Genomic DNA, 144,179 nt, shown 5'->3' on the forward strand with positions numbered 1-144,179 from the left:
ATGGTACCATAAGGGCAGTTACAATGGCAGGAACCACAGTGGTCATGTTTGTACAGTGGAGGAGGAATAGCGGCAACTGCACAGGGGCCCACGCACTCAGAGGAAGTTTGGAGAAAAAAAGCAGTGATGATATCCTTCACATTTAGATGTGCAGATGTTGCTTCATATTCATATCATTGTAGCTACCACTGCCAGTAATTCATTATTTTTATTCTCCCTCATCTCCATTATTTTTATTCTCCCAAAGTTTCTCATGACTACTACTATATATATGATATATATATATAGATAATATTATATATATATATATATATATATATATATATATATATAGTCACCTGTATTGACTATCTGCACCACACGTCAAAATTATCTGAATTCGTATCCTCTTTGAAAGAAATAGAAATACAGCCTCTATTAACAGTTATGCCCTTGTTGCATGACTTATGGAACACCCTGTCTAATACGATAATGATACCCCACTTTGTGATGATTAAATTGACAGACAGGGGCTGTGCTGCAGGAGGAGTACCAGTGAGGCAGAGAAGGTTAAGCCAGGGCGATGTTGGCAAATTATACCACATATAGAGTTCAGTGATTACGGGCTGAGTCATTCAACACCCAGAATTAAGGCGCCTGTTTCCTCTGCTCTGTAACTAGCTGAGGGTGTGGTCTAGGACTTGTTCATTATTTCACTTGGCTTGTCTCAGATTCTTAGTTCTGGTAATCACCCTGCATTGCATCAGCCACCCAGGAATTCATCCTAAAACAGGTAGTTGATGCAATCCAGAGGGGAGTCCCCAGTTCTTTAACAAGCTGTAATAAAATGAAACGGTGACCCGGCAGAGTACACAGTAAGAATAGTTCACTGCTCTTTCATTTTGTGTGAAAGTTTCTTTACTCAGAGATTTGAATATTACTTAATATGCTATTGAACACTGTCTCCAAAAAGTATTTTGTTACATATTGCTGATTACTGAGTAATGTATCAGTGCTGATAAGTACATAGTGGTGTGTGTGTGTGTGTGTGTGTGTGTGTGTGTGTGTGTGTGTGTGTGTGTGTGTGTGTGTGTGTGTGTGTGTGTATGTGTGTGTAGCTATGTGTCTTATTTACGGTGTGTATAGTCGGGGGGGGGGCACTGTGTTCAAAGGTTTGGACTCAATGTCATAGGAGAGGCAGTGATTTTCTTTGATCTTCGAGAACCCTTTGAACTCCTTGCTCTGCACTGGGAAATCACAGTGATCTCAGCCAATATTTTCTTTTCAATTTGTTTAACATATTGTTTGACTTGCAGAACTGTCTTCTGTAAGTGTATATAGTTGCAGTTGTAGGCTGTTTATCTTTCGGTGGGGAATAAAAGCAAGGCTCTCTATTTGTGCACAGTGAGGTAATACTTCAATCATCCCTTTATACAGGGCTTTCACAATCACCTGATTAGCCAATATGAATGTCCTTTAATCTTTTATTGCTGACTGCTCTCAATTCACTTTTACAGCTGTGAAAATGATTCCCTTTGGTGTGTCAACCTTCCTACCATTTATGAATCAATGTGCTTCAAGTGCAATGAACTAGAGGAGGGTTCAGCAGTAATCATGTTGTGGCTTGTTGTTAAACGTTTCAATTAAAACTTCCAAATTTAAAACCGTTTTTTAAAACTGCAGATGTACAATATGTGCGGGCGCCTCCTGCAGAGCCCCATTGTCAGGGATATGCACCACATGCAGGCACTGTCAGAATCCTTTTATTTCATGGCTTAAGAAAGTAGGACTTATCAAGTACTTTCACTAATGAATTCATACATGTTGCATGCCCATGCACAACACTGAATACAATAAATACTGTAGTCAATTGTGCAGTAGGTTTTTATTTACAAATACAGTAATTAGGTACATTTTCTTTCAAAACTGTATTTATTGCAGAATACGTATTTAAATACTGTGATAAACTATGTTAAAAGCTACAACATGCATGCAATACTTACTGTACAAAGGTGCATTAACCTCAGTAAACACTGCCAAATACTATAACCTCTTTGGAGTACTTACATTACAGAACTGCATTTAACAGCAATTTACTGCAGTGATTTCATTATGGGAAACAAAAAAGGTACCGAAATGTATGCACCAGACTGTAAGGGGTTAAGACTATGGGACACAGTCTGAACCAATTCCCTTTTAGTAAATGCTTTGCATACATCTGACTTGTATAGATTGCATTCTTATCACTCACTGGTTATCCCGACTTTCATCTTTGCAGCACGGGCGAATGATTAGATTATTGATTGCACGAAGGATAAAGTTGCCGTTTCAGTTTTCCTGTGCATGTGGCAGCTGGTGGTTTCCCTTGGTGTACCAGCTACATATTCCAAATGTTATCAGCTGCTGTAATCGCTGTGCGTAAATAACACCGATAAAACCAAGCTGTATAGCTGTCAGCTGAAGCGTTAGCAGAGTTTCCTCGGAGTGAGGTAATCGCCTCAACAAAGGAAATTTGAAGTGGCACCAGAAGCTGTGAACTAGGTGGTTGGCTTAGTCATCTAGTGAGTCAGACAAGTAAAGAAAACTATGGCTGTAAGTATTTGAGACTTGATCTCTCGCAATGCAATTTTATATCATGTTCATTGATTGCACAGTGAAATACCCAGGCCACACTGTAAAGGAAGTGAATGGGGGCAGCCAGCTTCTGACAATATATCACTTCGGTTATTATCACACTAATTATCAATCCTGTTTATCAATCATACAACAGATCTCCAATCCACTCAAAACCATGTTGGGAAATAAAAGCCTAATATCAGAAATGATCTGTAGAGTATTGATTACGAAGTGCAATAGAGCCTGACTAGTGAGGTTATTGATGCAGCTGTCTTCTATATTATTATACAGAGCTGTAGGAAACCATATACACTATTTTGTGAGAGGAATACAGCAGTGTAATGTTACAAAATCGTGTTAGGGATGACTTGCATGCAGGGACGGGGTACATAAAACTGTTCAAACTACTCTAGTTTTCTGATTTGCTTATAGTAAAATCATTTTCTTTTTATTTTTTGTATCAGATTTTCCTTTGCCCTTCAGACCCCCTTATTGAGCAGAGCTAACAAGAACCACTTTCCGAAGCATGGTGAAAAATACAGCCGCAAACAGGAAAGAGTTACCTACAAAACCTACCACCCTGCCTATCAGGCTAATCCACATAGTTCCTCTTTTACAATTGAAGTGAAACATATTTGGGGAACAGTGCTATTGCAGTGTATGTGGAAGGAAGAAGACTCTAATGAATATCTGGATCATATTTCACAATGCTGGCCATTTGATCTTGAACCTAATGAAGTTCCCCACTCTTGAAAACGGACTCATCTTGGAATGAGAGGAAGCATGACAAAGCAGCAGGTTAAAGGTCATCCTTACCAAAAATGGACAAATGATGACATGGTTACAAAGACTCCCCATTTTGAAACAATACAATGCTAGTGTATCCCCTTGATGTAACGCTTTTGGAAGTATTTTACATCGTGTCTCTAATTACTGTGCATTTACATAGTAGTTACTTAGTAAATACATATGTACTTACACATAATTACAATGTTATTACGCATAGCTACAATGTACTTATTGTGGAAATCTTTTTGCACGATATATGTAACTACACAATTGTATCAGAAAAGAGTTATATAGTACATTGTTACTATGCATAATAACATTGTAATTATGTGTACGTACACATGTATTTACTAAGTAACTGCTGTGTACATACACAGTGATTAGAGCCACAATGTAAAGTGTCATCCTTTTGTAAATGTGTATATTTACTGTTTAATAAATTGGGTTGAACATAACCGTCAGGTTTTATTGTTTATAACTTCTAGTTATAGGAAAGTGCAGGTTTGTATTTTGTGCAATTTGCCCTCTCACGTTGGGGAACTCCAAGGTGTTACTCTTTTGAAGGGGAATACCAGTTTCTAAAAACCTAAAACTGATTCATAAACAAAACCAAATATTTCAGGCCTTGGTTAATTTGCCTAACATTTAAACATTCCTCTTTCATTATGGTAATTTTGAGGCTGAAATACATAACTGAAAAGGCACTTGGTAATATTATTATTATTATTATTATTATTATTATTATTATTATTATTATTATTATTCAGTTCTTAGAAGACAACCTTACCCAGGGTGACTTATAGTTGTATACAAAAAATACATATCAAGAATTACAGCACAATTAAGAGCATAATACAAAATACAATGACTTCATACCTAATAAGTGCAAATATGAAACACAGTACGATTTCATATCAGGGCAGTTCAAAAGCAGATAACAGTGTTGATAGTTACATCAGGGTTAGATACAAGTGCAAGTGAAATACAAGATACTGCAGATTGGGTTCAGTGCAGGATTAAATACAGTAAAACAGGGAGCAGATACATGCAAGTTAAAGTGCATTAAAGGCACAGTGCTATATAGTCCAGAAGGGAAGAGTTGGGTTTTACAGGTGTTGTCTGAAGAAGTGTGTCTTTAGGCACCGGAAGGTGGTCAGGGACTCGGCAGTCCTGACATCCATAGGAACGTCGTTCCTCTACTGCGGAGCTAGGGTGGAGAAGGAGCAGGCTGTAGAGGCAGGGAAGCGTAAAGGAGGTACAGCCAGCCTTCTAGTGCAGGTGGAGCGGAGAGTTCGGGTGGGGGTGTAGAGAGAGATGAGGGTCTGGAGGTAGCTGGATGCAGTCTGGTCAAGGCATCGGTAGGCGAGTACAAGAGTATTGAACTGGATGCAAGCAGTAATCGGGAGGCAGTGGAGTGAGTGGAGCAGTGGAGCAGTGTGGGAGAAGCGAAGCAGAGAGAACATCAGATGAGCAGTGGAGTTCTAATTGAGCTTGAGCACACGGGTGACAGACGCAGGGAGGCCGGCCAGGAGGGAGTTGCAGTAGTCTAGGCGGGAGAGTACCAGGGCCTGGAAAAGGAGTTGCATGGAGTAGTTAGTGAGGAAGGTTCAGATTCTTTGTATGTTGCTGAGGAAGAAACGGCAGGTGCGTGCTAGAGTGGAGATGTGTTGGGAGTAGGACAGGCAGGGGTACAGGGTTACTCCAAGGTTCTTGGCTGAGGAGGAGGGAGAGAGCATGGTCGAATCCAGAGGATTGGAGATAGAGAGATCAGAGGAGGGGGAAGATGAGGAGGGGAAGAAAAGGAGGTCAGATTTAGAGAGGCAGAGTTGGAGGTGATGCGAGTGCATCCAGGAGGAGATAGCAGACAGACAGGTAGAGATATGGGAGGGGATAGTGGGGTCAGAGGGGGGGAAGGAGAGGAAGATCTGAGAATCATGGTATGAGAAACCATAGGATGTGATGAGGGGGCCCAGGGAGCAGGTGGAGAGATAGAACAGGAGAGGACCCAAGACTGATCCTTGGGGGACTCCTGTTGAAAGAGGGTGAGGTGTGGAGGTTGAGCCATGCCAGGTTACCTGGTAGGTGAGGTTGGAGAGGTAGGAGGTGAACCAGGCCAGAGGGGTAGCATGGGCAGAGTTTAATGAGTTAGTGACAGACATGAGAGCAGTTTCAATGGAAAGAGCAGAGAGAAAACCATTGGAGAGGGTCGAGCAGAGAGTGGTTAGACAGGAAAGCAAAGAGCTGGCGGTGTACTTCCCACTCGGGGGTTTTAGAGAGAAAGGGTAAGAGGGAGGGAGGGAGGTGGTGGGTTTGTGGCCCTGGAAGTGGGAGGAGAGGTCAAACCCGTAGAAAGTGCCCTACGCTGCTCAAACCCCAAGAAAGTGCTCTAAGCTGCTCAAATGCCTAGAAAGTGTCTGATTTGAAAAAACAAAGTTGGCCATTTCAACTTCTATATTGATTAATTTCTTATTTACTCAGTCTTACAAATCACAGATGACTCAGAAATTTGAAAGGCTGAATCTCACTCACAACGCGTGCATTGACCACATTACTCCAGTTTTCATTCATCTTTTGAGATCAGGTTTTCACAGCTAGCTTTTTAAAATACTGGGGATTGCACATCATATACCCCAGTGATGTCAAGGCCATTTCCTTTAATAACTCTGAGATGGAACCAAAACACTAAACTTCTTGCTGACTCTACTGTTTCACAGACTCCACTGTTTTTTCACTGTTCTTACCCTTCTTTAAGTCAGCAACACATTCTAGCATTATTAGGGAAAAAGCACACCCAGTTTATGAACATGCTTTATTTTAACGGAACTGTATTTCAATTTTAATAACTGTTAACTGGAGGAACTAGCTTATTAAGTTATTTTGGTCAACGATTAGTTAATTGGGCATTAATGTCTGACGTGACGATCATTACCTGCTACATCACTGACCGCAGTCTACGTTTCTGTCTCAGTTTAAACCAAGTCATGTTAGTTTTTAAGGGAAGCTACCATAGGTTATGTGCCGCTCTACTCGGAAACTGATTGGCTGAGGAAGTGAGTGATGTGGTTCCAGGAAGTAGCAACCATTTTTGCTTACACATTTGTTTTTATTTGTTTTTTTGGTATTTTCTGTATCTATTTTTAATATCTGCATATTCTATAATGTAATATAAAATATAAGCAAAGAATCAAAAGATCTCCAACACAAGTAAATATTACTGAATTTTTTTTACAAATCCTCAACGATTTATTTCCCTTAACCAGTCACTTAAAATCACTTAACCAATCACAACCCTTGTCTCAGTGTCTACTCTCTTAATACTGGCTCTCTTACCACTGAGCTACACCACTGCCTTTTGTTCTGATAAGCCTGCTGTACAATGACCAATGCAGGGTCACAATAAAAACCAATGGCCCTTTACATGGGGAATGTTGCAAAAGTAAGGCAAAGTGAGTTGGACTGAAGCAAGGGTTGCAAAATATCAGTGGCAGCAAGAGTTCAGGAAAAATAGGGATTTCAATTTTACATTTAAACTTTCTTTCAGTGACATTGAGTGCATGAGTTCACAGCCATACACATTTTTACAGTCGATTTTTTACTGTATATTGTTTCCATTTCCATTGGGTTGAAAGTGGTTTGAAATCAGCAGCAGACCGAGGTGTCTTAAAGTGATTGTACTAGAGCTAACACAATGCTAAAGAGATTGTACTGGTACTTCACTAGGTTAGAGAGCTATTTTGTCTGTGAGTGTGGCAGGGTACAAGCCATGTGTATAAATAGTGCATCATTTGTAGTAATAAAGATGTATTATTTTGACTTGAAGTTTGGCAGGGATGGGGTTAATTCCATCCCTGCCAGAATTCAATGGGGAATGTGGCTTGGGTGTTGATTGAACGATTGTTGATCAATCAAACCCCAGTCACATCCACTATAAAGGGAGCCAAATCCTTTGTTGAGTTGGAGGAGTTTAGTGTCAAATGCAGGCCATTGCCCAGCCTGAATAACAAAGCTGTGTGTAGTTTTGATGTGTGTAACGTTTTGTTTAACTCATTATTTTGCCCACTGTACCTTGTTAATTTGTTCCTGTGTTTTCCTGTTTATTTGTTAATAAATGCGTGCACTAGCTGTTAAATTGCAGCTCTCATTCTCTGAATCTCCCTCCTGATGATTAACAGCCCTGGCCTTGACCCTGTCCTGTCACAGTGAGCCTCGCTTTCAAATAGTCCTGCACTTCCTAGGTCATTGTCCCTTCAACCTCTTCTTCGTTTCCACTGACAAATCATTTTAATATTACCCTCCATCAATTTGGGCTCATAAATGCCAGAAAACCTATCTGTAATCGTTGGTAATTCCCCTCTGCACCAGGCATTATTGAAATGATTGCAAATATATCCAAAGTCTGTTTCACACTGAACACTGAAGCATTGTACCCCGTTCATCAGCTAATGAAGTTTCCTCTGTCACATTAACATGGTAATACCTGTAAATATTGTACTAGTCAGGGATTTGGCATGAAATTTGTATATTAGATGTACCGGTAGGTCCTCTCAAGTCAGCTATGTGGAACTACATATGGCAAGACTATGCTGGCCTTCTGATTGGAAGAGAACTTAAAAATATGTTAGAATGTGGTCTAGCTAAATGGGCAAGGAGGAGCTGACAGACAAACTCTTGCGGGACTCTGAGCGACACAACAACACCTGTACCTTCTGCCAGTTCTGTTGTCAAATCAACGCTTGTCTTCTTTCTATTCCTTAAGGATATTATTTTTAAGTATTGCTCATCCTTGTTAGACAGCTTTTTGGGTCTTCCAGTCCTGTGTTTGTCAATTACAGATGATGTTTCTCTGTACTTGCTGAGTATGAAAGTTGAGTGATGCAAGCTATTTCACTCAAAGTGTTTCCTTCTTTATGCAAGTGAAGGTTGTTATAATATAAAAACCCATGCTACATGCTATATATATATATATATATATATATATATATATATATATATATATATATATATATATATATATATCATATATAACACGTTGTATATTGAACATACTTTGGTATGTAACCATACCGGACACTTTATCCATTTAAACGTGTTTGCACAGACCCATTTGTAAACAACCCCCCCCCCCCCCCCCCCCCCTCCCCCCCAGACACACAATAAAAATCCTCTAATAAAACACAACATATTGTTTTTTACACACATTGCACTATGCCACACAAACACCTGGACCCTTCTACCCCACCGGTACCATGCGGACAAGCCACCTCGGTATATTTGCATGTTATTTTTTTTTTTTATTTGTTTGTGTGTTACTTTAAAAAAATGATTCTATTGATATTACAGCAAAATAATTTAAAGTTTACCAGCTGATATGTAGAGAAACAAATAGCCTATAGCGCATCCCACTCTTGCTTCACATTGGTTATAAGCCCTTAATTATCGTGCATGTTTTGGTTAGATTGCTGTATCAACACACCATGTTGTTTTGTAACTCATTCGATTTAGCACACAACAGTTCAAATTTTTAAAAAACGGTTGCTTTAAGAAAAATGCAACACACACACAAAAAATTAAATACATATTTGTTATGTTGTATGAGTCTCCTAAAGTTATATTTTATAAAACAGATAGTAACAATTATGTTGCCAAGAAAGAAAACGTTATTTTATTTTGACTCTGTCAATAATAGGTCTCTTTGGTGTCTAAATACTAGAGGGTGTATAAATATAAAGGCGCCAAAATTTGAAACTATTGGAAAGAAAGAATAAAGGGATCTAAAAAACTAAAAATATCTAACGTTTTTCTTTTGACCTCTGCTACTCCGCATTTCCGGGTGTTTATTTATTTTTTCCGTTTATTCTTCTAAATTACACCTAGATAGCCTCGCGGAGATATAAAACCAACACAGAAGTTCAAAGTAAAAACAGGTTTGTGGATATACATTTTATAGTAGAACTAACAAGCATTAGTTTTAGTTTTAGTTTTTAAGCTATTTGTATGCCAGTGTGAGATGAGAGACGGTTTCCATTTTCTTTCTTTTTTTGGGGAGGGGGGGGGGGCACATTAGCACTAGTAACGGTAGTTGTCCATTGGTAGCTCTCTTGTAAATTGCACAGCGTCTCTCTCTCTCTCTCTCTCTCTCTCTCTCTCTCTCTCTCTCTCTCTCTCTCTCTCTCTTTCTCTCTCTCTCTCTCTGAATAAACAGACAGGGTTGTTAACAAACGCGCGCGCGCGCGTGTGTGTGTGTGTGTGTGTGTGTTGTGTGTGTGTGTGTGTGTGTGTGTGCGTGTTTTTTTTTAATGAGATCAAATGTCAATGCGTATGAGTTGAGTCGTTTCAACTGACTATTATTTCTGGCTTTAACGCACAAGAAAATGAAGTCGAGCGCCCCAGCTTTGGTAATAAATTAAAGATGCATAGGCTACGTCTGTTTATAGCTGGTATAAATAAATTGACGATAAAATAACCCACGTTTTCATGTATGGAAAGTGCAAGAAAGGAGAGGAGCCTTCACATTAATGACAGCCCCTTACATGTTTGAAATCGCCTATGGCCATTTTAAGATGTGACAGTGTGTAGCCTACATCTATTTTATGCATTAGAAAAGTCTTACATTAAATATAGTTTCACTGTTGAAACTGGAAGCTACTGAACTGCGGAGACACTGTCCTAGCAATCACATTTGACAATGAGTAATTTCTTCAATACAAACAGCATTATATCTTACCGAGTTATTTACAGCTTAAGGGTTTTAGTAGTGAAATCCGAAACGCAACTCACTGTAACGTATTCAATTCAAAAATACTTTGGACAGTATAGTCAGATAACTGAACATAATTGGCACTGGAACTTTGCACAACATCTTAATGATAAAAGCCTGTGTAAAATTTACATTTCAGAGAATATATCGGTTGATTATTTGTTACCTCAACAAAAGTAAAGTTTTCACTTGTATATACAAATATAACGAATGCATATTTTTTTTTTAGATTCTTATGGACTTTTCTTTTTCAGTTTTCCGAAATTACACGTGAACACTCGTATGTGTTAAGATGTGGGTGTTTGGGATTTATAGTGGATATACGGTCAAATAGATATTCGGAATAGAAGACTGCGGCAGACAATGGAAATCCACTCCAGGAAAGAAAAGTGTGTCGATATGGGTTTATTTGGAACCCTTATTTTTGTGTATTTTTAGAGCCTGAACATATTATATATAATAGGTTATATAGATTCTAGACGGGTCCATTCTGTCCAATAATGAGATGTTTGTATTTGGACGCCTTAATAATAGTATTAAAAGAAGACTAGTTTCAAAGGCAGGGTTACTATTTAGTGTTCACAAAATAAACGTACACAATCATAATTTTAATATATTTTTATTTATGTTCCATAAAAAGCAATAAACTTCATATTTTAACATTTGAATATAGAGGCCTGACAACGTACATATCTTATAATTTACTTTTCTTAAAAGAACATTTTCTTAAATAATGCTACATCGTTACTTAAAAAAAAAAAAAAACAAGGAAAGAAAGAAAAAAAAAACAACAACTTAATTTCGATTTGCAATAAAACCAAACAGAAATCTGTCTACACGAGAGATGCCTGAGTAATGTTGGTATATTGAAATCAGCAAACCTCACATTTATTTATATTTGACATGCTTTCACATTTGAATCACGTAGGCGTATAAGCACAGAGTTTGGTAAAGCATTTCTGAAAGCGTACACATGTAAACAATTATTATAAAACAAAAAAACAAAAAAACCCAACACACAAGGTATGTTTGATTTAAGAATAACACACGTGTTCTCCTTTGCCAGTTTGTGGTAAACTTTTACAAACAAACATAACGTTGTTAGTACAGAGTAAAGCCCCCCCTGCCTGTGTTCTTGGAAAGCACACATTTGTTCACTTGTTTTAGTTGCTTTCAAATATATAGGCGGTGCTTTAAATTGAACAACACAATTCGAACATATACTGTGAAGAAAAGTGGATTAATATGTGCTAAGAAATATAGTGTGAGTTTATATAAGACTCAGGGGTTTGCTAATTCACTCAGCTGTATACAAATATTGAAAGCCACGGCCCGATTAACGCAGTGAAATCTCTATAGGGTAAACCAGGTACATGCATTACAATTGATCTACATCCTATTTCAACAATCATCTTTACGATAAATTTTAATTGTTTTTGTGGTTATTTATTTTTATTTCACAGAGATTAACACAAAATGTGTGTGTGTGTGTGTTTAATCGAACACTATTATTTGTGAAGCGGTCTCGTTAATAAATGTGAGAGGGGACGTCAGAATGTTAGAATTATTATTAACGAAAACATTTATTTTTCAATGTTGTAGGCCCTCTCTTTTTTTTAAATGTATTACAACGAATAACGTGTCCCAAATAGTAGGCTGTAAAAAATAAAAATAATAATAATAATTTCATTCAGCAATGGCATAATTGTTTGATAATATTATTGTTCATTTTATTTGCAGTATTTCTATGCGAAATAATGGACATTATATATAAAACTACTCGTATTATTCCTTTTAAGCTGGCACACATAACATTTCAAATATCGTTCTGATTAAATCAAAACTTTTTTTTTTTCTTTTTTTAACGGTGCGAGTCATAACAGGAATCGAAGACAGTGTAGTATTAGTTCATATTCACTCATCTGAGAATATCTGTGGTCGGCCTATTATGTGTCTAACTCACATTTACAGAGGAGAAAACAACACAACGTGTGTTTTGTGTAGGAATTTCACACGCCCAATTTAACGCCGTGATAAGCATTATAGTTTCTTTCTTGCGCAAGCTACGTCAGCGATTAAAAAGTCAGTTCCGTTTATTTATTTTACACCAATCTACTCAAATAAAGATCTCACTTAATCTGCATTTATTTTGCCGCAGGAAAATCACGAAATCCCAGTTTGACATAATGAACAGTAATTTCACTAAAAGTTACATCAGTAAGTAATGGCGCATTGTGTTATTTAAATGTTATATTACCCAACAATATACCGTAACTGTAGGGTAATCTTTTTTCATGACCAGTTATTACATAGCAGCTGCCAATTCAGTTGCCAACTGCTGTAAGCATTGCCAAATTTGACCTAATCTTGAAATAAACCGTTAACTAGACTGTGAAATTCATGCAACTGATCGACTGTTGTTAAATAATAAACAGGAGAAAGGAGTTGTCAATAGCAAACTTTTACTTTTGTTTTAAAATAACCGATTTGAGAATGCGTGGTAGCACAATAATAAAACGTATTATGAGGTAACGACCTGCTAACAAGTTTCTGTATTTATTTCATTGTGAACCCTATCAGAAATAAAGAGGACAGACTCTTTGTTTTTCAATTATTTGAAATGAAAGCCTGCACATCTGAAGTGATTTCAGAACCATTTCCTTACAGATTGCAGTTTTGGAATTGTGTTTGTTTTGTCCCCCTCAAACTTAATCAAATTTAGCCAAAATAAAGTAAATATGGAAAACATAGGTGGGAAAGGTTTGCATTAGTTTACAACACAGTCTCAAACTGCTGTACTTTTGTCCATTCACTGTGTCCTCGAAAATTAGACGGAACTTACAAACTAGGCCTACTGGGGACATTTTTCATTGCTTTCTCTCTCTCTGGCCTAGAACACACGGGAGCATTTTTGTGACTTAAAAAAACCACACAACTATACTGAAATGTTTATCCTTTTTTCCCCCTTCAGTTTTGGACATGCCCGTATAAATGTCCCTCGATCCACTGGGCAGTCGACTGTCTGTTGTGCATTGCGGCTAAATCGTACGCTGTCATCCCTTTGCGGTTCGCACGCTTGGGTTCGACAGTCCGCTCAATTAGAAATTTCACGACATCCAGGTTTCCCTCTTTCGCTGCCAAGTGTAGAGGCAAGTTCCCTTCGCTGTCCTGGATGTTGACGTCGGCTCCGTAGTCCACTAGGACCCTCAGTGTGTCCTCGAACCCATCCCGGGCTGCGTCATGGGCAACGGTGAGACCCCAGAGAGGGTCTCGTTCGTTGGGATTGGCTTTGGCCCTGAGCAGAGCTTCGGCTATTGACGGGTTGCCAAGCTTCATCACCTGGGAACAGAAGGGCAACAATTAGCGTCTCAGAACAGGGAACGCACGTTTACAATACGGTGTGTGCCAGAGTACCATAACAATAAAGCTTAGTTTAGATCGATACAATTATGTATTTATTTTTGTTATCTGTTTGTTACACAAATGAAAAAAAAACAAAACAAAAAACAACTCAGATAAAAATAGGTTTATGATATTAAGTGCAAAAAAAGTGTTTACACGGTGGAAAAAAAAAAAAAAAAAAAAAAAAAAAACAAAAACGACCACCAAATCTGGCGTTTCCCCCAGGGTTTTTTTCTAACCCTTTTTTTCCTTTCCTTTTATCGTTGTTACTGATGGTGTTTATGTGTGCTGTGGTTGTTAAAGGCTTTCTGAAAACACCAGGCCTGACCATGGAGCTTCAGCTCTTGATATGCTTTGCTTAATTTTTTTTTTTCAAAATCTGTATTGTTTTTATAAAGGTAACTGTTGCTATTCACGAAGCTGTTGTTAATGAAGCAAATAGCCGTTTACTATTTCAGAAATATTGAATCGTATCTTTTATATTCATAAAAAAAAAGAATTTGAAAAATGTTATTGCGAAACTATATGGTTTTGCTTATGTTTCACATGCAGGCCCGGTATTGTTTACATGTCACCCTAACTGGACTCCGTGAAGGAAGTATGATTTAACGGTTTGCAGGTATGTTGGTTTTAGATACCAAACTGGTTAACAGACAGTACAAGATTTCAATAGTTAACGTATAATTGCTGTTAACCCTAAAACTAATTTGTATTCCCTATAAAAACAGCATTTGGCTGGTGCTGATACACTTTCCCTTGCCAAATAATGCTAGTGGATTTCTGAACTGAACTTGGTGGAATCTAAATATCATTACAGTCTTCTAAAACATGTTATCAGCCTTCTGCTGGCTATACCACATGTCAGGTGATGCATTATCAGCCTGTATGCTCTACCGCAATACAAGTGATGCATTATTCTCTCTCCAGTGCACCACTGTTATTGTTTCGATACTATAAACAATTATTCATGTCACTTAGATGTTCCTAGTCTGGATGTTGCTGGATGTTCGAAGACAAAAATGGTGCAAGATTTGCTGTGAAAAAGTTACTAAATGTGGTTAAAGGGATTGTTTAAAAAGATCCAGGTTATTATTTAAAACTGAGCCTAATGTCACCACATAAATAGCTTCATAAGTGAACAAATTTTGGGTCACCAAATTAATTTCTGAAAAACAGAATGACAAAGGATCAGGTTAAAGACAAAAAAATAAGAAAATACAAGACTAAACAAAGTTCAAATCTAAAAGTATATTATAACCTAAGCCATAGAGATCTATATTTTGTGTTTCTTGTTAATTCTGTGCAGTTAATGGGTGTTTTTGTCCTTAGTGCAAATTGGACAATCACTCCATAAGAAATACAGCCTTCCAACATTAGCAAAATTCTGAAGTCTTGCCCAATTATCAGCCATTATGTTTGAAAAACATTTCAGTTATATTACACAATATTCTGACTAGCATATTTTTCTCTCATTCTGGTGTAAAATGATTTTTTAGAAAACATTCAAACACAAATCTGTTTTGTAATTTGCATTTAAATCTGGTAAATAATATGTTTTTTTCTTAATAATAATAATAATAATAATAATAATAATAATAATAATAATAATAATAATAATAATTTTATATTTTCAATCTGTGTGTTCATTTGGAGAACATTTTAGCAATAATAAAATTCTCAACCTAATCTACAAAGTCGCCTTCAATACGGTTATCGAAAGGACTTTGCTGTGATGTTTCTGGTTGTTTTTAAAACACACCAAATAATTAAAATAGGTTGCAAAGTGTGATAATATGCAATTGTACTTGCATTCAGTATGTACACATTTCACACATTGCACAAAGACACCAGCACCCCAAACTGTAGGCTAATTCAATACAACCTTATTCTTTATTTTAGTTACAACATACTACATGCCTACAATGTTTTTTTTATATTCCAATTAAAAAAACAAAAACAAAAAAAAAAAAAACTTGGAACGCTTTAGTGGTGAAGGTGGTAAAATATGGGATGCATTCCTTGTTTTAAATACTATATATATAAAGGTATATAGAAGAAGATTGAAAAGGCTTTAATGCAACATCCTGGAATTTCATAAAAGGTATATTTATGCCACGATTTAGTTAAATAATTAAAAGCAATAACTACCAAAATGGAATGCAAACAAAAATATACATATTTACTTGAAATCAATAAAAAAAAAAAAAAAAAAAAAAAAAAAAAAAAAAACTTTGATCAGACTTTTGCTTTGATCAGACTGTGCATTTAATATAACAGGCTACACTTCCTTAAAAAAAAAAAAAAAAAGCCTTAAACAAAAATAACCATAATAGAAATAATTCCTTCAGCAAGCACCTGACAAACAGATAACTTGTTTTATACACTACATTGTACAGTTACTGTTTTTAACTTGAAAACAAAACAAAACCTCAAAACAAACAGGTGTTAACTATGCATTGTAGTAAATGATTATTAAATATGTACACAGTGTAATGTTTACAACACTAAACAAAAATGAGTGTATTCCTTATTTCTTTTTTTCAGTTTACTAATATTGTTAGTACTAGTACAGCATTTTTAATATAGCCTTTATCCTGGAACTACCAGTTGCAAATCGTCCCAGTCAGCAAAGAGACTATTGGCAGCAAAGGCCTACTGCATTTAGAAGCATTTCATTCAAATTGACTTGCAACTGTACATCCTCCGAATTTATAAAGTGGAAAGTTTAACTGTCACAAAATAGATTTTTTGTAATAATAAAAGCGTTATTGGTCACAGAATTGGTTACTGTATATATCTGGAATTCCCCTCCTGAGAAGCAGCAAGGTCAGTATAGTCAGAGTGCATAATAAACAACGACTTTGAGATTGACCAGTAAAAACAACAGCCTGCACATCATTATGGAAGGCTTCAAACTAAACATGTATGACAGCATAAACAGATTTAGGTAAGATATAAAACGGTGATTTAAATGATGTTATTTAATCCAAATATCGCTAATTATAGGCTACAGTAATTAGATTTCCTGTAGTAAATGCCCCACAACTACTGTATAAGAAGTTTTTTGTTTGTTGCTGTTGAAAATATAATTCTGTATCTCCTGTTTCTTTTTCATAGTGAGAGAAATAGAGAAAGAGAGATGAGTAATATATATATAAACACCAAAACACATTAACTACACTGTATTTACTTTTATGTTACATTATTTGACATGCACTCCCAACCCAATTCTGCAAAATGGAAAATAACTTTGCTACACACTGTCAATACATGCAGTCCCATCCTCACAATCACATCATGGTCTGTTAGTGAATATCAGTAAATGGTGACTAATGTAACTAGTTAATTGTATTTAATTTAGCTGCATTTTGAAGTGTAGCCACAATAGCATCAGAGCTTCTTCGTCACTATTAATTGAAATGGATGATAGTGCAGGGATCTGTAAAACATTATACTGTATATAGGTCCCACCTACAAAAATAAATACATTCACAACAGTCATTTTAATATCTAGAGGAAGACGAAAATACGTTTAACTGGTCTAAATGGAAGTATCATTTACATTTTTTATAATTATCCTAGTTGTGCCACCCGGATATATATCGCATATAATATATATATATATATATATATATATATATATATATATATATATATATATATATATATATATATATTATATATCTATATATATATATATATATATATATATATATATATATATATATATATATATACACGCACGACAGTGGTGTTTTGATAATCCATGTTTAATATCAATAAATCACTTAAAATGCTAATAGTTCATAAATCTAAATCCTAGCTCGCTTAATTCTGGTATGCTATTTATAACATATCCAAAAACGTATATACATCTTTGAGCTAAAAAAACTGAAATAGCATATCAATAACATCAATTTAGTTGACCATATTTCGGCAGTAAATATAACTTAATATGACAGCATAATTTAGTGTGTATAAAAAATATCGGTGGTCAACAGAACTTACAGCTGGAAGTTTGAATCTGTTACAAAACTAAAAGGTCAAGGACGCATGACTGCTTGATAGCTCTTTCTTAGTTGTGTATCATCAAAGGTTTGAAAGTCTGCGTGGGGATGCGAAACATAGCATGTGTCACCCTTATAGTCCTGCACACGCTGCCACTCTGCTTGCAGTGCTAACATGCACTTAATAAAACCCTAGCTGCGTTTTAATAACACCAACCCTGCTGCAGGCATTTGTTTTACTGTAAGCACAAACATTTATTGTCCATTTAGTGTAGTTGCATCTTGCAGGCATTGTAAAATCTGCACTGTTGAGGTCTGCCACATTTATTTCACTAAAATAACAGCACCAGGACCATCTCACTATAAACAATTACTTGCTGCCTCGGTAATTATGGGGTACAGGCTGACTTAGCCTCAAACTACTGTGTTAATGAGTCCAGAATATATATATAGATATATATATATATATATATATATATATATATATATATATATATATATTATAATATATATATATATATAATATTTACGTACACATGACATTCATTTTTTTATTCGTATTTATTTATTTTTTAAAGTTATGTTTAAACTTGACCAGCCGTTTCAGATACAGAGAACCACAGACTAGATTATTCTCATGTGTCCAATTCGACTCCCTCTCTCACCCCTGTGGCAAGACTTATCGGTTCTCTTTACACAAGGTAACCAGTTTGTTAATTAGAAAATGTACTATTTTGTCAATGAGTGTTAATTACATTAAACTTTACAGGTATCCTTTTTGGGGTGACTACTCGGATTTGTTAAAAATTTATATACAGAGTACACAGACTATACAGGATATGCATCGATGCTTAACATGTTGCATGTAAAAATGAAAAATCTACATTTCCATGCAATACTTTTTTATTCTACTGTTTGTGATTACATTGTCAAATCTACATATTAAAGTTGTTTTCAGCATTTGCATTCGGGTGGTGGGGTCGTGCAAGAAGGTGGAATAAAAAATGATGTATAAAACAAATCTGAAGAATTTCATCTGCAATAATCAAGATAAATGTTTTTGGAAAGATGCCCTAACACTGAATCGGATACCCCAAAATGAAGAAAAAACGAAATAGCCCATACTACCTACAATATTCCAAAGAATATTTGTAAACATCTCTGCTACAGTTCGACTCAGGGTAAAGAACTGAAATTTGTTATCTTTAAAGATGCAGCAAATATGATTACTATTACGCTCAATAATTGAAAATACGTCATTTACACATGCTACCTCTTCCGAAGGGGATGTCAAGCAATTATTTTAAAAAGTGCTCCACGCTGCAGTACCCCCCCCACCCCCCCCACCATTTTTGATCAAATGCAAGGTCTAAAGAAATGGAATACCAACCTGTAATGCAGTCCTGCCAAACGAATTCTTTTCATTAACATTTGCCCCATTTTGCAGTAACGTTTCAACTTCTTTTAGCTCGCCCCTTGCCGAAGCACTAGCCAGCCTGTCTGCATCTGAAGAATCAGCCATTCTTTGTGGTAAAAGAGATTAGGATTTTTTTTTTTTTTTCTAAAAAGACTTTTTTTTTGCAGCTGGGTGTTATTGGAGCCAGTATGCACTGCTTCTTTTTTTAATGGTCAACGTAGTCTGACGTGAGCCAGTAAGTTGATTGTAGTAAATATTTTAAGAAACTGGTTTCCAACCTGATACCGCCCACTTTATTAGAACCATCCCACTAACACCACTTCGGTTTTACATCAGCTTCAGATGGCACAGGTTTTACAGTACCGAGAATTACGGTCCCAAAACAACCAACGTGAACGATCAAAAAAATAAAAGTTCAGGTTTCTTCCTTTCTCTGATGCGAATGCTATAGCTGCCGGTGTGCGCAGCGTTCCGTGCAATGATTCAGGCGTGCAGCTGAAAAACTGATTATGACGAATTATAGATCCCGTTTCTTTTTCTTCAAATTGTCCTTTATTGGTTTGTTGTGACAGTCCCTGCGCCATAAAGAAACCAAGAGGATGTCTCCAAACACATTTGACTTCTTATCACAAACGGTACATTTTTGTTCTGCTCCAGTTAACCAGTAGTCTTTTGTGAAAACAAGAATGAACAGGGTCTGAATCGCAAATCAAACGAGTGGCCTTCAAAAACCCCGGGTTTACAAAAACTCTTTAAAAAAACAAACAAATAAAAACAAAACAAACAAAAAAAAAAAACATGTGTTTTGTAGTACGTTTCCTTTGGTTTATACGTTCAGATCCGGGTTTACACGCTGCATCAACAAAACAAAACGCGGATGCCTGTGAAGTTTGAAAACAAACAAAATTAGGTCAGATAGAAATGTCCTGACGATTAGTGGTCAAACGTACCACTCGGGGAAATATATTGTTATTGTGTTATTAGGCTATTATTAGGATCCCCTTCGTATGTTTATTTTGATAGGCGCAACCCTTCAGATCGAAAGGCACTTTCCTGATTACATTTTGTAAACGACACTTGGTTTGTACAGTCCCCCAGAAAAAGTCGCAGACACACAGGTGCGATCTGGATTCAGTTACTGTATCCCAGAAGAAGCGACCACGTTTTAAAAGCAGACACATCACCGACCGGCATCTGAACAGCATTATAATACCATGAAAAAAGAAGAGTCCGTTCAGGAAAGATCCTGTTGCAGAGGATCTATTACGTCTTCTATTACGCGAGGCTTGTTGTGGTATGTGCCAAAAAATAAAAAATAAAAATATATAAAAATAATAATAATATCATTTAAAAAAAAAACAAACAACAAAACAAAATTAAAAAAACAGACAGTTTCATTAACCAGTAGCTGTGCCCAATAGAAATTTACAGTGTTTTCAAACCTTTTTATACAAACTTCCCGCCTATTTCTGCAACTGTAAAAAAAAAAAAAAAAAAAAAAAAAAAAAATGAAAAGGTGGTTGCTCAAATAAGTCCAGCCTTCTTCATTAATGATGAAAGTCTGTTTTTACTTCGATCCAACCAATGAGAATGCGACGAGCTTGGCATCTTCACAAAGCACTGGCAGGGACCCTGTGTATTGTGTCCCTCCGCTAAAAACGATCACAGCACAGTGTTCCACTACGGTCACATTCACTGTCCCCAGTACAGTGAGCTCAAATCAAACAGCCTACTGCCACTACAGCGGTAACAGGCTGAAATGACTGGGTAGTTTCCACAACTGGCACCTTGGGTGAAATTCCGGTTCTAAAAATGCAGATTCTCTCAGTGCTGCTACTTTATAGTGAAATAAAATTCTGAAAATTTCATGCGACTGCGAGTGCAATTTGCATATTCTCATCTGGGTCCTTTCCACTATTGCATTGGGATCGATTTTAAGTAATCCCGTATTTTTCTATACTGCCTGTTTTTCTGTTGTATTGATATATTAAAAAAAAAAAAAAAAAAAAGTTTTTTTTTTTTTTTTTTTTTTGTTTTTTTGCAGAGGTGATTTCTGTTTAGCGTGGTTCGGAGCTGAAGTATTGACATCACGATTTTTGAAATAAAAAATAGAGCGCAACTCATCCGCCCACAAACTAACGAACAGAAGATAGGCGGGCTGACAGCGAGCAGCTTTCGAGGAGGAGAGACGCGGAGCTGCTGAGCGCACTGTTTGTTCCGTTTGTCACGGCCGGTTTAGTGTGAGAGAAGGAATGAAGCGGCCTGTGCTGCATCCTCCAGGTTGGCTCTGAAAGAGCCGAGGGTTTGGATAGACAACAACCAGCCCCCCACGCCCCCACCCCTTTCAGACAACCGTGTCAGAAGTGGATTGTGTCCTAGCAACAACATTTGAATGGGCTAATTTCAACCAAACAGCTGTCACGTCGACACTGCCATGTCAATTATACATATTATTTATCAAAACCTGAAATTAAAACTGGCTGTTAACTGCAGAAAGACAATGAATGCAGAGCAGCCTAAACGCGGTTGAGAAAAAAATGTACGTGCTATTTCATAAATAAAATGAAAAAAAAAAAAAAAAATGATGCAACCGTTTTGCTCTCGGGGCGTTTTTTTTTTAGTTCTAATGCATCACTGCTAATAGTGCTGCTGCACTAAAATGTTGAAAGCTGTGTTAGCACTACAAGTACGGTACAGCGCTCTACACCCCATTCCCAGGCGTTATGTGCTACTGCAACACGTCAAAAACCACACGTCATGAGGCCATATACACACAGTAGCTATACTTGTGACTATAGCATCCGAGGGTTATGTGTATGTTTTGCGGGATTCAATGGTGCTACCAAACTTCTTTTTCTTCGAATCCCCGCCGACCACCGCCGTACACAACTGAATATCCAACACATGCTTTACACGTGTTCCTACAGCCAACACTGTGTGCAATCGGAGTGGGAACTATTTACTCAAGGAAAAAAAGAAATACCTTCTTTAGAAAAGAAGCCTATATCAGATGACCTTAAATCCAGTTTGCACCCACATACACAGTGACCGCTGAGTATGCGCAGGTGCTGTGCAGGTTCCTCTGCAGATGGAAATAAGGATGTCTAACTGACTTCATCTGTGTGTACGAGTGAGTGGTCACATGCATGATTTTATTTACAGAAATTGTGGATGGTGGCATCTTGCATTGAAACCTCAGCCGTTGAACAAAATGACAAACTGTGTATGCCATGGCAAAAAGCTGGTTTACCATTTGTCATGTTAGTTAAAAAAAATCTATTTAAATATAATTTCTGTAAAAGTTACCTGATTGTTGTCCATATTAATCTAATTGATGTAAACTTATGACAGTATTTATATACTTGCAGTCCGGTAACAGGCCACCCCCCCCCCCCCCCCCCCCCCCCCCCCCCCCACCCCCCCCCCCCCCCCCCCCCCCCCCCCCCCCCCCCCCCCCCCATCTCTTACTGGTCACCATATCACCCAAAAGGTCACAATTATACAGATAAGCTACAGCTCTAGAACTATCTCAGCTCATCAGTTTCTTGAATTTTCAGCACGGGTACAGCGCCCCCTAGACAAGTGAAGTATACCAGCTAACCAAAAACCAGTTTTAATTGTAATTTGGCCTAGCTATACTTTCAAATCGAATTACAGTGAAGCTAAACACCCTTCTAAGTAAATGCACAATGACTGCATTTGATATGGGCCTTACTCCAATGTACAAAACAAATACTGCACATGCACGGCTATCTATTTAGAAATTATTTATTGTATATTGAAAAACATGTACAGTAAACATAGTAACAATAGAAAGTCAATGCTGGGTGTATGATTAATTTACTCATGCTATGCCCCACCACACACAACACATATTTACACTTACATTATGACACGCAAAGGAGTCGCTTCCCCTTTAAGACCGTGAAACACTGCCGAAAAGCAATTTCAGTTTTGGCCGACAGAATTCTCTTGTCAAATGCTGCGACTTCCGTTTCCTTTGCCGTAAAGCGACGGAGAAAAACTGCTTGTGAACAGATGCAAACATAATATTAATAACAATAACTGTCAGTACATCTGAGGCAGACCCATAGAGAGACCCGAAAAATAGTTGAAAGTGCGGGGGGGGACGACTCTGCCGTCTGCAGCGTCTATACTTTCATAACCCCAGTCCACGGGTGTGGTGGGGTTGCTTGGTGTTTTGTGTCCTGGTATTTTGTGTATGAAACGTTAGCCCCCCGCACTGCTTTCACTAGAAAGATAAAGCCAGTCATTGCAATGGCCTCCGGTAGCAACATGGACAGAGAAATGATTCTGGCTGATTTTCAGGTGGGTTTGCTTTTTTTTTTTTTTTTTTTACAGGCTCCCGTAGATGTCTGAACTAGGTAGACTTGTTCAGAATTGCATTGAAACAACATTCGCGATACACTGCCAGCTAATCCAACACAAGGAAACGAGCTGTTTGATTTTTCGAAAGGGTTTCTAAAGCCCGTCTTGACAACCATCCGTTTTTAAAACCACGGGCACCTCTATTTTTTTGGAATCAATCGTGTCTATCCAGGGTTCTTACACTGATGACAGCTTTTATTTGTCGTGTTAGATGTGCATCATCATAAATCGTTTTTGTTTTGCCCTGAAAACATCTAGATATTCGGTAAACAAAGAAACAACGAGACTACATAGTTTTCTCGTCACCGTTTTGTATGATTTCTTTTATATAGGATGTGTTTTGATAATGTTTACCTGTATTTTAAGTACGTTCATTTTAGGAGGAACAGAGGGACTGAATTCCAATCAGAGTTATGACGTATAATAATAATAATAATAATAATAATAATAATAATAATAATAATATCACGTTGCCTTTTGTAAAAACTGTATGTCAGACTGTTATGCATATACTGTAGTAGTTGAAGGTTTTAATGGACCGAGTATTTCACGGTGTTTATCGAGGCAGAATGACCGCTTGGCAGGGTGAGGACTGTGTGCATTCTTTGTAGACAACACAACCAGAGCTGTCATAATTAAAAGCTATGTTGACACTGGGCAACTGGGAGACAGCGGGGACCTCCAGTAGTGGTTGAGTTTGAAGACATGGCAGTCATTGTGGTCTCCTGGTTAATATTGTGGGCTGGGAGACATTATGTCTTAGTGGTTTAAGATGAGCCCTGGGATGAAGAGTCATTGTGATTGAGGACACTTTATGCTACAAGAATGATGCTGGCCTATAATCACACTTTGTAATTATACATCATACTTTCATTTTGCAAATGCATGCCCGTTAAGCTGAGATATATGCTAAAGCTTAACTGAAAGGGTGTTTTCAGTATCACCTTTTAAACAGGAAACCCAGTCTAGTGTACTATATCTTAGCCTGTTCAAGTTCATGAACTGGTCTTGGGTACCTTAGAGTCACTAATTGTTTTGTATCAGTCTTGGCATTGTTTACCAGGAGCTGCTTATTAGGTTAGTGAGCTGGCTTAGTCAGCTCAGAATGTTCCTGACATGACAGAATCACATCACATAACATCATTTTCACAGTTTGTTCAGAGCACATTGAATCTTGGTGCTGGGAACCTCTGGTCACAAGGTAAAGGAGAGAGAGAGATAGTATTTTATTTTCTGTTTCTTTCTCTCACATTTATACTCTGTACAATCCAGCATTTTTTAGACTTTTCTGGAATTAGGTTCTGCATTATCATATTGAAATTCAAAGGGTATGAATACTTTTTAATTAGCATTTTTGGAATTTTGCAAAAAAAAAAATGCTGAAATAAATAATTGCAGACATTATTTCTTGTAACTTTTTTTCCCTCATCCACAAAAGCAACACTTTTCATACAAAAAAAAATTCCTAAAATTTTTTGAGAAATTTTCTGGAGAACCACTTTTCCAATTATTATGAAACTTGGTATTAACGTAGGTTAGTACTGTTTAGCTGTTTTTATTGAGAGAAAATTATATATTAAAAATACAAAACTGGAACATCATAATTGGATAAGTCTCCACCCCCACCCCTGAGTTAATCCTTGGTGGAAACACCTTTGGCAGCAATTACAGCTGTGAGTCTGTTGGGATAGGTCTCTCCCAACTTTGCACACCTAGGTTTGGCAATATTTGACCATTCTTCTTTACAAAACTGTTCAAGCTCTGTCAAGTTCCTTGGGGAGTGCTGATGGACAGCAATCTTTAAGTCATGCCACAAAATTTTGATTGAATTTAGGTCAGGGCTCTGACTGGGCCACTCAAGGACATTTAGCTTTTTGTGCCTTAGCCACTCCAGTGTAGCTTTGGCTGTGTGCTTTGGGTCCTTGTCACGCTGAAAGGAGAACTTCCGTCCCAGTTTCAGCTTTCTGGCAGAGGGCAGCAGGTTTTCCTCAAGGACTTCTCTGTACTTTGCTCCATTCATGCTCCCTTCTATCCTGACAAGTGCCCCAATCCCTGCCAGTGAGAAACATCCCTATAAAATGATGCTGCAGTACTACAGTAGGGATGGTGTTCATTGGGTAATTCGCTGTGTTGGGGTTGCGCCAAACATAACGCTTTGCATTTTGCCCAAAAAGTTCCATTTTAGTTGTCAGACCACAAAACCTTTTGCCACATGGCTACAGAATCTCCTGAGTTTTTTTTTTTTTTTTTTTTGCATATTTCAAACAGGATTCAAGGTGGGCTTTCTTGAGTAATGGCTTCCTTCTTGCCACCCTACCATACAGGCCAGATTTGTGAAGTGCTTGGGATGTTGTTGTCACATGCACACTTTGACCAGTCTTGGCCATAAAAGCCTGTAGCTCTTGCAAAATTGCCATTGGCCTCTTGGTAGCCTCTCTGAACAGCCTCCTTCTTGCTCGGTCATCCAGTTTGGAGGGACGGCCTGATCTAGGCAGGGTCTTGGTGGTGCCATACACCTTCCACTTCTTAATAATCGTCTTGACCATGCTCCAAGGGATAGTCAAGGCCTTTAATATTTTTTTTATACCCATCCCTTGATTGGTGCCTTTTAACAACTTTGATCCCTAGATGGCGTTGACTACAAAGACTGTTTGACTGATCGAGCCTAGAAATGCAGGTTACAAGAAACTAAAAACAAAGAGCTGCTCCTGAACAAGAAAATGATAACAAAATAGTTTTTGATTCCAAATTGTAATTGGAACCACTGGAAGTAACAGCACACATCATAAAAGATGGAAAGCGAAATCTGAGGTCACTTGCTTGTCAGTTCAATGTTTTCACGCAGGTTGTGAAGGATGATCGATAATCGGTTTGTGTACATCCTCAGCTGCCCATCACTCTGGTTTTGTGAAACTTGCAGCAGCAGGGAGTTGCACACCTGTGGGTTGTTTTTCTTTAGAGAAATAACTCAGGCAAGTTATTCAGTGTCAGCTTGTCACTTTACAGTTTAATCTCTTTATTGAGTAAAAAAAAATAAATCCTTCTGGCTTTTTTTCTTTGCTTGTAATAATTTTTTATTAGTGCCCGAAAAATTGTACGGTTTTTTGTGTGCCAGAGTTACAAGTTCTTTATATATATATATATATATATATATATATAGAATAGATATATATATATATATAAAATATTAATTTGACTCAACTGCGCTCACTCGTTGTGAAAGAAGTACTGTGTGTTTTTTTTTCTTTAATTCAGTGAGTATGACCATTACATTTTCTTTTTCTTATAAATTTAGTAGTTGCCAATTCATTTTACCACGCTTTTTCTCCCAATTTGACATATCCAATTGTATTTTGTTTAAGCTCAGCTCAACGCTACTAACCCTGCAGGCCCACCATGCAGCCAACCCAGAGCTACAGCTTTGGAGGATAATGGAGCTCAGGTTACTTACAGCCAAGCCTGCAGGCGTCCGGCCAGTCTAAAGGGGTCGCTGGTGCGCAGTGAGCCGAGGACACCCTGGCCGACCTAAGCCCCCTCCCCCTCCGAGCCTGGTTTGGGTAGTTGTGTGCCACCCCCCTAGGAGCTCCCGTCCATGGTCAGCAGTAGAATAGCCTGAACTCGAACCGGCGACCTCCAGGCTATAGGCCGCATCCTGCACTCCACGTGGAGCGCCTTTAATAGACACGCCACTCGGGAGCCCTGATCATTGCATTTTCAAGGTTTACAATAGAATTGCATTACTGTGTAGCTGAAACAATAATCACTATATTATCAATATTTTTCGTGTTACCAGTATTATCTTCTGCACTGAAAAAATGTCTTTTTGTTGGAGATAACTATTAAATGCTCAATAGTGCTGAATTGAAAAATACTAAAAGAAACAATAAATTCAGTGACAAATGTTTTCGACAGTCTTTTTTTTTTTTCCTAGTTATTGATAAAGATTTCCAGTAGAAATGTTTGTCATTACATTTAATAATTCTTTTAGGATGTTTAATTCCGTCTCCTCTCTTCTGAGAAAAAGCGGTGCTATGGAGTTATTAGTGTGTGAGAGAAAGAACAGACTGTTAACTAAGGAGAAAAAGGGAGTCAAAATATGACTTCACTTTTCAATGTTTTGTTAAGACTAGAATTATTTTCTTTATATATTTTAAGTTCTGACAAATGTGCAATTCTTTATTTGTGTCATAATTTACATGTAACCCTTCCTACCCTTCTCCCTCAGAATAGATTGTTTTAGATACTGTAGCAGCTAGTTAAGTTAATTTCCAATTTGTGTTCTAACGGGGTTTAACCGTGATCATTTGTCTTCCAGTGTAATGGCTTTGACCTTCTCTGGGTATGCAGTGCATGACCACACCTGTTCATTTTGTTTGGCCAGAGTGGCCATCGGGTTCATTATCAAGTCAGCTGGCCACTTTGCGTTGCTGTTGCAGGTGGAAATGTAACCCCTACAGGAAGTACAGGAGAGGTGCAAGTCCTAAAAGTATCTGCTCTTTATCCATGTTATACTAAATTCCTTTAAATTCTTTGGTGGTGTCCTTAGTCAGGATACCTAATTCTGGGAGTTCCTGGTGTAACTGCAGTTTGATTTTAGTATTTAACCTCCAGCAGGGTAAGTATAAGGAAACAACAAAGCAACAACAAAAGTTATTTATTTTAATAAAAAGCATTGCACTTACATTCTCTGCATCCCGCATCAAATTGAAAAACCAGAAAATCAAGCAGAGTAACCTGGAGGTTTAGATCACAGTGAAAGGAGGAGTGCCTAGTGATACAAGCTCATGTAGGTAATAAATACATTTGAAAGCCTTGGTTTTAATTATTCACTCTTTGGGTAAAATATAATGCTAGAGAAGAAGAACTCCATGCTGACACATTTCTCTATTTTTTTTCTTTTAGGCATGTACAGGAATGGACAACATAGTGGAAGCCATCACTTTGCTGGAACAGAATAACTGGGATTTAGTGGTAAGTAAAAATGAAAAGAAACCCCGAACATGTTTAGGTTTACACAAGTGATTCCCAGAGTATTAGACTGACATGATTTACTCATATACTGTAGTTCCACTGGGTTTGCACAGTGGCTGGTTTTACATTGGGCATAGGGGAATGGTTTTAACTGGGTGGATATATAGATGCAAGCAATAGAAAAGTGAATGAGGGTGTTACGTGAGATTCACAGTAATAGGATGGAAAAGCGTATGCTACTCCTTGCTCATCAGAAACTTGGATTGTGGCAAATACTGCCCCCTGCAGATGCAGAGCAGGTAACAAGGAATATTATGCACAGTTTGTTCGGGTAAACCGAGACTGATATTTATTGCATGTGCAGGTGGAAGAATATTCTATATCCCTGTCAAAGTCAGGAGGGTTTTAATTTTAAATTATCACTGGATTTACTTTGTACCCGGATTGACAAACTTCTAGGAAGACAGAAGGCTCTAGGGCTATTCCAGAATTTTTTTTTTTTTTTTTACACTATCAGACTTTAATTGCAAGGTGTTTTGTGGTCATAGGTCTATACTAACACACAGAAGTTTGATCCTCAAAATGTTTTGGGTGATTTTCATGACAAACGCTACATCTTTAAAACTGTCTGAGACGTTTGCAGTCAGCGCTATGCTGCCGACCATCTTTATTCCTATCATCTGTATCAGGGGCGTCAATTCCAGCCCTGTTTTAAGTGGTTTTCATTGAACCAATTAAACCTCCATCCAGATCCTGAAGTAGTTAATTATGTCATTTTTACCTGTTAAATCTGAAGTGCAGTGGTCCTGCAGGACCGTGATTGAGCACCCCACCTCTGTATTAACCACCCTATCACCTGTAGCTTGTACTCTGACTGTAGTTCATTGCAATCGATATACACTGTTGTTGTTGTTTTGTTCTTGGCAGACACCCCTGTTATGTCTTCTTCTTGATGGTGTGCACCTGGTTTGTTTCCTGCTCACTGTCCTGCATTGAGAGCGTAGGGCAGGTGGCTCGGCTGCTGGAAGATATGGGGGTGATAGTAATCTAAGTTTACAGTACATGCAGTGTTACAGCCAGGTCACGTGTTCGGTACACAGACAGACAGAGTTTGGGTAGACGATTATGGGTTCCTGAGCTCTTTAGGAGAAGCTATAATGAGGTGTTCTTTTTAATGTGTATGCGAGCAAGGTGTGTTTTTACTGACTTCCGAAAGCTAGTCAGACTGGACTTTCTGTAATGTTCAATACCAGAACATTTGAAAATGATCTCTGTGAGACTTGCAATTTTCCATTGATCCTCACAGTGGGCAATATAAAAAAAAAAAAAAAAAGAGAACGGATAGCCACTAAAATGACTTATTCATTTTAACCCAGTTGTTTCAACCACACAGTTGAAATGTAGTGAGAGTCACGTGCACTGGCAGTTATTTTAGATAATCTGGAATGTAAACAAACTAGACTGTGTACAAGGTTATACAGGAGGCTGTATATGTTTTAAATCGCTACTGGTCTCATGTCAGAAAAAATAAACAGGTTTGGATTTCTTTATTTTTTAAGCCAAACTTTATGACAAATGAATCTTGGCTGTACTTGTGAGTGGAAAGCAAGATTTTTTCTATTAAAACTCCCAGCTCTTCGTAGTACCACAGTTCTGACAGTCCATAGACATAGTTGCAGGGGAGAGATCATTGGCGGTGATACAGATGTGACGATGGTCTATTCACAAACAATTTGTCAGGTGTTTTCGGTTTCATTACCCTTCGGATTGATTCTGGGAACACAGGGTACAGTAAAGTTATTACATTTGTTGTAAACACAACTCATCGTTCTGCCGTGTAAGCTTTACCTCCTTGTAACAGCCAGCTGGCCATGGTGCAACGACTACTTTCAGCAAGTGGAGGTTATAAAAAACGACTTCGAGCTCTGGTGTAGGTCAGGAAGCAAAACGAAAACAAAGGGTCACCTTTTTGGTTATAACGAGAACACCTACAGCAGAGATTTTCAGAATTGACAAGGTCACGGCCTCCTTGAATATGTCATACTTAAAAAAAAAAAAAAAAAAAAAAAAAAAAAAAAAAAAAATTGTAGCGGACACTAACACCATTAAATACCTCGTACACGTTTAACTTCCAACTTTCAGCCCTCGAGTGCAAGCCCATAAACATTTGGATTGCTGAAAAAGCTAGTTTTTTTTAATTTTAATTTTTTTACAAAGTAGCCCTTTATCTAGAAATGGGTTCTATATTTAGCCGTCTCCAGTTCTCTTGCTGGCAGGCGTTCAAAGCAAGCAGCGCAGTAGAAGCGGTGGTTAGGCGCACCTGTAAATGTGATGACTTGCAGTTCCTCTGCGGTGCTGTTAGCTTGAATTAGTTAACAAAAAGCACTCTGTGCAGGGAGAGGGGGCAGCGGATTAACAAGTGTTTAGAGTACCCCCACCTGCACATTTCAGATGGATTTCATGTGGTACAACTCCATCCTAAAAGTTGCCTGCAGTTTAACTTTTTTTTTTCACTTATGTTATTGCAGTGCCAGGTGTACTGGTTTGACAATGTTTTGTTTGGTTTACTGGTTAAACAGGGACCAGATGACACAGCGGTACAAAGCGCAGTTTGTTTTTTTACTGGGTTGAGTCCACTGTGCATTATTAAATTTTGCTGCACATTTACTATGGTAAACTTTTATCAGGGTGGACCATGTACCAAACGCTGCTTTTCCTATGACAGATGTTTTTAATGTCGATTGCGACCTCTGGAAGTAAAATGCGGTGAATTGGAAGTGTTGCAGGGAAGTATCTGCCAGGAGTGGTCAATAAATTAAAAAAAAAAAATAAATACCAATAAAAATCAAATTCACCTTTACCGTAATGTGTGTGTCTTTCATGCAGGAACACGTGAGACCTACAAAATGATGGCAATGCATTATTTTATGAACTCTATGCACTTTAAACCAAGTATGTGATATTACAAGAGATCAGTCGTAGTAAGAGACTAATATAAAATGAAGACACAGAACTGAAGAAATTCTTCTCAATGGCTGTCTTAATCCTTCTGTAGTATGATGGTACAAGGTCCAGGGATATTACTACTGTAGGCATTTTGAAAGCTTTATTAAATTTGTACATTCTGTGGTGAAGTACTGTACATCTGGCTGGAAGAATTGTGGTATTTTAGTTGCATTGTGGTGTAATGTGTGTTGATTTTATGTAAAGTGTAAGCAAAGGATTACTCACGCACAGCTTGAACCACAGAATGAATAACTGTTCACGCCCAAAACAGTAGCGTTTTGAGTATGAAATGAATCATTGAATGGAGATTTGGACAACAGTGTTAGTGTGCATTCATTTCATCATCGGTGGTTTTGTGTGCTGTTCTGGAAAACAAAAACAGGTCACTAAGCCTAAATCTATTTCATGTAGAACAGAACCAGTGCATTCCCATGCACAGCAGAACCAGACAAGTGGTTCCCAAGATATAGCCTTAATTTTCTCAACCAATAGAATTTCAGAACAGGGAAAATGCAGGGTCACTGTGAGCTGCATTCGCATCCAGTAGTGTCCATGTATAGGAACACCTTCTAAGAGAACACATGTGTTGAAACAGATTTTTCCCATTATAAATGATCTGCCTAAAGGAATGGGAGCTTCTCTTAAAAGAACTCAGTTCTGTTTTATAACCTGATAAACTCATCATCATCATCAAACTTAAATTCAAATGGTTTCTTCAGTCTTTTCATAAGTAACTTGTCATTGCGAGTGTCTTGATGAACACTGATTGGTTTATTCAATCTTTCCAGAACTGCCGTTATACCTATCATTGCCTCGTTTTGTATTCTGATTTCCACGAGTACATCTCATCACTACAAAATGACATGTAAACAAAAGGCGAAACAAGCAGCTGTTTCTCGTTCTACAAAAAGTTGCTATAAAAATTATAAAATGTCACCCTGGTGTTCTGGGCCCCCACTTCTGCTAGGAGAGCGGGGTGGATCATCTACTGTAGGCTAGGTGTGATCTGAATGCAGGGTTAGGGAAGAAAATCTGCTGAAGGTGTCCATCTCATCTTATCCTGAGTCTCATCCTTGCTCTGACCGCTCGTGATGGGTGGTGGGGGTATCCAGTTATATTGTACTGCACCTTATACAGTCTAGAACTAGCTGTAGAGTTGAGTCTATGTTTTCATTCAGCTTTGCTAGTTAGCACTAAAGAGAATACAAACCTGAATGTGAATGTTGGGCACGGCAGCTTTAATTGTGCGTTTTTCTTCTGAGTATTACTGTGGTTGGCCTTTTTTGTTTTTTGCTTTCAGAGGTGATGTCCAATAAGGCCTCCCCATGCACTTGGGTAAGGAACCATGCCAAGGTCAATAGCCTAGCCTCCCCTTTGAGAAGACCAGCGAAATGAAAGTCTTGAGTTAACGAGAGAGAGAGAAAATTTCCTTTTGTGTTGCTTTGGAAGGAGGGCATCTGAAATGGTTTCCTGGTGTCACTATTACAGGTGGAATATGAGGCTGTAACCTTTTGACCCCTAATGTGCAACACAGACACCACCATCCTGCACGGTACAGCTGCCCTCTTTGTGGTGCTCGAGTCTGCAATAACACTTCTTAGAATTTGCAGGTTTCTATGAATGTCGCTTGTTTATCAGTGAGATGAAAAAGCAAGCACATCTACAACTACACCAGAGTTGTCTTTATCTCTGTATAAGATCAATTTGAATAACAAGCGGCTCCACTTCAAGTATTTCACTTGGATGTCCTTTTTACTAGGGCAGGTTAACCTTGAAATGAAGGCAACCTAGGCAAGGCTCGCTCATGCAAGGCATGTCTGGAGGGGATACTGTAAATGATTGGTCTGTGGCCATGGGGAATAAGTGACTAGGTGCTTGAATGTGATGTTCCTTCAGTTTACCCCAGAGTGTTAGACTGTGGACTAGGTCCAGGGGCACATCATGTTGCAAAACCGCACCATGGTGACTGTCATCAAGATTACACAAAAGGTGTAAAGGCAGGGTGCGTTTAAACGCTTTTCATCTGTAATAATAATAATAATAATAATAATAATAATAAAGGCCATTTAGACGATGCAGTCCAGTATATCGGAGAAGCTCTGCTTTTATATTTTCATTATTGCAAAAAATATGGACAGCAATTTTTTGCCATTCCCAGTGGGATCAATGGTGCAGATGATTATTATTATTACTATTATCTTTTTAGAAAAGGTTGCTGTGGCCTTTTGGTACCTAATTGTGGTAATGCAGCAGTTTATCTACTTTAAAAAAAATTGTGCAGGTGAAGAAACATAAACGATGACCAAAAGGTTCGCGGCACAGTAAAAGCTGATCCAGTAACAATGTTAAAAAGCTAATAGAGGTAAGGAAATGGATTTTCAAGCATTGGTTAGCCCTTGTTTAAATTCTGCTAATCAATTTGTATCCAACAGAAATTTTGAGTGAACCTAAAGCGGTACCATATGTCATTTTAAAATAGAAATACATGTTTCTATCAAAACTACACATTTTAGACCTACAGTATTTAGTGAATGGATGTGTATGGCGTGGAAAACATGGGGTTATTTTGTCAGCTCCAATCACTTTAACCCAATACCTCACTGCCATGCAGGTGCAAAACAGCTGGAACTGCCCAACTTCTGCCTAACTGATTACTGTGAGTCCAGCCCCGCTGCTAACAATCTGAGGAAGCTGTGCTGGGCTGTTCTGGATGAATCATTGTTGAGCTCAATACAGTTTCAATGCTTAGTTGACGAGGCCAGTCATGAAGATGAGGAAACAGGTACACTAACCATGTGTTTTAAATAGCACTTTGACGGATCCATTGTGGCTCTTGCAATATGAAGGCATATTTTTCTTTCTCCAAAACAAAAGCTTGCATTCATGTTTGTTTGTTGCCTTATTGTAGAATGCAAGAACAAAGCAAATATTTAACACTGCTTTTTTGTTTAGTTTTTCATTTGAACATTCCAGTGTGGCGTGGCAGGGTTGGTTATAAACACGTTAATTACTCATAAGAAGGCTGTAAATATGTTTTCCCATGCACAGTTCACTGCAGGGGGTTTGTGTCATTATTCCCTAGTGTAAAACAAAATCACCTATTGTGAAATCCGACCTAGCATTTGTGTGCCAGAACGACCTTGCATTTCTTGTTTCAGTGCAGTTGCAATCCAGCCCCAAGATGTGCATGCTTATTTTATGCTGGTTGTGCACTAAATGAGTTCTGTAATAACTTGGCTACTAAATCTTGTCCTATGGGTAGGGGTTCTTTTAACATTACAACTACAGTTGCCTGATGAATGATGAAATGTCCTACTCAGCTTTCTAACCCCCCCACCACCCCCATCAGGGTATGTCCAGTCCACTCTATCCTAACCTGCTCCGGTCCATGCACCAAATTTGTTTTGCACTACAGTTGATGCTGTGGTTTAGCCCTGTTACGGATAATTGCTGTGGGCCTTCTCTGCTGCACAGTCAGTTGTGACGTTGTGGTTCAGCTGCTTTATATAACATGGTCGTCCAGCTTTATTTCCTAATATTTAGAAGTGGTCACACACCTTGTTATCCAACAAGAAACAAGACAACCACTGCTACAAGGGAACTGATTTCTGAGAAGGTTTTTTTTTTACAATGTCTTGTTCGTTGTTTTTGTTTCATAATTTAAAACAAACAAGAAAAGGCCACCATAGTACTGTACAGCATGTGTTAATCGAATGTATGAATGCTCTGATTGTGTGAACATCACAAAGGGATGGTGGCTTGCAAAACATCCAAACTCTTTTATACTGCAGGCATGGGCACAATGCTTGGGCAAGTAGATACAGATTTAGAATGAAGATCTGTACATTGATTTCACCATGTAGAATTCTGTGCTGTCTGTAAGGCTATGAGCAGTTACTGTTTCTGTTATAAACGAACAGTATGACTCAAGATGCCAAAATCAAGACTTGAACCATATCCCTGGTTCTGCAACATTTTATCTGTGCAGGCAGTGAATTTGTTTAATTAGAATATGTTTTTTTAATTGATGCAGTTTTGCATTGCAAATTTAAAAAAAAACAGGACCAAAATCTTGTTTACTAATTAGCAACATATTGCACAGCAGTAAGTTCAACGTACTAAATGCCAGTCCGGTAAATTTCTTTCCATTTTCATTTACTCTGTAAAATGTTTTAATTTTCATCTGCATCTTACACATGATTTAATAAATTAGCCCTGGACATGTTCTTTTGATATTGTTTGCTGACCAAAATTGGATTCATTATGCTACTTCAATTACTGTCTATTACAGTAATTGGCTTCTGCCGCTTCACTCCACAAAGTCTTTCTAATAAAACAGACAGCTTAAACTTCAAGGTAGTCCTTCAGTCCCTGTGTCCTTTTAACATTGTAGTCCAGCTGCAGGATTATTTAACAATGTATTTGAACATTTACATTTGAGGGAACATGTTTGTAGAATGCTACATTTATTTATATATTTATGTGTTTATTTAAAATGGCATTTAATGACTGTTGAGGTTAGCTAAATGAGAATTTCTTTTTATCAGGTGAGAAAAATTCTACTTTAAAAATATTATATACGAGGACCTGGGAGAGGAATCAAAGTGCTGAGAAGGGCAGGATGGACAACTTAGCAGGTTCCATTCTATTGGGCGGTACACATTTTTGGTAAAGTCCTATACTTGCCATACTTGTACTGAATGCTGGTTTTCACCATTCTCTGGGTGTCTGTTTCAGTTAAACAATTTAGAGCAGGGCTGGCATTAACAACTCTGTCCACCCCTGCTGTGGGTATTTCACCCATAACTACTGTATAAATCACTCATTAGTGCTACATTTAGAAAAGCCAGAGGAAATGTGAGTTTAATGAAGTTTCGCATCAAAATAACTAAGTTTTCTTTCAGTACAGTATTTTCTTGTAGTATAAGGCTACATTCAAAGCTTTAAAACATTGCTGTCACTTTTCAATTTAAAGAAATCAGCTGTAATATATACAGACAAGAGCTATGTGCTTAGACTACTGTGTTTAATAATATAGTATCTAAATGGGTACTCTGATCAATCAAGGTGCTGGTATGTTGGTAATATATTGGGTTGCCTCTACAGCTGTATATTCTGTAGACTGGCAGTGTGGGTTCAGGTTTGTAAGTACTGTATGTATTAAGCATGAGAACAGCAGCTTGCTGCCATCGCTGCTGTGTGGGGGCAGAGTTTCAGTGCTGTTGCCGTTTGAACGTGGGACGCACAGCATACAGTGTGAACTGCTCTATTCCACTGACCTTAATGAACAGGGCATGTCCTCTGTCATAGAAGGAGATGCTTTGAATAATTTTCTGCTGAAGAAACGTCCCAAGATCGTTTTCAGTCACTGTCGTTGGATCACAGGCTCGGTGCCAGTGCCCACGCTAGCCCCATTTGGAATGCCTCAAATAGTTTTCCCATTGAAATAAAACAAGGAAAAAAAATCCTAGCCCACAGCACTACATTCCAACCATGAATAACATCCGTGCCATGCTATACGCCCTTTGGAACAACCAAAATGTTTTTCCTGCAAAGGGAGCTGCTGATTTACTGCTGCAGATGTCCCTCAGTTTCATAGCGCGCCCTTTAGCACAGAAGGGTGTTTCTGTTGGTTTGAAAATTGTAATGCAATACAAATAGATCTCTTCCCCAGGGCAGTAGTAACTTGGTGGGGAAACTGCAGCTCCCATCAGTGTTGCACTGCTTGGGGATGCCAAACACTGGCAATTTAGTAATTGATTATTGAAAAGACCCTGTGGCCTGAGCAGTAGTTGTGAATCTGTTGAATCCTCACCCCAGGCACACACACTATTTATTTGTCGCAGAAATAATATATTGGTAGTAGAGATGCAAGAAGTAAGCCCTTAATTAGTTATTGATCGCCATTGCTTTTAGGTTGCATGCCTCAATTGAACATTCATGAAATTTATGATTTAACGCCCAACTTGAAGGCTTGTGTAGCTGGATACCCAGAAACATGTCCTTTCCTTGTTTTTCTTGCTTTAATACCTAATGGTGCTTCTCTGTCTTGTTCTGTTCACAGGCAGCCATTAATGGAGTGATCCCACAGGAGAATGGCATCTTACAGAGGTAACTATCAGTCAGGGATGCTTTGCTGTAATTGAGTCAGGTGTGCCAGGTGAGTGAGAAGTGGAGCCCCGCAGGACCATAGGGCTTGAATCACTACCAAGAAAAACAGCAAAAAAAATGAAGCCACTCTCAACCAATCAAAATTGCCAGATTTCAGAACATTCCAGAACATCTTATTTTGACCGAAGTGTTGTCTTGTCCATTGCTCTTGGTTTATTTGCAAAGCTTTCCCTCCAGTAGATTTACAGAATACATGTTATTAAAACTACATCCGTTGCGATACTGAAAAATAGCACCTTTGTTCCCAGGCAGGATTACTGATTACTGATGATAGAAGTGACAGACTTGTGGATGAACTTGCTGAAAGGGAGGTAGTAATGGTGAACAACTTGAGTATATTCAGGACTGCTGTTCCTGCTGGGAGAGAGCTGGACATGCGGCCTGTACTGTAGCTTGTACTGTGGCTACACTGCAGCTCTTACAAGCTGGCCCTGCTTCAAGGTGCTTATCATAACTAAGGTTACTTCATAATTTATCTATTAGTATCACAATGAAGTTCAAATACGATAACGCTTGACTTATCTCTTTCAAAACTATTTGGGAAAAACTCCCAAAGATAAACAATGTCTGTATTACCTTCTTTAAGGGTTTTGTTTTCTAGCTCCTAGATCCTTATTTGCTTACAACACGCGACATACTGTGTGTTTGTACTACCCTGAAGCACTCCTTGTTAGTTTGTATATAGTCTGGTTTGTTCTTGCGATTTACAAAATGTTAATAAATTGTAATAAAGAAAAACAAAAGTGCCCAGATGCTACTGAGCTTGAAATATTAAACCAGATCACTGAAGCAGAGGCACTTCTTGAAACTCTGCAATGGGCGACAGAAATTTCAAGTAGCCCAAACGATCTAGTCCAAAATATAACCTAAAAAAATGCCCTCATATGCTGTTTCTAATAGTACTGGAACAAATCATGTTGTTTTTCATGATTGAATATTCTTTCAAAATCAAAACAAATATTTTTTTCACATTGAATTAACTGAAATAAACGTATACTGTAGTACGTAAAATGAAACCGGCACCCTGTCAAATTTCTTATTAAAGAACAGAGAAGCACTCTTCTGTACAGTGGAATCTGTTTTATTTCTTTCATTTATGCGTTAGCTTTTGCATGATATCTTTCTGATACAGCGATTTGTAGATTCTGTGACGTGAATGAATACGAACACGGAATGTTAAAAGCTCTTGTAACAATATCAGAAAACAGAATGGGTCTGTGGAGGAGGCTAGCCAGCAGTGCTAGTACTATCAGTTCAGTCAGATGCTCTGGATATCTCACTTGCCTGGCAAGTGCCCTGGACTCTCCCCAATCCCTGAGACAATCTGCCTTTCACAGTGTCTAGTCCGGGGGAAACAGGGACCCACGCAGGGCTCTTATTGAATATGCTGACGCCCTCTCAAGGGCATGCATTGATGATTTTCAATAAGATGCAACGCTCCAAATTACCGCCTTGAATTAGAGCATCTGAACATGCATCCCAAGTGTTGTACAGAATTGTAACGGATACTCCGGCTCCCATCCATCCAATTACAGCGGTGACGGTTATTATAGCAGGAAGACTGCTTTAGTGAAGCATCTTTGCAGACTGCGATGAAACCGTGCAGGCTCTGGAGTTTGCCAGCACGAGATCACCACCTAGGGGGTTTTTAATGGTACTGCAGTTATAATGTGAAGGCAAGTGTATTAGAAATTAAATTCTATGTAGTGACTGTATCTCAGTTTGCTCTGCTTGGGGCTTACATTGTTCTCTATGTGCTTCCTGTTTTTCCCCCCAAGAAATGATTTAATACTTTCACCTTTCAAAACCGTAGGCTCTAGGAATAGGGCTGACCAATGGGTTGTTACCCTGATGAGTCATCGATATGAGAATAATGAGAAGGATTTTGTGGTGACAGGTTAGATTTTTCAAAATAATCTTGGGCTGGCCAGTAATAATGACTTATTCAACAAACATTGCATTTTTATGGAAGTGTTCAGAAGCAGGTCGAGACTCACAGTGTATTGCTGTGAGCTGTTGGGCTCGGGCTTTAACCTTTTAAAATATAAAAGAAGATAAATAGTTGCTTTGTATGTGGCCCCCGCACCCCGCTACGCTTTGCTTGTAGTATCTGCTGACCCAGAGGAAAAGAGAGGCTTTTGTCAGAGCCGGCAGGGAGAAAAGAAATGATTTACTGCGGGGTGGGTGGGGGGGGCGGAGTGCACCGCGGGGAATTCGAGCCCCCAGATACCAGGAGAGAAAGCTGTTTGTGTCTGTGATTTGAGCAGTGGTCAGTTGTTTTCTCTGTATATCAGACAATTGAGCGCCTGTTCGGCCTGTCCTGTATTCTCCGCGGTGTAGAGCCTGTTTACTCTGCCTACTGAAATGTTTGTGTTGTTGCTGGCAAGCTCGTTTTCAGAGCGAGGCTGCTCTGTGGGTTTTTACTCGCCTGTCCTCCAGACAGGCTCTCTGCCATGGGTGCCAGTGTGGAGTCTGCTAGCAACCAGCTTGACAACCCCACCCGCGTCAGGCGCTCGCAGCACACTGGCCACTTCGAATGTTGCATCGCTCACGTTTTTCATTGCAAGAAGGTACTGCACAAAGTATCTTAATTTTTGTGGCTGTCCCACTATGGGCATATTTACTGCAACAAATGTTTAAGTCTAAAAATGATGCTGTAACTGCACATTTTTAATAAACGTGTCTGGCTGGTTTCACAGGCCTAGATTAGCATTAATCTTAATTTTCATTAATCATTAATTTTAGCTAAAGTAATCCAATATTTTTTTACTAATCAGGGTCTAAGAAACCAGACATTTAATATATTTAATGAGAAGTAAATTGCCCTTTACTGTACTCTTACTAGCATACAAACACATAAGACTTACACCCATACTGGACCATGGGTAACCTTATAGGAAACATTCTAACCATTTAGCAATTCTAAACTACAAACACCCCTCATTATGAATACAGAATGATTACTCGTATTGATTCAAATACAATGTTCAATTTTTATTTAACCCACTGACTCAACTTGAAGCAAATCTGTACTACTGCTGTTCAAGCCTGGGAAGTTTCGGAAATGTAAGTCATCAGCAGTCATTTTTCTACCTTGGAGTTTAAAAAATACAGTATGCCAGGCAAATATGTCAAAGAATTTGTACCATAACTATAAGGTATAAAATGAAAGAAATCCTGGTTTTGAAATAAAGATACAGTATAATAGTGTTATGAATACTATATGGTAGAAATGTATGTAAAGATCAGTGCCAACCAGGGTCTGTGAAAGTAGGCTTCTCGCTGTAGCTGCAGTCACTCAAGAGCGTGGATTAGTAGCTAACCAGTGGAAAGGATTAGAAAGTGACACTGCATTTCTTTGCATGTAAATGGCATCCCATTGTTTGCTACTAAGTGACTGTGTCTGAATCAATATCAAGCATTGCATGTCTACTGTATTATACAGGTGTTACCAGTAAAACAAACAGGTCTTTATCTAAATAAGGAAACTGGGATGTCTATTAAACAAACCCCAGGGGTGTATTCTACAGCTGTACCCTCTCCCTTTGTGAACTAACTGTTGTATCACATCGGACTAGCCTTGTGCGATATAGATACATAACTTATTAATAACAGAACAAGTAGATACAGAAATAAAGTTAGGGGTTGTTATTGGTTTATATACCAAGTTAATATGCTGGCCTTGGTGACTGTGGTTGAGTCTCATCCATCCACATCACCAAATCTACACTCTTCTCCTTCTTCTTTCACTGATGAAGTTCTACCTTTTGTTACCAATGCAATTTCTTTTTTCTTCCTTTTTCTTTTGCTCTTTTGCCTGTGTGACCAGCTGTACCCAAGCTCCTCTTAATGGGATCATTAAGAGACTTCCACAGGAAACCACACTGTCCCTTGGATTTAAGTGTAAATCAAAACTCAGGAAGGCAGCAGTCTAAACTTTTAAGTTTCTTTGAGTATTTAATACCTTGTAATTGGTTACAAACTTTCCAAATGCCTACCCTCCAGTAAGATATTTTTCCATCAAGAAAAGTTTTGTTTTTCCACTACATCAGTCAATACAATAAGCAAGGCACCCTACAAGTGCAGTGCATTCCAAATACTGTCCATTTAATACCGATACAGAATGACTGGTATTTCTTCTTTATTTTACCCCAGTTCAAATAACTGGATTTTACCATCATATATACAGTAATGAGCACACATAGTTAATTTACTGGTCTTCTGTTTTGTGTGAAGTATTCAAGATTCAGTTTCTGCAGTTCTGTATAATGTATTGTCTTGTACTGTGATATCTACTGTTACTGTTGTGTGAAAATTTCATGACATCTCTACTGGCAAGGCAGGTTTCACATTGAAAGTAGGACTCTGCGTTGCAGAAACACATTATTTGGCCAATGGATCATGCCAGTTAACTGTGTAAGAGGTGATGGAGACTATTGGTCACACTTTATCATGCAATAGGCTTCAGTTTTTCTTGCAGTTTTTTTTAAACAGGATTGCCTTGCCTAACTTCTTGACCTCTCTGGGTGACTGATCTCAGCATTATTCCTGGCACAAATGGTCAGGGATTTCCAAACAGAACTCAAGTTCAGACCACTAGAGAAGCCATCTGTTAACACTATCGGTTTGTTTGTTTGCAGTGATTTTGCCAGAGAGACGGCTCAAAGTCCGGCATATGATCCGGGTAGCCAGCCTTCCGTCGCCACTGCCCCCTCCTCCTCCTCCTCACCACCCTCCACCTCAGCCTCCGCCTTCTGCCCCGTGGTGCCGGTGCGTGGGGCCGTCGTGGAGAGGCAGCCACGCATGCTCAACTTCTGTGTGGAGTACCGCAGCACGAACGTGGATGTGGTGCTGGAGGAGTCCAGCTCAGTGGGTAAGACACACAGGCAAAGGGTAAGGGTGTAACTAAAATGTAGTGATACAATACGTATTGCATTATGCAGACCAAAGTACAATATGGTTCTGATGGCTACTTGTATGATGCATGAGAAGATCAAATAATCATTCAATGATGGACTACTTTGTTAAAAGACAAACATTAAATGAGATTTTGAGACTGTATGTTCATGCCAATTATAAAACACACTTATACTGCATTGAAGAACCCTTCAGTGAACTGCAACGAGCTGTGTTGTTTTCATGGCTTAGCTCTCGGCTCATTGTGCAGCAACTTTTCTGCAGTCACACAAAGCCACTGTGTCATGCTATACATTAATTATGAGATTTCTTGGAAATACCAACATTGGTTGCAAGTCAAATCATTACACGGATCTGATCATTAATAAATAAAAATAAATAAATAAATTGCTGCTGGGAAAAGGAAATCTATACAGGTTTCTGTAAAAGTGGTGGCTTTGCTTCTAATTTCAGTGTGTTGGTTCTTGGTAACACAGTGGTAATAGTCTGTTTGAACTATTTTCACACCTTTGTAAACCACAGATTAAAGTAGGTGGGAGCTTGCTGAATGCACAATCTGTTTCTGCTGCAGGCTGGCTGAGCTCTGGGACACTCACATTGTCGGGGGCTATTGTCAGTCACTGGTGTGCTGTTGTACCTCGCTCTTGAGATAATGAGGTATTTCAAGATCTCAAGATGACATATTTGGACCCACGATTTCTGTTTAGTTTCCATTTTGCAGTCTACCATATTCCGCCCATGTACAGCACATTTTAAACTATAATAATTATGGTCTGAGACCTTTTCAATGTGGTGTTAATACAGTAAGGAGAGAGGGATACTGACCTGGCTTCACTGCAGTTTTGTGAGCTGCTGTTTCTAAGAAGGACAGTTGGTGCCCTCGTGTGGATTTCTGTGGTAAGGCAGAATAATGTTGGAACAAATACTTGTAGAGTAGTTCACTGCAGTTATTATCCCACGGAGAGGATATAGTGCAGCCTCCAATAAATGTCACTCTTGTAACCTTGTCTTCAGATTCCCACATCCTGATGAAGCTTGGCACGGCCGTTCCTTAGCACAGTAAGCTTTTTTTTTTTTTTAATAGATATAATTAGCTAAACTGTCTTTTTTTCCTTCTCTCGTCAACAGGTGAAATTAAACAGATCCTGGAAACTGAACTCCATGTCCCTGTGTCAAAAATGCAGCTGAAGGGCTGGAAGACGGGAGACGTCACCGACAGCGTGAGTCCGTGGGAGTCTGGTGACGGAGCTTCAGCATTTATAAACTTTAAATGCAAGCTGTAACCTTCCCCTTGTTTTCATCTAACGGTAGTTCTCTCCTGTTTTCAGACTGTTTTGAGAAGTCTGCATTTGCCCAAGAATAACAGCCTCTATGTATTAACGCCAGACATAGCGCCAACAGTCACAACAAGTCAATCCGGGTAAGAACTGTTACTCTACACTTGCACAGTGGAACCAGTGAGCCTTCACAAGTGCATCAGTGCTCGTCTGGTACTCAGTTAATGGTTGTTCTCAAAACGCTGCCAAGTAAAGGATCCCAGCGATCCAGCATCAACAACGTGGATTGGTAACCCATTCCATACTCTATGTCCTAAGACTGCCTCATTCCTGGTCCTGGTTTTTACGCTGCGCTTAAAGCAGGGGTGTCCAGTCACGGTCCTGGATGGCGATTCCACTCCAGGTTTAACAGGTAAAATGAGATAATGATCTACTTCGGGGTCTGGGTGCAGGTTTAATTGGTTATAGGAGGTTGTGTGGTCCAGCGTTTAAAGAAACGGGCTTGTAACCAGGAGGTACCTGGTTCAAATCCCAGCTCAGCCACTGACTCCTTGTGTGACCCTGAGCAAGTCACTTAATGTGCTGCGTCTTTCGGGTGAGATGTTCTTGTAAGTGACTCTGCAGCTGATGCATAGTTCATGCACCCTACTCTTGTATCTTTTAAAGCATTTGTGATGGTGGTCCACTATGAAAGGCGCTATATAAAAATAAAGCTTATTATTATTATTATTTGTAAATGTGTACCAAAACTGCATGCTCTGTCACGGCTGCAATCCAGCAGTCAGAAAAAGGATTCAGATGCCCCGTGTGAACTGATGTGTAGCACGGCATCGCTTTCACAATATGCTGGTATTAAAAAAAAAAAAAAAAAAAAAAGTACTGATTTCCTTGAAATCTCTACTGCGTCCATGTGAAACCTTTGGTCAAACCCACAGCCAGTCAGTCCAGAAATGCTAACTGCTCAATGAAAAACAAACAAAATTATTCTTAGAGAACTCTTTCAGCACCAAGTAACAGCTGAAAGATTGCCCCTTATAGCAGTGTTTCCCAACCCTGGTCCTGGGGATGCCCTGTGTCTTCTGGTTTTCATTCCAGCTCAGCTCTCAGTTACTTAACTAGACCCTTAATTGAACTAATAATTAGTTTAATTATACCTTTTTACTTGCTTTCAGCTGTTAAACAGTTGCAAATTTCAAGTTAGCTGTAACATTTTATAAGAAATTTGAAATCTACAACTTTTTGAGGTCTAATTAAGCAAACTATCCATTCGTTTAAGGGTCAAGTTAAGTAATTGAGAGCTGAATTGGAATGAAAGCCAGCAGAAACATTGGGTACCCAGGACCAGGGAAGCCCTGCCCTAGGATAACCAATTAAATAGCTTCAGTATCTTATAGTGCATACAAATTCCAAATACTTGCACTGTAATATATATTAGTATGTTAGGCTGGTTTACTGTTTTTTTTTTTTGCGTGGCGTTGCCCCTTTCTTATAAGTGCTAAGAATTCTAACATTGAAAAACGTTGAAAAACACAACGTTTAATGTCAGATTTCGTTATGGAATCTATTTTGTGTTCTTTAATTTGCAACGTCAGAATGACCGGAATGAAACGCACAGTTCCAAATGCTCCTGCGTTGTTAAGCAATTCTCTGAATTTAATTTATGTTTTTGTTTAGCTTTCTTTTCTTGTATTTCATTGTATTTCTTATATAAAGAAAACTCAGTGAACGCACTGTCTTTGCTGGCGTCTTCATTTGTGTATTGACTACAATACTGCACAAACGTTCAACTATCTATACCTTGAACAGTGTAGAGGTTTGTAGTAAAAATACATTTTCCTACCTAAACTTCAGTACTAGTTGTTTAGTTCCCTTTTTTATTTTTTGGAATTCTGCTGGTGTCTCACAATATTTTTTGTTAGAGACGTGTACGTCCAAAAGCAAAACACTAGATGGCAGTGTTGGCTAATGAAACCCTGCTTGTGCTTTTTCTAGCAGACTTTAGAAAGAGTTCAATCATACCCAACTGTCGCTGTGCTTTCCAATACAAAGGGGTTTCCCGGGGAAAATAAATATCTGATGCAGTACAGAAGAAAAGCAATGAAAAAATAAGTTAGCGTTCCTTCGTTTCTTCACTACATTAATTATAAAGCATAAGGCTGAACGGCTGATTCTTGCTGATTCCATCATGGTTGTCATTGTTGTCAGTTTTGCCAAAGGCAACAAAAACATAATACTATAAATATAGTGGGTAGCTTGTGAAAAACACATCCAGGTAATGTATACATTTGATCATGTCTCTTATCAGTAGAACACCTTTCCTACATAAAACGGGGTTACATGTAGTATTTTACAATAAAATCAGTCTGTTACAGCGCTGACCAAGAGCTAAATGGGAGTGATGGATTAATCAAGGTCTTCTCTGATAGTTATTACAAATTAGTCTGCAGTGCTGTGCATCTTCTGGGAGAGAGTCCAAACAATGAGCTTCTACAATCTAAGCTGCAATTTCTTTTTACTGGCAAGTCTGTTTTCTTCTCATTGCCCAAAAGGTGTGAAGCCTGACCTGCACCGTGGGTGACTCTCAAACAACTCATTAAACAATATTTATTTGTTCTGTCTGAAAGGTGACCTGGAACAAAGTAGCTGCATTGTGTGTCCTGTAATGATGCTGCAAGCTGTTAAATTGCAGGGATCACAGTAATAGCAGCACTAGCCATTAAACAAGGAAGCCTACAATCTCTTCAAACGCCTGAAGAGCTGAGAGAGGTCGTTCCTGACAAGTAGGGGTGTGCAGCGTGTAATTATCACCACTAACCAGGGCATTTAGCACAGGGCTGGGCTCTGCTTGGTAAAACAAGCCTGATTCCTGGAAACATACAGCAAAGTGTTATTGTTTTATATAGAGATCTTATTAGACAGGATGGCTATAAAGTCCGTAGACCAGTGTGGAATGCTACTGTGGAAAAATCAAACCAAAAAAAACCATTCGCTGAAGATCAGTGAAACTTGTCATTTAGAGCCCGCTGCTTTGTTTTTAATTATGTTGGTTAACAATCTCTGGATTTGCAGAGAGTGGAATCTGGAAGCAGTGTGCAATACCAAGTACAAGGTCTCAAAACTACAGTGTTTACTCAGGTGCTGCCTGCGATAATAGAATTGTTACAGAGAAATTTCAGGGTTTATCAAAAGCTAAATATTTTTTTGTATTTTCTAAAAAAATGTCCTTTGAAAATCAGCATTAAGTGAACACACTTCAGATGGAGTCTTGATCATATTATTACCAATAATTAACAAATTGAAATACGCCAGCTTCTAATCTTCCCCCAAAAATACTCTACAAAATACTCTACAAAAGTTATTTACAACTTTTCACTTTTCAAAATAGGTAGTACGATACACAAGTCATTAAGAAATGTATTTAATTAAGCGGCAGCCCCTTTAAACTGGGCTTTTCAGAGCTAAAAAACACCTGTAAACGTGATCATTTGATTGACAAACAAATCCCTGTAACCATCACCAAAAGTCAAAAAGACATTCGTGTCAACCTGCAGTCAGCGGCAGCCACTTGTCGTATTCAAGCCAGGTCAACTGAAATCTGCTTTGAGTTTACCTCATCCTCCCTGACCTCCACCTCATTTTCAGGCTCGCCACGGGGTTGACAGTCGAACTGGGATACATGCTTATGTCTACTGTTTTAATTCTCTAATGAAGAAAGAGTTTTCCTGCCTGGATAGAAAAGAAAGAGGAGCTGTTTGATTCCTTTCCTGAAGCCTTCTCTCCTGCTGGAGGAGGTTTCATGATGAGAGGCAGCCGCAGTGCGGCCCTCTGTTGCCTCCCGGATAGAGCAGAAATTGAACTACTGTTTTAAAAATAGCTCTGCTATTTCAGCTGGAATTCAGTAAGGGAGGGAGTTCACTTTCACTTGTATTTTGTATTTCACCTGAGTTATATACAGTACAACCTCTTTAGGTTTGCATGGCACTTTCAGAGGCAAAACGGATGCTCTTGAAAAAATGTTTTCAAAATCCAATCCAGATTACCCATGCAGTATATTTGGTTCTCACAGACACTAATGGATAGCCCTGCATTTTAAGATACTAAACCATTAGCCTTCAGACCTAGAAAGGAGATTTGACAGAATAGCAATTCTCCCATGTGCTTTATCTAGGCTAATTGTAGCAGAAGACTCACCTAAGGTCATGCAGCGAATAGCAAAGCTGGAAAAGTTACCCAGGGTCTCCACTATGTTTTAGTCTTTCTTTGTGAGCGTTCAAACACGCTACCGCAAGTAATTAAGAGTCTGTAATTAAAAAATGTTAGCAGAATTCTGTGGAGACCAGAGAGTAGCAAAGCAAGTAGCAAATGATGGATAGCAGCAGACTCTTCACCAGGCCTGCCAGAGTCCTATATGGTATCTCTTGCTGTGTATTCATTTTCACATTGAAAAGGGGGTAATGCAGTTACTGTGTAACACTAGTGGGATAGTTTGTATCGGAGCTGTAGGTTTCACTGTTCCTCATCAATTGCTCTCTGTGCTTGACCACAGATGTCAAAGATAGGACATGTGGTGGTTCTGCTTAGACATGCTCTTTTGTGGGCGTGTGATGACTGCCTTTTTGGTTTTTGGATGATCTAGACCGAATGCTTTGAGAAATTGCCTTCAAATTTGGTAAAACTGTACCCATTCGTTCTGGTATATCATGTGCATTGTCAGTTGTGTCAAATTGCTTGGCAGCTGAAACCACCAAACTAATCTTACTTGTGGAGCTGGATTTGAACCTAGGCCTCCAGAAGTGAAAGGCTCCTGCATCAGCATGCTGCGCTGCCTATCCCCTTCAGGGATAACCTTTAGAAATGTCTTGTAATAAAGACACTCATCTGCCTTTGTGTCTCTCTCCCCCTCCTGCATCGCCACGTTTCCAATCTGCTGCATTAGCTACAACAAACATTACATTTACATACTGATTTCGCATTTTCATTTAATGTAAATATGCTGTCATTACAGTAAATTTGGGCTTCTGTTAACATAAGCTTGTCTAAATCTCACAGCTTAAGAATGTGATTGTGTAATTATTGTGTGTGGTACATATTAATTCCAACAGGCTCATCATTTCTTTGATTCAGTGCAGATTAGTTGGGAATGATTGCTGAGCTTCATATTGTATTCAGACACATTGACTAAACATTTGCAAAAATGTTGATTTAAATATGTTTATTCAGGAAGACTTGTGTGGTACAAGCCCTAAGGCTTTATCACCATATCACCAGCATGGTGCCTCTGCCCCCCCTGGTCCCTCTGCTCTAACCACTCAGCCACATTGCCTCCCAGCCCCTCAGCTCTAGCCACTAGACCTTGCTGCCTCCCAGTCCCTCCAATAACCATTAGGCCCACTGCCTCCTAGTCTCCCCCCTCAACCACTCAGCCACACTAGCCCCAAGCCCCTGTGCTCTAGAAGTCTACACCATCTCCAGTCCCTCAGGCCTAGCAATCTGCCCATACTTCCTCTGTTGTAACAACTATCTTAGTTCAAGTCAGACCATTGTAAATATAAGCCTCACAGTGTGAATTATCTCCTTTCGTATCACTCTGGCTGCGTTGCCTGTAGCTTGCTTGCCTGCCTAGTCACTCCAGGCTCGCTCCCTTGGCATGGTGACGGAGCAGCAGGTTTGTCTGGGCTTGTCTTGGTGGTTGGGGGGGGGGGGTGGGGGGGGGGGGGGGGGGGGGGGGGGGTGTCCCGGTGGAGCTGCTTGCTCGGGTACATGCTGGAACATGCTTATGCCTGACTCTCGTGTTTGTTTTGTTTATTCTCTCCGTTCAGCGCCCTGCAGGAATCATTAAATCAAAACTTCCTGCTCGTCATTAGCCATCATGAAGCCCAGCGGGACTACAGCCTCAACTTCCCAGGAAGTAAGACCATTCAGGAGGTGAGTGAGAGCAATGTGAAAGATAGCAGCAGCCCTGGATGAAAGTGTCGGCGTCTGGCTTGTTGCTCACCATTTGTTCTCTGTGCTAGTTTTTACTAATGTATTGTTTGTGTCCACTAGAGTCAGGGTACAGGTTATTAATGCATCATCAGCATGTGAAGACTGAAACAGTATATTATATACAAAGTGAATCCAAGCAAGAATACATTACTTAAGATATAACTGTAAGTTCTATTAAAACAGCTGTTGTAAAATTATATAGTTTCACTGTGGCTTGCAGATAATAATTTTCCATTTACTTAACTACTTGAACCTGCTGTCTTCTACTGAACCATTAAACCCCACTGCAGTTGCCCAGTGCTCTAATCACTGCATGACTCGAACCCGCTTCCTTCAGCGAGTGGCAGGTGTGCCAGCTACTGTTGCACACTGCCCTGGAACCGAGAGGATTATTCCTTTGTAAAGATACCTTTTCCTTGCCTTCTGATTATGTTCCATGTACACACAGAATTGGATTCTAATAGCTGAGATAGTGTTTGATCTGCCGACAAATTGGCATTTGACGGAGAGGAGAGTTAATTTTCCCCCATCTCAGATTAAACACTGGATTTGGGAGCTGATAAAATATTCATGGGCGCGTCCTGTTTGCTCTGCCTTTATTACAGTTTCGCTAGCTCAGTGAAGGCTTGGCGAAGCTGTCAGTGAAACGAGCTGGCCCGCTCGGACAAGCCTAAGATGTTTATGCAGCTCTAATGCAGTCCACTCTTTACCTGATATCCTATGCATAAGGATTCAAAATTACTCCATCAATTATTCACTGCAGCATTTCCATTGCCTTGTAAGAAGCTCCCTGAAGCCTGGATTGGCAAATGCAAGTTAACCCATCTTGTGCCCTGAGTATTGTCTGCTGTTCTGAATTTTGCTGGTTCTGTAGATCAGACATGGTTGAATTTGCTTGGTATTGGAAACTATTGCTAGGTTCTCTGTATTGAGTTATCAGGCTTCAAGAACCCTGCACTGAGTGCTTTGTACTTTTCATGTATGCCTTTTGAATACAACCGGAAACATGCATGTGTTAGAAATATAACATTAGTATATGTGAGGCACCAGGGAGATTCAATCGATCCATAAAAATAAAAGGTGTTGCATGTGCTATTGCATCCAAATTAGAATATATTATAATCAAGTCTCTTAATAGCATCATCTCATAAACAAGGACTTGAATACGATTTCTGAAATCAATTACTTACCGGGTGCATAAACCCCAACAGGAAAATGAGGAAGAAAAACAATGGAGTTCGTTCTCCTGATCAGTCAAGAACTGCTGTTTCAAATAGATGATTTTATAGATTTTAAGCAGTTGCAATAAAACAAAGCAAAAAAGTTTCATATCAAAATTCAGATGTTTTTATTTGGATTGTTAGAAACTTTTTTTTTTCCTTTTAAAAACAGGATCTATGTCTTATATGTGTTGCTGGAATGCAGTACTCCTTTATCGTTTTTGGAGTGCAGTCCAGTCATTTTTTATACCTTCAGCATTGCAGGCTTTAACCACAAATAATGCACTTAAACCAAACGTATAAGATATACATGTTTGTCTGACACCACAGAGACTCACATTCAATACTGCAATACGACACATGAGGGGTGAAAATTGGCAACAGATCAGCCGTATTTTAACGATTCAGCCCGTCAGTGTTCTGAGCCACAGTTTGAAGTTGTGTGTGATATTTCTTGCCTGTAAGTTCTAGCTCTCTGTAGCCGTTTGTTTGTGTATTGAAGTTGTGTGTTTGTTTTTATCCAGTGTGTGTGATGTGCCGGGGGAGTTTCAGTGTAGGGGTAATGAGCCCTGTGGTGCTGCTGGTATCTGGGGACCCAGCTCCAATGCATTGATAGCACTGTTTTTATGTGCCATGACAACCTGGCATGACGTCAGGTGCAGCAGTATCTCTTCAAGGGAAATAGCTCCGGTTGACTGACTCAATTAAAACCTACCAACATTAAGGGGGACTGATGAATATACCTTGAACTTATTAGATATGAAAAGTTTAGGTATTTATATAACATGTTTTTTTGTTTTGTTTTTGTTTTAGTAGCCAACACAGATCCTTCAGGCACGGAATACAGCATTACTTTTACAATGTTGACATGTATGACAGCTGAAGGCACATTGAAAAGCCAACGCATTACTAGAAAACTTCTATTAGTTATACCCAGAGAATAACATGACAGATTCCTGGTGAAGTCAAACTTGAACCTCAAACAACTAATTTCCACCAGATTTTTTTTTTTTTTTTTTTAATTATTATAAAGCAGAAGTAAAAAGTCAAAATCCAAAAAAGATTATGTAATAGTAACACAATTATTGTGTAGCTACTAGGCGTCCAACAATTTTACTTCTAAAGCATTTTTGATTCTGCACAAGGCCAATATCATGAAAATCTTTAAACCAGTACATTATTGTGATCTTTTAAACTGACAAGTGTACACATTCTGGGTTTTATAAATCAGGGAGAGAGAGAGAGAGACAGAGAGACAGAAAGTCAGATTGCAGTGGCAGCAACCATTACTGTAATAATCCCACTTGACAGCTTGTAATGGTGCTAATTGAAGAGATTAATTCACACTCTCCTTGTTCTATTCAGAGCCCAGAGCAGCGGCCTGTTTTCCTCCTGGAGCAGATGGCTTTGATGAGCACCTACTGTGCTCTTTAAGTGCTTTGCAGGGATTACAGAAACAGGGAGGGTCGCTGTCGCGAAAGGGTTTAAAGGGAGAGGAGAAGACAAGGGCTGGCAGCTCCGGGGGGCTGCGGCAGGGAGAATGAATTCAAACACTTGGCCGCCTTTCTCTAGGCACTCGGGAGGAGGCTTTGGGTTTCTTCTGAAGCAGGAGAGACAGCAAACATACATCTCTGTCTGGATCTAAATATATACATGTTTATCACTCTGTAGCAATCCTAGTATATAAGCATGTATCTTCCAAAGAGTTAAACGTACTGCAGTGAAAAAGCTTTTTGCTCTTATGGGACACACGATTTAAAGTACAGACATCTTTACAGTTGCTGAAAAAAAAAAACAATCATTTATTATAGTTTAAAAAAACCCCAAAAAAACAAAAACATTTGTTCTTACTTTTACCGTTTACACAACCCAGAACTGCTATGCTGTTTTCCTCTCTCCTTCAGGGTGCAATTCATAACTAAAACAAAAATGATGCTTTTAATGAAAACTGCCTTTGCTGCAACGTATTAAATAGCAATAAAGGTACCCCTTTACAGCAGATATACAGGAAAAAAAAACACGCGCACACACAACCCTCGAAGCTTCTTCACAGTACTGTATATAAATGCATATGAGCGATTTGTGTAATATCAGATTTCAAAGTTAAAATAATAAAAAAAAAATGTACAAGTCCCCTAATTGTCCAAGTCCCTATTAAATCCTAATTAAACACTGAATTTCTTTAAAAAGAAACTTGGTAATAAAATCAGACAAACAAGATATCGTAGCCATAGTCCTTTTTGCCATTACAGATCATTAAGAGCATTACAATGTGGGCCTTTGTGTTGCGGATTTGTGTGATTCAATTGTAGTGTTTTTTTGTTTTTTTTTGTCTATGAGTATTTGAATTTTCAAGTAGATGAGATTTTAAACAGTGGCAGTATATTGATCTGTCACCATTTAGATCATTAATAGACTATCCCTGGCACTTGCTTTTCAAAGATAATTCCTCCAGTTCTAGCCTGTGTTCATCAGGAAGACAGGATTAAATGCTTTAGCTTTAAGATTCAGGATATAAGATCCGGTGCATTGGAAAATGCTCCCTTTGTTATTTGTATCAGTCTCTGCTAATTGGGGGAGTTTAGGGCAGTTTTTTTTTTTTTTTTGTTCTGTTGTTCATCCCTTCAAGTGTTTTTTAGAAGAGTTACTGACCTGGATAGAAGCTCTTTTAGAAATGAGGTGAGAACTGCAGGGAGCAGTGGTATACTTCTAGAAACCATTAAAGCTGGCATGGTAAGGCAACACAGGGAAATCTAGTATTGGAAGTATTCAGTGTGTACTGCTAGGAGGAAGGAGGAACATCCCACTTACCCCACATATGTGTAGGGGTTGCCACCTGTGGGTGCCATTCAATATGAACCAAGACTCATGGTGTTTTGCTATCATAGAAAGTGGCACAGTGGCCTTGAATTTCCAGTTGCTGAGCAGTCTGGGATAAAGATGACTGGTGAGGCCATATCCTTGACAACCTTCACTGTATTATAGTGGTACTCACTTCTTATTGCTTTTTCAGGTCAGAATAAAGACATGAGCAGTAGTCCTACATAGATTGGCTTACTGGTCTGGTGTTCAGTGATTTTTTTTTTTTTTTAGTGCTTGCAAATGCGTTTTTAAGTACAGTTAGACTTTTAACTAGTTTTGTGTATGTGCGTGTCTGTATGAAAACTACAAAGTTTCCTTTTCAGGAGAAGCTAGTTTTTTGTCCTCCTGTCGTTCGGTTCAGTGTGTCTGGCCATGGCTGTCAGGAGTTTGCAGGTCCATCTGAAAGTGAAGCTTTTTAAAAGGAAGTGATTGGCACCTCGAGTTAAATATCGCCGGCGGTAAGCTGCAGAGCAAATGTTTGCCTGAAAGCGTAGGGCAGAATAGCTGCTGCTGGGGTCTGCTGTTTCCGTGACCAGACGAGCCGGCTGAAGGATTTCACTCCCCAGTTTTTACAGCTGCAGAAGAGAGCGGTGAAAAAAAGAGAATGAAAGAAAAGAAAAGCATCTGGTGCTGGTAAAGCTGTGATTGTTTAGTTCTGTTTCCTTGTCTTGCTGATCCAAGCTCTGAATTACGTGGGACCTGAAGTTTGTGTATTTGTAATTTTGGTCTTCTAAAAGTTGTCACCAACGCAGCTGACACAATACTGTAGAAACGGCAGAACTTTCTGCTGACTTTGGCTACGTCCGAATTGCAAAGCCGTTTTAGCACTGATACTGAGATTCACAGACTCGCAATAAATATGCACAGCCTTACTCACTGCTATACTTGTGAGGTTTTTTACATTGACACCTAAGAGTGGATTTACTATCCTGAACTGCTAGAAGTCAACTTGAATTCTAGGGGGGAAAAGATACTCACTCTGCAAATAAATACCCCGATACACACATTATACATAAAAGCACATACTTTGAAGACAAGTGTAATAAATAAATAAATAATTAAATAAATAAAATGGCAGAGAAATATTAAGATACAGATACTCCTATGTGCATAAGAACTCTGTTGCATATGCATATCTCAAGGGTTCTAACCCTGTTAAATAAATACATGTGAAATTTAAGCTGTGTTTCTGATTTTCAAGTTTCTTTTTTTTTATATACTGTTTTCTCATTAAATTAATCTTAGTATGCGGTTATATTTAAAAATTCACTTATTAGAAATGGCAAATTTCTTGTGTTTACAAACCTGTCGTTGAATGATATTAGCTACACAGCATTAATAAATCAATGACAGACGTTTCTAGTCAAATTTTTTTAAGTATTTCTAAATCTGTCCGACAACGAAAAATGTCCGAGTTAGAATAAAGGGTCCAGCCATAAGACAGAGATAAGACGAAGGTAACCATGCTATACAGAAGAGGATCAGCCCATGTAAAAGTGAAACTGTAGGAACAGGATGGTGTGACATATACAGATACCAGTACATGATGTGTAGACAGTTCTGCAGAAGACAGGGAGAAATACTTATTGTCGAAACGCTTGTCATTTCTTTCAGTATTACATAAACACCACCAATGAGAAGTTTACAGTTACAATGGCAACTGTCATAGTAGCGATTTTAAGTAAAAAGCTCACAAAAATCTATTTTGTAACAGAGGGAGGGATATCAGTGCCATTTATGTAGCAAGCAGAATAATGTGATGCATTTAGTAAAATCATAACACGACAGTTTGGATTCAGTCATCCAATTGAAGTGATTGTTCGACATTCTCCTTTTCAGTTTCACAAGTCTGCCGCGTACAAGATATTCGATACTGTAAATGCTTACGTCAAACTGCTCTTCTGCCGGTAATCTATTTTTGCTGCTGTAAATGCCACCTTTTGTATTATGGCTTAGAAAAAATGAATGGAGACACACACTGGTAATATGCTGTAAACAAAAAAAGATATTCCTAAGTAATATGATAACCCAATTCCTTGCACACGTGTTCTACCGCCTTTAGCCAGTAGTGGGCACTCTAAACCAAGACTGAAGCCACCTCTAGAATGCAAAGTATGCTGTTTTAAAACATAACAGAGATAGTTTTATATAGCAGGTAGAGGGGAAAGATTTGCATTTATCTGAAAAGTAACAGATTACTTGGATTGAAATCCCAGTGTCTCGACTCCTGATGATCTATGGTAATCAATTGGATTTTAAAACACTGGTTTGCAGTCCTTTTTAAATGATTTAAGAATTGAATATGCGACACGGCTTAAACGAAGATGCAATTTGACTTTTTTCTCTGAAACACGATGAGTTTGCATTTTAGTTTTGCGTCCCTGAGCTGCGGCACAGCAGAGTTTGCGGATGACATTTGCAGGAAGGCTTTGGGGAGGCTGCTCCTGAAATGTGCTTTAACGAATGCAAGGTCTGATACCTTTCTGATGAAGTCGAGTGCACAAAAGGCTTAAAATAGGCGCCTATAAAGCGTAGATTTTAGAGGATTGTGATTGTGGGGCACTGCAGATTAATTGTTTTAATTACCTTCCGTCACTCATACCGCGTAGCCAGAGTGGTGGTGCTGGTAGAAATATCAGATGCATTAGTTGCATATATGATGTCTAGAATGCATATCACACATTATACTGCTTTTTAATGTATTGCAGTATGGGGATAAATTATACTTGCGTTTTCCAGAAAAATCTAAGTTAAGTGTGATCCATTGTGTCACGAATCGTGGCACACCCTTGTGTGATCCTCGTCATGACAACAACACTATATATCTACTTGCAGTCCTCCAAATGGCTGTTGGATGATGGGCACATGTGATTTTAGTAGTTTGCTTTACACCCTTGATCACTCATTATTGCTGTAGGAGATAAAGCAAAGCCGCAGAGAGTATAACTCATTAGGGTTAAAGGTGGCAGAGACTGAATCATACCAGCATCAGATCTTAATGATGGTCCCTTTCCAGTAATAATGATTGGAGGGTTGCAGGGAGTGAGCGGGGGCTGACATTGGGGGTTCTGCTGATAATGAGTAGAGTAGCATCAGCCTGGCAGGCTTCACTTCTCAGCCTGCTTGTTGCTCATTAATGATTTATAATGTCTGCACTCCAGTCCTGTTTGTGCTCTTCTGTTGATATCAATGCTAGCTCAATATGTGCATCTTCTACTGTCTGTATCACCCTGATACACCCATAGTTATAGCAGTAGTCTGGATCACTGTGCGTGTGTGCTGGAGAGTTTTCACTGCAAGTTTTATAGGCATTTAAGAAACACGTTTTATTTGTTTTTTAAATGAAAGTTTTAATTTGAATTTGATTCGATTTTATTTATTGAACCATGATTAACAATGCTACAAAATTCTCAGTTGTGTGTTTCCAACACAGGTTAATTTGTCGGTTTATGAGGGGGTGGGGGGGTGGGTGGGGAACTGAACTGTGCCCAGCCCTCAGGGGCTGAATCTGCGCATGACCCCTGCGCTTCATTACAGCAAATCAGAGGTGTTTAAGGCAGCCTGCTGGTCAGCAGGAAGAGCAGAAATCCCTGTAGCCCTCTGGTCAAACACAGATATTATTCTCTCTAATAACACTCTCGACCTTGACTGACCCCTCTCTTCATAAAGAGTACCCTGGCGCGGCACACACACAGCGGAGAGGCTGCCACGAGTTTAGGGAGTGGAGTGAAATGTAACTGGCCCTGGCTGTTCCTTACTGCGCATTTCAAAATGTCATATTTTTCAATTTGTCAGTTAAGTATATAAGAAAAACTACAAAGTGGTATGCAATTCAATATGTTAATGTAACATTATTCAGCAGGTTTCATTCGACTCTATGAAGCAACGCTAGTTAATTCTGTAGGGTGATTCAAAACTTTTGGTCATAGCTGTAGGGGGGGCAGTGCTATTTCTGTATTCCTGTAAGTTTTATCACTGGTTTTATAGCCATTCCATGTTACAAAGTTCCAGCTTCTCGCACACATCATGGTCTGATTGGCAGCGGGGCTGCTGTGTTTCCAGGCTAGATTACAGCAGATTACTTTGATAGGGATCTAGTTGAGCAGGGGGGAGCCCCATGTGGAAACGGAGTTCAGACAAGCAGTGTTAATGCAGCAGCTGGAGTCCAGCGAGCCCCTGCTGGGCTGTATGAGAGGAGAGATTTCACTGGGGCGGGCAGCTGGGACCTCCACGCAGACAGACTGGGACCGGACAGGATGTTTAGTCTAAAGTTAAGAAAGAAGTGAAAGAAAATGAACAAGATCCTTCAAATGTGCAGAATTTATTTAGAAAGAATGGCTGCTCTGATTTTTTTAGGAGGTGAAAAGCAGCCATACACCCAATGACAACAACTTACATACAGGATTGATATCAGTCTGGAAACAATACTGTTTCCCCCTCTTTCTTCCTAGTATAATGAGACGGTACTGTACTAATATTTATTTTTTGGACAGTGGATGTACCGTGTAAGATCTTGGCTGGTTTCCTTTCTTTACCACACACATACACAATTACTCTATATTGATTTCCAATATATATTTGTTTCATGTTTTGGAGTACTGGGTATGTATAGAGAACCACTTATCCTTTTGTGATGAAACTTAGCACAGGTTACAGTATTTCAACCTGGGACGTCATAGTTACATGTGGGTATTTGTGATTCCTACAGTTAGTGGTACCAATTGGAAAGAGTCTGTATTCGTCATAATTGATGCCTGTCTGGTATGCCAGCAGTGGTGTACCAAGTAAAGCAGAAGAATTGCAGCCCTTTACTGTCCTTATCTTGCGCACAGTCGCTTTGGTTCAATACACATTACCTAACATGCAGAAAGTGGCAGGGGTTGGACTGAGATCTGAACACAATAGCGAGTTTATTCTGTGGCAAATCTCCCATCATAGTGTATTTTACAGGGGTAATGCACTAGAATACAGGCCCAGTGGTCCAGACGCCCATTGCTTTGATCAGCGCTTGCCTCTACATCAGTCTGGCGTTGCGTTTTAAACCAACACAACGGGCGGAGTTGTGGCCACTACAGTTTAAAACCACGGAATTTTATTAAGTGTGAATCCACCACAGTGAAAGAAGGAAGCGAACACTGTTTATTTCAGTGCTCAGGGAGTGCTGTGTTAGGGAATTAGCTTGGCATCCTCGGAATGCAAATATAAGGACCTTCTCCACTTCGGTCGAAGATTTTTTTTTTAATTTTTTTTTTTAGGATGTTATTTTTTGGCCCTTTCTCCTATTTATGGAATCTGCTTTGTATTTTTATCTGACCGATTTAGAGACATTTTGTTTTCATAGATGCTCGGGTGCATGAACGATATTTAGTATGTAATCGGTGGTCAAACTGGTTAGATTTGCTGATGTATTGGTGTCCAGGTGGCACAGCAGAGAAACTGGTCTCTCAGTACTTTCATTTATATTTGAAATCTGGCTTGGGTCACAAATCTGTCAACCCCAACAGACATTTATTGTCCACAACTCTGAAAACCATAGACAATTCTGTGGCCCAAGCACATGGTTAAATACAGACGACCTCAAGAAAGTCACACAGTAGACTCTCATGTGAACAAGTAGCCACCAGGGTCAGGGCTTCCGTCTCCCCAGCTCCCTGAAGGACATGACAGCCTGTTTATTACCGGAGATGACAGGTGCCCTTTAGCCTGTTCCTGCTGGCCTGCACTCCAGCCTGACGAGCTGTCTAGAAATGTATTTAAAATGTATTTTCATGATCTTTATCATTTCCTTATGTGTACAGTTCTGTTTATCCTCCGTGTACTGTAGTTCATTTTTGCAGCATTTTAAATCTTCTCAGTTTCTTATTAGTGCTAGCATCATGAACTCCGGCCCCTCTCTTCCAATGTTCTTTTTGTAATCTGACCGTTTGACCTTCAGCACTGGAGGTTGTACCAGGAAGCAGACGGCAGTTTATTTTTCTTAACTTTGTTCAACAATCTGTATATCCCAAATTAAAATTGAGAGACATAAGGTTTTCATCATAGTGAAAGGTAAAATGGATTTAGAACCGTTTGTTCTATATAATTCATTATATGAAGTGGTAACTATCCTGCAACTTAATTTGGTCCCTACACATTATTGAAGCAAATGTCTTGTCATGTGTCTGTTATTTAGATGTATTTTTTAATTGCAGCAAGTTTTAGGTGCTCAGGTACCATTTACTGTAAAAACCTTTGTATAAGTCTATTTTCTAGGTATTTTAGACCAGTACGACTTAAACACTGGTATTTACGGTACATTTCTGCTTTTTACTATGATGTGACACTGCTGGAGAGTGGGAGAGATCCAGCAGCAGTAGAGGGAATAAAATGAATAAAAGTCAGGGTCTGATTGAAATTAGAAATACTAAAAGAGACAAAACATCAGTGACGCAGGTTTTAACTGCAAGTGTTTTTCAGTGTCTTTTAATGTCATTGAATTCTAGTTTCTTTTATCATTTTTAAATTCAGCAGTATTGTGTGCTTAAAGGTTAAGGGGTTTATTTGAAGTAAGTTTTCAAAAAGGATCTACATTATGGCAGTAGAGTTGCAGTTGATTATTGTGCACTGACCCTGCATCTGTTGTTTTCCGGTTGTAGGTAAAAAGAAACGTATATGACCTCACTAGCATCCCTGTCCGACATCAGCAATGGGAAGGCTGGCCAGCCACTGCAAGAGACGACTTGGTAAGATGGATGAAATAACACCCCCTGAACTCCTTTTCGTAAAACACCTGTTTAAGTTTTAAAACTGCTTTATTTTCACGTTGTGGAACATTTAAGTGCTTGAGTTTCTTATTAATTTACTAACTCTATAAACTCCTGCTCACTGGTTAATCCATCTCAGCTACATATGTGAGCAGGAGGATGATGGGAAGTGTAGTTCTGAGAGGTCCATGCGGGTACATGGGAAGGTCTTGAGGCAGGGAATGCAATTTAAAAGTTTAAAAAGGTGGTCAAAATGTAAAAATAAATAAATAAAACAATTCACACACCTTACATAAACAGTTGTAGCAACATATGGGAACATGTCACACAATAAAAATAAAAAGGTCCTTATGTGCCCTTTAAGCTGTAGAATTATATATTGAATTATTTTAGTTTTTTTGGAAGGGGTTGTTCAGAGGACAAATGTGGAAATTCTTGGCTAAAGTTTGGAACCAGGTAACCACACAGACATGATACCAATGAAAACATGCCATGGCTTGCCTTGGGTGTCTCAACGGAACAGATACGTTTATTTTCATTTAAAATAAAACAGTCCAAGAATCACAGAAAGCGAGTGCTTTAGTGCACTCAGAGCTGGTTTTAAGTGTTACTCCCCATACATCTGTGCTTTTATAGTCCTCCGTTGTTAAAGAGAGAGAGATCACAAAGACTTACAGTGCTTGCGTTGCGTTTTAATAACAAGAATCTGAGTCTAGCAGATTAACTGATAATTAGGGCCAATGACTCCAAACTATAAAAAGAGCTAACAAAAAAAACCCAAAAAAACCCTCTTGCACACGTTAATGGAAATGCCAAGCTAATTCCTTTAACTCAATTATCAGGTCTGTGGCTCTGTCGCTTTCTCCTTTTTAATTATTAAAGATCTCTGAAAAAAAAAAAAAAAATCTGCTGCAGTTGCTCTTTCATCAGTTAATTTCAGAGACCATTTAAAATACTCACTTCAGGTGCCTAAGTGAGCATTCACCGGCCTTCATCAATTTTGAATCGTTTTGCAGACATTATTGTTTCAACTTCATTGCTTTATCTCAAACCCTTCCAGATACAGACTTCATATTGCCAGGGTTTTATTCTAACCCTGGTTTGGCGCAGTGCGTCTGTGAACGTGCCCATGCTTTGGGGTATTGGGTTGGTAAAAGTGAATCTACTTTTAATTGCTATTTTGACCTTCATTTTCTGCTTTTGTAGGAACAGCATACTTTCCGTAGATCTGAAATTATGGAGAATTGTAGGAAGAGATAAGAGTTTTCCAAATGGATAAAAACCAAGGAAGTTCTGTCCAAGTACACTTGATGCCCCTGTATTTATGGCTTTTAGGTGAAAAATGCTTTAGTCCTTCCTTGTATTGGGTCCTGTTTTTTAATTAGAAAAATGAGCCTCTTCCACCAAATCATTCATTGTGCTCAGAGACGGGCTGCTGTTGCTATTTTGCTCATGCACTCCATGATGTTTGTTTCTTTATCCAAACTGGACTGTATTGTTTTATCACAGGCGATGGAAAGTGAATGGCCTAGAGACCCCACAGAAACATAACTTTTACTAATGAAAGGCTGAACTATAAAGACATGCCAATATATATTTTAAAAATCTACTGTTGTACTTGACAGTGGGGCATTTTCAAGCTTCCTGCCTGTCACACATGAAAATTTGATATCTAAACAGCACGGAGTGAGACAGACTGCCTGAAGTATTGAAGTTGGCGGTGTTTGCAACAGTTCATTAGAAACAGTTTTCAGTGTTTTTGCAGCGCTGGTTGTGGTAACAGTGCGCTCTGCACGCTCACACTGCAGGTGAATCAGATAGCGAGAGGAAGCCAGCCCTGAGACGCACCAATTCCTGGAGGGGGAGGCAGATGGCAGCTGTGCCGACATCTGGAGCAGGGCTACCACAGCGCTTTCCTAGGAAAACAAGCACTTTTTAATTTTTTTTATATAGTATAGAGTGGTGCTCAAAACAATCTGGACATTTCGGTATATCTAGGCAGGCCTTAACAATATGCTTTTTTGCTGTTATGTTTGACTAGGATAGAAATACTCACCCTTTTTGTAAATTACTGAATTGTGCATGTTATCCAAGCCTTGGGCATGCATGCTGCAATCCAGCATGTACTCTGTATGTGAAAGCTGCATCTCCCTTTTTCAAGTCAGGGATGGGAATAAGACTCCTATTGCATAGCATTTTCACCTGTTCCCAGTTTTACTATGAGCTTGATTAGCCACAGTGTGTATAGGTAACAGGCTCAGGTGAGTCTTCTTATACGCATTGTAAAACCAGGAATGGCTTGCAGTGGGAATTATTTCCATCCCTGCAAGTCATTTACAGTCTAGATGAGCCCAATCTTACAGAGCGACGATAGCAGGTGCTCTGTTGGTTGGTGTGTCTGCATCCAAACCTGCAAAGAAATTTTTATGCCACACTAATCTGTGCTCTTTTAAATTTTGGATTTTAGAAACACTTTGCTCAGGCACCTCATCTGCGAGAGGTTTGATTGCTAAACCACCTTTGAAACTAGGTCATTGTAGCTATACACTCAAATGACAAATATTTTGTCCACCACCATTACAGAACTGTAGCTTAGTACCAATTCATAGCTGGCCTTCCAGCTGTGTGGAAGTGAGGTCCCAGGGCCAAAGCTGTGCCTAGAAGAATTTAAAAAAATGAAAACTTCAGACTTTTAAAGACTTTAACAACTTGGTTTTGGAGAAGAGTAACTCTACTCAGTTTGGCAAGACTAGACCTCATAGCACTCTAAATACAATCCTTCTGAATAGGAACTGCTTTGTCTAGCATAATCACTTCACAGTGGCCCAAGAATATCTTCTACATTACACTTGACTGTTCAAGTTTTAATGATCATTATATTATAAGCTCTTTTTCTTCGTTTGTTACTACTTTCTCTCCTGCTATTCTGTAGCAATATGTTGATATCTGCTTAGATGGGGTGGTGCCCCTGTTTCCACTAGCCAAGTCGAACAAATGTGAATAAGCTGTGAAACAGAGGCCCGGTCTGCCTGGTGGACTTTCGGGATCATGAGGTAGTGGTCTTGACCCTGTTTCCTTGGCCAAATTCCATCAAAAAGCTTTACAGCCCAGCTGAGCTTTGGAACAGTGTCTTTGGAGGCTTATCATGCTGCTCGGAGTCCATGTCTTCCAAGGTGGAACTCAATGGCTCAGTAGTTGGATTTGAATTCAGGTTTCTGCAGTTTGACCTTGCGATTGACCTTCTTACATTTTATATCTCGTTATCAAGAGCATCTAAAACAGTATGTCGCTATGTCACACTATCTCACAATTTTTCATGTGCATGATACGGTGCATGTGGTCAAACCAAGGTTGTCAAAGGTGAATGATCCCATTGCGCCCCCTTGTGGATTTTGTGTTTCAGCCACTCCTGGCTGTATAACTGGGTACTTGCAGAATTGGATTTTCTTTCTTTTTTTAAAGGTTGTTGCCTTCTGATAACGCCTGCCAGGTCATTTTTCCTTTTTTTATTGAACAGTCTTCTTGCATAATAAAGAAGGTGACGGCTTGCCGAGAGAGAGAGCTGTTTCAGTGCATATCTCATTAACCTCGCCTCGTCTCCGGAGGCTTACACCAATAAACAGAGCAGGCAGCTCTTCTCTTAAACTGACATTTTCTGGAAGTCAGAATGGATGATTATGTTGTCTGTGTTATTCATCCTCTACATCGTGGCTCTTCTCGGACTTACAACACAGAACTATTCCAAATGCCATTACTTGTTTGAATTCGCTAAAACATGCACAGACTGACAGATTGATTATAAATGTGTACTGAATATGGTATAATCTCTAGTTTTGTTGTGTAAATTGTTGTCTAGAAACATATAGCACTTTTCTGTTATCTATTCACTTTTCATATCTGTTTCACAAACGTTATATATATATATATATATATATATATATATATATATATATATATATATATATATATATATATATATATATATATATATATTTTTAGCTGCATTTGCCTTCTTTCCTAAAATCTTTAAATAAATACTTTCTGTTGATTTCATTATAATTCATTCTAGATTTAAAAACCCAGTTCTAAATGTTGTGGAAGATTAAAGGTAGATGATTTAATCCCACTAGGAAGCAACAATCTCATGTTAAAAGGACATGATAGTGGGTACATAACTGTTTTGAGTTTCTAGATCCAGGAATGGAACTGCAAATAGGAAATCAACCTTTGACTGATGGGGGAAAATGATGGCTACAGCGATCATATCTGATCATATCTCAAGTGTCAATAAGTATGTACAATAATCCACACACTTTCTTTTAGAAAGCAAGCTGTATCAACTAGAAAGATGTGAATGATGTATTTTCAACTGCTACCAAGGACATGGCCGCTGTTTGGGAAAGTCCTTTTATTCTCAAATCCCTGTGAACATTCCCCTGGTATTTTACAAAGTTGACAGATTTCTTGTTGCTGTAAGCCGGGAGATGATGTCCTTCCTGAAGCTTCCATCAAATTTAGTTGGTAAATAATCCCTGTAGATAACAAGTGAGAAATCTCTGTAGTTCGTGCCAGTGTTAACAAAAAAATTCTAATGGCCTCAACTGATCCATTTTTACAGTATTTGTTTTGGTTTTCGCTCTTGGAGGATGGAGTGGAGATGTGCTCCAGCAGGGGGGATGTGCGTTCGTGCTGCGACAGTTCAGCTCTGAGAAGCGCAAAACTGACAGGCCTGCTGGGAGACTGATATTCCCTCGCTAACGAGGACAGACACTGTGAAATACTGCGGCGGCTCCATTTCTAATTACAATTTATCACCGCCGCACTCTCATCTCTCAAATACTGCCTTTCCCTGTTGGCTCTGTTTTTTAAACTTTGTAACAGGAGAGAATCTGCGGTTGTGTGACTGCATTGCAACATGTTTTCTTCTACACACTAAAAAAAGCTAATAAACCAGTTATAACAGAGATTGTATGTGTGGGTAAGGGCACAGTTTGGCGGCAACAGTTCGACGGCAGAGCTTAGTTGTCAAGGCAGTCTCTCTGATGGCTATCGGAGTGGCAGGCTGTACAAAGATGTTTCAGACCCCCTTTGCACAAGATTGTTGACAGTTGTGATCAGCGATGATTGAACTGCATTACTGTTTATTACTTTTTTTTTTTTTTTTTTTTTTTAAAGTGCGCATCTGAATGCCGGTGGTCCTCGGCTCTCCGGCAGAGCGAGCAGAATCGCGGGGGCCAGGCAGTTTGAGTGGCAGTTGCATATAATTTTCCGTCGGGGATTGACAGACATGGAACATCGTTATTAGATGCCTTTTCCATAATTGCTGACATTTATCCAGTGTTTCAGCGTATTTGCTAATGTATTAATGCAGTCAATCTTTGAGGTGCTGCACATGCCTTTTTAGCCCTGGCTTTTATAGATTCTTAAATTCATGGACCCACACATGCTTATTCCCCTATTGGTTACCGTAGTGACAGGGCTCAGAGATAAGCCTAGACAGAGCCCTTTTATGATTGCTTTTTTCAGGTCACATTAAGTGGGGAGGCTGAGAAGAGTGTCCTTTTTAGATTTCCTACCACCCTCTAAACACAAACAGCTTTGGCTAGTTGAGAAGCTAGCCCCCCCCACTAAACCCCCCCCCACTAAACTCGCCCTCTCTTCCGGTCTGCAAAATCTTGGTTTCTATGGCTGCCTACATTCCTTATATTCACTTCAAGCCCTGGAACCACTGATGGGTTTTCTCTCCAGAGGAAAACTAAAGTGCCGTATCTAAATACCGTCTCCCTAAATCGGATTTCGCTGTAGTTTAATTATGTATTGTAATGTTATTAACAAGTGGGTCAACAAATTAACCAGAAAAACCAAGAGCTGCCATGGTTTAGATCATTAAAACAGATCCCATTGTCTTGCCAGGCTTTTAAAGTATGGTACGCACATTTCTAAAACCATAATGTATACTGCACCTTTTTTTTTTTTTTTTTTTTTTTTTTTAATCACGCATGGTTTGCTTCACTATTTTCTTGATATGTTGATGAGAATCTTAGTTAGCAGTCTGGAGACTTGGATTTAGTGGTTTTGGGTTTGCGAGAGTCAGGTTTCTGGATTACAGCACCCCCCCTCCCCACCCCCATCCTCTTTTGAGTTTGGGAAGCTCAGTGTACAGGAGAGAGGCAGGTTGACAGGCAGGCCACCCCCTTTCCCACGCCATGGCTCCGGCTCAGAGAAACAGCAGTGGGAACCACACTCTCGGTTTACCTGTGAATACAATGAGGGGAAGCTATCGGTGTCCAGCTAAACATTACCCTCCCAAGCACTGGGGGTGGAGGCTTGGGGGATCTTAGCTGGCCAGATGGGTACAGGGTGGCTTTCTTTGAGGTCTGTCGGGCCCAATTCTGTATGGTGAACTATGAAAAGGCTCTGCGGTGAGGTTCTTCACTTTCCCTAAAGCAGTGATGTCACCCTTGGTTTGTTGTAATCTGGTTAGATGTGGGATACACTACAGCTCTGTATAAAAAAATAAATAAAAATCTCTCTCTCTCTCTCTCTCTATATATATATATATATATATATATATATATATATATATATATATATATATATATATATATATGCTTGTGCAGTCTAGATAAGGTAACTCATAATTCCATATAAGATGCAGAAACTAATTTAATTAGTTATAATAGGGTTAGTGCTGGAAGAGTTACGCAGTCACACAAGAAATCACACAAACACACAGGTGCGAGGAACTGCACTCAAACCCCAGTCCTGAAGGTAACTGTGAGAGGCAGTGATGAGACGGAAGGCTAATCAGGAGTGACATGTCAAAACCAGCCTGGATATCATGCATAGAGTGAACAGGTGTGCGAAGTGTGACTTCCCATAGACCCTTCCACCCTCTGCACCCTGCGCCAGGGAGAGAAACGGGGCGCTGGGAGCCTTCAATAGAGCTGTCGGCAAGAATGATCTCACCCTCGCAGCCGCAAACCAAACACTGGCATTTACAACAAAAAAAGAAAAAAAGAGAAAGCCTTTCTGCATCACTGCAGGCTTTTCTCAAATGCAAGTGTTAATTAAAAGAAGTAAAAAAAAAAAGAGTTGAACCACGGGTGACAGAGGTTAACATCCCCCATTTCTGAAAGAGATTGAGGAGTGAAGTACTACTCGAGGGAGCCCACTTGCCAGCAAGAGACTTGGGGAAGAGAGAGGCTAGCCACGATCGTAGCTGAACTCTTTGATATGGTAAGCTGTGTCTTCACAGCAATAGTGCTAAATGTACGTATACTTGTGAGGGGCTTAGTGGACTGATTCTTCTTGACGAGGTATTCTCCCTTATTGAGGAAGCTGGTATTCATAGACATACCCCAAAACATGTGTCATGCACACGCAATCGTATGCGACTTTAGCGCTGGTACAAACCATTTTATATGCAAATGCCATTTTGACAATTTGTTTGAAGGCAAATTTTAAAAAGCTCTTGTTTGCCAGAACAGATTAGTTTTAACATTGTATTACTGTGATGGCCAAACACAGTACTTCTTTAAACTTTAATATTACTCCTTATTTAAATGTTTACAGTAATATTCGGTCTTCATTGCTTAACTGTGTCTTGACTGTTTTTTTTTTTTTTTTTTAATGCTTGGATTTAATTACGGGTTACATATTGCAATATTTACTAACAGATGTATAAATATCACATGAAATTATTGGAATTTGAAAAATCTATGTTCGTGTGTGTGTTTGTGAACTTCCATAAAGTATTTTGCTTTTATTCAAAAAAATAAATAAAAGCAAAATTCACGCAAGACGGAAAGGGAGATTTGCTTCAAGTTCACTGTAGAACTCAAGTACTGCTCAAAATTTTTAAACATTCAGCGGCCGTGGAGCTCCTATGTATTTTTAATTCACCCAATAGCACCGCACAGAATTGAAATAAAAAAATGATTTAAAGCTGTTGCTAAGTATTTGGCGAATTTTGGGGAACAGTGATGCAACATGGGGGTGGGTAGGGGGCCCTGCACTGAAGAGACCTCTTCCTGGCCTCAATAGTTGCCTGGATTAAGCCTTGAATATCTTATTCTCAATGCAAGTGGCTCAAAAGCAAGCTGCCCAGGCTCGATCTCCTGACCTTGACTTTTCTTTATATTTTTAATATGGTTTCTCTCCCTTCCCCTCATCTCCTCTTTTAATTGTTTCCGTCCTGTCTTGTTTCTCTGCTCTGCGGGTGCAATACTGTTTAACCCTGATGGAGCTGATAGGGGGGCCTCGAGGCCAGCCCAGGCAAGCCAGCAACTTGCCAAGCCCTGAGATTCACAACAAGGAGCTACAGCCGACGGCATAGCAGGTCGTCGAAACGTACTGCTTTGTATTAATTGGATACATGGGTGCCACAGTGAACCAACCAATGTCGTAATTTTTGTTTAATTTGTTTTTGGTTGTTCCTTTTAAGATTTTGAAGGTATTTTTTTGGGAATATGACGATTTGCAGTTTCTCATTAAGCTTGCAGAGAAACAGGGTCAGATCTTTGTCAGGCACTGACTTCTAGCCTAATGTTTATCTAATTTCATTTCAGTACTAGGTTACTGAAAATAATTTGATGGTCATCATGATTAGGATGCAGCGTGAGCTGAGCGTGAATTGTAGTAGGGCTCATGTATTAAGGTGCAGGATACTGTATATGTTTTAAAGATGCTGGGGAACTGAGCAGCAATGAGAATCAAGTGCAGGATGCACAGATACTTTTACTCAGTAATTAAGAATGTACAGACTAAATGTTGATACCTTTTGACTTCTCTAACTTTTTACTTTCTAGAAAGAAGATTGTGCTTGTTTAGCTTCTCCTCTGTCTTCAGATGGTCAGACTGCAATGAGTTGACCTGATGAAGCCAGTTTGAGTCACGTCTGTATTGGAATAATAGTCTGTTTCTGCAGCAGCTTACTAACAATTGACACGCTTGCTGATGATAGAAGCCATGGCTGGTTGGCTTTATTTCCAGTATAGAAATTACAAAGTGAAAGGAGATCCTAAACCCGAGAGATTCGCCAGCATATCTTGCTTATCACGTACTGTATTACACATTTTTGTCCAATCTTTTTAACCCTATAATGCATTTTGTGAGGAACAATTTTTTTTCAGAAATGCAAATAAAATGTGTACCGTGCTTACTTCACAATAAGACTTGCTTGTCATTTGAATTTATGAAGTTTTCCTTTCCTTTCACAAGACCAAGCAGCCTGGGGTTAAATCCATTGTAGGACACACAAATTTTGTAGAACACCCACGCAAAAACATTATACTATATAAAATACCATAACCAAGCATACTGCACCTACAGCACACGTTTTTCCAAAAATTGCCAAAGAGTGCACATTTATACTGGGGAAATAAAGGTATTTGCTGTTAGGCTAACCCACTCTGAACATCACAGTTGCTCATCCCTTAGCCCCTTTGAAACTGCAGTATCAAAAACATGCCGCTCCTGAGAGAGGACGACCGTTGAGTGCAACGTAACAGCCAGCAACTGCCTCAACAGACTGCTGTTTTTAGAAGCCATGTGATGTAGTCGCAGGTTGGTGTGTTTCTGCTAACTAATGGACTGATTTACTGTTTTTATATAGGTAGAGTAGAATTCCAGATTCAGGAATATGTAAAGGGTGACATCCTAAAGCATTGATTACAGGTAGCCTGTCAGATTGCTGGAAAATGTGTTTGTAGGCTCATCATAATAAAACATGCGACATTTTCTTTTATTTTTGTGGGTGTTTCTCATCGGTCGAGGGCTTGATGGTTTGATTTTTTTCCTCTATTGACATTTTCCTTTTTTTTTCCAAAATATAACTCATAGTGACAATACAGATTTAACAAATGGAACTATGTAAGATTGTAGTGGCTTTACTATTGCAGTAACCTGATTATGTCAGATGGTGTCTCTGGTCCTGAGAGTGAAGCTTTGAGTGCCACTGACATAGTGCATGCTCTTCGTTTGTTCTTGCATTTACAGTTTAAAAGCAGAAGATAAAGAAGGCAGCATTCTGTGAGAAAAGCAATACAGAACCGTGTCTGCTTCTAGAGTAGTTTCTATTGTGATACTGTTTTTAATCAGTCTGGAAACTAGCGCCGGTATTGAAGAATCCAAAGCAATTTGGTTAAGTGATCGGCATTGATTTATGCTGGAACGTTAAGCTATCTTCTGGTACACTCCACAGATCTAAAGCTCTGATTGTATGTGTTTATAATTGGACCTTGAAACATTATCTTCTTATGTGAGGCTGGGAATGCCATAACTGTAATTAAATGGCAACATGCTATGCATTTTTTCCCCACCTTTCTCAAACTTGAACTGTACTGTACTGTATTGTACTGTATCTCAGAAATGAGCTGCTGTAGTGGGACACAGAGCATTGTTCTCTCTCCCGGCTCCACTGGGAGGCAGTACAGTAATTAGTGTTTTCTGACACTTGGCAGCGGTTTGTATTGAGGCAGTTTTCTTTTGGGTTTGCTGGCTAAGATTCCAAACGTCTGCAAGGTTTAGTACCCTACTAGAATATTGTTGGCAACCCTCAATTTAAAGTAATGCGGTACTGTAATTTAGAATAACAGTAGCCTGTGTGCTTGTGGCATCCATCAAACTGTCACGATACCCAACAACAATAATTTTGGCAGGGTTTTGTTTGCCTTAAAAACAGATACAGTACATTTGTTCACAGCCAGTCATTCGCTGATGGCAAAAGACTGTTCTAAAATTAGACAACACACAGTCAAGGCAAACTTGCCATAGAGATGTCCAAATGAGTCATTCTTTGTGTAACAGCCTGGGGATGATCAGTCATTAACTACTGGTGATGAAGAGGTGTGTGGGTGCTGTTGCTGGAGTATATCACTATTTTTAAAATGTGCAGTATGTGAAAATCTTGACCTCCGATTGGCTGTCCACTGACTTGCTAAGGCGGGGCATGATTCAAAAAGTGGTTGAGAACCACTGCTCTTTAAGACCTGGTGCAGTATGACTAGCAAGGACCTAATCCCAGTTACTCACTGTCAGGGTCAGAGTTCACGGTACTCAAAGGTCACGCAGTCCTAGTGAAGCCGATCCTGGAGCACATTGTCACTGTGGTGAGAGGGCATCATAGCGGCCCCTGGGACCCTGTGTGTGCTTCATGGGAACTCAGGAAGGGCAAGACTTTGAATGGAGCTCTGACTGTGTCATCCGGACTGTTTGCACTTCATGTGGGAAAGCCAGCCCTGAGCAATCTCATGGCGCAGTGGTTTCTATTATCCAGAAACTTGCATTTTACAAGGAATGTTTTTTTTAAATAGTACATTGGAATCTTCTGTTCTAATTGTAGTTTATTGATGGTGGTGGCGGTTATGCTGGTAATAAATTATATGACATTAAACGTAGTTTCTTAATGGTTATGGAGGATGATAAAAACAATACAAATGCATACTGGACATGCTTCATATTTATTGCAAAAAATGGCAGTTTTGGAAAAAAACATAGAATAACTTCTAACTGCCCAAGTGTTTATTTGTATATAACTTTCCATACTGTAATTAAAGCAAAACATAACTGTTTCAGAAATTCAAAGATGATGATGATGATGAAGAAGGTGATGATTTCTGTCAATGATCAGGGTGTGTTCACATATCTGGGTTCACAAACTGTAAGGCTATTGTGTATATTTGCCTGTAATTTGACTTAATTAGCACTCTGTACCTCGTTCTCACCTGAGATCCAAGACACAAGTCTTGAACAGTTTGTGGGTGAGTGCAGAGTCAGGGTGCAGCAGGGTGAGAAGGCTGTGTGTGTTTGCTAGCAAGCGCACTGCAGATGATTAGGGTGGCTAATGTTAATGAGTCTCCCCAGTACTCTAGCAGGGTGATATTTCCACAGGCTGCTTGCTTGCTAATTAGCAGGGCAAACACAAATGAACATGGTGCACAGTAGTTGGAGATTCAAGTACCCCCTAGAGGTACCTGGTGTAGTCCTGGAGGCTGGCAAGCAGATCAAAGTGTTTTCTTTTTTAATTGTTTAGCTAGAAGGTAGCAATGTTAGGGAAAATGAGAGTGCTTGGAAATGAAACAGTTCTTTTGATACAATAATTTGTAGGAGAAACAGATCTGTAGCGCTCCTCTCAGTTTTAGTCACAATGGACAGCAGTTCTGGCAGACTTGGTGCTTGGTTGGCAGGGGCTTCTATAATCATGCCTGCACAAGTCGCTGATGAGGAATAAAATAAGGCTGCCGTCAGCCATTCTGGAGCACAAGATTCCCTGAAGGTATTAGAGGTGATACTTATTTAACCTTGGTTTACAATGAATCTCAGGATGTTTTTTTCAATGTATAAGTGATTGGTAGCATTTAGCCCCACCTCCATTTCAAAGTAGTCTAGACCCCATAAACTGTATTGTACATGTCACTTATTGGGGTGGTGGAATAAAATGAATGTGTGAGTTCTTCATAATACATTTTTAGGTAAAAACACCTTTTTTTTTTTACCTTAAATGAGAGAGTTGTGTTTTGTTCCCTCTTTTAGATGACGTTAGCTGTGGCTGGGATAAGCTTCCCCTGTCATCGTCTCACTGTCTGCCGGAGAACGTCCCCTGCCCACACCCAAGAGCAGCCTGAGGAGGTCAGTGACAGCTTGCTGTCTTGCACCCGGTGCAGAGCTACTCGATGAGGGGCTAATGCAGGCTTGAGACTGAGTGATCACTCTGAGTCAAACCTGCTTATCCTGCCACAGCACTGGCTTTGAGGATGAGTGCTTAGGGCTTGATTGCTCAGAGAGCCATTCCACACCAAATGGATAATGGTCCTGATAATGCTGGAAGTGTTTTAGGAGAATCAATAAATACTAATACTTCAATATTGTGACTAAAAGTACAGAGACTGATTTTAAATGTTTAGTACACTTGTCATATAATTCTAAAATGGAACTTTGATTTTTACTACAGCTTCCATAAGCATGTATTCCATTATGAAGCAAGGGTCGGGTTATAGGTCAATTGAGATCACCAGGGTTCGGATTAGAAAGATTCTACTGTATTTACAAGCCCCTGAATTAAATGGTTTATTTCTGGTTTGGGATCTTTATTTGGTGCTCTTTTCCTTCCTGACCATTTGGGAGTAAATATCTCTCCTGTAGTGTTCAATTCCTCTTCAGTTCCTGTGTTGGGGCTGCAGCTTAGCCCTTTATGCAGCTGAATATCCCTGGAGTTATTTGTCGTAGGGCATTGAAACTTGACATGTAGCAACAGTGGAGCGTGGGGATATAGAGCGAAATGGGTGACATGGTTTTGGGTGGGGTTGTGATGCCAACCATACCATTCTGTTCCCCATACTATGCCGTTCTACCAGCCTTAGTAACTTTGCTCTATGGCACATGCCTTTACCCACGCTGTGTATTAGTGGAAGGGAGCTGTTTTGAGCATGCACGTTTTTGAAGAGCCCTTTCCTTTCCTGATCCAATAATTCTGATCCCGTGTTTTAAACCCCTCTGTAGTGTACGGATGTCCACATGGTGAGCGACAGTGAAGGGGATGACTTTGAGGATGCCTCCGAGTTCGGGGTAGACGAAGGAGAGATATTTGGAATGGGGACCTCAGCCTCCCGGAAGTCTCCAATGAGTACGTTTCACCACGTCTTTAAACCCAGTTTTTTGTTTGTTTATTTTATTTTCTAAAGTACTTGGTTCAGCTCCAAAGTCAGTGGAAATGAGTTTGTTGATCTCAACATTGTGACAGTTCTGCAGCCCTACAGAGGTGCCTGGTAGTTTTTTAGTCACCTGTAGGGTGCTAGAATTCTCTGTAAACTGCAGTCTCTGTTATGCAGTTTACTTTCTAGGTTAACTTGGAAACAGTGTAACAACACGTTAAATGGCAGGGAATGCACATTAAGTGCTATTTTAGAATGTGGGCGTTTTATTGCCCGGATTATTCTAATGACAGTAATAATGATAAAGCTGTTTTTGCCTGGTTCTCATGCACCTTCATGTCACAGTATTTGTAAGTGCTGCCCTCCTTTCTTTCTTGCTTCCTTAGTGCCAGAAAACTCTGAGAATGAGGGAGATGCCTTACTGCACTTTACTGCCGAATTCTCATCGAGGTGAGACAACCACAGTCTGTGTTCAGTTATATTTGGGGGGGTGGGGAGGTGGTTTGTTTCACATGAAATAGAAGTATTTCATATAAAACAGACCAGTTAGAGAGGCTTTTTTAACATGAGCTGTTCTGTGTGTGTCTGTGTTGAAGATATGGAGAGTGCCACCCTGTGTTCTTCATCGGCTCGCTTGAGGCAGCGTTTCAGGAGACCTTCTATGGGAAAGCCCGGGATGTAAGTATTTTACTTATCGTTCCTGCTGCTCTACACTGTGGGTGTAAGTAGGGCTGTAACGAGACACTAATTTCACGATGTGCATCATGATACATGTGATGGTCGTGTTGGGCTACTTATATGATGCATAATAAGATCAAATGATCATTTGTTATAAAAGGCATACATTTAATGAGGTAGGGAGTATGTATTCATACCAACTGTAAAACACACCGATTCAAGAACCACTTGGTGAACTACAGTACAATAAACTGTTGTACAAACGACCCGTGCCTCTATTCCGATACGACATATCATGTAAAGAAGTATCGCGATTCATTGATACGCTAGGAATGGTTACACCCCTAGATATAAATGATCAATAATGCTGTTTTATTTGGCTGTAATTTGTAACTGCTGTATGGAGCAACTGGTAACTGCAGAGCGTGGAGACTGGATAAGAGACTCTAGCGAAGGGCTTCGCACCCTGTCAAACTGGAAAAAGGAATGTAAAAAACAACAAAACCGCAGCAAAGGAAAGTGATAGACAGCTGACCTTTCTTTGAAAGAAAATGAGTTCAGTAACGGGGCTTGAAAAGCCACAGCTCATTCCTGTGAAGTGGAGATTGTGTATAACAGTAAATAAAAAAGGCACACAAGATCGGCCTAACCCTTCCGCACGGACCTGTGATGCTCATTAAGTGTTTATTGGAGTGGACAGATTTTGAGGGGATTTTTTGCTCAGGCCCTGTCAATGGCTATCCGGCTAATCGCTAAGTAAAACACTACATTTGATGAAGTGTTTCTGGTGAAGAGGCTCTCAATCCCTCTTAATGAAAACGCTCAGGGCCGATGAGCCGGGGGGGATCAGTGGAGCTCTGAGCCAGGCCCCTCATCCCTGTCTGCTGTGTTTGAAGTCTCGAACGTTTTGATTAATCAGGCTAACCCTGCTATCTATCTGCAGATCTTCACGTTTCAGATTAAGACGCCATCAAAATTCATTAGAGGACAGGGAATTGCTTTTTCATGAAGCGCTCTCATTTGCAGTCTGTTTAAGACACAGCTGTCCTAACCCTGCTGTCGAATGCTTTCTGCCCTGCGATTATCACCGCTGTAAGGGAATCTTAGTCTATCTCGGTTCAAAGGCACTCTTGCCATACACCCTCATGTCAATGTTAAACACATGTTTTTTTTCTTTTTTTTTTTTTTTTAATTTACAAGAACCAATGTGGTAAAAACGAAATACTTTTCCCCTTTCAAATGATTTTTCTAACTTTCTGAGAAGATGGGTTGACACCTTCTGTCAGTGATTTTTTTTTTTTATCAATTAATGTTGTTGGAATACTCTTGACTAACGTTATTTGCCTAAGTCACCCCACACATGTCATCGAAATGGACGTTTCTACCATCATCCTTCTACATTTCCTTCTACTGAAATTATTAACTGATCAATAAAGCAGACCAGTGGTTGGGAAATGTATCAAAAAAGGTCCAGTTCCTTCAATCTATTGTTCCCTATTCAATGAGTGCTTTTTGAGTGCTGTGCTTGTGTATAGTGTGAAAACAATTGCTTTTAATGATTTTTATGCACATTATAGTCATTATTTATGTAGTTTATACAGTTTGTGGCAGTTTAAAGGAATTTAAACCAGTTTTGTGAAGTTTTTTGTTTTATTTGTTTTGCTTTAAATTATAGTAAACCCCATTTATGTATGTGGGGTATATTTAAGCCACTTTCTGCCTTCAGTGTGAGCCCAGTTATTGTCGGTGACTAAGGATTGATTACACCTGGTTAGGAAGCGATTTAAAAATAATTTGCAGAGCTAAATGTACTTGTTCATATTTGAGGGGAAATGTGCAAGACTGAGTCAACTGGGCTGATTATTGCTCCTTGCTTTTCCTACACTGCCATTAGTTCTAGTTCAGTAGTGAAGAGTTTTGTTGATCTGAGGAGTGGATCTCTGTAGTACTCTGGGAAAACCTGGACCTGCTCCAAGCGCACCTCTCCCAGCAGAGGGGTTGCTGCTAAAGGGGGGGGGGTGGGTGGGGGGGGGGGGGGGGGGGGGGGGGGGCTTCTGGAGGCCCAACAAAAGGAACAGGAATAAAACCAATGGGGTAAAAAATGTCTGATAAATACTAGATCTTCTTTGAAATAAAACAAACAAACCAAAAACTCAGTTGCCAGTCCTCCCCCACCCCCATAATGTAAATTAAAAATACATAGAGAAAAAGGGAACCCTGTCTACTTTATCAGAAAGCGGGCTTCCCACAAAGGGCAGATTAAAGGGTTTGGGAACGGGGCGCCGGTCAAAGTGGCTTTTCCACTAACTAAACACTTTCTTAAAGTTTCCACGCGGGGAGTGCGAAATAATGAAGTCATCCGTGTGTTGTGTTTTTTGTTTTGTTTTTTTCTTTAAAGAATTTCTTCATCCTCCTTCCAAAAGCTGCATTTGCTTGTCTTCCCAGCGTGAGTGTTTAATCTTTTCAAGATCTTGAATTGGCCCAGTGAATGAGCTCCAAGCTCTTTCTCACTAGGAGCTGGAGGCTTATTCTAAAGCTCTAATCACTGAGCAAACATAGCCGTGCCCTCCTCCTCTCCTAGAGACGCTGTACAATGCTGGAGGCTTTTTTATCTTCTCCAGATTGGAATAACCTGGATATTGCCGAACCTTCCTCTTAGAAAAGCAGAATAGGGGGAAATGAACCATCAGTTAAAAAAAAAAAAAAAAAAAAAAAACACACACACTTGATTGTTGTTTGTAAGTTCTTCTGTTAACCTCTCCTGTCTTTTTAAATTTGACATCTCTCTCATCTACACAGGAAATTCTTCAGGCTCATTTTGCCCATATTGCTCGTTAAATACCCCCAGATTTATAAGTTGGGATTCGTCAATATTTGGCAGACTCTGGTGCTTATGAGATGGTTTATTGGTTTTTTTATGTAAAGTAAACGGAGTGATTTGTTCCATTCCATAAATCCTCATTCATGTTGTACTCTAAATGGCTGCAGTGCCCTCTGCTGGGAGGGGCAGGTACTGGGGTAGGTGAAATGCTCCACCACTGACTGTACCTGACTCTGTAGATACAATCAAAGCATCATTGACTCCTGGCTTGAGAAACTTAAAATTTTAGTTGCAGGAACCATTTGCACAATCAGTGTATGCAACTGAACTAAATCACCATTAGGTGGCACAATCAACAGTGTTGACAGACCCCTGCTGGTAGAGGCTAGTAATATAAAGTAGATACACGAACAGACAGTTAAAGTGTTACAGTGGTTTATTGCTATCTTACATATTTCCTAATCCTGTCAAAAGTGATTGGTGTTTTGGTAAAAAAATTATTTACCAACTGAAGCGGTAGCAAAGCTGATATTTTGCGCATTTTAAGGTCTTGCTAGTATAATGAAAATAGTGGCAAAACTTAAACCTGCATGTTCCTATGGTACCTGTCACATTGACCCTGCATGTTCCTATGGTACCTGTCACATTGACCCTGCATGTTCCTATGGTACCTGTCACATTGACCCTGCGTGTTCCTATGGTACCTGTCACATTGAATCAATCTGAAGCAGAGCTCTCTTGATTTTCTGGTACGTTGCATTTCCATTCAGCCCTGATTTATGGTTGCATAGGATAAATCAGATAGTATATTGAGGGCTGCTAAAGCTTTGCTGGCTTCCCCCTCTGTGAGGTTGGTCTGTAGTTTTGTAAATTACCGTATACATGTACTTACATATACCTCACTTGCGCCTTTACTCAGATCTTAAGCACTTCACAACCAATTGTGAAAAAAGCTCTGCATGCCCATTTCTTAAGATACATTATCGGCAATGTGGGCTGTGAGGACTTATACAGTATCTTTAATATGGTGTCCAACAGAAACCTGTTCACAGGCATTGATCTTCAATGCACATGATTCTAGCCAGCAGGCACCATTGTACACAGCACACCCCTGTAACGGACATGCCACTGTGAGTTTCCAGTATTCTGTGGTTCCTGCTGTTCATTTTCACCTCTATGATCTCTTTTCTTCCCTCAGAGGAAGCCCCTTGCCATCTACCTTCACCACGATGACAGCGTCCTCACCAACGTCTTCTGCTCCCAGATGCTGTGTGCTGAATCCATTGTCTCCTACCTCAGCCAGAACTTCATCACCTGGGCGTGGGACATGACGAAAGAAGCCAACAGAGCCAGGTAATGACTACAGAGCCATGCTGACCCCAAGGAGAGCCATGGTGGTGACATGCAAAATGTTCCTGGCCCTCTGCCAGAAATTTCCCATGCAGTTGCACTTTAAATTGTGCCTCAATGTTGTTTTTCCTTTTCTTAAATAACCTTGTTTATTCAAAAACCCCTGGGGATCCTCATTTGTAATTTAAACCTGCACACAAACTCTCCCGCTCAGAACACAATCGCCGCCTGCAGGTGCAACAGGTGTCCCTGTCTTCATGCGTCTTGCACCAGGCCTTGCAGGTAAGGTCATGTCACCAAAGCTCCTGTGACACTGAAGGAACAGCTCCGCTTTGAAAGCCAGTGCTAATTGATCAAAGAGCCTCCCCCTTTCATGTATGTAATTAGCTGCATTCACAGCTGTTGACCCCTTACCCTGGGGTATTGCACTGGCCGTGACGCACGCCTGCATACAGAACGCTTGACCCTTTGGAAATGCATTCCCGCCTACCTCCGTCCAAATCCAGCCCAGGTGTGAGCCTTAAGTGTTGGACAGGCTAACTGGTGAGAACCCCTTGCTTTCTCTCCCCGCTGTTCAGAAAGCATTTTGATCTTGCCAGTTGCTGAAACAGATGGGAGTTTAATTGTGCGCCAGCGGGCAGGTTAGACTCTGGGGCACAACTCCTTTCTTCCACTAGGCTACTTCACTAAGTAACCCCCTGTATAGAGGGCTTTAAGAAAGATGCAGTTAAGACATTGGCCTTCTCTTGCCCCCCTCTCTCCCATTCTTTCCTTTCACTTTCTTTATTAGAGAAGGGATCTGGAGCTTTTCCTTTTTAACCTTCCTGCTCAATTGAAACTGTTGCAGTAAAAGGAGTACACAAGTTGTTTTTGAAAATGTAACAGCAGATCTCCTTCACAAGTGCTTATCGGTTAATTTGGTTGCATAAAGTCAGTCTCGCTGTGTGAGCAAATAACTGGTGTGGTCACGGGAAACCTTGAATCAGCAGTCTCCAGCAATCATGTATGATTTTAAAACTAGAATATGTACACTGCTGTGCAAAAGTCTTAGACATGTTGCATTTTACTACTCTGATGCATTATGAGCATCAGCAATTTACTCAAAGTCTCCGCTAGTGTTTTCTACTATTATAACAACCTTGACTTGCATAAAGAAGGAAAAACATTGAGTGGAATAGCGCGCATCACTCGATTTTCAAGGTGTGGTATCTGAAGCATAATCAACAAGTACAGAGAAACATCATCTGTAATTGACAAACCCAGGACTGGAAGACTCAAAAAGCTGTCTAACAAAGATGAGCAATACTTGAAGATAATATCCTTAAGGAATAGAAAGAAGACAAGCGTTGAATTGACAACAGAACTGGCAGAAGGCGCAGGTATCGTTGTCTATCAAACCAACAGTACGAAAGTACGAAGGACACTCTTGAATCAGGACTTAAAGGATGTGTTGCAGTAAGAATACCTTTGTTAAAAGAGCACAAGACTAAAAGGCTAAAATATGCACAAGAACAGAAATTGGATTATGGAACAATGGCCAGAGGTGCTTTGGACTGTTGATGGATTGTCAACGACACCTGTAGAAGTAATGCCATTGGGTACCAGGTTTATTTTACCTGCGAGAGGTGTTTTTTTTTTTTTTTTTTTTTTATACTGTACTGTAATATAGTACAGTACAAATTGTAGTTTTGTATTCAAAGATTTCTCCCCCTATACTGAGATACTTTCGGTTCTTCAATTTTTTTGTTGTTGATTATGATATGCAAGTATTTAAAGTATAATGATATAGATAAACTGCTGGTGTACCTGATGATGATGATGATGATGATGATGATAATAATAATAATAATAAGGTTGCACCAACAATCTTTTGTGCTAAAGCCGTTCTTTTCATTTGGTGCCGAGTCAAATCCATGTGTTCCTATGTAACATCAGAAGCTCCCAAGAACCCGAGTGGAAGGGCTGCTGTGCTGGTGTTGGGTTTCAAACGACCCCCTGGCATATTGTTCACATCTCCTTGCTGACTGGTTAGAATTACCAGTGCACATTGTTCAAGGGCTGCACTTGTCAGGGCTCCCCTAACACCACACAACAAGAGGCAGGATTAAGAAAAGGGATTGTCTCAATAGGCAAGACCTGGGATCTTCATCAGGTAATAAACTCAGAGGTGTGTTTTTTAATCAGGCACTTAAGACTACCTTTTTTTTTTTTTTTTAAACCTTCTGCTGTGGGCTGCATGTTAGGAAGAGTGATATTGGTTTACTTTTTGAATAGTAACCTAAAACAACAAATCTGTAATTATGCATGAAAATGAACAATGGTGTCTGTATAAAAGAAAACAAACCTGTTTTCTAGTCAGTGCATTCTAGTAGTGCACTGACTGTTAAAGTTAGATGTAAAAGTGCATCTTTGATGAATGTAATTAATGCATTTTCAGTTAGGTCTGCTTCCTGATGAAGTACTGTCCTATGGAAGAACATGGTAAATGCACATCATATCGTGACATTTGTGTATTGCAAAACCCTTATGTCCGAAAACACCCCTCTGCAACACCTGAAACTCTTCATTCTCTCTGTGGAGAGTCTACAACCTTTTAGACCTGTCTCGTGATCCCCTAATGCCAGGAAAAGAGCAGGGGTGGTACTTGTGGTACTTGATTTGTTAACATGGGTCATTTATTTCAAGCTCAGTAGAACTACTTGTTGAGCTATGGTACTATTATATTCAGGTGCCAGCAATGTGATCAGTCATGTACTAAATATACAGGATCGAAGTGTTAAACCTCACTTGACGCTGTACATCTTTTATTCATTACCTGCTGGAAGAGATCCAAACAACCATGGAAGGAAAACCCTTCCACAAACCTGTGCAGAGAGCTTGAATTGCTCAGAACGCTGGTACCTCAGCGCTGTAGTAACACAATACAAAAAAAAACTGCAATATATATATATATATATATATATATATATATACGCTATATATATATATATAATTATATATATTATATAAAACAAAGTTTATTAGCTGATGTACCCATTCTGCTTGGTTTCCCTTCTCTTTTTAATGTGCATAATTAATGTTGGATAAAGCTAACCTTCCACCAGTTTCCACACTCTCGGTGACCTGTAGTTCTCTTCCTATCTCATCCCCTTTTTCTTTTAAACAGATCTTATTAAATTGGATCTTATTAAAATCATTTATATTTGCATTCAGCCCTTTGCAATTCATTAATATTATGACATTTACCACCGGCTCTGTAGGGCTGCTGCAGTCGGCTCCCTTTTTCCTTTTACGAAATGTTAATTTAAAGTTCCGCCTTTTAATGGAATAAAAAATCCTTGGCTTTTTTTTTTTTTTTTTTTTTTTTACTTGTCAATTTGAAAAAGTCTTGTGACTTAGTGAATACTAATTCAGAAGGCTGCTTGGATTTAGAAGACTTTGCTGTGAGTGAAAAGCAAATTATTTGAAGCCCTGAGTTTGAGCCATTATGCAGTTACTGGAAGAGGTCAGGAGGTCTTGCAATTCACTTTCACTGGTTTTAAAAGTTTACACTTATTATTTACTAAAATAATAATAACCTTTATAATAATATATTAATAACCTAATTAACCTTTAGTTAAATTAAGTTTTATTGTTTAATTTTAAAAATATTATTGAGACAATTCATAGGTTTACAACTTTTGTGGCAAGACATAATAATTAGAAAAGGCAAATGGACCTGTGAATGACCCTCATGCACCCCAATGTCTTATGTCAGGTCAAGACAGCATTGATTTGCATCCACAAAATGACTTGTTCTGGTATATTTTAGCATTGAAGGATTTTTTATTTTGAGATAATTGTGGGCTAAAAATAATAACTCGCAGAAAACACCTTTTTCCTCATCTGTTCAATTTAGTTTAAATAAATTTGACACACAAACAAAATGGTACTGTTGCTTGTTTCATTTTCTATGTTAAAACTGACAATGCTGCAATCAGTTGGCATCATTAATCTCTGTCTGCAGTCAGTTTTAAGCTACAGTACCTATGGTGTTCCATTGATGTGTGACAAAGCAGCAAATCTGTGCAGTTCCTCTCCTAGGACACTGTTGCAGACGAGAGATCATTTTTGAAAATGCTATGCGAGGGTGCACAAAGGACCAGGCCAGATCTGAAACCCTCTTTTCTTGTGTTCATTTATAAAGACTAAATACAATACAATTTATCCCATGCAAGCCCAGGATATTTCTGAAGTTAAACTAGAAGATACAAAAGTCAATGTACAAAAACACTACAACAAGAGCAGTTACTAATAACACTAATGAAGGCATGGCCAAAACATTTCTTCTGTTGAAAAAATATACTTGTGTAAATCAGATCTGAATATATGTTTTGTATTAACCTTGCTCATCCTGGCTAATGGTCTGAATAAACCAATGATGTGTCTGTGAAATGCACCAATACTCACATTTCTAGTTTCTTTTAGGGGGAACCCTTTTAGTATCAAGGCTATGTTTAGTATACGTGTTTCTGTCATGGAGAACAACAATTGTGAGAGGAACCACTGTCCAACAGGAAGATCGTTTATTTCATGCAGGGTGTCCCTAGCACATGTCAGATATATTTTAGACACTGCAGTGGATGTGGCTGACATCAAACCAGTGGTCCTAGTGTTACAATGATTTAAATCACTTTAACCTTTCTGTTGTGTATGGGTTAGTAAACATGTCTCATTCCCTCCTAAGGTTACTCACGATGTGCACGAGGCACTTCGGCAGCGTGGTGGCACAGACCATCCGAACTTACAAAACCGATCAGTTCCCCCTCTTACTCATCGTCATGGGAAAAAGGTCGTCGAACGAAGTCTTAAACGTGATTCAGGGTAAGGATGTGCTGTGTTTCCAGAAATAATACCTTGGCAGTCATAGGAACAGGCGCCTGACCCCAAGCTGCACCGGTGACACTGCGTCTTATTGGGGTTTGGTGACAGTGTGTCTTATTGGGTCAATCTATGGAAAAGTGTATGTGTAGAATCTAAGAGCTGGGAAGCAGTGTTAGAAATCAGTAGTGACCCTCCTCTGGAAGTTGTCCTGGCAGCTATAAGAGAGGAAAAAATTATTTTACCATTACAGAGCAAATTTAACACTATTTCTCAGTGCTGGGTATTTTAAATGTTCATAAATAAGGATAAGCCACTGCTGATTTCTTGTTTGGATCTGGGAGGGAGTGTAGTTGGAATTAAAGAACTAGTAGGTGCAAGATATTCAGATCTCAACTTGATCTCAACTCTAACTCCGGCAGTGAAATAAATAATTGATAGAGATATATTAGCAAAGCCAATCTAACTATTATAAATAAAATATTATTGTTAGGTTACATAGGTATTTATGCATAGAATTTTTAAAAAGCTTAAATACTCATAATATTTAGGAAAAAATAGTCTAATTAGATATTGGCATTATAGTCTGTGATTTCTCTGCCCTTCTCTCAGCTAATAACAACTCTGTGATTAACTCTTAATTTTTTTTTTAATAACTTGTGCATTGCTAGGAAACACGACCGTGGACGAGCTGATGATGAGGCTGATGGCAGCCATGGACATCTTCACTGCTCAACAGCAAGAGGACATTAGAGATGAGGTAAGCTGTCATAAGTGTTCAGTGGGTGGTTGTATTGCTTTTTAAACATGAACCAAAGAGGCACATGCAACTTTGAGATTCTCTCTACAAACATAGTGGCATGGAGAGAAGGGCTCAGTTGACAGTGATTTCAAATGGACACGCCCAAACTGTGGCTCACCGTTTACACATTGTACTGAAAGAATGTCCCATAAGTCAATCCACCAAAGCACTTTTGTGATAAAGTGATCATGCCTTCCAGTCCAGGGCAGGCTTGAGGCATACGGACTGAAGTGCTCTCTCCCTCATCCCCCGAAGAGAAAGGGTGCTCACTCCAGTCCAGGGCAGCATTGAGGCAGGAAGTCTGAACTGCTCCCTGTCAACCCCTAAGAGAAATCGTGGTGTAAATCTCTGGCTGGATTTTCACTCATCACCTGGCCTAGCAGTGCGTACCCCGGTTTATTCAGAGTTAATATCTAGAGAGATTTTTTTTCCATCATTTTCTGTTTTCCCTGAGCTCATTTGTTCCTAAATTAACTTTTAATCAACAGTTAATCCTGCTGTGGATTGCACTGTGGAGATAGGAAGTGAGTTGAACTGAAGGGCTCGCTCTATTCCTGGCACAAGGCTCGGCTTTAGCACTTTTGTTTTTTTACTTTGTATGTGTTCGGCGCTTCGAGAAAGGCGCCTGGTACCTTTTTAAAACACTGCTTAATATTCACGAAAACTGTTCTAAACCATTGTTAAATAAGATAACTTTATTATAAACAGTCTTTGAAAAAGAATGGAAATAGCTCAAGTTATAACGTGCTAAATAATGTTCAAACCAAATTTTGTCAGAATTGGGCAAATGCTTCTACAGATATGTGAAATGTAAGTGTGATGTACAAGCGGGCTTGGGCAGACTCCATATATAGATTGTGATTCACTCAGTAACCTGGTTCTTAGCAAGTCGTTCTTTAGATATATGTGAAATACGTATGTACAGCCGCCTCCATTGCATCCTCATCACCAGGATTGTGCCTCCCCAAACCATGGATCTGACTCAACAGAACTATAAAGCTTGACCATTCAAATGCAACCTTTGGAAGTTCAGTGGAGACAGGCTCAGGACTGAGGGCAGTCCAATGCTTTCTTTTTCACTTAGAGACTGATAAGTGTATGGAACAGGTTACTGCTGATTCCCTGGGATCCTTCAAGAGTTGTCTGGATGCAGTCCTGGAACGAGTTGGTTATTTAAAACTGGCTGAGCTATGATAGGCTGAACAGCCTCCTCGCTTTCATAACTTCTCTCATGTTCTCACATACTTTGCCTGTGTGCCCTAACCCTGCCCTGGGGAACTGCTGAGGTAATAAGTTCACACTACATGCTGGCCCTGTTATGACATCTCTGTGAGACTGTAGACAAAGGTGCCCATAACTGTTTCCTTGGAGCACACAAAAAAAAACAGCAACACCTTGTGAGATCCATAATGTACAACATGTTTGTACGAACCTCTGCCGGCATTCCTTTTTATACTTGCATTTTTTATTTAAGAATGCTTTTGCTGAAAAAAAGAAAGACGTATTCTTCTCAAAAAGTTATTATACTTAAACAAGAAGAGACAACTGCTTTCCTTTGTCAAGGAAAAGAGCGTGACTTAGGACCTGGAACTGCCAGGCCCTGACAATGGGAGCCAGATCCAAATTCCGGTTTCTTTTCTCTAAAGCCTCCTTTTAAGTCAGCAAAAACCACAAAGTCTAACAAACGGAGACCTCCCCTGCCTGATAGTAAAAATCGAGACTGTATATCTTTCATGTAAATACAGGAATCCTGCAGATTAGTGCATTGAAAACGTAGGCTTCCTGTGAGACGGGAGTGAAAACAGCAGAGGAATAATAATAAAAACGTTTATTTTTCATGGAAGACATTTAACCCTTTGCTTCTTTTTACTGTAGCAATTGGACCAATTGAAAAATTTGTTGAGTGCTTCTTCATCCCATAGATCCAAATTCTACCTTTCTCTTGCCTGTACAGTTTTTCAGTTTCCACATTTCATTCTTTGCTTTCTTTCCCTCCCTTGCCTACATGACCAACTGTACCTAGCGACAAAATTAGCATATGCACATCCCTCTTAATGGGGGCCATAAGATATTTTTGTATAAGTTTCATTGTATCAGATATGCAGTTTTCTTGACAGCCTCCATACTCTGCAGTATTCAGGTAGACTCAATGACTTGGAATAAAGGTCATTAGCAAGTTTCTTCACAGTTGGACAACTGATTCTCCTGATATATGAAAAAAATGTAAATGTGACAGACAGCTTACATACTTCCCTATATTCTGATATTAGCAATACTAAAGACTGTGCTTGTCAAGTTTCATCACAATCGGATAAGTGTTTCTCTAGATTAACTATGACATGCATACTGCTACCTCCACTGTATCTGTGTCCCTGGGCATATGCAGCCCCAGTGGGGGATAAGAAGTCAAATAAAAGACAAGGATCTTCTGCCAGAATTGTAGCTGGTCCTCCCACCCCACCCTGCCCAGTCCTCCCTACCTTCCCCATGCTTGAGCCCGAAGGTGTACAATGCATTACAGTAACTCTCTGTGACAGGCGGGGGCAGGGTGGGGTTGTGCCCCAGCAGCTGATCTGTCAGTAATGCACTCCTTTCTCTCAGCTGTCAGCTCGGATAACAGTAATGACACAGAGTATTCTGTCCACACAGCTGCCCGGGTTCAGACACGTGCTTGTCCAAACCTCATCTGTCTGCACCCCTCTCGCTACAGTGACACTGACAAAAACAAACCCTCTTTTGGTTATCTGGGAAGCTTTACTGTATTTAGTTTTGAATTCATACTGCATGGCACCAGTTCAGCCCTTCCTTTTTTCGCTCAACGTTCCTCTGTGCTTTACTTCTTGAGGCTGTGTTTGCTAAGGTGCCAATGCCAGTGAAAATCTAGTGTGGTAATATTGTAAAAAATAAAAAAATACTAGTGTTACCTGGTCAACGATGGCTATTAGACCATTATCTGCCCCATGACTTGCTTGAAGAATAAGATGGAAATTTGGCCTACAAGTGACAGGCAAAAATGAAGATATTTACTATGGAAGTTGTTTAACTTTTTATTGTAACTAACATAGGGTATATTTAAAAAAATGCACTTCGCTATTGGCACATTCTTGTTTGTCCACGTGTATCAAATCCTATATAGGCCCTTGTGCAATTGTGTTCATTTTAAAGTAAATTTTTGCAGCTGCATTTTTTTTTTTTTTTTTTTTTTTTTTTTTTTTTTAATGAGAGTGCAATCTTTAAACAATATCATATTTGAATATTAATCACAACCCATACTAACGACTGGCTGTCACGTGTAGATAAAAGTCAAATTCTTCTAGACCCTTGACCTTTCTGTAAAACCTCAAAGTTACAAACACATATGAACTTGCCCTGTCAACCAAACTAATACAAGTTTTAGAATTACAGACATTTCAGACTTCTGCAAACCCACCTTTCCTGATGTCTTCTGTATATGTATGTTACTATTTCAAAAGTTGTTTTTTTTAACCTTTCCCTCAAAGAATAAATAGTATACAATATTAAAAAAAAGAAAAGTGAAGAGAAAACTGAAACTTGACCTGAAAGATTAGAAATGATTTAGGGTGTTATTTTTTTTTTTTTAAGTATCAGCTTGTCCTGTGTTAAACAAAACAAGCAATGAACCTAAATATCTTCAACATAACAAATTAGTGTTGCTGGTGCCATAATATAATCGTTAAAAATGATTTGGTTGCCACTCCTTTTAAGAGTGCTCGGAGAAGAGAGTGGAGGTTTGGTCTGTGAGCAAAGACAATATGAATGTTCACCCCATTGCCCTTCCTTGATAGCCAGTGACACACATCTCTACAGTCTAGACTAGACACATGCTTCCGGACAGTTTCGTGTGAACCAAGTCTTTCAGAATAAATAGTTCTGCTCTGCTCGCCCTTGTCTAGTGATTTTTGTATTTTGCGGACACACCTGAGTCACATTCCCGGAGTAATGAGCGTGAACGTGATTCAGATAGAGCGAACCTGCTAGGCAGCCGCGTGTCAACCCCGGGCATGATTCATTCCACACCTGAGCACAGCCGAGCAGAAGGGAGACAGAGATAAGAGGTAACAGGTACAAAGGTGAGGCGGGTGACGTGCAAAAAGGTTAAGAACTTAATTACCTGAGAACTGTGGCAAACTTGACAGTTATGTGTTTGTGATGGATACATACTGTGGCTGGGCCAAAACGTCTGCCATAACACTGTTTGTAGAACAAGTTACTACAGGCAGTGAGGTATAGCCCACTGGATTGGTTGCAGGAGTTACTAATTTGTATAGTGGAGGCATTCACAGTTATACATATGTCATCTGTTTTGTGAAAATCCTGCCAGAATGGGGAGAAGGGATTCTACTTGCTCTGCTGTCAATCCTATTTTTTTAGCACTACCTTGCTCATCTATAATAATTAGGTGCAAGTGGTCAGGACCATGCTAAACCTCTCCATTAAACGATGGATAACTCCTGTTGGTTCTAAGCACACTTAACAAGAACCCAATTGCTCATTTTAGCATCACTTCTCAACTATACCAGTCAAAAGTTTGAGTACACCTGCTTGAAACCAGGTTTTTCATGATATAAGCTGATAATCGTAAGTGAATTGCATTCAAAAATTTAATTTTAAATGAAAATGTAAATATTGTCAATTTCAATGAAACTGTCACCCAAAGCAAGGGGATTTCATTCTGAAATCAGTTAAGTCTGAAATCTGTATAACACGGTGTTAGAACACTGGCCTAAGTATAAAATTGTCTTTGTTAGATGTTCTCTGAGTTAACTAGCATGTTACCTAATTAACCTTTTGTCACCAATTATTGTTAACAGGCGAGGGTCCATGATTACTATAAATATAGGTAGCATAGGCACAAGTTTGTCATTCCTGAATGTAAAGGAGCAGAAAATGGCAAAATACACTCAATTAAGCAAGGAAAATTACTTTAAAAAGTGAAGGTGAATCTTTAAGACAAATCGCAAGAACTTTGCAAGTGTCTGTACTGCTGTGGCCAAGACCATCAAACGATTTGAAGAAACTGGCACTCATGAGGACTGAACAAGGTAAGGCAGGCCAAGGGTGACCTCAGAATCAGAGAACAAGTTCATTCGAGTCACAAGTCTGCGAAACCGGCAATTAACTGCCTCTGAAATACAAGCTCAGCTAAATGCTACTAGAAGTACAGATGTTTCAACATCAAGTGTTCAGAGGAGATTGTGTGAAGCTGGCCTAACTGGAAGAAATGCTGCAAAGAAACCATTGTTAAGAGTGCAAAATAAGAGTAAGAGACTTGCCAGGGCCAAAAAACACAGAAACTGGACGTTTGAGGAGTGGAAGTCGGTCTTATGGTGGAGGCAGTGTCATGGTCTGGGGTTGCTTTGCTGGTGACAGAGTTGGTGATCTTTACCAAGTCCATGGCAAGCTCAACCAGCATGGCTATCATAGCATACTTCAGAGGCATGCCATTCCATCAGGATTATGGCTAGTTGGGCAGTCCTTCATTCTTCAGCAAGGTAATGACCCGAAACACACCTCAAAGTTGTGAAAGAGCTATCTGGCGAAGAAGGAAAGTGAAGGACAACTCAGTCTAATGACCTGGCCTGCCCAGTCTCCAGACCTCAATCCCATAGAAATTGTATGGGACGAACTGGACAGAAGAGTCAAAACAAAGCTACCCACAAGTGCCCTATATCACTGGGAATTGCTGCAGAAGAGCTGGGAAGACATGTTGGGTGATTTTCTGCTGAAACTTGTTATCCCAATGCCTCGTGTTTGTGAGGCTGTTATTAAGGAAAAGGGTGGCTATTTTGAGGAATCCAAGATTTAGAGACAGTTTTCAATTTTCTTGAGCATTGCTTTGATGCTCCTTATGTTTTGTTTTGTATATTGTAACGTGTTGTCATTTTCAAGTATTTACAGAAAAATATGCGACGTAAAACATTGTCAATTATGAAAAAACCTAGTTTCAGGCAAGCGTACTCAAACTTTTGATACTGTACATCTATCTAATTGTGATTTAAATATCCAATTGTGATTTAAATATTGTTTGTACATCCTTGAATCAGGAGTAAATATGAATGACGCTGTCTTTGTCTGTCTGTATATCACACTTCTATTTTGAATTGTGCATACAGTGGATGTAGGTTATGGTGACAGTAACATACACTCTGAAAAGTGTTTTCAAATGGGGCAAGTGCTTTTTAAAGGTGCTAATACTGCCCCTGTGGGAAGTAAACGAACAGGATTGTAAATCCAGCTGATGTCAAGTCACGTTCGAGAGACACGCAACACTGTTCATAACCTCCAAGCTGTAAAGGAGCTGCCCCAGTTGAAAGAGTGAGCACGTCTTTGGGTGCCAGCTTGCATTATTTCCTCAGCCTGCTGTTCCAGTGCTGGACAGAAGACCATTGTGATGGGTTTATAGCTGATGGGGTGTGTTGAAAACTGCTTCCAGTGGCTCGCAGTCTATGCAAACACTGACATTTAGTGGCAGAGTTTGCTACAAAGACGTGACGTTTGTACACATTTACCAGCCCTGGGGTTGTAGTGTTCCTCTGCAGGGGGGACGCTTGGTTGCTACTGTAAACACAACGTAATTAGCAGCTTCTTTGGTAGAGCCGCAGTGCCTGGTGCTTATAACACTCAAGTGCTTTTGTCTTTTTGAATTGTTTTTTTATTTTCTCTCTCACACTTTTAACTGTTAGTTGTTGTTGGTCTTCAAGTGCAGACAGTCTTTCCCTCCCTCTATATTATTTCATTCAGATAGCGCTACAGGATAGAGATCATTCAAGATTTATAGAACTTTCGCATTTGCCAGCTTAGGTTTACTGAGAATCTACAGCTATTATCTGGAGCACTTCCTTGTAAATCCTCACAATAGTACAATGTTTGTATTTAATGTTTGCTTTACATCAACTTTGTTTTGTGTGTGTGTGTGTGTGATAGTCCACCACATCTGCCTTAAAGCTGCCTTTTAAGGATATTGCATTGATTAATCAGAGTCTGTTTCAGTTTGACAAAAATCGGAAGCAAAAAAAGGATTAATTTCTTCTAATTTTCTTACTGATCTGCTAACCGTTGCTTTACCTTTTCATTGTGGCCGCTTCCCGCCCCCCTACACCTTATCAAAGACTGCAGCACAGGCAGTTTTTAAAAAACATTTGGTGGAAAAAAAACAAATAGTGTAACCTGACCACACAATGGAAATGGTGCGGTTTCACTTCTTGGAAGGTTTTGTGCAATGGCTGTCATCCATAGCAGGTAGAAAGCAGCGAAACGAATCTCTGTGCAAACAGCACGTTCAAGAATAAAAGGATTTCAGGTTCCGCTATAGGGGGTCTTTGTGTAATGGATCTTAAGCTGGAATCATGCATTCTACTCTTTCATACCCTTATGAAAGCTTAGGTTATTGCTAACAAAATAATTTCATAAATCTGACCTCTGGCGCAGTCCTGTTCAACATCTAGATCTCAATTGTGCAGTTTTGATAGAAATGCAACTTTTAGCAAAAATGCTATTTTGGTATTATACCAAGATAAAAACCTCACGGTTTAGAAGGCTTGCTTTCAGGTAGTCTTGCACTTCCTGGAGGGTGACATCCCCACCCCTTCAACGGCTTCTTTCCTGTCATTAACCAGCCAGCTGCTTCACCTGTTGACTGACGGGCTTTAGCCGATAGCATGCTTTAACCCTGAACACACTGCTGAGGTGAAATCACTTGGGGAAGTGAAGCAGTATCAGAGTTCCTGAAAATAAGGCAAGCAAACTGAGAATTTTTTCAGCCTAGTGTAGTTCCAGGACCTGTGTAGCAAATGGAAAAGCTTGACGGGTGTTTATTTTGATAGCTACAACCACTTAAGTAAAGGAGTCGCAGATTGGCTCCCGCCCCTACCTTCTCAGTGAGGGACTTAGAAGCTGGATTTGTTCACCATACAGACCATTTAAAGTTGGTTTTGTAACACTGTTGAATGTATTCATGAATTTTTCACAACAGGACGAACGAGAAGCACGAGAGCTGGTGAAGAGGGAACAGGATGAAGCCTACCGCGTGTCTTTGGAGGCAGACCGAGCCAAGGTTGGTTTTGAACACATGACAGTTATCGGGACCTAGCAGGTGGGAATCTGGGCCCTGTCAATCGTAGACACCCCATACCCTTGATCGGTTCTCTGATTTCCTGGGTCACCCAAGGGTTATAAAAAGGGGAAGGTATACAAATGTGAGGCAGAGTTTTGGATCAGCTGCATACTAATTGATTCTCACATTCAACAGATCGAAAATGGTTTTCAGTGAAAACATTTTGAACATTTAATGCAAAGTTTCCTAACCTCCCCCTGTCTTTAAACTTTGCCCTGTACCTACCTATAATTAGCCATTTTCCGTATTTTGACCCTTTTTTCTTTTTTTCTGTATTTTCTAATGCCACCACATGCTGCTAGCACAGCCAGAATCTATTCAGCTGTTTGCTTGTTTGTTTGTTTTTTTGGGGGATGGGGGGGAGTAACCTCACAAGCTATCATGAAGGACTCAAATATTTCCTTAGGCCAGGATCAGCATAAATGTATTTAAATGTAATTAAATGTAAATAAACTCTTGAAGTGTGCCATTTTATAATCAGGTGTTTGTACTGTACATTGTAAAACTGTTTTGTTTTTGCTGTGTCTCCGACAGGAGGCTAATCTAGTGTGCATGCAGATATAATTAGACTTAATCTTCATTTACGAGAACAGTTTTTCACGTCAACTCAAAAGCAATCAAAAGCTAAAGAAAGATGACTGGCGGGGCCCTGCTTTGTTTCATATGCTATCTGTAAGCTTTGTTGTTCAGAGTTGGTTATGAAATTAAATGTGGAGCTGAATAACTTTTATTTGGTGCAACAAATGACATCCAGATTTTCATACCTCAATGTTTTAATAATAATAATAATAATGCATGCATGCAGCTGGTAACAGGAAATCTGTTTCTCTATCTCGATACCTGGGTCTACAAAAGGTTACACAAGCAATCTGGTAGCAAGCCTCCCTGAATGGGAAGTGGTGAACTTGTCTGTTGTGTGTTGATGGTACAGAGGGAAGCCCAGGAGAGGGAGATGGCTGAGCAGGTTCGTCTGGAACAGATCCGGAAAGAGCAGGAGGATGAGCGAGAGGTGAGAACTGGGGCACCACAACAGCAAAGCTTTTCTGTCGGGGGTCAAGGCGCTTGCAGGGGGCTAATGAAAAGAACAGTGAGTTTGAGAAGAGTAGATCCAATATTACTGACCAGCTCTAACTTGAAACACAGGTAATGCAGTGTGTATGTCTCTCTCTCTCTCTCTCTCTCTCTCTCTCTCTCTCTCTCGGAGAACTCGCTCGTCTAAGAGAAGAGACTCTCTCTCTCTCTCTCTCTCCTCCATCTATTCATACATCATATCAATATAATATATATATAGATACATATATAAATAAATACATACATACATACACACACACACTCTCTCACTCTCTCTCACATACATATATAGATATATATATATAATCCCTCCGGCCCCAACCCCCCACGCCGCCATAAGCGCGCCTCACTGCGCCACCAGTCATCGCGCCCCTCGTGCGGCGGGGTTCTCCTCGGCCCACCACACCATCTCACCGAGACCCTCCCGTCGACTACCTCTAGTTCCCGCTCTCATTCTCGCCTTCGTGCTGTCTTCGCCTCCGCTACTCATCCACCGCGGTCGGGCTCCTCCCCTACCCCCGCGCTCCGCCGGGAGCCCCCCCGCTGGCGGTCAGACAGAAGGCGTCACCGCGCCGCGGGAATCGGCGCGCCTGCCTCCGCGCGGCGCCCCCGCGGCGCGCGCGCGCGAGGGTCGCGCGGGCGGGCCTCGCGCCGCCGCGCCCGGCCGCCCGCACCAGCCGGGCCCCATCTCCAGACGCGCGCTCCGCCAAAATCAGCTGGGCAACGCCACCATGGCACGCCCAGCAGGCACTCGCTAAGTTCTAAAGACGCTGAATGGAATTGCCTGTCAGGCGCTCCCTCCTTCTGGAACAGATCCGGAAAGAGCAGGAGGATGAGCGAGAGGTGAGAACTGGGGCACCACAACAGCAAAGCTTTTCTGTCGGGGGTCAAGGCGCTTGCAGGGGGCTAATGAAAAGAACAGTGAGTTTGAGAAGAGTAGATCCAATATTACTGACCAGCTCTAACTTGAAACACAGGTAATGCAGTGTGTATGTCTCTCTCTCTCTCTCTCTCTCTCTCTCTCCTCTCTCTCTCTCTCTCTCTCTCTCTCTCTCTCTCTCTCTCTCTCTCTCTCTCTCTATATATATATGATACCTATTTTGTTTTGTGCTCGGTTTGTGTGTATATATTCTCGTATATCCATCATTCTGTGTGTGTGTTGTACGGTATCTTCTATTGCTCTTCTTTGTGTGTGTGTCTGGGTGTGTGTGTGTTTGTGTGTGTGTTACCATACTCCAAATGGTATTCAGAAATGCAATTTTGATATTAGGCAACAGTCGCACAAATAACACTCCTCTCAAGTCCCCTCTCTCTCTCTCTCTTCCCTACTCTATCCTACACGCGTCTCTCCTCCTCCTGCATATATATATATATACATACATACATACATACACACACACACACACACACTACAGTTATCATATTGCATCTTTAGTTACACTTAAGTCTTGTAAATCCCCTTTTCAAACAGCAGTAGTCCCTTTAAGCATTGTCCAAGTGCTTATGTGCTCTCTGTATTGGGACCCCTTTTGTTGGAGGGTAGATAACTACTTAGTCAGTTGGTACCAGTATGTCCTGTCGTCTTGTTGGGTGTTTTTGAAAAAAATGTAAGTGCGCCTAAGTGGGATTTAGCTCTGATTTCCAGCAAGAGACTATGAAAATTACATTGGGACTCAAATAATATGAAATGTAGCCAAAAGAGTGGTATAAATATAATGTAGATTTGGTTTGGGTTTGGAAATCTAATTTTCTGTCAGTTTGATTTACCAATCCTGTTTGACAAGCGGTATGCGAGACCCTGCACCATGTACTGTATTCGATGCTGTATATAATGTGCTGCCTTTTTGTTTTCTTGGCCATCCCTTTTGAGTAACAAAAGCTTCTGTGAAACATTGTAGATATATAATACCACACTCTACTCTTCAGTGGAAATCCCTTGTGTAAGTTTACCTAGCAATGCACCATTTTGACTAGCTTAGTGAAGCAAACAATAGTTCCAAAGCTAGTTTAGCAGGAGACCAGTGCTGCTTCACTGGTTGCCTGACGTTTTGGTTTTCTGTTCAACTAGGAAACTATACTTATTCGATGTTTTAGACAGCGAGTTGCTTTTTCTCCCAGTTGAGCGAGATCAGCACAGGGTTACCTAACCAGGCTACTGTGAGTTGTGCTTAACACAAGGGAATGGGCAGCAACACGTGAGGTGTAGTGCACCTTCTGGATTTTAAAACATTTACATAGCTAACCATTTATAGGAAATGGAATCTTTTAAGAGATTGTAGCTAACAAAATAATTCAGTGCAAAGGAAAGTACTCCACTACCTGAATGCATGTCTTACCTTGCTAAAGAAATTGGTACTATAGTGTGTGTGTGTCTCTCTCTCTCTCTCTCTCTCTCTCTCTCTCTCTCTCTCTCTCTCTCTCTCTCTCTATATATATATATATATATATATATATAATATATATATATATATATATATATATATATATATATATATATATATATATATATTAGAATCTTTTTTTTTACTGTAATGTCAGAAGCTGATATTATAAATTCAAGCTCCAGATCACTAATGCCATTTGCTGATTTCGTGTTAAAGCTTAATGTGTTCATTCCAACGTAATACATTGTACATTTCCGTCTTAAACAGGATTACAAAAATTATGTTAAACAAGTAGTAAATGCATCTAGTATGAAGTGTCACTTTTAAGAGACTTTATATATATGTAGAAATACAGGTATGATGTGCATTTTTATTTTACACAATAAAGATATATTGGTACAGCTGTAACAGTACTATTCATAATGGCTGGCACGGGCTGCTGGTGAATACCTCTCTCCTAACAATTATATTCTATTATCTCTGCTCAATACAGATTACCCACTTCCACACCCACCCCGCAAACAGTGCTATAGAAACCTGTTTCCATTTAAAAAAGGCACATTGAAACTGGGCCAAGTGTTTATTTTAATACAATACTTACAACAATGCATTCAAAAAAGAAAAGAAAAATAATAATTATAAGGCATGCAACCAAAGATGTTTGCTCAGCCCGGAATAAAAGGCAGTCCGGACAATAACTATTTACCAACATGTGAGACAACCCAGTGGCTAAGCTATTGTTCCTCAACGCGCACCAGTTTGGCTCAGGCACTGGCTATTCACGTGTTCAGAGCTGCCTTTGTCTGCTGCACCGGCTCAGTTGTTGTTTCTCATTGTGGGCTTGGGATTATTTATAATGTTTTTTGCTTGCTCGTGTTAGGGAATAACCTTTTGCGGTATTCTTTAAACTCTGAGCCCAAGAGAATAGGTCCCGGGGTCCACTGGGTCAGGCTCACAAAGCCAGAGGTTGCTAATGAGCTACTGTTGTGCATTTGTTATGAAATATAATTGCATTAGGTTGGTAAATAAAGCTGGCGTGTGTTGTTGCAGCAGCATATGGTAGTGATTGTCAAAACAGGGACTACAGGTGAGGGCTTTAAACATCAAAAGAGCACTAATTCCTAGAGGGCTGGTTATTTCTGTTGTTTTCATTTTTATTTATTTTGCTATTGTGGAGGGCAAGGGACAATAGCCCTGCTGCAGCTAGACACAGTACCAGCAGACGCCAAGAGAAAATCCCCTCAGTAGACCCACTGACTAAATTTACTCAAACCTAGGCCTCTAGAAATAAAAGGCTGTCTAGCTACCTAGCCACCCAGCCACATAGGTATTGATTATTTTTTATAAGATTTAAATAGGCAAATTAGGTAGGCCAATAATTAATTAATCAGACTTACTTTCTCCCTTTTTCATAGTTACTCTCTGCTTTTCGCTTGATGGCGTTTTAAAATCTAGCCATAGTGCTGAGACTATTAAGGTCATTTTGAGATGGCCAGTTTTGAGTGCTAGCTCAAATCGGTTGTTTACTGGAGTAGAGAGAAGCAGTAGCAGGGGCACCGATCCTTGCTTTTAACTACTGAGACAGAAAAGTGATTTACTACTGTTAGATATGCTTATCGATGATCATTTTTCAGAAGAATAAATAGGCAGTCCAAACAAATTCTCAGTAACGCCATTGTGATTGATTTATTGTTCCGACCCTAGTTGAGTAGTACATCTTCTGTTATCCAGTAAAGGCTTGGCCAGTCAGGAATAAATAATACAAAATTAAAGGCTTTCCATTCACAAAGTACAGTCTAATGCGTGCAGGTTTGTGTTTTGTTAAATTATCTCAGGTTGAGAGGTTCACAGTTTTGTTTTGACTGATTAATGATCTATTCAAATGGGGGCTGTACTGCAGGGCTCAGTGTTGCTGCCGATGCTGCACCAGCCATAGGCGGGGTGGCTTCTGCTTCTTTTCATTTCAACAGGGATCTTTCAACACGGCTCTGATTTGTGTTTGCAATAATAGTAATAAGTAAGCGAACAGCTTTATTTGTTCAACACTTTTTAAAAAAAAAAAAAAAATTTCTTCAGGAAGCATCACGCTTACAGATCAATACTGTATGTTGTTAATTCCGTTTTACTCACAAAGCAAACATCTCAAAAGTGTCAATCACAGGGGTATCATTTTGGCCAACCATTGTGGGCATCCTTAAAAGTTAGCTGAAAGAAATGTTGTTTTCTCCATAAAAACTGTTAAAAGCCACATTGCCTAGCCAGGTTCCAAGTTCAGTGCTACTGTATAGACAAGCAACACACACACACATGTGTGTGTGTATATATATGTATATCTTTATGTATGTATATGTATGTGTATATTGTATGTATTATACATATACATACAATACATATTACATATATACATACATCATATATATATATACACATATATATATATATATCAATATCACATTTTATATATATATATACATATAGAGAGAGAGATATATCTCAATGCAACTAATCCTATTAATTCTGAGTAGCCTTATCTTTTTCCCCAAATCTATGGGATGATTGAAAAGATATTGGCAGACCTGGTAGAATTCTCAGCTGTGTAGATGTGACCATCATGTTTGTCCCTTCAGGCTATCCGTCTGTCCCTGGAGCAGGCCCTGCCCCCAGAGCCGGAGGAGGAGGGCAGTGAGCCAATCAGCAAGCTGCGAATCCGTACGCCGAGCGGGGAGTTCCTGGAGCGGCGCTTTCTGGGCAGCTGCAAGCTTCAGGTCCTCTTTGACTTCGTGGCGTCCAAAGGGTTCCCCTGGGAGGAGTTCAAACTGCTCACTACGTTCCCTCGCAGAAATGTGAGCACAAACATTCACCTCCGTGAATCAAAAGCCATTTGGTTATTCATGGCACCTCAATCATTTTTTTTAACTTCATGTCAGTTACACAGCATTCCCAAACACAATCTTACTATGTTAAAGAGAGAATACTGGTATTTGTTGACATAGAACTTAACCAAAATAGAGTCACTGACTGACCTGTGTCAGGAAAATCTCTTTCTATTAACTTCAAACAATTAGACCAAAAAATAAATAAATACTGACAATGTTATGTTTTAGTCTTGCCGCAGGATGGGGTATTAATCTTGTAACCTCTGAAAGCTCATGAGGGTTTTGTTGTGCTTTTTCTGATAGTGGATTTAATTTGAGTCGGTCACATCTGTGCACCTGCTTCTTACTGTAATCCACTCTCCTATCATTGTGGCCAGTGTCTTCTAGCAACATGATAGTCAATTGATTTAAAAAAAAAAAAAAAAAAAAAACCTCTAGTTGTTTCAAATGAAGTGGTGGCATGTTAATGCATTAGAATTCAATGAAAGCCTTTTTAAAGGAGTGCTGACAGATTTCTCATGTCCAGTAAGGGACTGGTGTTGACTAATGTGAGGCAAGAAAACCACACATCTGCACCAGTATCTTCAGATCGTAATATTATTAATATGAAAATATTGACGTATAGCCATAGCTTATGCAAAAGTGTTTTGCTCACTAACCCCCAGCGACCTAGCAAGTCATGTTTCAGAGGTGGGGAAAATTTGTTCTTGGCAATCAGTTAAATTAAAAGCTAAGGTAAAGTAATGAGCGTTTTTTTTTCTTCTTAGTTGTATTTCTATACACACTGCACCTTATTGCAAATATTAATTAGAATCCCACCATGCACTGGTTACTTACGATACTGTCGAGGTGGCCCTGTGCTTCGTTGCACATCCAGCTTTTAACACAGTAATTAATGGGGTTGGTAAGTTGTGTGGCAGGTAGATAATGAGCGTGCTTTTTAACTACCTGGTTAATTAGACATGTGGATTATTCAATAAGGGATAGCTTCCAGACCTGCCCTGACAGCAGGTCCTGTGCGCCTCCTGGGAAGCTGAACACTTGTATCTGTGTTGCAGAGCCTAGAAAAGTACTGCCTGTTGTTTTCATTTCATTCAGAGGAGTCGCAGGGAGTTTGGCAGGATGGCTTTGTGTGGCAGTGCCCAGTGCCTAGCTGCCTTTAACCCTGTGTTGCCAAATGTTGCTTTTAGACATTATTTATTTATTTATTTATATTATTTAATTTAATTCATTTGTTACCTCTAGTAAGGTGAGGAGGAGTCAGGACCCAAAGTGTACATCACATTTAGGGCTTCTGATTTTTGGTTTTAACCGGTAAAACACCCCTAATACAAAAAAACAGAAATTGATGGATAGCCAATAAACACCAGAAAACACCAGAAAAACTGTGGAAATTCACGTTGACTTTACCCTTTTCCCATTAAAAAATAAAATCTACTACAAAAATAATAAGAAGTATATTTGACAGTGCTGCTGGGCAATGTCCCACCTTTCTGACTTGTGTCTATCAATGATTCGTTCTGAATACTTTAAACCCGCCCCAACTTCTGAGTGACAGCACACTCTATTGGAGAATCCGCTTGCGAGATTTAAAATGAGATTACAATCAGGATTGGAGGCTTGTTAGTGGGATTTAAAGCTGTATTACAGTTAAGATATGGAGGGTCTAAAACAGAATGTGCCTGTGACCATATAGGGATTTCATTGTGGAAGACAGCAAAGGAAAGAAGGTGCAAGTACTTTTGAGTTACTACTATACATATTTTGACAGAAAAAAACAACAGAAAACACTCAAGCAACACTCATTTCATACAGTTTATCAAAAACGAAAGCCCAGAAAAAAACTAATTACATAAAACTCGAAAATAGCTAAAAATAAGAACTGAAAAATGCAATTAATAAAACCCGAGAAACAGAAGCCCTAGTCATATTAGAGTTAAAAAAAAAAATAAAAAGGGCATTTGAATGTATTTGAATGTATTTAATGTATGGCCAATGTAGCATTGAAGCCTGGGTGAACACCCTTCTTTTTAACACACCCACGACGTGCTGATTTCTTTCTAATCACAATTACGAGTGTGTTTGGATTTTGTTATTCCACATAAATCAACTGAATGATTTGCTTCCTAAGCCGCTGCTCTATTGCCAGTAGATTAAAGACCCAGCAAGGAAAGGGTTAAAACCAAAGGGTTCGGTGGATCAAAGTGCCCCTTCTTTATCTATAGTGAGCTACATACAGGAACATCATATGAAACTACTGTACTTAGCTACACCCTGCATTAGCCAGTGTTCTGGGCTGCACAGCACACTATTCCTGTCTTGGATTCCCTGATAGCAACTTAAAATATCTCAAAGTCATTGTTGAGGGTTAGCAAAGACATTTTCTGCATTATTTCAGAGGCAGCGACAATGTGTAGTGTTATTAAAGTCAAGGAAAGGAATCATCCCAGAAGTGCAAGTCCCCCAATACATACATACAGACTGCTTTCAGTGGCACTTGTGCAACCTGTTAGTTTTTACTGAGAGGCAAAGATGTAAATGAATAATAATAGTTTATTACGCAAAAGGCTTTTTTTTTTTTTTTTTTTTTCTTAATTAAACTCCACGGGAAGCAAGTCAAGTGGCAGCAGTGTTTGTGTATCTCAACAGCACCCCATCTAATCCGCCTGCGCTGAGAACTAATTAAAATGAAAACAGAAAACTGCTAAATGACATCCGAGGCTCTTATTTTGCGGAAGGATTAGCCTATATACGACTATTGCATTTGTAATTCTCTGGAATATCGTTTATACAGGATTTCTCCCTTCGTTTTAAAACCAAAGCTGATCTGCCTGGGATAAGCAGTACAAATTACTGAATACTTTTGTTTCTTTGGCTGCCTTGGGGAGCCCAGAAAAACAGCTGCAGCGCTCGCTTTGCTCTCCGGCCTGTCTGTTCCCTTTCTCCTTTCACTTGTTACTGAATTATTTGAAAATAGATGTTTGTATCTGGGTCGTACTCCTGAGAAACAATTCCTTTTGGGTTAGAATCTGAAAACCAGCAATAGGCAAGGCGCCCTATTTTAATAAGCCGATACATGTGTCTGTTTGCTAAGTTTCTTTTGGTTTTATTCAGATTACTGTTTGATAACATGTTCAAGAAGGGAATGTGCAAGTTTCCTGACCCACCAGAGCCAGTATCCAGCTCTGTATCCTTAAGAAAAAGCAATTCCAAGACCAGTGTACTGGTGGTTTACATACGGTATTGACAATTTCAGCATTATAGCTTTTACATACATATTCAGAAAATCCTATTAAAAGGAGTTACTTAAAAACACCTTTGTTTGACTTCTTGTATGTACAGCACATATTACCCTCATCTACAATCTTAGAGCTGGGGAGCAAGCTTTTTACAGAATGTGTTCGTCTGCAAGCATGTTCTGCTCTTTGCTTTCTAAAACAGTGTTGTAGTGTACTAAAAGCTTGCGGATTGTTGTAATGTTAATGGAACCGCCTTCCACTGTTGCCAGACAGAGAGTAATGCTGAGTTCTGAACGTGTTGAACACAGAAAGGCTGCACCTCCATACCGCCCCGTGCTGTGCAGTTGTTAGCGTGAACATGTCCGTCTTTTCACTGAGGTAGGATTGAAACCTGGGAGACTCTGCCTGGGGGCTAGTGTGTGATTGACTGAGCCACCAGCCCCCTCACACTGCCTGCCTCTTGCTTTGAAGTGGCCTGTTAACTCCCCTGCAAAATGTGCTCCTTTAGAATCCCTGGCAGCAGCTAATGATCTCCCACTGCTTTAGTAATTGGCCAAATAAACACTGACAACAGAATGTTAAAACAGGCAAGTTATTTTGGTTTAATTAACGGGAAACTGGTTTCCCTGATTGAAGTTTGACAGTGCATGTTGTTATTATTTTTTTTTACGTCTATCTTATTTATTTTAAAGGTTCAGTTTAATGCAGTTTTCTATTAGGACCTTGCATTTTCTTTAGGGTACTGTCCTGCAGTAGCACTAGGCTGTGTTTATCGACCAGCAATGGCATTTCCATCAGGAAACAACCAGATTAGTTGGTTAGTGCCAGTTAGTCCAATAACACCTTTTGCTAGTTGTTAGATTCCCTGTTTTAACGAGAATCCTGAGATGTGAGCATTTTTGTGCATTGGATTTAAAAAACACACAAACGTAGGTGCAAAAAGATAACGATAAATATATCAGAAATGCTAAATATACAAAATAAATAAGACGGTAACATATTAGCAATTGTCGTTGGCTCAGAATGATTTTAAGTTCGACCCTTTATCAAAGGCTCCTAACTTTAGCTTATTAAACCAGAAATTCTTCCATTCATTCATCCAGGGACCCTTTTCATAACTCCAAAATAAGGCACCTGAGGACCAAGAACGCATACAAAGAAGAAATAAGCGCTGGTGTAGAGTTACAAAATGCCAGCAGACAGAGCCTGGGGTGGGTACTGGGGGCACCACAAGCTTTTATTCAGGTTGAATGGGAATATCTTCTACAAACTCGCCAGGCATTAATTTCCACAACCCTTCATTGATATAATTATCCATACCCCAGTAACTATGTGATTGTCTGGTTGGGTGAAATTTGTGGAGTAGCGATGGTACAAACATGGCTTTTTCATGTTCAGATATGACTAATTGACTATTCTAAAAAAGTAAATATTACCTAGAAAACAAAAGTAGACAATTACAGTATTTACAGTAAATAAAACAATCTCTGAGAGTAAAGAAACCCGGTACCTCGTCAAATGATCCTTTAAAGGATGGCGAGGCACACTGCACAGTAGAACGTGTGTTAGTTATTTCAGACGTCATTTTGGCATTTGTTTCCTTTGCTAGAGACCTTTTGGATAGACTTCGGATAGAAATGCATTTATTATGTTGGGGACAATTTTCCTGTGGTTTTGCCCATGGGAGGAAAACCTAGGCCTGTGTGTTTTCATAAAATGAAATGACCATGACCTGCACCAAGTCATTTTAGCAGGGGCTGTTTGTAGAAATGGGGAGATTTGCTTGGCTACTTTTTAGGAACCATCTTGGTTGGGAACTTTTGTTTTGTTCTTTGTTTTTGTTCACCAGAACAATACCGTTCTGGTCGTTGTTTTTGTACTTGGAGATATCTGAGCCAGATAAGGTGCTGTACAGGTCATTGAGTAGCCCTCCATCAGGAGACATGTGGAAAGAGGGGACGAATTACTAGAGGATTAGCGGATTCCTCTGCTGTCTTCTGGAAATACCCCCTGATACAGCAGAGGTGTCACTTTGCTTTCACTCCTCTGGATGCAAGTGTAGTGCATGTGATGAGGAATCCAGAAATTGGGTCACGTGGGGTGAAATAATGACAAATGAAAGTTACAGTGAAAAGCATTTGTGGTTATACCTTCTGGTCTCTCTCTCCTCCCTTGTTACACGTAAACATGTGCACTGTTTGGAGATTATCCTGTGTCTGAATATAACTAGAATATGAACACAGATTATATTAGGTCCTGGACTTGGGAGGCTGGGGTGTGTAACATCCACAACCTCATATCGTCTCCCCAGAGAGAGAAGGGGGTGGGGGGGCAGGCAATGCTGTCCCCTTAATTAGGCAGGAAGGCAAACCATAAGGAGAAGAAATTGCCTCGGAGCTAATAAGCAAAAGGGGGCGGAGAATGCAAAAAAACAACAGCTTTGTTTGTTGACAGATGCTGTTCTGGTTATTGTCTGTTAATTGGATAACAGTGTAAACATTTGCAAACTCTGGCGTTCCCCTGTGTAATCATGGACACCACCCTCTCTGCGAGGGGGCTGTCGGGCATACCTCCTGCTGCAGGGTCCCTCGCTGCCAACCCACCCACACGCCCATGCCAGGCTGGCTGACCATGCCTGATGCTGCTCGGGGGTCTCCAAGTAACTGACACCGGGCTTCAGTAACCGGCTGTAAAAAGGGAGTCTGCATAAAGGGCATTCATTTGTCAAATTGGTGGTTGAAGCTCGTGTGCGAGCGTGTGTGTGTCTGTTTGTTTGATGAACACTGCAAACTGTTTATTAGCTTGCTGTCATCAGCTGTTATGCACACATGTTCATGGCACCCCCTCCCCACACACACAGTCATGTGAGAAAGAGTGGCATCAGCACACTCATTAGGTACAGAGCCAGAATGCTGATTTGTGTTGTGAAGAAAAAAGTCTGTCCCCCCCCCCCCCCTTCCTCCTTTACTCGTCTGCTTGAGGAAGGTCCCAGAGTACCGTTATTAACTGCAGTACTCGTGGCAGGCCAACTTTAGCAGAAGGTTGTTATTTTTATTTTTTTCTGTTGGTTTTCTTTCTTTCTCCTCAGCTAGAACAACACAATAGCTGCTCAATTAGTACATCGCAGCAGGCACCAGCCTAACGCACATGGAGCTGTGTGCGCTGCTCTCAACCTAACAGGTTTTCATAACAAGGTATCACAACTCTAAATAATTACTGCAGCTTCCAAGGGGAGCTCAGCTTGGCATGCCGCGGTGCTGAACTGAGGGACCAAGATTAGAAAGCACAATTGTTTTGCTGTGCTATGGCATCACCCCTGACGACCTTGCTATTCCAACCTGAAACGTGCTAGAAAGGCAGACACAACCCTATTGAAAGTTTTTGGATCTTAACATTCTGCTGCGTTGATGATTATTTTAGAACAATCAGTTCATTCAGCTTGAACGTTTTCACAAAACAGCCAGGGATGTCATTTGATTGAAAGGTGGATGGCCAAAAAGAACATGGAGTGTCAGCCTGTTTGTTTTTATTCATGATAATAAACTTCACCGCTTACCCACTTCTTCTCCCCAATGAGTGTTTCAGCAAGTGGATCTCCTAGCGGCGGATGAATTATTAATACTAACATCCGCTAGACACGTACTGCCATCTTGATTAGGGAGTCGAATGGCAAGTTTTTAAACCTTGAGGCTACTGGTTCGCATCCAGCCTTGTCTTTCCATTCAGTTCAATGAGTTGAGATGCCAAACCATTATTACAAAATATTGCAACATTGACGCCCGTCAAGTCAAGTTTTGATAAAGTAGCGTGTTTTGCACTCTGATACGGTAGATGAGACTTCGGCATAGTCCAGCACAGAGAGAATCCAAATTCGGATGTTTTTTTTTATTTTTTTTTAACAAAGCATTTCTGATTTGAGATGTATGGTGACTAATTCTGTCCAGACATGGCTTTCAGGGTTACAGTTTTAACAGTCTGGATTTGGTATTACTGTCATAGTGCAGCCGCCTGAAGGATCTTTACCTTGTAGGGTGTTTTTATGATGGAAAGAGTTTCCAGTAATATTGTGTGTTGGGGAGGTTGTTTTTAACTGCTGCATCCTGTTTCCTTTTTGTAAGTCCTGTGGTCTAATTGTATCTAGACCAGTTTTTACTGAAACACATGAAGTGATTAGGTACCAAGCAGAAGCAGCAGTATGCCATCAATAGCCTTGCCTTTGAAATACCTCTGTATTCCAAATTGAAGTACAAAATAGAAGCTATGAACCAAAGACTGTCAACACAAGAAAAGGAGGACCAGTGATCCTATTGTAATTGCAATTAAAAGATATAAACAGATGTCAGAACAATCAATCAATCAAAACATTTTATTTATCCAGATGAGTCAATTGAGAACACATTCTAATTTACAATGACGACCTGGCAAGAGGCTGACAACACCACAGCAAACAACATCAAACACAATAAATAAACAGTAAAAAAAACACAATCATAAAACTCAGCAGCAACATAGCAGGCACAGATGCCATTCTGCAACGGGTCGACCCTACAGCTAAAATCAACCACAGATTTGAACCGTTCTAATTTTAACTTTTGGCTGCTGCAAACTGAAATGAGTGATGACCAAAAACTGTTGATACCCTGAAGAAGAAAGCTCCAGTAAGAGCCTAAGAATTTCCATTTTTAAAATACTTTTACATGTACAGAAGAAAACCTTTCTAAAAGCCTTTAATACTGCCCTTCAGCATACAGTACTACAGTAAGTAATGGAGTATATTCTGCTGTACTGAAACCTCTCATTTCATCTCTCCTTGTCTTTTCCTCAGGTGACCCAGTTGGACCCCACATGGAGTTTAGTGGAGGCAAAACTTTTTCCTCAAGAAACTCTCTTCCTCGAAGCGAAAGAGTAGGTAGAAGAGCCACAGAGATGATCAGCGGCATCCTTCGAGCTGCGAAGAGCCAGCGAGCAAGCCAGCCGTTCACACCCTCCATCACTACACACACACACACACACACACTGTCTCTCTCTCTCTCTCTGTTCACATGCTCGATCTCGAGATACGACCGACAGATCTTACGCAAAGACTCCTCCAGTAGTATTTTGTGTGTAAAGAAAAAATAGTGAAAAAGAAGAAAACCTGCTGCCAGGTCTGGTCTGGTGTTCGGAATCGCTCCAGACACTGCTGGAACGTGAATGAGCGTTTGTTAGAACTTTAGCCCCGCCTCACCCTTCCTTCCTTCCTCCTTCCTCCTTCCTCAACGAGTCACGAGGAGACTTGATTTAATTAATTCACACGCTCCCCTCCCCTCTTCTTTTCCCCCTTTCATTATTTTTTATTACTTTGTTAACGCCATAAACAATATCAAACTCTATATATATAGATATATATATAACTATATATAGATTATATATATATATATATCTATATACATACACATACTTGACTCGGCATGAAATTGCGCATAAATTATTGATTTATTGTTTTTGAAGATTTTAACGGGTGACAGTATTTATGTGGAGCTCTGAATAATTTTTGCCATCAATAATTCACAGTGTTCTTTTATTTTGCGGGTGGCTGGTGGTGCAATTGTGTTTTTTGTCATTTAGCTGACTTTTATAAAGAATATAATTTGCCATTTATATTATAATGCATATTTATTTTGACATGGAAGCTTTTAGTGCACTGGTTATCGCTCTAGATTATAACTGTTTGTTTTTTTTTTCTCTTATTGTGTGCGTGCGTGTGTGTGTATGTGTGTGTATGCTGCTCTTTTCAACGCTGTGATTGTTTCAATGATGATACAATAAGCGAGTTTCCACATTAAACGATCCTCAGAATTGTTGGCTTGGGGAATCATTTCCCTAGATTCCAGTCCCTGAGATGTTCCGTGGCTGTGGTCCTCACTGTCAAACAGACATCTCCTAAAGAAAACAGTGTTTCAGTTTTAGTCACCCTTCTTAAACATTTCCTGTTTGTAGCTGAGCCAGCCAAGTCTCTTCCCCCCCAAAAAAAAAGAAAAAGAAAAAAGAAATTTAGGAGGTTTTTGATGTTTTTATTTTATTTTCTCGTGTTTATTTGTTACTTTGTGACTGAGAGTCACTTCTGAGGTTGCCAGTCAGCAGATAGTACAGTGTGTATCATGTGATGGTATAAGCCAGTATTAAATAATCAGATTTGTTGGTGTCTTCAGTACAAACCGGATTGGTATAAGAACATAATTTGCTGCAGGTAGCTACAGAAGCGTGGCTATTTGTCTTACAGTGATGCTGTTGCAAGTAGCTGATAACTGCCTTTTGGGGGAAGCAAACATAATGCTTTCTGATACAAATAAGGCTGTGGTATAAGGATGTGCACCACCAGCAAAAAAAAAAAAAAAAGATGTTTTAGTGTAACTTTAAATTCGATGGGAATATGTTCTATTATACATACTACTGCGGACAGTGGGTAATAACAAGTGCCTTGTTCAGTTATGAACCAGTTAGGGTGCTTGAGAGTTGCTCAGCTGGTCTATGCTTGAGGTTCAGAAAATTAGTCACGTGTTTGTCTGCTTGTGAATATTCAGTGTTGTGTTTGTGTGATGCCGCCAGAGGGAGGGGTAACAGGGAATGGGCTGGGCTGCCGGGATAAGGGGCTGAACTAAATGTCGTGCCCATGCGGTGAAGAGAATTATGGGAGACAGTACTGGACGTGTCTTTTTCACAAAGGCTGTGTGACTAGTCCTGGCCTTAATTATTTAAAAAATAATAGTAGTGGGGGGGGGGGGGGGGGGGGGGGGGGATAAATAAATATGTGAATACGTTTCCACATTTATTTAAATACAAGTTTTGAGATACTTCAAAGATCATTCAGACATTTGTCAGTCAACTTTTGTGATGAATGGTTTTGATTCGATGCCATCAATTTCTTCCAGGGTTTCTCTCAAAGTTATTGTTTGGAGAAGTTTGTCAACTAAAATAACTGGAAACAAACAAAAGTAAAAGTTGCATTTACAGAAGAAAGCATCCCCCCCCCCCCATCCCCAGTACAGCGTCGTATTAATTCCTAAGAGATGTATCGTTTTTCAGTCTTTAAATGTGTTGAAGAAGTTACTGGTATTAATAGACATTGATCTACTTGTCCGTATGCAGACTACAGCAAGCGTCTTTTTTCTTTCACTGTTAGCACTGTAACCCTGGATTGCATCAAAAAAGGAAAAAAAAAGCCTCTCGATCCCAATTCTATCTTCACAGTTCCAATGCCTACCTCACCCATGTTTCTTATCAACCTCTCGATCCCAGTTCTAGCTTCACAGCTCCATGCTTGCCTCGTAATCTCGCCCATTTTTGTCAAACTAGAGAACCCTCAAGGTTTTAAGTGCGTCTAAGAAATTTGCCAACTCGCGATGGAAGCATTTATGTGTCTCTTAAGGCTACTTTTTGGCAACTGTTGAAGCAGCTGAGTTGTTACTGACATTTTCCAGTCATTTTTACGATGTGCAAAAAAATAATTCTTGATTTAAATTTATTTTTTAAATTGGGGATGTTTCTTGAAAATGTCGCCTAAAAGTTGCTTGTAACGTGGCAAATTTCTGGCAACGGCTGAAACAACTAGTTGCCTAAACAGTTCCCAGAAAACAGCTGGCCTGAAATTACTGCAGTCAGACCTGGTTAATGTCACTCCTTTTAACCCATTAAGTACCAAATACATTTTTTCTTTGAAAAAAATCAGACCACAAGCTGTATTTTTGTAATTTGATACATTACACTTAGACTTAACTTTTGCGGGTAACAAAATCTGAGTAAGTTATCATATCAATTTACCAAAAACTGCAAAGCAATGGGTTAATGTAACCCTCCATATTTATTTTCTGAACACTATTTTGATAAAGTACAGCAGGACAAAACAATACAGCTTACACAACACTGATGGCTCTGAATTGGGGTTGTTACTGCAGTACCTGTAGCTGTAGTCCTGTTTTGAAGTTTGCAATATCAATATTTCATGCCTATTTTGTCCTGTTACCTGATAAAAAGATCGATGCTCATTTTTCCTTGGTCCCTCTGAAGTGATATTAAAATGGTTTGAGTGAAATCCCTGGGAGAGGGAATTAAGAACTAATTACCAGAAGTAACGAAATCCAGTATATTCATGTTTTGGTTTTTGCTTAAGTATTTTTAACATAAAATGTTTATCTAATTGACAAAGTGCTTCCCAGCAGTGTCAGGGGCAGCAGTTAAAAAGGGTTCCTTTATTTGTTCTTTTCTCTATCCGACTTCCTCATGCAAGAGATTAAATATTAAAGGAACCCTTTTAGAATTCTGTCCCATGACACTGCTGGTAAGCTCTCGTGTATACAGTTGGGAGAGGGGAAGGGGGTTGCAGGTTAGTGATTGCACTGTAGTGTACCAGGTGCTTTATAGAGAGCTCTAGAGGCCATGGTGGTGCTTTCAAATTTTAAAAAGACCAAATTATAGAACGTGGTCAATTCAAACACTGAACGTTATGCCCTTTGTCAATTTTTCTCTTTCTAAAACTGTAGCATCCCTCTCCTCTGCTGGAGGAACCTGCGTGGCCAAGCAGCAGTGCCTTCAGAGTGAGTGGGGTGCCTCACAGTCCCTTCTGCTACTACCCAGTATGTCAGTGAAGCAGGTCCTCATCGCCAGTTTACTGCCCTGCAGAGATTCGCACTCGCAGCACCAGGGTGTGCAGGCTTGTTAATTAAGCGCCAGCTGAAGGGCGATGTGTTGTTTAACTGGTGAACTACAACTGCTGACTTGAGACCAGTGTCCCTCATGTCTGGTACCTGCCCAGTCCAGGTGTTTATACCAATAAGGTTGGTAATTATTCAGTTGAACCTGCTAAATACCTCAACTGGACCTTTGAGAAATGGAATTGCGAACCACTGCTTTAGACTTTTTATATCGACAGTATTCAGTCTGTCTCCATGTTGCCAAGTAATGGTATATTTGTTTTATTTATCATGTAAGGTGTTACCTGCACCAGTAAATGATTCACAGTGGGCTGAACAATAAATACAATGGTGATGTGTGGACTTTTGCTTCTATAAAAAGAGGATCGCTGGTCTGTTCACTTGATCCTCATGGAAAAACATGGTCAGTTTTGTTGATGTGTTTTGGACCTAGACTGCTGTTGTAAGATACTGCTGATACATTTTAACAGGACATCAGGGTTCTCAGTTACCAACACTATAATGTGATATAAAGGGGGCGGTGATCACCTTTGTGCTCTTGTATTTTTTATTTTTTTTCCAGTACCTTTTTGCCCATTGTTTTCATTTGTTTTGGTTGTATGCTCATTTTATTTACTGCTAGTTCTATAAAGTGACTGAGCATGCTGGAGCCTCTGTGTTCTGTTTTGTGTTGTGTTCAAAGTTTATGTATTTTTTAATCTGATTTGTTTTTGTTTTATCCGATTTCGGATAAATTGTTTCACGATTTAATTTTGCAGACAAAAACTCTTGACAAAAGAGGTGAATATATGAAACCAACAGAGAAAACGGTATATACCCAAGCATAGGCCCATATGTACGATAACACTAGTGCGACTGATTTATGAGTAATATTATGTTTAAATCGACTACAATTTAGGTAATTAAGAAAGACTGTCTTTCCATTTAGCTTTATCGTTATTGTATTTCCTGTTTAAACTGTATTGTGTACAGATCCCTGCCATTTGAAATTACCTAAAAAAATAAGATGGGTAATCACTCACTTAAAACATTTTTTAAAAAGAATTGAGTGAGTCAGGTGGTAGCGCGGATGAGTGGATATCACAAGTAATCCTGTGCATTCAGTGGGGCTTGCTAGGAGAAATCATAGTGATGACGTTGACATATCCTGGAGCAGCTAATGTTACTAAGACGATTATCCCCTCATTTCACAAAGCAGTCTGAAAATGGGAATTTCTGTGCTGCTTTACGTCGACACTAACCCTTTTGAAACCTCCTCTGGCATTATCTGCACAGTGGGCTAATTTCCCCTTTCAAGCATGGAGCTTTAAGGCTAAATCCTGCCATCTGTACACATGTTGGAACCGCGGTGGAGATGTCAACAGGGATAGAAATAGGACTCCTTTGCATAGCAGTTTCACCCATTCCAGGCTTGATTGGGCACAGTGTATAGGTAACAAGCTAAGGTGTGTCTTATTTAACTCCTAGTAAAACCAGCAATGGATCAAACTACTTTACTTTGCTTCAGATACTATTAATGTGTGATAAGTTTCAGCACAATCAGATAAACTCTTCTCAGACAGGGACCTCCATGTTTTTTTTCCAGATTATGTTGCCTTCAATAACTTGTGCGCAAGGATGTCCTCACCAAGTTTAATCACAAATGGATAAACAGTTTTCTAGAATTGTGTGATAATTAACTGACGGGCACCTCCATTTATCCAAATAATATATTCAATAATTAAAGAGTAAGGGAAAAGCACTAAAGGTACTTGAAGATGCCTGACGATGTAGATGACGAAACTGATAATTAGATCTGTTTGGAAATCAATGTGCAATTTATTTTGCGTGAAAGAAAAATGAACAAAACTAGGAGGAAACCAGCCAGCCCAGAAAGCTGTTTGTGTGCTGTTAGTCTTAGCTCTCTCCTATATTGTTAGTTAAAAATATCAAATCTAAAAGGAGATGTTTGCTGTTTTCTCCCGCAGAATAAACAAGGTTTGAACACAAAAAAAAAATACTTAACTAAATAATCTAGCACTGTGCAAACCTTCCTCCCCCCAAGGCTAATTAACACCATCCTTCTATCCATTCTCACGCAAAGACCTTTAAAGTATAACGTGTTCATTCACTCACAATTCTTGATGAGACACTTTTGGCTTTATTTGAAATCATACCACATCGTGGTTTTGCTTTGAGCAATTGCATGTGCACTTACATCGCTGAAAAGGGGTTTGTATAACAAAGTTAAGATATTAGGTTTTTCCTCCCCCCCCCCCCCCCCCCCCCCCCCAAGAATGTGATTCCAGCTGCCCCAATAGCTCTGAGATAATCCCCCCAGTTACACCTTTTGACAAGTTGCACCCTCAGGTAAGAGAGCTGTATCTTTGGCACAAAATAGTTTGGATGTTTCCATCTCAGTGGGTATGACGGTTTTATTACTGTTAATAGTTGGGTAAACTGAAGAAGCAGAAATAATTAAAACCATTAAATGGATCCTTGTCTCAAATGTCATGCTTAAAGAATATGTCACATTTAATTTTCTTGTTCTCCCCTTAGCCTTTTCTGAAGTTTGCAATCATTACTGTTTTTTTTTTTAATGTGTCTGTACCCAAGTTCGTGGGCTAGTCTTCAGTTCCAGTTACCTGCACATAATGCTTGTTAGATTAGCAAATTATCTTTTTATATTAGTAAGTGAAAACTAAAGGAATGATCCACAATAGCTGATCACAAGCTCTTATTTCTAACACACTTTGGCGGTTCTGACCTGTGATGTGTTTCAAGAGCAGGCAACTAGACCTGATGAGCTGCTTGAAATCAGGTGAAAGCTGCTTGTTTTTTTTAAACTGTTATTATCAGGGGGAACTTGCTGGAATCCTGAAAGGTTCACAATCATGTGATCCACAATGGTTTGAAGTTTCTAAGGCTGATGGGAGTTCTTGGGATGCAACCGCTGTGTCTCCTGTGAGTCACTGTCCCCTTGATCGGTACAACAAGGTAAAAACAGTTCCTTCTGGACAACTCTTACTTCTTAATTGAAACCCTGGTTTACCATGCAGTGATGTTCCTTCGCAACTTGAGAATTTGAAGAAAGCTCATTGAACAGTATTTCATTTTCAAGGTAAGATTCAACAGAGTAATTGTTAGGTTAGGTTTTAAATTCTGTTATATTAACCAAGGCTTTATTCGTATCACTTTTTAGCATTGCAGCATCTGTGCTCACTGTTGTGCTGCAGATTTTCTAGTTATTTTGCTTGCTTTATTTTTCACACTAAGCAGCAGTAGGTAATCACTTCCTGTGCTGTAGGGGCCAGTAAGACCATTGGAGTAAATCTGACCTACAAGCCAAGAAGTGAATTGGTACCAGGAAGCAACAAGAAGAAATACATTAAATTAAAAAATGCTCCCAGTGTTAGTTGTAGCTTTAAAGTAACTGTTTAAGCTGTAGCATTGCATCTGAAAAAAACATACTAAAATAATAATCATCATATAATTCTCTTCAGCACAATGAAATGGGGACCATTGATAATGTTGCTTATGACAACAGGTATAAAGAAATTTGGTTACTTGGTGGTAGTGGTAGTAGTAGGTTGAAATATCAATTATCTTAACAAATGTATTCTTCATCTATCACTAATTTTCATTTTCTGTTTCAGCCATCTTGATGACTTTTTACAAGTCGGAACTGAGTGTTGCAGGGGCCCAGTTACATGGTTACACACTGGTGTACATGATGCACTTGGGAGAAAATTTTATGAGAGTTACAGAGGGGGCACACTGAGTTATGAAAAGTCATCTATAGCTGAAACAGAAAATGATATGAAGAAAATCTAAACATGTAAGTAGAATAGATATCACAGCTCAAAAATGTCATGTACATACAAAGTTACTTTTTTAATACCGGATGCTTATAACCAGCCTACATTGTTATAGCTGCAGGTTTGTTTCACTTGCACCTCAATAATATGTGCAATAGTAATGAAACTCATCTTGTGAATCACTATTGCACTGTGGCAACCTCATCACATTGAGTTGGAAGTATCTTGTTTGTTTGTAATTCTGAGATCCTGCCAGCTGCTCTCTAACTGTTCCAAGCTGTCAGTTACTGACCTTCCAAACTGTCAAGGCTGGTGTTGTGTTGTACTTGATGGTTCTCAGACTGTGGGCCAACGAAACGAGCGACATCAGGCCCAATTCACAAAACATTAAGGGTTGTTTCAGAAGTTTAAACAGTCCTTTATAGATAGTAAACGGTGCCCACTGTATCAGAAACAGAAACCCCACACGAGATGACACTAATTAATTAATTCATTAACAACACCTTTTTGAAACTACTGCTTAGTGATGAGGCTCTCACATGGAGTCCTCAGCTCACTGCGCAACAGCCACACCTGTAGTGTGGCCGGGTGCCTGCGGGCTTGCCTGTAAGCTGCCCAGAGCTGCGTTGTCCTCCGACACTAGCTCTGAGGTGGCTGCATGATGGGCTGCAGTGTGTAAAGAAGCAGTCGGCTGACGGCACATGCTTCAGAGGACAGCATGTGTTCATGTTTGCCCTCCTGAGTTGGCGCAGGGGTAGTAGCGGTGAGCTGAGCCTAAAAATAATTGGCTATTCCAAATTGAAGAGAAAATAATAGTAGAAACAATTGCCAACTACTAAATTAAAATAATAATAATAAATAGCGATGGAGAGCATAGCAGGTGTGTTATAAGTGGGTTGTTTTGTGTGTTTGTAACTTGGGAAATCAATAATATTGCTACGGTGAAACACCCCAACATCTTGCCTCTTGTGTTGAATATTTAGTTTCCCATCGCTGGCATTGATGGAAACAGCCGGTGAATTTAACAAGACAGCAATATTACCAATTGGAGTGAAGCCACTCAACAGGTGACATGCCAAGGTATCACACGACTATTAGGAATGAAAGACAGTGCAGTCAATTCGGAAGCCACAGCCATCAGTAAAGTTAGATAAAGTGCTTTTTAAAAAGTACTTTTAGAATACTGTAGTAAATGGTTCATCTGGAGCAACAAAACCAAGAAAAAAAGTGTAGCTTTAGCTACACTGTTACAGTTTACAATTATTGTGTGACATTTAATGCTCTATAAGTGCTATGCAAATTCCATTTGTGAGCATGTGTGGTCATGTAAAGATTGTGTACTATAATATATTGCAATGTGATAAATTGCATTCGAATGAATCATTTCCTTGAGACTCACACATTAACATGGTTTAATAGAAGGTGAGGTGTTCCTGATCCCTCCCTTTTTATTTTGGTTCTTTATGTATGTTACACTGTGACAGGTGCAGAAGTGATCATGTATCTATTTTGATAGCTGTCATTTTTAATGGTGGGGTCATTCCACGAGGGTAAAGATGCATCAGATTGTATCTTGATTAATAGCTTGCAACAGAGAGGAAGTTATGCGATAAGGCATGCAGTAAGTCCATACTTCATACCAAGCTGGCTGAAAACACTCAAAGTAGGATGTTTCTTTTAAGCAATATCCTCCTGGCTCCAGTGTTAACGCTTAAACCTGCAGCGTTGTTTGTAGGCCCTATGTGTAGTGGTCTTTTAATATTAGCACATAATGGGTCGCGATACCTGAGATTAACAGACTATAGTGATAGCTCTGTCATAGTTCTAAAATATTACGAAGCATTGTTTCCTATGGTTGCCCTACTTCTAACCTAGCACCATTACAGTAATAGTTAGTAAGTGGTGCAGATAACTGTACTGTAGGTTTTATTAATCTGTAGTTCCTGCTGCCTGACACTGACAGCATTGTTGGTTATATCCCAGAGATTCTTTATAGAACAGTTGCACTTCCTTTCTCTAGAACTCAACTGAACGACTGGGTTTTAGGAGGTGCACAATATCCAGAACAAAGGTAGCGGAGACGGGGGACAGTTATAACACGGGACGATTGTAACACCTGGAATTTCTCTAATCAGAAGCAGCTAAAGTGAAGTCACTCACTGGGCACATGCTCAGTTCAGGTCTCTGTCTGCCTGTGCCAGAGTCCTGAAATTTTGCATGCAAGAATATTTTTCCCCCTAGTTTTAATTTTTGTGATAAATACCTGTGTTACCCAGTTTATAGATCCAGGCTTTTAGCATTCCCATCCCTTGTCTCTGTACTTATAATTGATGCAATTGACTGGTCTTAGTTTTGTTGTTTCTTGCTGGAACAGTAGGTTTAAGTAATGGCTTCCCGGTCTGGTGCAAGTTACATAAATGGCCTTATATGACAATTTTTATTTTTCAATAAAGATATTTCATTTTTGAGTTAAATAAAAACAAACATATTTGCTTTATGTGAAAGTATATCTTATTAATAAAACATTCAGTTCTTGAGTTAAATTAAATGTGGTATTATTTAATTTTTCCTCACAGTATGTTACCCCCCCCCCCCCCCCCCCCCCCCCCCCCCCTTACATTTGACCCTGGCCACGGGGTCAGTTGTAACGTTGCTTTATCAGCTCTTGAAACAAGATAGCTAAGGGGATTGGTAGAGGACAGATGTAAGTTGTTTGTGTCAAAGTCTGGTCAAACTAGCTCACATACTATGTGTGTAATGGAGAGAAAGGCACAAAATGTTACATCTGTCCCCAGTCTCCCCTACCCCAAAATACAGTAACCACCAACCAGTGTCATACTGGTACCGGTTCCCCAGTCAACTTCATGTGGGTCTAGGGTAAGCTTTGAATGTTGCACTGGATTCTAGAACTCTATAATAATAATAATAATTTTATCCGTACTTAATTTTGAGAAGGGAAAGAGGAAGTTGTGTTAAAAATCCAAAACGTACACGAGGGGTTAGATTAGGGTTAAGCAGCTACTTTGGCTATTTTTTGTTTCTTTTTTTACATCAGGGCTATGGAAAGAGATTGTATTATTATTATTATTATTATTATTATTATTATTATTATTATTATTATGTAGCCAGCCTTTTTCTTATAGGAAGGAAACGTGGAGATGATAAATTTAGAGAGGACAGGGGTGTTGTAGGACAAGCTTCACTCCCCTGTCTGGCTGGGCATTTTTGAATGAATTTGCCAGAGGATCTGACTGAGATCAGTCAGTTGAATGGGACGTTATCGAGCAAAAATCATCCCATAGGAATGGGCCCGTAGGTACCTACTAACCCCTAAATATTCCCTCTACCCCTAAACCCAACTACGTTACTTTTAGTCATTTTTCACTAGTTTCAACATCGCTTTTAGCGCCATCTAGCGGCTACTACATCCGACATCGATTTAAGCGCTTGATCCAGACCGACTCTACCTGTTGGGAGGCTAGTAGGTACTGGCCCGTTCCTATGGGATGATTTTTGCTTCATACTGCCCCTTTCAAGCGACTGATCTCAATCAGATTGGTTTGCATTGACAGGGTAACTGGAAGAAGCCTTTTTTTTTTTTTTTTTTTTTTTTTTTTGCTTTTTTTAATTTAGAAAGCGGCTCCATGTACACTGGTTAGTATCTAAAGTCTTTAAAAACATATTGGGTTATACATTGTCTGAGGAATTCCAATAAACTATTTTTAAACTGGTTTTATAAGGTTAAACTGGTTTTATAAGGTGGTACACGTAACCTCGCTGCTGCTGCTTCTTCCTATTTGACCGTCTGTCCATTATTCAAAAGGTGCTATTAAAAGTATAGGTTTACAAATCAATAATGAATAAATGCCATGAAGTAAACTACAGCACCGGGAGGAATCGCATATCCTCTTCACACCCTTAGCTAAGTCTAGTAGCCTCGTTAGTTAAGGGAAGCGTTCAATAAATTTTAACCAGTGCTCACGGGTCAAGAATCTGACAAATGACAAAATTCCTCTCGCAACTGGTCTCCCATCCGAATTAATTCTGGTCCCAAGGGACCAACCATAACCCCTGCACGCACCCCTCCATGGCGGGACCCCAGACTCAATTGCAAGGTCACTCAAAGTTGACTTTCTCAGAGTCGCTGGCAGGCACCGACGGGCACTGTAGAAGAAAAGTAATCTTTATACCTTAAACACTTCTCTTGACAATTAGGATTTTTATACTGGTTTGCTTGTTTTAGAAGAAGAGACGAAGGCCGAATGGAAGCGGTAAAGAAAAAAAAAAAAAAAAAAAAAAAACTTGTATCTCTTCCGAATGCCAGAAACTCCAGCCAAACCAACGAGAACCCAGCCAGAAACTCGCCTGAATGATAACACTCGTGTTTACTCTTCGGCGCAGGAAATCAAATACACTGTACAATTTGTTCACAAGTATTTTGCAATAACGTCTGCTTCTCCGAATCCTGTTGACTTTGGTCACGAGTACTCAATACTGTACCAAAAATTGTAAAAGCAAAGACTATGGGTCATACATTCTAAGAAATAACGTAAAGAAAATAAAATCACAATCTTACGGCCACGTGTCATTAAATAGCTTCTCAAGTTCATCGGTAATTATTCTGAATGATAAGGATGGACACCGTGGTAGTATTTACTGACAAGCAGGAAAAGAATGCGATGAAAGCGAAAAAGGAGGTGCTTGATATTGGCGTTCAATGACTTCATAATAAAATACCCGTGCCCACATCCTCGCATTTAAACAGCCGTGTGTAATGGTAAATATGGTATTATGTACATGTTAAGTGATTACTATTGGTAGCGATGATTAAACACGGCCCATTTAGTAGTTACTGTCCGTAAGCCGATAGTTGCATGTGCTTTAATGAAAAGAGCTCACTGTGCACTCGGCCGCTTTCTGAGGCGCTGTGGAACCCTTGTTATATATTCGGTTCTATAGAACAATTCTTATGTAGGCATACTGCTCAACAGAAACAATTTGGAAAGAAAAGACGAACGCAACGAGCAAGTTATAACTATGGTTTACACACACACACACACACACACACACACACACACACATATATATATATATATATATATATATATATATATATATATATATATATATATAATTGATATATATAACTAGATAACGTTTGACTGTCTTTGATTATATTTTGCCGTTTGCATTTGGTCAAATAATTGTATTTGGAACACAGGAGAGGGATTTCATGCATGCCTGTTTGATAATCTGTCATTTATGTTATATTTGATCAAAATTGCTATATTATTATCAACCTATACAAATATATAGAAGTGGTTCCTGTATATAGAAGCCTAGTTTTGTTCAGGTTCTATAAAGAACCCTAGATTGTTCGGTATAAAGGGTTTTAAATTCGGTGACTCACAGAAACACTGTGCGGGTTAAATTGTGAACGCAGTCGACTTAAAATGAGTAACGCGGATATGTTTAAATGTTTCAAATCTCTCTCTTTTAGATATGCAAAGCCTTAACCGATTTGCGGTTGAAACCAATAAATAGTAAAAAAAAAAAAAAAAAGTAAACATTTAAATCATGTGTGACTATTAAAATTATTTAAATTTTTGCAAAGAAAGTCAAAGAAATGCCCTTTGAACAAGCACCTATTGAAGTACGTTACTCGTCTTTCAACGGGAATTTTATGTTAAATCTTCCTTTTAAAGTGTATGTATGGGTGTTTTTAATTGATGCCAAGACCTAATGACATTTCCCCTGATGAGGAAAAACAAAGTCATTTGATTTTAATTTGGAACATTTTTTTTTTTTTTTTTTTTAAACGAAAGGCGAGTTGCTGAACTGACACCTCCAATGGTTAGTTTCTAAAAGCGGCTTCATTTGTAAATGTATTTTATAATTATTATTAGACTTAAAAAATGAGTGAGGATGTTAATTTTCCGCTGCAGTCACGGGTCTGTAATGATATAGCTCCCCGTGAATGGCAGTTTTATTTCGGTTCAATTAATATCAGCAAACTGCTGCTCTCTTGACAGACTCCTTCCTGAATACTTCCTTAATTAATAATACCGTTTTTTTTTAAAAATGTTCTTAAAACGGTAGCTTGTATTAATATGATTTACTTCATTTTACTCAGGCCTTGCAGATCAATGGCAACGTATACTATTAAAATTCAACAAAAGCGAAAATGATAGATTGTTTTTACTATAATTAGTGTGAAAATGAGTTGGAACATTGAATCATTTTTGGAACTGTTTATTATTATTAGCCTGTATGTTAAAGTATAAATAACAATGTAGGGCCTACGCGATGTAAATTTGTTTTACATTTTAATTAATCATTTCAAAGTCAGACTTGAATTGTTATGAATTTACATACACAAACAGTCCCAAAACAAGCCTTCTGTAATGGACCAAAACACAGATTCTATTTCACCCTGTATTGTAATGTTTCTTCAATTTATTAACCAAATATATATATATTAAAAAAATGATGCGATTATCTGTAATTACACCTGCCCCGTATTGTAATTATTAAACTACGATTATTTGCCGAGTGAAAACAATACTACTCAGCACGAGGGGTAAAGGGTTAGTGTGATCCTTTCAAGATATTATAAGGAATAGCCTATATTAACGGCACATGCGCTTGCATATACAAAGCATACTTACTACACCCTCTCAAAAATAACAAATCAACAACAACAACAACATTATAGCCTACTTGTACTGGTATTCGTATTACCATGGGTGAAGGAGGAATTAAACACGGATAAATGTGTTTCTATGGAAGCACTGGCGTGCAAACTGAAGTAATTATTGCTTCAGAATTGTGTTCTATTTCTTTTAGATTTTTTTTTCCAGCATTCTTTACATGAAGCCACACTTGGAACCGGAGCGGAGGTGACATTAAGGAGTTATGCTTTTGTACGGAACACTTCAAGTTTAAAAAACAAGTCCGATTGAAGCGGAGGAGCTCAATGGGGACCCCTTTGTGGGGAAACACATTGAGTTTTGATTTGGGACAATGGTGTTTCTCAAATTTCTTGCAAAAAACCTGCACTCCCATCTGTGATCTCAGAGCAATCTCCCCTGATTTCCCTTTCTCTGCGATTCATCTGGCAAAGCAGCAGCAGATGTAAGGGACGGAGTCTGCATTTTAATTGCCGGGCATACCTGAAACTGAACAGAAGTAAAGCTATTGTCACGTGTTTAGCAGTGTTAAATGCTTATGAACAACAGAGAGGCTGTATAGATACGCTGTACACATGTAAGTTAAAATGATATAGAGGACATAGGGGTAAAGAAAAGACAAGTATTGGGTTATGTGCAATACGGTAACTTTATGACTTAAATGAACAGATAATTAAGTTTTGTGAAATAGGCTAATGTTTGTTATTAATATAAACTATATTGACATGTATTTGGACATTATTATTATTATTATTATTATTATTATTATTATTATTATTATTATTAGTAGTAGTAGTAGTAGTAGTAGTAGTAGTATAATTTTTTTTTGGCAGACACCTTATGATGTAGCTTTATAAATGTTAAAGCAATATTGTGAATTATGACTCCTATACAGTGCTAATGGTGTTGTTATTAATCTAAAACTCGTGAATAATACGTTTATACACGTTTCATTTTTTTTCTTTCCGTTCTGTTCATGTCAAGTCGGTGCGCCCACACATTTACCCCGGTACGCTGGTAAGAGACAGTGCTGGTTCGCTTTAATCCATGCCCGAAGGGGCCGACAATGACATGGGGGAGGGGATATAAGAGGACTGGACCTAAAAGAAAGAAAAAAAGGACCTGAAAATCCATACAATACATGTGGGAATGCTGGGTGCAAACCCCCCCCCCCCAATTAGAAATAAGAACGTTTATATAGCGGAGGGGGTTGCTGCAGCCGAGTCTTTGTTTAAAACCTTGAGTATTTTAAGAAAACATCTTTTTTTCCAGTAAATGTCTGGAAAGTTTGTTACAGTGACCCTGCTGCGTTTGATCTGTGTATGTGTGTGTGTGTGTAAACAAGGCTAGGTTTAAAATGCATGATATAGGCCATATTGATGCCTCCTCTGCAGAACTGAATGCGATGAATATTTCAATGTATTTTTATTTTTATGTTAATTGACTAAAGAAAGAAGAACATTTACGCCGAACAAATGATAGCAGACGCTAAGCCACAAGAGTTGGAAATGTTACTTTTACATCGTCCATTGACTTCAAAGTATTTTTTTACGCAGCAGGTTCCCTGCTTTAGAAAACAATGGCCATGCGATACATAATTTATAAAGGCGAGAGTTTAACCCTAAAGTGTTGTCTTATATACAGCAACTGTAACATCAAAGACGCATGCGCTATATAGGAGAACTTTTCAATTCAAATAATAATAATACTAATAACAATCTTTTTGTATATACATGTGCTTGTGCACAAGTGCTCCGGACAAGAGAGTCTTCAGAGTAACAAATAAAAGCTTATTTTGGGCAGTTATTTTAGGGCTTTGTTCGTTGCCTTAGGGGGATGCTTCCATTTGTGTAAGAGCGCTTCATCACATGAGCTTTTCATGTGAACCAGAGGTTAACAGCCTAATGCGCACTTGGTGAGGAGATGAAGCGTGTAAGGAGAGCCTGGTTTTCCCAAATCCTGAGCTGCTGCGCGTCCCTCCTATCTGCTACTCTAACCTCTGGTAGCTAATAAACTCAGTGGTTTAGCAGGGAGTCCCCGGGAGGCAATCCGGGGTCCAGCCGCGCTCAGGCGGGGCAACAGCAGCCAGAGAGGTCGCTAGAATACCCCACCAGGGTGCTGGAGGTGCAGAAACATGCTGCTACATATGTTGGGTCAAGCGTCCCCTTTGTGAAAACCTAAAAAGGTGTAAAAACTCAATCATCTGTAGCTTTTTTTTTAAAGGAGAAAACGCTTTCCATGCATTTGTTGCATAATGGATTGTTAATTGTAAGAATGTTGAATTGCAAACTCTTCTTCCAGTCACTTTTAATTAGCCGCTGGTATTTAATTAGTAGAAAAGTAACCAGGCCAATTAAAAGTAGCTTAGTTTTGCACTCCTATTGCAATACAAAAGACGTTATTACCCGTGACATTGAATAGATCTTTGAAAGCATTTTTAATATTTAATTATTGTTATTAGTAGCCTATTATTTTAGGCTGGTAGTGTGTGTGTAGAAGTTGAACGGTTTTTACATGGCGTCGTTATAGCAGCTTTTAAAAAGTAACACAACGGAACACAAAATAACTTGTTTTTGACATTTTAGTGTCAGCATTACACAATTGCACACGTTGTAGTTATAGTTTTTGTTCTTGATAGCGGCGCATTAGAATCAATCGGGTTAGTTTCTAGCGGGATAAGCTAACCATTGTTCTGTAGTTGATACCGTGGACATTGTGTTAATCAATTTCTTTAAAAGCACTTGCCTTTGCTTTTTTAGTTTGTATATGTTTAACTGAGTTCATTGAATTGTATGCAATATTTACATGCTATTTATAAGATCGCAATAGCCTATATCGCTGAAGACTTCTCTAACAGTATATGTTCAACTGCCTATATGAGCCCATAGCTGATTTTACACTGGAATTCAAGTATCCACTAACTACCCCTTAATCAACATGGATTCAATGAACAGTCTTCTAAACTGTGACCAATGATCTAACGCACAGTGAATATTTACCTCGGAAACGTATACAGATTTTATAGGAATACGAGCGCCTGAGTGGCATTACATTATACTCAAAATTATTATTATTATTATTATTATTATTATTATTATTATTATTATTATTATTATTATTATTATTATTATTTTTAAGGTGGTAATTTTCATTCGTGTAAGAGCGGTACCGAGATAATTACTTTTAATGTCAAAAAGATTTAGTTTAATATCATCTCTATTAGTCTCTTGGTTTGGGTAATTAAAGGTGCAGATGACAGCGGCGGGGAAACAGATGGCATTTGCTTACAGTGATTCGGTGTGCAAACAATGGGAAAAGTCAATGGCATGGGCCCGTGGAACACAAAATAGCCGACAGACTGAGAGCAAGTACTTACATTAGCAGATACACTAGAACTGCCATCTGCGTGAAAAGGTACAAAAAAACCCATTGAGGGATGAGAAGGAACTCGGGGATACAGAAGGCTGCGAACAAAAGATGATTAATATATCTGTGTAAATCAAGTCTTTACTTTTTATGATGACGTGAAAATAAATAAATCCAAGTCTCGGTAACTCAATACGTCATGATGTAGCTATACGCTGTTAAATTGATAACGCATTATATAGCACGCAGCAGGCCTGTCATAGAAGAATAAAGGGCGAGTACAGTTTACAGCTGAAGCGCCGATATGCTTCCCCCTTTGACGCATTTATTCAAAACGACATATGGAACAGATTCGCGAGGGTTGATTGGTATTAATAACGCGAATGTAATTGATATCTTTAAACAGAGTCGCTCGGTATTGATGGTTTTTCTGAGTGACAATAGGTTGTTTTTCAATGACAAATATAAATGTGGACTTGAGTAGAGAATAGCCCGTGTAAATAAAGATACATATACAGTAATTATCTGCGTTTCTCAGTTACCAAAATAAACTATTTATTATTATTATTATTATTATTATTATTATTATTATTATTATTATTATTATTATTATTATTATTATCCTAACCCTCATCCTATATAATTCTCAGTAAAATAGCATTTGGCGCTTATTTATAGCTTATATATGTAGTCTACGAATAAAATATAATTGTATTAGGCCTAGTTTCAGTAATATAAGATTTCTACATATATACATTCATACACATATATAAATGCCTATATGCCAGATTGCGCCATATAAAATGACAGTTTTTCATGAAAGCCAGTTGGAAAGCATAAACACGATAGCGTCTGTCTAAGTGCATTATTAATAAAACCAGATGCAACTCAGCTCCACTAATCTCCTTGAGTTAATAAGAAATACTTTTTTGTTTGTGATTTGGGAATTACGGTCTTGTTGCCATATTAATTAGGACCTGTAGCCTATATTATGCAATAAACAAGAACATGCATGGTGCAGAATTTGTTTCTGCAACAACAAACAAACATATATATATTAAAACACGTGTCCAAAGAAGTAAAACTTAAATATGTAAATACATGAATACATAAAAATGTAAAATGTGTGGTTTTTTTGTTTGTTTTTTTTTTCTCTCGAATGTTTTAACTGGTTGAAGTAAACTGTCTATAGAAACCGTATTCAACCTTATCAGCAAGTCTCCTGTGCGAGAGCTATAATTGAGATCAGGGGTTAGCCTCCTCTTGAGTCAGACTCGAGTAGATGTAGCCTATGATAGTGCTTGATATGGTGATCTAATAGTTGCAGATAATATAACCTAATCCTAATGAGACGGGGTTTATGTTTATTGGTGTAAAAATAACGCAGATAATAACAATTGTTATTTATTTATTTATTACAAACATTCAACCGTTTTGTATGTAAAAATGAATGATTGATATGATATCAAATGCAACATTTTCTCTATAAATCGGTAGGTGTCCAAAGTCTCGTTTGGCTACAAAAAACAAAACAAAACAAACAAAAAAAAAAAAACTAACATTCTTATGAAATATCTTGCATAACTACGTAATTTATGAAAAAAAGGTTATTTTATTTTATTTTATGGTCGTGAAAATGTTAATAAAAACCAAACGACTATCAGATTAATAAAATTGATTTAAACGATATTTTTAATCTAGAAAATATAAGAGATTTCAAAATGTGATTGATAAAATAAAACCTAATCTACAAAACTACTGTTCAATAACATGCGTACAATATTTCTTCCAATAAAATGTATTTTGCTTAAGCAAAATGAAATAATAATCTCAGATCATAAATAATTAATATCCGAATAATATTCTATACTCATATCCGTCCGAATGTACAAGAAAACCTCATTAGAAAAAATAGAACAAAATAATGGACATAAGTAATTATTACATCAAAATTATTTCAGGCGGGTTTCCAGACCAATCTGGTAAGTAATGCAAGAGTCTATTAATGACGTGTTGCTTGTTTGTTAATCAGACCTATTCTGAACCCTTTATACCCGTCGCTCTGTAAAACCCGAATCAATTCTTCACATCGAGGCTCCACAAGTGTTTAAGGGATTTAGAAGGGCTGTTCATGCGGAAAGAACGACACGGGACCCGCGGTGAAACAGACTATAGACCGAACAAGGGATCTGAGGGCTGCGTTTGATGCATAAATCGACAAGCACCAAAAGAAATATCAAATAGTTCGAATTCCATCAGCACACGATATATACGACAAACAGGCGCGATTCGACTTTCAGATGTAATGTTTTTACTGTTGCGTCGAAGGCAGGTGGGTCTTATGCGCCATTAATTAATTAATAAATTAGCTGGTTGCGCGGGCACTTGTTTAGCCAATTAGAGATAATTAGCAGGAAATCCGGAGAGCTAAAAAAAAAAAGCTAATTGCTATCTGAGTGTTTATTAGTGGTTCTTATTAATTACATACTGTAGGATCTGGGATCTTACTAACGTAAAAGCGATGCGCTTGATCACAAGGGAAAAAAAGAGTACAGACGTTTTCAGGAGTGTCACGTTCATTTGCTTCTTAAACAACTAAACATATAAACAGGCAACCCCTTGAACAAATAATGTGCTGTAGACAAGAACGCCTAAGCTTTGTCTTTAGTGCAAAGTTAATATAGCGCGTTCTTTCAACACGAATCTTTGTTTTCTCAATGGAGCGGTTAGTGTAATGAAAGTATGAATGCATTCACTTACCTAACCTTGCATCAGAACGGTTCACACACAGATGACGTCATCCAGAACAGTGGTACTGCGATGATTCGCTTTGAAATGCATACAACTGAAAGCGGAGAAAAAATCAATTTTATTATTATTCTTGTATTAGTGGATAAGAATATTCATATGAAGAGGCTCTTTTTTATTCGTACGTAAAGAACGATGTTTACTTTAGCCAGTTATTTTCAAAAACAGTTCTTTTTTTCTTAAAGTTTCAATAATAAAAGGGCAATTTGTAGCACAACATGCCAGTTTAAAATATCATATAATGTAAGTATAAGACAGTTCTGTTTTGTAATGATCGTTATATATAGTTTCAATAATAAAAGATGCAATATAGACAAAACAGTATATATATATAGTAATATAGACATATAATATATATATATATATATATATATATATATATATATATATATATATATATATATATATATATATATATATGGTTGTACAACGTGTTTATTTAAATTTAACAGGAATTTGTCACAAAAAAATCAATGTGTATTATGTTTTCTATAATATTCGCGCTGCAAGACTTCCTTTAGATTTTAAACTGTTGTTTTTTGAGAAAGGCTCAGGTGGACACAGTTGAAAGAAATCGCCAAGCCAATCAGATTGAACCTTCCCCCTTTGGCCAATGAAAGCAGCCACATTGTTGTCAAACTTGTCTAATGAAAACGTATAGAGCAACAATAGAGAGGGGAGTGACAGAGTGATTGAAGATCTGTATCTAGTGGCAAAATCACCTCTAGACTTCGTTAGTGTCTCACCCTCGTGCCAGTGGCAACTTCTGCAGCTTTGGGGAGACGAGCTCGACTGCTTTGGTTTATTATAGACGTCTTCTAAGACCCAAAGCTCTCTGCAGCAACCCGTGGACTCTAATCTTTCCTCTTTGACACAGGGGGAAAGCGACAGCAAAGTGCTATTTTAAAAGTGACACGCTGTATGTATCTTACCGAACAAGTGCGTTTGTATTTATTTATTTTTTAAATTTTTTTTTGGTTTTTTTTTTTTTAGTACAGTTTACTCTAGAAGCGGCTTTCTGGAATTGTAGACATTTGTATATTTAAAAGAAAGGAGCAGGTTTGGGATGTGCTGTGTTGGAGAATCAATTTGAGAGGTAGTTTTTAGTTGTTATTACATAGATGTGTACATATAGGAAGGTATTCGTTATAAACAATCTAATGTCAAATTATTGATCTGTCAAATAGGGCTGTGTAGATGACTTGTCATTCGGGCCTGGGCAATTATTATTGAGCAGCTAAATGCATCTGTGAAGTTTTTATTTATAATCGTTTGTCATTTTTGCGCTGAATTAAACGGAGCTTGAAACAGCGCAATAGTAACTTTTAGAAAGATAATAAGGGACATGGAATTGAGAGCAGAGATTCCTACATCACAGTCCGGCTCCCACGCACACCCCGGCGCTGGAGACGGCGCCGCGAACTCCATTCCCGTTTCGATGGCCAGTACCTTCTTGAGGGGCCCTCCGCTCATCTTACGGACGACGGAGAAGTATCCCCGGACACCCAAGTGCGCCCGCTGCAGGAACCACGGAGTGGTGTCTGCACTGAAGGGCCACAAGCGCTACTGCCGCTGGAAAGACTGCATGTGCGCCAAGTGCACGCTGATCGCCGAGCGGCAACGCGTCATGGCAGCTCAGGTAGCGCTCCGGAGACAGCAGGCTCAGGAAGAAAACGAAGCCAGAGAGCTGCAGCTACTCTACGGGACTGCCGAAGGACTCGCCCTGGCCGCCGCCAACGGAATCATCCCGCCCCGGCAGAATTATGAAGTTTTTGGGTCTGTCTGCAGTGACACAAACTCTGGTAAGCCCTTTTTATTCGCTTTAGGTATTAAACGACATTTATTTCTCATACGTATTTGTTTGTCCTACAGGTTAGTTGTATTGGGAATGAAGGATGGACATAAACTGGTGTTGCTGTTATAATAGTGAAAACATACTTTATAACAGTGAAAAGTCAAAAACAGACTCGGCTTCCTTTACGCATTTATTTAATATCAAGTAGCCTGGCATAGTAACAATACGATTTAAACTGTGTGTGTGTGTGTGTGTGTGTGTGTGTGTGTGTGTGTGTGTGTGTGTGTTGTGTTTGAACGATTTGAACTTAAACACACAATGTTATATTTTGCTGTACTGTATGATCTCAGTGTTTTTTAAATAATTATGTTGTATTTTTTGATTCATAGTATGCGGACTTTACAAACTTACAAAGTTAGTTTGAAAATATTATTACATTATTTTTGGATTGACTAGATTAGTTACTCAAATGAATTATTGAATACCATATTCTGTGGTTTTCATTGACATCACAATATATCACAAGCACATGGGCATCGGTATTATAACGATGTGCAGTTTATTTGGTTCTCTATAAAATAATTATACATTTAAGATAAGTAGATTTGATGTTTTGGTTCCCCCTTCATCCCTTTATTTGAAACACATTACAAACAGCAGGCTACTTATGTACGCACGATGGCGATCATTTTCTATTATACATTTAAAAATATTTGTTGAGAGCTTTTATAATATAGCAGGCTTATATATTTACAATACTCTATATCTATGTAATTGGTGTCAACGTTTTTCAATCCAGGTGTGGTTTTAGAAAACGCAAAATGATGGTTTAGTTCTGCGCGTAACTGGCATGCCAATAGGTACCCATTCCAAATGCTTATGTTTTTATTATTTCAGACTCAAAAATGCATAAATTCGAGTTTTTTCCGAAGAACCTGGTGTCAAGATCAGTGACCCCTCAGCAGAGCCAGGGGAAGTCGATCTCCACGGACACCGAGTCGGTGACCGGAAGCGTCCCCGGCACCGCATCTCCCGAAGTGCGTCATGGATCTGGCTCGGAAAACGGAGACGGGGAGTCTTTCATCAGTTCTCCTGTCTCTAAAGCCGTGAAAGATGGCGAAGACACCCCGGGCTCCATTAGCCCACTGGGCTCCGACTCGGGCTCCGAAACGGACAAGGATGAACAAGAGCCTTTGCCTCCATCCACATCGTCGAAGCAAATGAACGCCATAGACATTCTAACTAGAGTGTTTCCCACTCACAAGAGAAGCGTTCTGGAACTGGTGCTGCAGGGATGCGGTAAGGACGTGGTCCAAGCAATCGAGCAGATCCTCAACAACAGCGGACAGGCAAAGGCGCCCGAAAACACTTGGACAGCAGAACGGACCCTTCAGAGTGTCCAACCACCCTCAGCCTCGATCCCGAGGCCAGTTCTTCCAGGAGTCATGGCGCCTGCGATAGGCACTCTGAGCAGCAGATCAGCCTTTTCACCTCTGCAGCCCAATGGCCCCCACTTTGGTGCAGACCCAACCGCATACCCACTCAGCACCCACTTGGGACTTAACCCGCTACGCCTGGCTTACTCTGCGCACAGCAGGGGGCTTGCCTTCATGACACCTTATTCAACAGCTGGGCTCATGCCAACTTTGGGCTTTCGGCCACCCATGGACTATGCCTTCAGTGACCTCATAAGAGACAGGACCAACTTGCACAAGGAGCAGGGTTACAGCAATGGTCTTTATGGGCCGATGGTGAACAGTAACCCCGACAAGCAATGAACCACTGACACTGACCTCCACCGGTCTCCAAATCTATCAAGAAGAGGTCATTCAAATATCACACAAGAATCCCTTTATATATAAAATAGACATAGGAGACCGTTCTCGTGTACTTGTTTTCCTAACCTCACCCATATATCAATTGCAGCATAATGTATGGTTTTTTTTTCTGTGTATGACTAATGTCTTCCTCAGCAGTAGAGGACTTGATTAAATAAGGAATACATAATTAATTGCCAAAAAAGCCACCTGGATTTCTGCCAGTGGTGTCTTTCAGCGACCATTTATGAACAATCTGAATAGTTTTATTGAAGCGGGACCTTGATATTACAGAATATAACAAGGTAACATGATCTCGCTTGATTCTGGACTCGTATTGTCTGCTCTTTCTATTCAAGCACAGGCTTTCATGGCGAAAGTGTCATACACTTCTTGATTGTACAAGCGTTCTAAGGTGCAGTTTCTTTCTTGTTTTGTAAAAGCTGTTGTCACTATCCTTGTTATACATCCAAAATTCTGGATTCTTTTTCTTTTGTTGGCTGAATCTTTAAAATATTACGAAACACTGAAAATGATGAAAATAAAATAAATATTTCTAAGTTATTAATGTAATATGCAGATGGTGAGAGTAAAGTGGGCGACCTGCAATGCACCTCTATATAAGGTGGTACAGGTTAAACTATTGTAATTTAGACCATTGTCGTGGTGTTTTTTTCTTTTAAATGAACATTGAAAATATGTATATACCAAGTCTAGAGAATTAGAGTATATTTGTAAGTGTAATTCGCCTGAATTCTACAGCAGCAGCACTCAGTTCCATGTTTGGTGAATCTGCCCCTTTTCGTGTGACGCAAGACCGTTTCTTTCCGAATAAATGTTGCCAGCTTTGTGTACAGTCACAGTATGTGTTGCATTTCTTAGAAATAAATGTTATTTTCTACAAACAACGTGTATGCTTTCTAAGAGGGTTTAGTTCAAAAACACATTTTCTAAATCAAGGAGAAGAAATGTCAATAGACATTTTCTAAAATATTTATTTTAAATGTGTGTATATAAATATAGATATATACTCCACTGTTCAGTTTACTTACTCGGTGTTGCAAAGCTTCAAATCGAGGCGCTTAGCTTTGGGGTAAGTTTACGGTCCATCATCGTGGCACCGGGCATGTTCAGAAAGTGTAGTATATAGATGCAATACACAAATACTCGTGTTTTTTATACAGCTTTCGCAAATGTTGCATAGTTCTGTATTCGTATTTTACAAATGCGAATATAATAAACGAGTTTTGAATGACCCTTTGCACTTTAGAAATAAATGCCTTTTTCATACTTCCTGAAAAACTACACAGTACGTGCAATCATTAGGAATACTTCCCATTTGAAAAAGAAATTACGTCTAATATTATATATTATATATATATATATATATATATATATATATATATATATATATATATATATATTATAATAATATATATATATCCCCTTTTAAACAGCTGAAGAGGGGCTTTTGCCCGAAAACTTAATGCAAACGTCCTGACAATATATATATATATATATATATATATATATATATATATATATATATATATATATATATATATATATATATATATATATAAACTTTTTGTGTATATATATATCAATATATAATATATAGCCTATATACATAGTCTCATATATATATTCTATATATATATATATAGCTATATATATATGTATGAGTGTGTCACACAATCTGAAATGCATCTACATATGCTTTTGATATACGATATTTTGAATATAATTCCAACATAAATATATTTAAAGTTAAATATTAGGTATGCAGTAAAATTGCCAATAAGTACAAAGATGGTTTAGTGACACATTGATAGAAATGTTAATTGTATCAATATTATATACATGTATTATATACATTCCTTATAACAAACAGAAATACATACTGAGTTATATACATACTGCATAACCATATACATATTATATGCCATTTAAAAAAATATGCATGTTCATATTATTGTTATAAAAATGGTGATGATTATTAATTAACATTCATACAATATTATTAATATTAATATTGTCTTATTTTAAATGTAAACAATGTCAACTTGTTTTGATCAAAGTTTCGGATCGTAAGGGGAAAATCATCTAATATAATATATATATATAGATATAATATATATATATATATATATATATATAATATATATATATATAGTGTTATCTACATTTAAATATTCTAATTCAGATGAAGGACAATAAAGTAGGCTACAATAAAACTGTTAATCTGTAAAAATAACCAAGAAACACCTCAAAAAAGAAATTAACTGACATGCGTATTCCTAGGGAGTTTATGAGATTAATTTAGCCTTTATTTTTTTTTAAACTCTGTTTTGTTTTGTTTCTTGTTTTTTAGACTATGTTGGAACAGTTAGGGTGTCTGTTTAACCAAACTCGGTTCAAATGTATCTGGAAGACTAGGCTGTTATAAATTCAGAGAAATTTCAACAAATACACATTAACGCACACTAGGTGATAACCATGTAGGACAATATATTTATTTATACAAAAACTGTTGATGGATCTAGAATCTTCTTTTTATTTTCCACTCGATTTTTTTTTTCTTTTTACCGTATCTCATTTCGCAATCTTGCATTAGTAAGTGCTATATTTGAAATCGGTGTATATATGTATGTATGTGTGTGTATATATATATATATATATATATATATATATATATATATATATATATATATATATATATATATACACACACACACACACACACACACATTAAAGTAACACTAATATTGAACAATTTTTACCGAAAGTCTGTAGAATCTTTAAAACTTCCTACTAAAAAGTGTGTATTCCAAACCAACGTTCCCTTTTGAGAATTGGGACTTTTAAATATATACGCATTTTATCCTAAACACTGACATATGCATTCAGCTTTTGTTGTAAATGCTAATAAAATAAAATCACCATGCATTGCCGTAAAATAAAGAAACAAAAAATGAAGTCGAGTAAATGTAAAAAAAAAAAAAAAAAAAAAAAATGTTTTAGTACGACATATAGTCCTTTTTAAAATGAGGCTGCTTCTTGAACACTTCTCGGATTAACGGTTGCAATAGCACATTTCATTGTCAGGCCCACAGCAACGTCGCAGGCTGGTTTAGCTCCAAGATACGGCACTGGTGACAATGAACAAGTTCACTGTATTTTTCGAATTAAGATTGTAATACTCCTGAAATTGGTTGCCAGGGAGACATAATCCTGCCACCCCTTTGGCTGGCACAGCTGGACGGTTTATTTTCTACCATCAAATATAACTGTGTAAACACGGGGCTCGGATTGACAGTGTGCCTTCCGCTATAGTTCATTTAACGAAGCAGAAATCTAACACCAGTACATGTCATTGCGCATCCTGAGTATAACAGATCAACTATAATGCTAGCAATAATAGCAATCTGCCTTCCCCTTTTCTATTTACTTTTATAAGTTATCCTCCCAGATAAGACACACCTAACTAAGCAACGGTGCTCAAGGGTTTTGTCCATTCTGGTCCAAGTGTCAGTGAAACTTAATATGACTACAATGCACAGATTTAATAAAAGAAGGCTTTAATGGTGAGCTAATTTGATTGGGTTGACTAATTCCTGTTTAATTGAAAAAGAGCTCGGTGTCTATATATATATATATATATATATATATATATATATATATATATATATATATATATATATATATATATATTCAGGGATAGCGCTTCATATCTTCAAACAGACAGAATGTCTCATTTCCGGCTAGCAGGTCATTTTTGAACTCTTTCGAGGCCGCTTCACCCCGTTTATTTTACAGCAGCTTGAATGGAAAGCTGTTGAAGAAGGTTTAGGCTCAGAAAAGGCTTTGTGAGAATTATACCACTCATGAGGCTAAATGAGCAGGAATCATGTTGATGTTATCTCACGAAAAGCTAGCTGGATCTTTTTTCTTTTTTTTCTGCAATGCAAATTCATTCTATAGTGTAGCTACATTGGACGCTCTACACGTATACTCGTAACACATCCTCTAATCCCATTTTCCGCGTGTCTTCACCAGTAGCGGGTTACACTTTACAAAAGAATGCAGTAAATAACTTAAGTTCAAATGACGAAGGCCTCTTCAAATACTCTGATATGTATTTTAGAGGCGGTTGGAGTTTATATTAACTGGGGGTCTCTCAATTCAAAGACTCGTCTGAAATATGATTGTGTTTTTACTGTAGAATTTCAGCATTTCTTTTACAGTTACAGGTACATTGAAATTATTAAATTATTATTATTATTATTATTATTATTATTATTATTATTATTATTATTATTATTATTATTTTTGCGCAGCAGAGCTCTGTGTAATACAGCTTCAGAAGCGGAAGAGCTAATTGCAGAATATGACGTGACCGGACACACAAGTCTGCAGGAGGCGTGCGGTGCAGTTTAAGGTCGTGCACTTAATTAAGACACCCGTGTGTCCCTGTGATGTACTCTATAGGTTAGTATTACTGTGAATAGCCGCTGATATACTACATTAAAGAGCCATGGTTCTTTACAGAAACAAAAGAAATCCCATTTCCAGAAAAAGACACGACAAACCATAAATTCCCATATAGAAACCTAGTCCACTAATGCACACTAGATATAATGACACAGCACGTAGGCCATAGCCATAGTTAGTATTCATAGCTTCTTCTTCTTCTTCTTCTTCTTCTTCTTCTTATTATTATTATTAGCAGTAGTCCTATTTAAATGACCATTATGGGGGCCAAATCAATTTAGCATCCTCAAAAAGAGGATGCTAACAGGGACGGCCATCTAACTAATTTGAAAGAAAAACCGGTAGAAAGGACTGGAAATTAAATATTTGTTTGCAAAAGTGCACCAAAAAGAGCGGAACAGAGCACGCCATTTAGTGCCCACTGGTCTACAAAAGCGGTGGTGTCGCCAGTGGACTCCGAGAAGCGGACTGGGGCCCTGAACAGCAGTATTATTAAGAAAACAACATGTGGAAATTGAGACTTTTGGGCCATACCATATTTCCTGTGTTATTGTGTATGTGGTTTAACAAGACATTAACGTATGAAACATATGATAGTGTTTAAAAATGCTGACCAATGTAAAAAAAAGATCAATTCATTCCATCAAGTCACTTTCTTTTACAGTAGTTTGATTTCCTCCATTTTTATTATTATTACTATTATTATTATTAATAATTAATATAATATTATTATTCACCTATGTAGAAATGCTGAAGTGTTTTGTATTTTTTGTAATGCGCTTATATATATATATATATATATATATATATATATATATAGAGAGAGAGAGAGAGAGAGAGAGAGAGAGAGAGAGAGAGAGAGAGAGAGAGATTATTTTCAAACTCAATTCTCCTCTTTCCTCTAATAAAAGTTTTGAACAATTATCCTTAATAGGATTTTGAGTGACATTTTACCTTTTTATATTATTATTACTTTTAAAAGTAAAATATCATAATTTTTTGTATAAAAGTAACTTAAAATAAAATTGTTTTGACCTGGTAAGTTACTTAATTTAAGTAATCATACTCAAAATAGAATTCTCCTTTTTTATTAAAAAAGAAAATAAATAAATAAATAATAGAAACTTTCTGCACATAAAAGACCACGTTTAAAAACCCCACAAACACCTCAGCATTGCTTTAGTAACTTCCAAAATTGTGTTATCTGCGCTTACATTCGCCTGCTGTCTCCCTGAGTTGGATTTACACAAGTTAACTAAAAATCTTATATATGTATTTTTTAATATACTTTAATATACTTATTTTGTTATGCTTGCCAGTCTGTAAACCGCCTGTATATACATGTGTACTACCAGAATGAAGCGTCCATCTCACGGAGTACAGCGCCCTCTTGTGGCGATTGTTGTAACTGTCATCCTAACAGGAGTTGTTTTAGGCGTAGCTGCAGGTGACGGGTTTATCTGCCTACACTCGCATTTTCTTTAGTTGTCGGATTGCGAACGTGTTTTAAATACCTCGATGGCAGCTACACAGTCTTTATTTAGTTAATCATTTTAAGATGCACAGTCAGCCATGATCCAAGTTGGTTTTACTCCTTCAAGGCTAAAACGCAATGACGTTTTGGACTTCCAACGAAAAATCAATGCCATCTATACTGTCCTCAAGCGTCGTTTACACAGCGTGAAACAGCAGGTGTTTATTTTTGCATTACGTTTTGGTGTGGGTCTAGAAGTACTACAGAATTATCTACAGCAACGTATGAACTGAATGCATATCACCTATAAAAAGAACTGGCGCGGAACTTTTAACATTGTCCACTCATCGAATTCCCGCACCTGCAGCAGCTGCTCATGTGATTGGTTGCTGTCTTTAAGGCATAGGGAGCGAGTAGCTTCCAGGAATCAATCAGAAGGCTTCCTAATCAGCTGTGGACGACATTCAAACCAATCAGCCATAGCCAAGCTACTTGTAGCGTGTCGTGCAATGACATCAGTATTAAAGCAGTTAGAAACTTCGCTGAAATTGAGTTCATTTTTGTGTTTCATTGTCATGAACTCTGCGGGTGTCGCTTTAGAAGCGAGCTTAGCTTTTAACCACGTGTACGAGAATAAAGAAAGGTAATGTTAAATACCCCTGTAAAATGGACCGAGCGACATTGCCTTTCACGAAACCCGCTTTATCATATACTTCGCAAAACGGTTAAGAGAGCGTCAGATTTGTACCCATGGCATTGCACAGTTACCGTATGTCCGGGGAAATGGTGTGCAGTCCTATGAGTCTGAGCCTCAAAACTTTGATCATGTAAGCTACCACGTGATGTGCAGGGTGTCAGCCCCTGCAGTTTGGACAGGGGGGCCGCGAAGGAAAGCTGTGTTACGTTTTTCATCAGAACTGTTTTTTGTAATTCTATTTATAAATATTTACCATGAAGAGAGACCTCCTGTCAGATCTCAGAAGCTAAGGAAGGTTGGGCTTGGATGGGAAACCATGGAAACACCAGCTACTGTTTGACAGCTGACGTAGTCCCCCTACTGGTCATTAAATAGCACTACCACTGCTAATAGTATTTTCCATCACATACTGTACTCCTAACCATAGTCTAATCATCACGTCAGTGTGCTAACCTAAGCGTGACAGCTCCTACTCATGTTTGTGGCGTACAGAAGCCGTTTTTAGTCTGACAAATTAGGTCAGTTTCTTCAAGCAAAGAATGGCACAGTTGAAAGACGCGACATTAAAGACATTTTAAAATAATAGTTATTTCAGCCAAAACCCTTAGGGCCACTTTTCTGACTGGGTTTTCTGACTTTGACATATTGCACTCTTCTGTCGTTTCAGATCAGCAGCTTTATGACGAATCCAAGCCATTTACTTGCCTGGACAAATCAAAAGACTATTCTCATTGGGAGAGTGAATGATGACTATTGTAACTGCAGTGACAGGTCTGATGAACCAGGTCTGTACTTATTAATACTGCTATGAAATTAAAGGTTAATAATGTAATATAATGTAATATATATATATATATATATATATATATATATATATATATATATATATATATATATATATATATATATATATATATATATATATGTACATTTAGTTTTAGTTTTTAATTGTGTACAAAATGTAAAAATATAAATAATCCTCACATAAGCATCATCAATAAATATTTTCATTGATTTTGGGCTTTTAATAGGATTGGTGTGAAGTTTATTGTAAAATAAAAACTAAGACTGGAGTTTTGCTGTCCTCTGTCGGCAGCTTAGAAATTGCACTTCACTGAAGTGGCTGGCAACTGCAGTTTGACATGAATAATGATGAATTGCAATACAAGCTAAACTGTGGTTGTTTTGTGTCTTGCAGTAGTAGATTATCAAGTTAGTTTGGCACATGTTGGAGGCTGTGTGTAATAACAGTAATGTTTCAGGGGTTTTAATATATAGGGTGTACCCTACCTATACATCAGGAAACATAGGCATACTTAGTTTGCTGTATTTCTTTCAGGAGTGAAATGTCTTTTAGCAAAGAGGAGTAAATTGCAATCATGTTAACAGGTTGTGGCTGTCTTATTTAAAGAACATCCTAATCAGTATGCGATATGATATTGCCTGTGATGCCAGTTTCACAAGCCTTTGTAAGACATGTCTGTCGACCCCAGCTGATTGATGCAGCAGTTCTGCACTGTGGCACATTTATGAAATAGCAGATCCTTCTCTCTAGCTGCTGTTTTAGGTCTTTTTCTATCTGCTCTCTGATTTTGCTTTCACATTGCACTAAAACAAACCAATCAAACTCAGTTTGTATGCCCACACCAGCTGAGACCACCTACTGAGTTTTCATTTAAGCTGAAAGGGACCGAGCTGGTTTGGAGCGTTCATATATGCTTTCAAAGTAGCTGAACCACACTCCAGATCAAAATGAACTGTCCAAGTAAGTCAAGTGAGGATTAACTAAGGACTGTGTAAGGTTTACAAAAAGAAGGATTCAATAAAAGTAAGTCTTTCTTCACTATACAGGGACGGCTGCCTGTCCAAAAGGGAAATTCCACTGCACCAATGCAAGCTACAGACCAGTGAACGTCCTCTCTTCCAGAGTCAATGATGGCATCTGTGGTGAGTCAGGTTTAAGGCCATATTGAAAAAAACCATTTACCACCATGCTGAGTTAACAAGTTGTTTACTGTTATCCAGAAAATTGGTGCAAACTTGCGGTAAATGCATTGTGAATATATACATTTTAGCAGGGGGAAAAATATATACAAATTGACTACAAATCTATAGAATTACAAGTTTTTACTCTCCTTTTTGTTCTTTTCCAGAATGCTGTGATGCTACAGATGAGTACACCAGTGGTACTGTTTGTGCTAATACATGCAGGTGAGTGTTAGCCTTGGCATTCAAATAAGAAGGTGCAGGGGATGCTTGCTTCCTGGTGGCCTGATTTCTGTTCTGTTTTGCACCAGTACAAACTAGCAATAAACAACTCCCACCGTTATTTTATCTGCTTCTACCTAAACCAAGATTGTTTTCTTGCTAAATATCTAGGCCCTGTGTTTAGGTCATTTGCTCTAACCACTAGGTTACACTGTCTGACAGTCCACAGCTTTACCCAGATGATATTCCAGAGTTCCACCAGGGCACTTTGACACTTCATTTTTCTTTTTACCCTTTAGGCCAACCTTAAAAAGTAGAAAATTAAACGGAACAGTTTTTTCTTTCCCCTGACATTCATGGTTTATCGCAGAGCCACAGGGTGCAAGAATGTAACCTTTACTGCCCCCACACCTCCCGCTACTCCACTGCTCTGCTTAGTGTTTCAACAGTGTATCATTTACCAAACTGACACACTTGACCGCTACCAGCGTTCATAGTGATAGTCACTGCTGATTGCTTTTTAAATGACAAATACATTTCTAAAAACCAACAAAAGCCACAATGGCCCAGAACACGGTGCACATTTCATATAAGGTTAGAAAGTTCTACACTGCACTGTGTCACACATGCAGAACAAAGGTATAGTTAAAAAGAGAAGAACTGTTATTATTTAATTTATTTTAGTTGATTTCCGCCGATGCAGAATCAATTCCTTCACACTGTGGACACTTGTATCTTACATCATTAGTAGCACAAAAACAAACACACCCACCGACAGTAAACCTATTGCCACGGCTGTAAATGCAGAATTAGAGACATTGGAAATGTGAATGCACATGGAATAATCTAAGTTTGTACAGATCCTTACCAAGTTTCCCATTGTAGCATAGCATATTAAGTGTAATAAAGTTTAGTGTGTGGATGATAAAGCCTAGCTGGGCATTGTAAAGCAGAGAGAGGTATGATAACGCATATTAAAAAGCATGGTCCATGTGTAGTGGAATCATGGGAGTACCCTCAGATTCGGACACTTTTAAAAAGTTACTGTAAAGAATGTCCTAAGCAGTTTTCGTCACAATTGGCGGTCATTAACTCACTGTTGAATACCGCTAATGAAACAACAAAGATGCAAAACTGTGATTAGGTTACTGATGCATTAGTGAGCCTTTGTTTTGAAGCTATGAAATACCGAAGAATATTGCAGTATGCTTAATAAAGTTAGCTCTGTGAAAACCCAGCATCCATTACACATGGATAAGGTGTGCATCACTGCTGTAGACTGGCTCTGATCGGATCCCTTCTTGCTTGCCAGGGAGCTGGGGAAGGAGGAGCGAGAGACTTTGAAGCAGCTAGCTAAGGTGGTGAAGGCTGGGCTCCCGGTGAAAGAGCAGCTGATCAAAGAGGCTAGGAGAAGAAGGTAGATACCAAACATTTGGTTAAAGCAAAGGGCTTGATACCAAGAGGCTACCAGTTCAAATCCTGGCTCAGTCACTGTGTGTGTGTGTGTGTGTGACCCTGAGCAAGTCACTTAATCTCCTTGTGCTCCATCCTTCAGATGTAAAAAACGATGTCATCTTGTAAGTGACTCTGCAGCAGCAGTTGTTGATGCATAGTTCACCCCCTAGTCTCTGAAAGTCACTTTGGATAAACGCATCTGCTAAATGACTAATTAATAATAATAGCACTCTGCACTTTATCTACAAGCACTGAGTATAGCTGTTAGGCTAACAGGGCTGCCTATTCGAAATGTGTCCACACTTCAGTTTAGTTTACCATTGTTACTCCTAAAGGTTTAGCCATTCACTAAATATTAAAAATAAATAAATAAATAGAGATATTAGAAGAGAATTCAGTGCGTTCTGATTAGATTAATGATTGATGACTGGGGAGCATGTTTTAGGAATGTAGACTTTACGTACTCTGTGAGTTGGACTGTAGATTTAGTGTCAGATGAGAAACTGTTCAGTTTATTGCACCTGACATGGTACTTGGAAGAGCTACAGTACAGGCTGGCAAATGTTTGTAATGTTTGCAGAATGTTCATTGAAACCGATAGCCACAGTTGGTGTGTGGTCCTGCTCTAGTAAATTAATCGTGTGCTTTTCCAAATGCTCTTTTCTACACCATACAAGCACCTGTCTGCAAATAATTCAATTTATCTGATTGATTGTTTCAACCTGTGCATTATGTACAACTTATGTACTGTGTAACGCCCAATTCAGGTTTTTTTTTTGTTTGTTTGTTTGTAATGTAATCATCCATGATTGATTTTTCTAGACAATCAAGGTCCCTTCCATTGTTTAATCCCTGTCAATGACAATATAGGGGAGCTACTTGTATGTACAGCACCCTGAGATGGTTATCCATAGCAAGAATCTGGACTGAGACTGTCAGCCATAGAGAAGAGCGCTTTAGAGGTCAGCAAATAACCAGATGCACATAGCAGACCTTGAACATGAATAACTAAACAGTCGCGTTCTTGAATATTTATGTGCCTAATGAAATGGATGGCACGCAGTACCAATAAATGTAGTCATATACACAGCAAAGCTGTTGGCAAGAGCAGCTGGTGTGATAAATAACAGTCGCAGGGACTTGCTGGAAATGCTGAAGTGAGATTGAGACTGAGGCAGGTTTGATTTCTAGCTTCCTGGAGCAGCTTGCAGGTAATCGCGTGCCTGACATTCAGAGCATTCTGTAGTGTGTTAAACTGACACATTTACAAGGACTTTCAAAGCAACAAAAGAGCTCAATGATTAAGCCTTGGTCTCTTGGTATTGCCGGACTCCTGTTTCAGTGACTCCCTTGCTGGGGCTGACAAAGGTTACAGTGACCTTCCCAGGACAGGTTGACGGCCTAGGTTTTCAAAACAAATCATTAAACCCACTTTTTTTTTCCTTTTTTATATTTTAAATGTTGCTCTTTTTTTCAGAAGGATATACTAAAGGGATACGCTTGTACTGTTATATGTTTGAATTGCATATGCTCTGTATACAAATAATCCTATACTAGTAATCTGAACAGTGGTGGTATTTACATCCAGTGCTGATAGAATCAGTTTTAAAGATCAGAGTCTGAAATAGTTGGTTTCTCATTTTGTAACATTAACATAGCTTTTTGACATTAGACTTGATGTAGGGCTCACCATACTGTCGGCAGCCCCCCCTCCCCCCTCCCTTACTCAACCACTACCCCACCAAAATAAACCCTAGTTGCATGGCAACAGGCAAACAGATTGATTTATTAGAAATTAATTTATAAGCCAAGCGCCTATAAATATGCTGCATGTTAAATTCGAGAATGATATCCCCCTGGGCCCATGTTTAATACATTTCTAGTCCGACATGTTTACAGGCTCCCTGGTGTAACGCATTGGAAATGCATTGTGATTAATGTTCCTGGCAGACATTTAACTACTATATTTATGGCCCTTTTTTCCCTCCTTCAGGAGAGATTAGTGGGGTGGAGGAGTGAGTGGGTTACTGATAATGAATGAAGGTTTTTAAACCAAGATGAATGTATTTGTGTTAAAGCACTGCTTGAGGTTCTGGTTCAGAGAGACCTTGAGGTTTGAAAATGCAGAGCATTGAAATGTCTGCTATGAGAGGCCTGAGATTGAGAGTTTGAGATGTAGTGCAAGGCTGCCTGACTTTGTTCTGCAAGAAACGGTGTTGATTTGATCAACTGATATAGAGATAAGCTGCAGCTGGATTTTATTAGAGCATTTTACAGGACCTAAAAATGTTTAAAAAATGCAGCTGTGGCTTTTTAGTGCAAACTTATACAAGTTTCTCATAGTAAAAGCATAGCAAAGTGTAATAAAGCACAGCGTCACTGTGGTAAAGTATAGTTAAGCATTGTAAAGCAAAGAGAGGTATGGTAAAGCATTTTAATAAACATGGCAAACCAGGGTAAGCTGTTGTAAATACATAGTATAACCATGGGAAAAGCAAGGTATAAATATAGTGC

The 144,179-nt window shown here is 39.0% G+C and overlaps 3 protein-coding genes across 4 annotated transcripts; 2 read left to right on the forward strand and 1 right to left on the reverse strand.

Moving 5' to 3' along the window:
- Positions 1–12,009: 12,009 nt before the first annotated feature.
- On the reverse strand, positions 12,010–20,261 carry LOC121326434 (cyclin-dependent kinase 4 inhibitor C-like). Its single transcript, XM_041269698.1, has 2 exons — positions 18,941–20,261; positions 12,010–13,480 (listed from the first exon to the last, which is right to left on the reverse strand). The coding sequence occupies exons 1-2, from the start codon at positions 19,070–19,072 to the stop codon at positions 13,109–13,111; spliced, it is 504 nt and encodes a 167-aa protein (XP_041125632.1). The 5' UTR covers positions 19,073–20,261; the 3' UTR covers positions 12,010–13,108.
- Positions 20,262–23,032: 2,771 nt separating this feature from the next.
- Positions 23,033–107,712, forward strand: LOC121326993 (FAS-associated factor 1-like). 2 transcript variants are annotated; one of them, XM_041270709.1, is made up of 19 exons: positions 23,033–23,296; positions 28,259–28,327; positions 37,398–37,444; positions 42,145–42,377; positions 43,550–43,641; positions 43,750–43,841; positions 49,518–49,623; positions 60,401–60,487; positions 73,043–73,138; positions 74,009–74,132; positions 74,547–74,610; positions 74,757–74,838; positions 78,858–79,012; positions 83,736–83,872; positions 84,541–84,629; positions 92,665–92,745; positions 93,737–93,814; positions 98,888–99,103; positions 107,201–107,712. In XM_041270709.1, the coding sequence occupies exons 1-19, from the start codon at positions 23,246–23,248 to the stop codon at positions 107,282–107,284; spliced, it is 1,983 nt and encodes a 660-aa protein (XP_041126643.1). In that variant the 5' UTR covers positions 23,033–23,245; the 3' UTR covers positions 107,285–107,712. The 2 variants fall into 2 exon arrangements, with proteins under 2 accessions (XP_041126643.1, XP_041126641.1); XM_041270707.1 differs by lacking the exons at positions 23,033–23,296; positions 28,259–28,327 and adding an exon at positions 34,019–34,115.
- Positions 107,713–128,169: 20,457 nt separating this feature from the next.
- LOC121326644 (doublesex- and mab-3-related transcription factor A2-like) lies at positions 128,170–132,193 on the forward strand. The gene is made up of 2 exons (XM_041269979.1): positions 128,170–129,527; positions 130,418–132,193. The coding sequence occupies exons 1-2, from the start codon at positions 129,071–129,073 to the stop codon at positions 131,296–131,298; spliced, it is 1,338 nt and encodes a 445-aa protein (XP_041125913.1). The 5' UTR covers positions 128,170–129,070; the 3' UTR covers positions 131,299–132,193.
- Positions 132,194–144,179: the final 11,986 nt, after the last annotated feature.

Source organism: Polyodon spathula, chromosome 14, assembly GCF_017654505.1.
Source record: "Polyodon spathula isolate WHYD16114869_AA chromosome 14, ASM1765450v1, whole genome shotgun sequence".
Classification (NCBI taxonomy): domain Eukaryota; kingdom Metazoa; phylum Chordata; class Actinopteri; order Acipenseriformes; family Polyodontidae; genus Polyodon; species Polyodon spathula.

Bases quoted from the DNA above. Each gene is read 5' to 3' on its own strand.
- LOC121326993 (XM_041270709.1), top strand. From the start codon at position 23,246: ATGGCCTCCGGTAGCAACATGGACAGAGAAATGATTCTGGCTGATTTT. The intron at 42,378-43,549 runs GTAAGACACACA...TCTCGTCAACAG, and splicing joins GGAGGAGTCCAGCTCAGTGG to GTGAAATTAAACAGATCCTG. The intron at 74,611-74,756 runs GTGAGACAACCA...TCTGTGTTGAAG, and splicing joins ACTGCCGAATTCTCATCGAG to ATATGGAGAGTGCCACCCTG.
- LOC121326434 (XM_041269698.1), bottom strand. From the start codon at position 19,072: ATGGCTGATTCTTCAGATGCAGACAGGCTGGCTAGTGCTTCGGCAAGG. The intron at 13,481-18,940 runs GTTGGTATTCCA...TTCTGTTCCCAG, and splicing joins TTGGCAGGACTGCATTACAG to GTGATGAAGCTTGGCAACCC.
- LOC121326644 (XM_041269979.1), top strand. From the start codon at position 129,071: ATGGAATTGAGAGCAGAGATTCCTACATCACAGTCCGGCTCCCACGCA. The intron at 129,528-130,417 runs GTAAGCCCTTTT...TTATTATTTCAG, and splicing joins CTGCAGTGACACAAACTCTG to ACTCAAAAATGCATAAATTC.